General features: G+C 46.7%; 16 protein-coding genes, 3 long non-coding RNA genes and 1 other non-coding gene across 54 annotated transcripts; 11 read left to right on the forward strand and 9 right to left on the reverse strand.

Moving 5' to 3' along the window:
• Nucleotides 1-1,935: 1,935 nt before the first annotated feature.
• LOC124054728 lies at nt 1,936-4,427 on the forward strand. Its single transcript, XM_046381073.1, has 2 exons — nt 1,936-2,286; nt 3,213-4,427. The coding sequence occupies exons 1-2, from the start codon at nt 2,118-2,120 to the stop codon at nt 4,145-4,147; spliced, it is 1,104 nt and encodes a 367-aa protein (XP_046237029.1). The 5' UTR covers nt 1,936-2,117; the 3' UTR covers nt 4,148-4,427.
• A 7,716-nt stretch (nt 4,428-12,143) lies between these two features.
• On the forward strand, nt 12,144-23,099 carry LOC124054706 (GRB2-associated-binding protein 1-like). Its single transcript, XM_046381025.1, has 13 exons — nt 12,144-12,644; nt 16,605-16,733; nt 16,817-16,982; nt 17,463-17,646; nt 18,164-18,834; nt 19,195-19,277; nt 19,377-19,486; nt 19,601-19,890; nt 20,766-20,837; nt 21,502-21,598; nt 22,003-22,132; nt 22,250-22,387; nt 22,571-23,099. Exons 1-13 carry the CDS (start codon nt 12,570-12,572, stop codon nt 22,748-22,750), a joined length of 2,325 nt encoding a protein of 774 aa, XP_046236981.1. The 5' UTR covers nt 12,144-12,569; the 3' UTR covers nt 22,751-23,099.
• A 936-nt stretch (nt 23,100-24,035) lies between these two features.
• Nucleotides 24,036-29,856, forward strand: LOC124054748. 3 transcript variants are annotated; one of them, XM_046381107.1, is made up of 8 exons: nt 24,036-24,132; nt 24,702-24,845; nt 24,993-25,045; nt 25,163-25,513; nt 25,640-25,714; nt 26,066-26,194; nt 26,295-26,506; nt 29,545-29,856. In XM_046381107.1, exons 2-7 carry the CDS (start codon nt 24,799-24,801, stop codon nt 26,459-26,461), a joined length of 822 nt encoding a protein of 273 aa, XP_046237063.1. In that variant the 5' UTR covers nt 24,036-24,132; nt 24,702-24,798; the 3' UTR covers nt 26,462-26,506; nt 29,545-29,856. The 3 variants fall into 3 exon arrangements, with proteins under 3 accessions (XP_046237063.1, XP_046237064.1, XP_046237065.1); XM_046381108.1 differs by lacking the exon at nt 29,545-29,856 and having other exon boundaries at nt 26,295-26,697; XM_046381109.1 differs by lacking the exon at nt 24,702-24,845 and having other exon boundaries at nt 24,055-24,132.
• LOC124054753 lies at nt 27,839-29,856 on the forward strand. The gene is made up of 6 exons (XM_046381116.1): nt 27,839-28,006; nt 28,154-28,203; nt 28,321-28,668; nt 28,773-28,847; nt 29,074-29,199; nt 29,300-29,856. Exons 2-6 carry the CDS (start codon nt 28,161-28,163, stop codon nt 29,341-29,343), a joined length of 636 nt encoding a protein of 211 aa, XP_046237072.1. The 5' UTR covers nt 27,839-28,006; nt 28,154-28,160; the 3' UTR covers nt 29,344-29,856.
• Nucleotides 29,857-30,827: 971 nt separating this feature from the next.
• On the forward strand, nt 30,828-34,720 carry LOC124054755. 5 transcript variants are annotated; one of them, XM_046381120.1, is made up of 8 exons: nt 30,828-31,121; nt 31,390-31,506; nt 32,546-32,679; nt 32,827-32,879; nt 32,997-33,347; nt 33,534-33,596; nt 33,907-34,043; nt 34,131-34,720. In XM_046381120.1, the coding sequence occupies exons 4-8, from the start codon at nt 32,834-32,836 to the stop codon at nt 34,134-34,136; spliced, it is 603 nt and encodes a 200-aa protein (XP_046237076.1). In that variant the 5' UTR covers nt 30,828-31,121; nt 31,390-31,506; nt 32,546-32,679; nt 32,827-32,833; the 3' UTR covers nt 34,137-34,720. The 5 variants fall into 5 exon arrangements, with proteins under 5 accessions (XP_046237076.1, XP_046237077.1, XP_046237078.1 ...); XM_046381121.1 differs by lacking the exon at nt 32,546-32,679; XM_046381122.1 differs by lacking the exon at nt 32,546-32,679 and having other exon boundaries at nt 31,438-31,506.
• Nucleotides 34,716-40,432, reverse strand: LOC124054735. Its single transcript, XM_046381084.1, has 10 exons — nt 40,179-40,432; nt 38,816-38,887; nt 38,498-38,628; nt 38,037-38,184; nt 37,610-37,642; nt 37,233-37,312; nt 37,042-37,132; nt 36,841-36,951; nt 36,277-36,447; nt 34,716-35,330 (listed from the first exon to the last, which is right to left on the reverse strand). The coding sequence occupies exons 1-10, from the start codon at nt 40,207-40,209 to the stop codon at nt 35,182-35,184; spliced, it is 1,017 nt and encodes a 338-aa protein (XP_046237040.1). The 5' UTR covers nt 40,210-40,432; the 3' UTR covers nt 34,716-35,181.
• LOC124054768 lies at nt 35,225-43,050 on the forward strand. 7 transcript variants are annotated; one of them, XR_006842464.1, is made up of 6 exons: nt 35,225-35,357; nt 36,327-36,487; nt 36,838-37,006; nt 40,560-40,754; nt 41,573-41,697; nt 41,795-41,936. It is a non-coding gene; the product is annotated as an uncharacterized LOC124054768 (long non-coding RNA). The 7 variants fall into 7 exon arrangements; XR_006842463.1 differs by lacking the exon at nt 41,795-41,936 and adding an exon at nt 42,929-43,050 and having other exon boundaries at nt 35,232-35,369; XR_006842465.1 differs by having other exon boundaries at nt 35,232-35,369; nt 40,430-40,754.
• Nucleotides 43,051-43,343: 293 nt separating this feature from the next.
• On the reverse strand, nt 43,344-54,531 carry LOC124054696 (FHF complex subunit HOOK interacting protein 1A-like). The gene is made up of 19 exons (XM_046380995.1): nt 54,286-54,531; nt 52,707-52,751; nt 52,053-52,267; nt 51,145-51,334; nt 50,840-51,061; nt 50,206-50,368; nt 50,019-50,130; nt 48,555-48,656; nt 48,119-48,175; nt 47,952-48,038; nt 47,538-47,705; nt 47,365-47,444; nt 47,086-47,264; nt 46,894-47,005; nt 45,405-46,780; nt 45,054-45,232; nt 44,824-44,944; nt 44,393-44,626; nt 43,344-43,612 (listed from the first exon to the last, which is right to left on the reverse strand). Exons 3-18 carry the CDS (start codon nt 52,155-52,157, stop codon nt 44,394-44,396), a joined length of 3,486 nt encoding a protein of 1,161 aa, XP_046236951.1. The 5' UTR covers nt 52,158-52,267; nt 52,707-52,751; nt 54,286-54,531; the 3' UTR covers nt 43,344-43,612; nt 44,393.
• On the forward strand, nt 50,127-52,771 carry LOC124054776. The gene is made up of 3 exons (XR_006842475.1): nt 50,127-50,390; nt 50,815-51,373; nt 52,556-52,771. It is a non-coding gene; the product is annotated as an uncharacterized LOC124054776 (long non-coding RNA).
• A 2,004-nt stretch (nt 54,532-56,535) lies between the features above and the next one.
• Nucleotides 56,536-70,459, forward strand: LOC124054698 (SH3 domain-containing protein 19-like). Its single transcript, XM_046380999.1, has 17 exons — nt 56,536-57,128; nt 60,768-60,804; nt 62,266-62,306; nt 62,773-62,854; nt 63,299-63,437; nt 63,544-63,694; nt 63,769-65,001; nt 66,008-66,079; nt 66,590-66,815; nt 66,964-67,252; nt 67,370-67,570; nt 67,652-67,710; nt 67,812-68,035; nt 68,168-68,199; nt 68,463-68,631; nt 68,885-68,958; nt 69,090-70,459. Exons 1-17 carry the CDS (start codon nt 57,038-57,040, stop codon nt 69,195-69,197), a joined length of 3,228 nt encoding a protein of 1,075 aa, XP_046236955.1. The 5' UTR covers nt 56,536-57,037; the 3' UTR covers nt 69,198-70,459.
• A 396-nt stretch (nt 70,460-70,855) lies between these two features.
• LOC124054708 (serine/threonine-protein kinase DCLK2-like) lies at nt 70,856-85,554 on the reverse strand. 2 transcript variants are annotated; one of them, XM_046381028.1, is made up of 16 exons: nt 85,273-85,554; nt 83,577-84,693; nt 80,326-80,717; nt 78,035-78,161; nt 77,755-77,874; nt 77,577-77,665; nt 77,288-77,369; nt 77,090-77,195; nt 76,821-76,878; nt 76,201-76,320; nt 75,965-76,111; nt 75,487-75,620; nt 75,308-75,385; nt 75,133-75,229; nt 74,848-74,928; nt 70,856-74,608 (listed from the first exon to the last, which is right to left on the reverse strand). In XM_046381028.1, the coding sequence occupies exons 2-16, from the start codon at nt 84,010-84,012 to the stop codon at nt 74,483-74,485; spliced, it is 2,193 nt and encodes a 730-aa protein (XP_046236984.1). In that variant the 5' UTR covers nt 84,013-84,693; nt 85,273-85,554; the 3' UTR covers nt 70,856-74,482. The 2 variants fall into 2 exon arrangements, with proteins under 2 accessions (XP_046236984.1, XP_046236986.1); XM_046381030.1 differs by having other exon boundaries at nt 74,546-74,677; nt 74,830-74,928.
• A 1,689-nt stretch (nt 85,555-87,243) lies between these two features.
• Nucleotides 87,244-95,120, reverse strand: LOC124054700 (NACHT, LRR and PYD domains-containing protein 5-like). 8 transcript variants are annotated; one of them, XM_046381005.1, is made up of 10 exons: nt 94,985-95,120; nt 94,043-94,156; nt 93,699-93,761; nt 93,438-93,584; nt 91,923-91,963; nt 89,799-91,581; nt 89,334-89,507; nt 88,950-89,123; nt 88,813-88,859; nt 87,244-88,605 (listed from the first exon to the last, which is right to left on the reverse strand). In XM_046381005.1, the coding sequence occupies exons 2-10, from the start codon at nt 94,135-94,137 to the stop codon at nt 88,073-88,075; spliced, it is 3,057 nt and encodes a 1,018-aa protein (XP_046236961.1). In that variant the 5' UTR covers nt 94,138-94,156; nt 94,985-95,120; the 3' UTR covers nt 87,244-88,072. The 8 variants fall into 8 exon arrangements, with proteins under 8 accessions (XP_046236961.1, XP_046236967.1, XP_046236965.1 ...); XM_046381011.1 differs by having other exon boundaries at nt 93,480-93,581; nt 94,043-94,159; XM_046381009.1 differs by having other exon boundaries at nt 93,438-93,581; nt 94,043-94,159.
• Nucleotides 95,121-97,024: 1,904 nt separating this feature from the next.
• LOC124054749 lies at nt 97,025-99,777 on the reverse strand. 3 transcript variants are annotated; one of them, XM_046381110.1, is made up of 8 exons: nt 99,635-99,777; nt 98,845-98,987; nt 98,645-98,697; nt 98,180-98,527; nt 97,991-98,065; nt 97,512-97,640; nt 97,313-97,411; nt 97,025-97,246 (listed from the first exon to the last, which is right to left on the reverse strand). In XM_046381110.1, the coding sequence occupies exons 3-8, from the start codon at nt 98,688-98,690 to the stop codon at nt 97,209-97,211; spliced, it is 735 nt and encodes a 244-aa protein (XP_046237066.1). In that variant the 5' UTR covers nt 98,691-98,697; nt 98,845-98,987; nt 99,635-99,777; the 3' UTR covers nt 97,025-97,208. The 3 variants fall into 3 exon arrangements, with proteins under 3 accessions (XP_046237066.1, XP_046237068.1, XP_046237067.1); XM_046381112.1 differs by having other exon boundaries at nt 97,025-97,411; XM_046381111.1 differs by lacking the exon at nt 98,845-98,987 and having other exon boundaries at nt 99,635-99,757.
• On the reverse strand, nt 97,025-105,349 carry LOC124054750. 3 transcript variants are annotated; one of them, XM_046381114.1, is made up of 8 exons: nt 105,194-105,349; nt 104,386-104,528; nt 104,189-104,238; nt 103,724-104,071; nt 103,535-103,609; nt 103,056-103,184; nt 102,808-102,955; nt 97,025-97,263 (listed from the first exon to the last, which is right to left on the reverse strand). In XM_046381114.1, the coding sequence occupies exons 3-7, from the start codon at nt 104,229-104,231 to the stop codon at nt 102,825-102,827; spliced, it is 726 nt and encodes a 241-aa protein (XP_046237070.1). In that variant the 5' UTR covers nt 104,232-104,238; nt 104,386-104,528; nt 105,194-105,349; the 3' UTR covers nt 97,025-97,263; nt 102,808-102,824. The 3 variants fall into 3 exon arrangements, with proteins under 3 accessions (XP_046237070.1, XP_046237069.1, XP_046237071.1); XM_046381113.1 differs by lacking the exon at nt 97,025-97,263 and having other exon boundaries at nt 102,785-102,955; XM_046381115.1 differs by lacking the exons at nt 97,025-97,263; nt 104,386-104,528 and having other exon boundaries at nt 102,785-102,955; nt 105,194-105,331.
• trnad-guc lies at nt 102,600-102,671 on the reverse strand. The gene has a single exon. It is a non-coding gene; the product is annotated as a tRNA-Asp (tRNA).
• LOC124054775 lies at nt 102,852-106,672 on the forward strand. Its single transcript, XR_006842474.1, has 3 exons — nt 102,852-103,420; nt 103,541-103,663; nt 106,551-106,672. It is a non-coding gene; the product is annotated as an uncharacterized LOC124054775 (long non-coding RNA).
• LOC124054724 (transmembrane protein 184C-like) lies at nt 106,143-110,818 on the reverse strand. Its single transcript, XM_046381067.1, has 12 exons — nt 110,722-110,818; nt 109,799-109,972; nt 109,483-109,613; nt 109,199-109,235; nt 108,908-109,113; nt 108,757-108,831; nt 108,156-108,249; nt 107,939-108,051; nt 107,687-107,786; nt 107,446-107,523; nt 107,196-107,289; nt 106,143-106,896 (listed from the first exon to the last, which is right to left on the reverse strand). The coding sequence occupies exons 2-12, from the start codon at nt 109,913-109,915 to the stop codon at nt 106,616-106,618; spliced, it is 1,326 nt and encodes a 441-aa protein (XP_046237023.1). The 5' UTR covers nt 109,916-109,972; nt 110,722-110,818; the 3' UTR covers nt 106,143-106,615.
• Nucleotides 110,819-111,473: 655 nt separating this feature from the next.
• LOC124054719 (endothelin-1 receptor-like) lies at nt 111,474-116,552 on the reverse strand. 2 transcript variants are annotated; one of them, XM_046381054.1, is made up of 8 exons: nt 116,400-116,552; nt 114,959-115,865; nt 114,377-114,504; nt 114,047-114,245; nt 112,975-113,127; nt 112,762-112,895; nt 112,427-112,535; nt 111,474-111,739 (listed from the first exon to the last, which is right to left on the reverse strand). In XM_046381054.1, exons 2-8 carry the CDS (start codon nt 115,607-115,609, stop codon nt 111,692-111,694), a joined length of 1,422 nt encoding a protein of 473 aa, XP_046237010.1. In that variant the 5' UTR covers nt 115,610-115,865; nt 116,400-116,552; the 3' UTR covers nt 111,474-111,691. The 2 variants fall into 2 exon arrangements, with proteins under 2 accessions (XP_046237010.1, XP_046237009.1); XM_046381053.1 differs by having other exon boundaries at nt 111,474-111,783.
• A 1,790-nt stretch (nt 116,553-118,342) lies between these two features.
• On the forward strand, nt 118,343-123,427 carry ttc29 (tetratricopeptide repeat domain 29). 9 transcript variants are annotated; one of them, XM_046381059.1, is made up of 12 exons: nt 118,343-119,083; nt 119,541-119,762; nt 119,909-119,995; nt 120,177-120,236; nt 120,513-120,676; nt 121,124-121,300; nt 121,389-121,601; nt 121,838-121,923; nt 122,187-122,278; nt 122,460-122,583; nt 122,725-122,814; nt 123,117-123,427. In XM_046381059.1, the coding sequence occupies exons 2-12, from the start codon at nt 119,671-119,673 to the stop codon at nt 123,282-123,284; spliced, it is 1,353 nt and encodes a 450-aa protein (XP_046237015.1). In that variant the 5' UTR covers nt 118,343-119,083; nt 119,541-119,670; the 3' UTR covers nt 123,285-123,427. The 9 variants fall into 9 exon arrangements, with proteins under 9 accessions (XP_046237015.1, XP_046237011.1, XP_046237016.1 ...); XM_046381055.1 differs by having other exon boundaries at nt 119,544-119,762; XM_046381060.1 differs by having other exon boundaries at nt 119,544-119,762; nt 119,912-119,995.
• Nucleotides 123,428-123,570: 143 nt separating this feature from the next.
• Nucleotides 123,571-131,242, forward strand: slc10a7 (solute carrier family 10 member 7). Of its 2 annotated transcripts, XM_046381082.1 has the most exons (13): nt 123,571-124,395; nt 125,813-125,895; nt 125,983-126,119; nt 126,802-126,877; nt 126,998-127,036; nt 127,136-127,171; nt 127,361-127,444; nt 127,549-127,714; nt 127,956-128,007; nt 128,423-128,496; nt 128,702-128,847; nt 128,974-129,021; nt 129,945-131,242. In XM_046381082.1, the coding sequence occupies exons 1-12, from the start codon at nt 124,296-124,298 to the stop codon at nt 128,992-128,994; spliced, it is 1,014 nt and encodes a 337-aa protein (XP_046237038.1). In that variant the 5' UTR covers nt 123,571-124,295; the 3' UTR covers nt 128,995-129,021; nt 129,945-131,242. The 2 variants fall into 2 exon arrangements, with proteins under 2 accessions (XP_046237038.1, XP_046237037.1); XM_046381081.1 differs by lacking the exon at nt 128,974-129,021.
• The last annotated feature ends 377 nt before the right edge of the window (nt 131,243-131,619 follow it).

The raw sequence follows: 131,619 nt of genomic DNA on the forward strand, positions 1-131,619 counted from the left end.
CTCTTCTACAACTGTTTTAACACCACTGCTGGCATTTTCAACGCCACCGCCTTCACCATCTTCAGCATCCTCTTCCTCCTCCCTCTCTACATTGCTGTCCTCTACGTGGGTGTCCAACGATGGCGGCAATCGGCCTCCAACACGACCATGAGCCACTCTGACGTCTTTATCTACCACATGGTCTTCATAGAGCTGCTGAATATTGTAGGGTCAATATTGACCTGTTGTGGTCTCCAGGCTGATCAACCACAAATGGTAATGGTGGGCATGTGCCTCTTCTTCATCAACTCATCGGGGCAGATCTTATTTCACATCCTGACCTGTGTGGAGCGCTACCTGGCCGTCGTTCACCCCATCACCTACCTCAGCTTAAAGAAGGCAAAATGGATCAGAATCAGAAATGTCACCATTGGCTGTGCTTGGTTGATGTGTTTGGCAGGCCAGAGTGTGATATTCATGAAAACCGGTGATTCAAACAGTCCAGTCGCTTACTGTGTTGCTGTCTTGCCATTAGTTATCATTTGTTTCTGCAGCATTTCAGTTCTCTGTGTTCTGAATCGTCCAGGACCAGGGGAAGGGGGTGGGGACAGACGGCAGGTTGACCAATCAAAGCTGAGGGCGTTCTACACCATCACGGCTATACTGGGAGTGCTGGTGTTCAAGTTTGGAGGGAATGTACTTGTCACATCTGTGTATGCTTTACCACAGCTGGGGGAGACTGGAATGTGTATTTTGATGTTGTCAGTGTCCTGGTTTAATGTGCCCAGCAGTCTGGTGTTACCTCTGCTCTTTCTACACAGAGCACGAAAGCTGCTGTGTTGTAAGGGCGACAAACAGTCAACACAAGGACCAGGTTAGATTAGTTTACAGTCTCTGAGAATAGAAAACAAAAGCCTGAATTATACCAGCCAGGAGTGTCACTAGAAGATGTAAGTGTAATTACTAAATGTAGATTTCTGAGATATCCCAAAAGTAGAGTCTTGCATTCCTGTTGGAGGCTGTCAAGCTCTGCCAGCTGATGCTCTTCATGATTCTTGTAAATGGTTTTACTGTATTGTGTTTCCATGCTGATTGAATTCCAGTGATTTTGTTCTTATCTTTAAATCTCCGCCTGATTTAATCAATTAAAGAAATATCAAGGAATCCTGACTTTTAAATTCTAGTGTGACTCAAGCTTCACAACAATCTGCAGCCTTCATTTCCTTGAACTATCAAATATTTGACACAAAAAAAGGAAAAAGTGAAAAAGTAAGAGATGGAGGACTTTTTCTGTACACATGAAATTAGCCCCATTAAGAAATTAAAAGCAGGGCTGAAGTCTGGTCTACAGATTGTCTGAGGGTTAAGATAACAGGAGACGGACAGACAGACAGACAGACAGACAGACAGACAGACAGACAGGCAGACAGGTGTTCTGCGTCTCATTTGAAATTTGAATATGCGTCAGTTTAAAGTTTCAGCTCATTTGAGTCCTGTCAAACATCCACTTTAATGGACAGATGAGGAGAAAACGAGGACTTTTCTCAGCACCCGGGTTACTCTTAGTAACTAATAAAGACTCGTATGAGCTGTTTGTTTGTGATGAACAGATTTCTGACTGTAGTCTGATGAAAACCACTTCTTCCAAAATGTCACTTTTAATCTCTGACAATAAACTGTTGAGATAATCCAACAGATACAGGAACATGTCACCACTGAACTTATCTGAGAATGTAAAAATCAATAAAACTGGAGATATTTGGTTATGGACATGCATCATCAATCAGAGTGGTTTCCAGTTGAATTTATTCATTGTTTGCTTTCTTGTTTATTTACTTTGTTGTGAGAAAAGTCTTTAAATATGACAAAACCTTCATGCTATAATGTTTCTGTGTGCATCAGTCAGTCAGAATCCAGTATAATGATGTGTGTGTGGCTTTACATGCTGGAATAAATCTAATGAACGATGACTCTCAGGTGTGTTTTTGAGTGTGCAGTGACTTGTACTTCACTCAGGGCCTAAAGTTTGATTTTCAAAATCTGTCAGTGTCAAAGTGTGTTTGAGCCTTTCTGCACCTGTGGAGGAGGAAGGTGACGTGAGGCAAACTAAAGCTGCCAATCAGAAGCGATGCCAAGTGATGGAGCAAAGTTTACTGGCTATACGGCATGCAAAAATAAGCCACAAACAATTAAACACACACGTCCAGACCCACACACAGATCAATAAATACAACACAGCCTCTCACAGTCCAGACACACCAGAGACAGAAGAGCAGAAAGATCAGAGTGTGAGAACCTGCAGACCAGGTGAGTTTATTTTATGTATTTAAGTGGTTAGTAGTTTTATCTTATGTTTGAAATTGACATATAATCAGAATAATTCATTGTTTTCTGTTTCATTGTTGAACATGCAGCATGACTGTACAAAATATGTTTTAACAACATAAAAACATTATAGTCTTTGTTGTTGTACTTGTTAGATGCTCAAAGGTTTTATTAGATATGATTTGATTTTGAAGAAGGAGCTCGTAGAGACATTATATGTCAGGTGTACCAAAGGTAAAATGACACATGATTCATTTCAGTATTTCACTGTCAAATTGAATTGTCTGTTGACTGCTGTGGGGACGCGTTCAAGTTCAGCCTTTTCTGCTGTGGTTTTAATTTGTTTATGAGCCTGAATTGGTCTCTATAAGTCAGTACTGTGATAAATAGTCAACCTGTGCAGGTGTACCTGCCTCTTGCTCGGTGTCAGCTGGGACACAAATAACTGATGATAGACTGAATATAATTTTGAGGTGCTTGTACTTGAGGGTTTCCATTTTATTGATTCATTCAGTCAATTAAATTTGGAGTCAAATATTTATGTTTAACTTTACCACTTTTGATAGCTGTAGTTTCTAGTTACTTTGGGAACTTATCAATAGAAAATATAAATCAGCTATTATCAACAGTTATTAGTGCCCAACGAATGACATCCCCATCAGCTAATTAGCTAACATTAGCATGTTGAGACGCTAACCTAAGATGGTGACCATGGTCAGCATTGCCAGCTAACTCAACATGACCACGTCAGCATTGTCACTGTAAGCATGTTAGCATGCTAACATTAGCATTTAGCTCAAAGCATCAATGTGCCAAAGTACATCCTCACAGATCTGATGATTCTCACACCACTTGTTCATGTTTTTCTCTCCATCCTTCCCTCTTTTTCGTTCTGTTTCTGCCTGTAGTTATGTCCATCAACTCCTCTTCCTCCTCCAATGCTTCCTTTCCTCCTTCTCTCCTCTCTTCCTTGGACTTGTTTTCTGTCCTCTACAGCTGTATGAACACCACTGCTGGCATTTTCAACGCCACCGCCTTCACCATCATCAGCAACCTCTTCCTCCTCCCTCTCTACATCTTTGTCCTCTACGTGGGTGTCCAACGATGGCAGCAATCGGCCTCCAACACGACCATGAGCCACTCTGACCTCTTTACCTACCACATGGTCTTCATAGAGCTGCTGAGTGTTGTAGGGTCCATATTGACCTATTGTGGTCTCCAGGCTGATCAACCACAAATGGTAATGGTGGGCATGTGCCTCTTCTTCATCAACTCATCGGGGCAGACCTTATTTCACATCCTGACCTGTGTGGAGCGCTACCTGGCCGTTGTTCACCCCATCACCTACCTCAGCTTAAAGAAGGCAAAATGGATCAGAATCAGAAATGTCACCATTGGCTGTGCTTGGTTGATGTGTTTTGCAGGCCAGAGTGTGATATTCATGAAAACCGGTGATTCAAACAGTCCAGTCGCTTACTGTGTTGCTCTCTTTCCATTAGTTATTGTTTGTTTCTGCAGCGTTTCAGTTCTCTGTGTTCTGATTCGTCCAGGACCAGGGGAAGGGGGTGGGGACAGACGGCAGGTTGACCAATCAAAGCTGAGGGCATTCTACACCATCATGGCCATCCTGGGAGTGCTGGTGTTCAAGTTTGGAGGGAATGTACTTGTCACATCTCTGTATGCTTTACCACAGCTGGGGGAGACTGGAATGTGTATTTTGATGTTGTCAGTGTCCTGGATTAATGTGCCCAGCAGTCTGGTGTTACCTCTGCTCTTTCTACACAGAGCACGAAAGCTGCTGTGTTGTAAGGGCGACAAACAGTCAGCACAAGGACCAGGTTAGATTAGTTTACAGTCTCTGAGAATAGAAAACAAAAGCCTGAATTATGCCAGCCAGGAGTGTCACTGGAAGATGTAAGTGTAATTACTAAATGTAGATTTCTGAGATATCCCAAAAGTAGAGTCTTGCATTCCTGTTGGAGGCTGTCAAGCTCTGCCAGCTGATGCTCTTCATGATTCTTGTAAATGGTTTTATTGTATTGTGTTTCCATGCTGATTGAGTTCCGGTGAATGTCTTTTGTTCTCACTTTTTATTCTCTACCTGATTAAATAAAAAGGAAATATCAAGGAATCCTAAATTAAAGACTTTGGTATGACTCAAGCTTCACAACAATCTGCAGCCTTCATCTCCTACACTGCAAGTCAACAGGACAAAGTCAGCTCTCTCTGCATTCACAGCAATCTTACCAGATGAGCAATACGGCTCATAATGAGTAAAGTGAACTTGCTTCAGTTCATTATCACACGCTAATGTGACGAGAAAAGTGACAGCTGCTCTCTCAGGTTTACCTGTGCTGATTTCTGACAGATAGTGAACAACAATCAAGTTGAGACGGATTGTTAGATCATCCTGTGAAAAAGGTCAGGACATTGACATTTTCTGAGATCGATGCTGTCACCTAGAGGTCTTTTCAAGTACTACATGTACTATTCCCAATGGTCGGCTCAGTGTCCGCTTGCTGGGAAAAGAACAAGCTATTTGGGAATGTGGGCTTCTCTGTATTACAATTTAATTAAAGATTTTGGTCTAGACCTGCTCTAATTGGAAAGTGTTATGAGACAAAAAAATGGAAAAACAAGCTTTCAAATATTTGACACAACAAAGTAAAAATAATAAGTAAAAAAGTAAAAGATGGAGGACTTTTGCGATACACACGTAAGTCTTATATTCCTCTCAAACGTTGGGCACAAATGTGTTAAAATCCATGTGACTGAGCACTTTTCCCTCTCCAAGATAATCCGCCTACCTGACAGGTGAGGCACATCAAACTGATGTTAAACACAGGTGTGGTCTCATTGAAAGGCCGCTCTGTAATGTGCTGGATTATCACACAACAAAATGAGGGAGCACACTGGTGGCTGAATGTTCGTTTCATAATCATAATCTGACTCCAAAACATCTTGCCAGCCAAAGACGACAGCTACACACTACAGCTAAGACCACTACGACTTGTTCTCCTGCAAGACTGGCTGATTTTAGTCTGACCATCCCAAAACTGGACATCCAGTATAAACAATGACAATGTGGACATCCACAACATACACATGAATATATTGTAAAAAAAACATTTAAACACAAGGGTATTTAGTTGTGTTTATTAATGAAGGCACATTTTGGAGCATAAACACAGGATGTGACATTTACAAATGACAAAAGTCACCACATAATTCATCATCAGTGAATTATAAGCAACACGTTGAAGTTGTATTACACAAAGTCACCACAATGCTTGATTTAATTTCTGTTCAAGGGACTTGAAGGATTCTGGTCTCTCACCAAAGTAGAAGCAAAACCACTGTGGAAGGTGCCAATAGAGTTATGGTCGTCTTTTTAGCAATAAATTGATCATTAGCTAAATCACGTGCCGTGAACAGAAGCCGTCCAATCAGAGCAGAGCAGCTTTGGAGTTAAGAAAGGTTTTGTGTTGTTTGGGTTTTTTTTTTTTTTTTCAGCTTTTCCAAAACCGAAAACATAAGAGCAAAAGCCTGAGGAACAGATTTGAAGAACAGAACAGTGTGAGCATGTATGTGCACCTAAAAAATCTTAACTGATATCTTCTGAGGCCGGAGAACATGTATGTAGCCATCAAGTATATAATTAAGACCCTTTCACAAGATGTTGATTTTACAATAAGCGAACACTGATATTCGCTAACATGGTAAAACCTACAGATTTTCATTGAAGCTGGCAAAGTCCACCATAATTAACCAGAATATAATATAATATAATTTGCTCTGGTCTACCTTTGTCTGAAATCAATGACTCATAGTTTCCAAAGCAATTTCAGGTGTTAAATCTGTCATCATATACCAAAAATACCATGTGCTAAGATGGAAAGCTTGATGTAGCAACCCGTGTATATGGTTAGTTGTACCCATGTTTCTGCTTGTTGAGACTCCATCTTACAACTAAAACAAATGCAGAGGACAATTGTTGTAGCTTTGAGACAATCCAGAATGTTGCTCTCTTGATAACTAATCTAACCTGGTCCTTGTGCTGACTGTTTGTCACCCTTACAACACAGTAGTTTTTGTGCTCTGTGTAGAAAGAGCAGAGGTAACACCAGACTGCTGGGCACAGTGAACCAGGCTGCAGACAAAATCAAACCACATCTTCCACTCTGTTCCATCAGAGGTAAAGCATACAGAGATGTGGTCAGCGTTTGCACTGCAAACCTCAACACCAGCACTCCCAGTATGGCCATGATGGTGTAGAACGCCCTCAGCTTTGATTGGTCAACACGCTGTCTGGCCCCACCCCCTTCCCCTGGCCCTGGACGAATCAGAACACAGAGAACAGAAACGCTGCAGAAAGAATTGACAGTGAAGGCGAAGACTAAGACAGTAAAGAAGAGGATGATGCCGGAAATGTGGCCTTCCAAGAACATGAAACCTTGTGTTGCAAAACACAACAACCAAACGCAGACAATGGTGATATTTCTGATTCTGATCCCTTTTGCCGTCCTCAGGCTCAGGTAGGTGATGGGGTGAACGATGGCCAGGTAGTGCTCCACACAGGTCAGGGTCTGAAATAGGATCTGTCCAGAGAAGTTCAGGGTGTAAAGGCAGATACCCACCATTACCATTTGTGGGTGATCAGCCTGGAGACCACAGCTGGTGAGTATGAACCCAAAGACATTCAGCAGCTCCATGAAGACCATGTGGTAGATAAAGACGTCAGAGTGGCTCATCGTCATGTTGGAGGCCGATTGCCGCCATCGTTGGACACCCACGTAGAGGACGAAGGTGTAGAGAGGGAGGAGGAAGAGGATGCTGAAGATGGTGAAGGCGGTGGCGTGGAAAATGCCAGCAGTGGTGTTCAAACAGTTGTAGAAGAGAGAATATAAGTTCAAGGAAGGGAGGAGAGAAGGAGGAAAGGAAGCATTGGAGGAGGAAGAGGAGTTGATGGACATAACTACAGGCAGAAACAGAACGAAAAAGAGGGAAGGATGGAGAGAAAAACATGAACAAGTGGTGTGAGAATCATCAGATCTGTGAGGATGTACTTTGGCACATTGATGCTTTGAGCTAAATGCTAATGTTAGCATGCTAACATGCTTACAGTGACAATGCTGACGTGGTCATGTTGAGTTAGCTGGCAATGCTGACCATGGTCACCATCTTAGGTTAGCGTCTCAACATGCTAATGTTAGCTAATTAGCTGATGGGGATGTCATTCGTTGGGCACTAATAACTGTTGATAATAGCTGATTTATGTTTTGTATTGATAATCTAAGTTCCCAAAGTAACTAGAAACTGCAGCTATCAAAAGTGGTAAAGTTAAACATAAATATTTGACTCCAAATTTAATTGACTGAATGAATCAATAAAATGGAAACCCTCAAGTACAAGCACCTCAAAATTTTATTCAGTCTATCATCAGTTATTTGTGTCCCAGCTGACACCAAGCAAGAGGCAGGTACACCTGCACAGGTTGACAATTTATCACAGTGCTGACTTATAGAGACTAATTCAGGCTCATAAACAAATTTAAACCACAGCAGAAAAGGCTGAACTTGAACGCGTCCCCACAGCAGTCAACAGACAATTCAATTTGACAGTGAAATACTGAAATGAATCATGTGTCATTTTACCTTTGGTACACCTGACATATAATGTCTCTACGAGCTCCTTCTTCAAAATCAAATCATATCTAATAAAACCTTTGAGCATCTCACAAGTACAAAAACAAAGACTATAATGTTTTTATGTTGTTAAAACATATTTTGTACAGTCATGCTGCATGTTCAACAATGAAACAGAAAACAATGAATTATTCTGATTATATGTCAATTTCAAACATGAGATAAAACTGCTGACCACTTAAATACATAAAATAAACTCACCTGGTCTGCAGGTTCTCACACTCTGATCTTTCTGCTCTTCTGTCTCTGGTGTGTCTGGACTGTGAGAGGCTGTGTTGTATTTATTGATCTGTGTGTGGGTCTGGACGTGTGTGTTTAATTGTTTGTGGCTTATTTTTGCATGCCGTATAGCCAGTAAACTTTGCTCCATCACTTGGCATCGCTTCTGACTGGCAGCTTTAGTTTGCCTCACATATAAATAAATGTAATGCATGATGACTTTCAGATGTGTCTGTGTGCAGCCAGTGTCAAAGTGTCTTTGAGCCTTTCATTTATTCCCTCATTTAAAGCCATTCACACATCAGAAAATAAATGAATAAGTGAACAAATACAGCTGATGTTTCCTGGCAACCACAAATCTCCAGGTTTGTTTATTTTTACATTTTCAGACACATTAAAGTTTAAAACAAGGAAGTTTTTTCACTGGAGATTTTTGATATTTTGGTGAAAATGATTTTCATCAGATGCACACACCATCAGACTACAGTTCACAAACAAACAACTCACACGATTCTTTATTAGTTACTAAGAGTAACCCTGGTGCTGAGAAAAGTCCTTGTTTTCTCCTCATCTGTCCATTAAAGTGGATGTTTGACAGGACTCAAATGAGCTGAAACTTTAAACTGATGCTTATTCAAATTTCAAATCAAACAGCGTGAGTCAGAGCAGAACACCTGTCTGTCTGTCTGTCTGTCTGTGTCACTTGTTTTCTTAATACCCAAACAATCTGACTGCTTTTTGTCAGTCAGATTGTTAATTTTACTAAAGCTGACCTTAAAACATGCAAGCACATTTGGGGCTCCATTTAAACACATTTACAAATGCTAGTAATCTTAAAATAACCAACTGTCAATGAATTCTAAGCACCACGCTGAAGTTGTGTTTCGTACACAAAGCCATGGTCGTACATGAGGATACAAGTACACCACATGCTAAAGGCTACTCGAAACAAATCAGGGCAGCGTATCACCAGAGTTAATGCTGCCTGCTGCTCACTGTTCTTTGCTGTAACTATGGCAACTGGCTGTCGTGTTATCTGAGGCTGATCAAACTTCATGGGCCAAATGTCACCAAACGATCCTTTTGTTTTCTGTTCTTACATACCGCTCTCTGATCTAACCCGATCCTGGTCGTGATTCTTACAACACAGCAGTTTTCCTGCTCGGTGTAGAAAGAGCAGAGGTGACACCAGACTGCTGGGCAGACCGAACCAGACGAAAGACAGCAAGAACCCACACTTCTCAGTCTCCACCTGCACTGTTGAAACATACAGAGCAGCAGCAACTAAAGTGGTCCCAAACCTGAACACCAACGCTCCCAGTATGGCCGTGATGGTGTAGAACGCCCTCAGCTTTGATTGGTCAACCTGCCGTCTGTCCCCACCCCTTTCCCCTGGTCCTGGACGAATCAGAACACAGAGAACAGAGAGGCTGCAGAAAGAGATGAGAGCAAAGCTGATGGATGTGATCCAATAATAGCAGATGAATATGAGCAAGCTGTTGTCAGTGGAAATTAGGCCTGTTGCTGCGAAACACATCAACCAAGCACAGCCAATGGTGACGTTTCTGATTCTGATCCCTTTTGCCTTCCTCAGGCCCAGGTAGGTGATGGGGTGAACGACGGCCAGGTAGCGCTCCACACAGGTCAGGATGTGAAAGAATCCCTGTCCAGATAGGCTTGTGATTAACAGTAAGTAACCCACCATTATTGTTTGTGGGAGATCAGCACGGAGACCACAACACATGAGGGTGGACCCCACGACACCCAGCAGCTCTATGAGGACCATGTGGTAGGTAAGGACATCGGAGTGACTTATTGTGGTGTTGGAGGCCTGTTGCTGCCATCGTTGGAGACCCATGGACAGGATGAAGATGTAGAGAGGGAGGAGGAAGAGGATGGTCATGATGGTGAAGGTGGTGATACTGAAAATGCCAACTGTGGAGTTCGAGCAGCTGTGCATGACAAAATTTACGCTGAAGGACAAAATAGGGGGCGAAGGAGGAGGGGAGGAAGTAGAGGAGGTAGTGGAGTCGACCGACATAACTGTGGGCAGAGACTGAGTGAAACGGGCAGAGATGGAGAGAAAAAAGTCAACGGAAATGAGCAGAGAAATGGTGACATCATGCAGAAACTGACATGAAAACGTATCAACAGGATTAGTACGGATTCTACTCACATGATATGGTCTTGTTACTTCAGTCGCTGATGGTCAGAAGCTCATCCAGAGTTTGTTCGGATATTCTGAAGGGACACCCACCTCGTCAGGAGAATCAGCTTCCTTCTGCGGAGTCTCAGAGTCAGCGATGGCTTAAAACTGATGTCTGGTGCGCATATACAGTAAATTAACACTGTAGTGTGTGTGTGGAAGGTGGAAGCAGGACTATGGGAGGAGTTTATTGCATGTTGCAAAACCACACCAGACTTCATGATGCTTTTTACATGGTTAATTTGTGCAGGCAAATTTTTTCATGCGACTCTCTTTTTCCAGGAAGGCCAAAGCACAAACTGTGCTGCGAACAACCCTAACCCTAACACGAGCTCAGACCCAACAACGAAAACATCAATAAACTCATCCACCCATTTGGACCAGTAATATATAACTTCAGTACAACCTCAATGAAGTGCTTTGAGCGGCCTTCCTCCCTGACCCCTCAGACCCTCTTCACTTTGCATATAGGAGTCCAGATAACCCACCTGGACCTGAGGGACGCCGATGTGAGAATGCTGTTTGTTGATTACAGCTCGTCGTACGACACCACTGTGCCTGTGCAGCTCATCCAAAAGCTCAGGATCCTGGGACTAAACTCCTCCATATCTAACTGGATTGTGAGCTTTCTGATGGACAGACTGCAGGTGGTGGTCCTCACCTTTCACACTGACGCTGAGCACAGGTGTTCTCAGCCCTGTCTTCGACGCCCTGATGACCTACGACTGTGTGGCCAAGCACAGTTCTAACGCCATCCTGAAGTTTGCAGACGACACTGCCATCGTAGGTTTCACCTCCAGTGACGTTGCCAGAGATGGTTGTTGACTTCAGGAACAGTATGGGCGGAGGTCACGCCTCCTGTTTACAGTGGAGGGCTCAGGGGCGGAGAAGGCCGCCTGTTTTAAACTCCTTGGTGTGCACATCAGCAAGGACTTCGTGTCAAAACTGCACACAAAAGACAGTTTTTCGTGAGGAGACTCAGGAGATGGTTTGGTGTCTGATGTTCATCTGCTTGTTTTTTATTTCATGTATTTCTTTTGCAGTTTTTAGTTTGTTTCTGTCTAACTGGGAAAAGAAGGCACCTGCTGTAGACCTGCAAGTCAGACTTGTAGTACTACAAAAAGGCCACTAGATGTCAGGATTTATCTCTACATTTATCTCAGGAAATCTCATTCGAGAGGTCAGAATCATTCAAACAATCAATTCAATAACTCATCTCAACTTTAGTATAATAATGTTATGTTGTATTATTGTTAAATATCAGTACAAGCTTATTCTGACGGAGCAGTACGATGACACGGCATGAGATGTGTAACTACTTTTTCTATTTCTAAAAGTTCCCTCATTGACAGGATCGTTCTGAGCAAACGGAAAGCTGAGGTCTTAGATGAACTTCCTGCTTCATTTTGAATCCAAAACATCTTTTACTTTCCTCAGATGTCCTCTGAAGAACAGCATGTAACACTCCCTCACACATATCCACGGGTGGGGGGGGGGTGTTTCCTGGTTTCCTGTTGTACTGGACAGAAGCAGAAGGGGAGGAGTGAGGAGAAGGAGGAGGGAAAAGTGGGAGGAGAGGAGAGAAGGAATGTCCGAGCAGAGGCATTGTCTTTGGTTATCGCACGACCAGAGAGAGAGAGAGAGAGAGAGAGAGAGGACGGGGGAGGAGGGAGGAGGGAGGAGGGAGGAGCGACTCTGCTGGGAAGTAGAAACCTTCTCAGAAGGAGGTGTGACTCAGAGCCTTACAGGAGCAGCTCCTTCCTGCATGGATGTGAAGTGCAGGAGATGTGGATCGATCAGCCAGCAGACCTGAGCTGATTGATCACAACAGCAGCAGCAGCTCGGCTTCAGCTCTGAACTGAACTGATTAAATCAGATCTGACGGACGGGTGATTGATCTGAAGCCACATCGACTGTTTTCACGTCTGATCGGAAGCCTGACTGAAAGATCTGAGCTCATCTGATGCCTAACTGACCGACTTGACACCTGATCGGTTCAGTCTGACTGGCTGAGTAACCCACTGGAAGTCTGTCAGCTTTGACACCTGAGCGGAGGTCTGCTCGTCTGATTGGAGGTCTGCTCGTCTGATTGAGGTCTGCTCGTCTGATTGGAGGTCTGCTCAGCTGGCATCAGGATGAGCGGAGCAGAGGAGGTGGTCTGCGAAGGCTGGCTGCGAAAATCCCCACCAGAGAAAAAGCTGCGGCGATATGTGAGTACTGCAAAGAAAAGGAAAGTTTGATTAAGTCCCACATGCCTTTAAAAGGTCGTTTGGATGCTGACACACACACACAGGACACACTCACACACCGAGTCAGGATCATCACTGACCTAAACACCTAAACGCACATCAGTCCAGCTTCACTCTTTTTGTGTTTTAAAAGTCTTTAAGTGTTAAAAGTCAGAAACCAAAATATAATGTGCAGCAACAAAACACATCAGTAGGTGCACTTGATAACATCGTAACAGGATTCCTCTGGGGTGATAGAAAAATGAGAGTTGGCCCAAGAATTCCTGAAGGTGCTTCCATCTTTCATATCAGATGGATTGATTGATTAATTGATTGATCGATTGATTGGGTGATTGGGTTTCCCGTCAAGCAAAAGCTGCTGTTTGTCTAACTGCAGCACTGCTTGCTTACCAGTAAAGAAGCAGCTTAGGCAGTTATTCACACACACACACACACACACACACACACACACACACACACACACACACACACACACACACACGCTCACACTCACACTGCATATCTGGCATGCCTTGCCAGTGAGTTGAGCTAATCTCCTCTCCCCTCTCCATATTTTTCCTTTACTCTGTCGTCTCTTTCACGTAGCTCTCTGTCCCTGTCCCTTTCACTCATTTACTTTCCCTTCCTGTTCTCTTGTCACTTTCTTTTCTCAGTGTGTGTGTGTGTGTGTTGAAAGCAGAGGGTGAAGGAGGACTAAATGGGGCAGAAGAAAAGTTACTGTTCAGACTCTCAAACAAATGCTTGCTGAAAGAACTGAGCAGATAAATTCTGAAATCTGAAGAAAAATCTAAAGTCTAAAATCCGTTCTGATTACAAGGACTTCGTTATCCACAAGCCTCATTAGCTAAAATCCAAATGTTAAGGAGAAGGAGAAGAAGAAGAGAAGGAGAGAGACGAGAAAGCAGAAGAAGAAGAAGAAGAAGTGCTCCAAATGGCGCAGCCCATTGTACACACTGTGTATACATTCAGCCATGATGGTATACACACCCCAGTGTGTACACACACACACTGTCTGGCCAGCTGTGTGTCGACTGTCAACACACACACACACACACACACACACACACACACAGAGCTCCCTATAATGGCTGCAGCAGGCTCAGTCGGTGCTCATGTGCTCATGTTAAGTACTGGGCCAGAGTTCACGGAGTGTACCTCATCATACACTCCCCGTTCTGTCGAAAGGTGTGTGTGTGTGTGTGTGTGTGTGTGTGTGTTATGTAATAAACTAATCACCCTCAGCTGGTTGGAAGAGGGGGCCTCCCCGAAGGTTTGGAGTATCTGGAAAACACACTCACACATGGACGGGAACAGAACCAAGAAGGAAAAGTCAGTCTGCATCCTCGAGTGCAGCTAAGAAACGTCACACACAAGGTCACACACAGTGCGAGGACATCTGTTAGGGCCAACGCCGGGCCGTCGAGGAGCATCTGTCACACCTTTGGCACTCGTCAGCCCGCACTGTTGGCTTTTCGGTTCGTTGAGCATGTGGAATCGGTGGTTAGGTTAGGTTAGATGTTTGCATTGGTCTGGTTTGGTTTTGGCACAACATTCTTTTCATTCCAAAAGATGCCAAAATGCCAGGACTTCACACCATGGGAACCAGACCGGACTCTGTAGGAACGAGACCAGGCTCTGTTGGAGCGAAGGAACGAGATGAGCTCTGTAGGAACGAGACCGGGCTCTGTAGGTTTATTTCGAGGGGACACAAGCCTTAAAACTTTGGGACCCACTTGTTTATGTAATCCATATAAAATCTTTTCCCGTATACGAGCTGTCTGAACTTTGTTGTAGCGATGCTGCTGCGTTCCCGCATCTCAGTCAGTCTGACTGCACGTAGCTGACAGAAAAAAAGCAGCGACAGACCAAAAGTATCCCCGCGGCGTTCGGTTTGGTGAGAAAACAACGTCCATAATAGGAGACAAGGTGGAGGCCACAGCGTCTGCAGTCACTGTTGTCAAACTGAAACTGTGGTCACGTGTTGGCCGTACTGAGAACTTGGCGTCGAATGTGATGGGAAGACGAGGATCCGACGAGTGGACGAGGAACTGAGCGGCGGGGGGATCTGTTATTCAGTTATGGTGTTAATTTTGGTTTGGAGGCAGGATGGAGGAAGTGTTATTTTAGCTCCATTGTGACCTCTTCCTGTCGAGGTCAGAGGTCAAAGGAGGAAACCAAACAAACGGACAGAAGAGAGGACAAAGGACAAGCTGTTATTATGACTCATGATATTCAGGCAGCTGATATTAACTCGTGCAAATGGAAGAAACATGTAAGACTTTAGCCACAGCTGTAAACATACATTATATAGACCAAAGTATCCAGACACCCCTCTTTATGGGGCTGGTTTTCAGGTCAAAGCTCCATAAAGACATGGTTGGATGAGTTTGGTGTGGAAGAACTTGACTGGCCCACACAGAGCCCTGACCTCAACCCCATCCAACACCTTTGGGATGAACTGGAACGGAGATTGTGAGCCAGGCCTTTTGGTCCAACATCAGTGTCGTCACTTAGAAAAGGTGAACCTTGAACCTTTGTGATCTCATAGCGTGAAATCGTGAGATTCCCCTTGCGTGTGGTGCAAACTGATTTAGTAAATCGGTTTGAAACAGGCTGGAGTCACGCAGGACTTGACACACAACGTGAAGCCGGTGCAGCTCAGTCCTGATCCTGGTTTAGAAGGCACAGAGAAATGTTTTCATACATGTTGCTGCCACCCTGCTGCTTTAGCTTGGCCAGCAGCCTGAAGACGACCGACCATCAAACAGAGTGAGGGGGACAAGCAAAACACACACACACACATCTACTGCCATCTCTTACCGGCATTTCCTGTTCAGTGATTTCCTCTTCCTGTCAGTGTTTGGAGAGAAAACGGGGGGGAAACTGCACAGTTTAATTGCTGTGTGCTTTGATCAAACACAAACACATGGAGGCGTGTCTCTGGAGTCACGCTGCTTTTGTTGAGAAACACAACTAAAGAGGGATCGGAAGAGATGGATTTGGTTTATTGGACTGGTGGAAACACACACACACACACACACACACACACATGCACACACATGCACACACACACACACACACACACGCTGAAGCTCCAGCTCAGCGTTTTAAAGGACTTTGAGGAAGTTAGGTAGAAAATCCAAATTCTTTAGATTCCTTTGAAAAGAGAAAAACACTGAGATTACTTCACACCTTTAAATAATCAGGCTGTGTCTTTGGCACACACACGCACGCACGCACACACACGCACGCACGCACACACACACACAGATGGTGAGTCATGTTTGAAATATGAGGTGTCATCTGTGGATCGCTCATGGGAGATGGACTCTACCCAGAATGCTCAGCGCATGAAGGCAACAACCTCAGAGAAGTGTCAAACATTTAGCTGTGTGTGTGTGTGTGTGTGTGTGTGTGATGTTCACATGCACTGGAGTGTAAATCCTCCGACATGGGAGAGAGGCAGCAGAGAGAGAAACGTGGAGGAAACCAAACCGTCATGGAAACTGACCCTATAATCAATAATCTCTACGCTTCCAGACTGCAGTCTTCCAGTCACTGAAACCTCAACAAGAATAAAATGCTATTTTTTATTTACGGCAGCACAAATGTAAAGTTTGGAGCTGTTGGTGACTTTGACCTGATGGTGGCGCTAGAGGCAAATGGAAAGGGTTCATCCTGTTTTCTGTCCTCTTTTCTGTTCTTCAACGTTCAACTGCAGAATATGAAAACAGGTTTAATTTTGTCCTGATGGGGGCGCAAGAGGGAAGGTCAGAGGTTCATTTATGAGAACGATCATAAGGGGATCATCCAATCAGGACAGTGAAACACTTTGATACTGAGGGGTCCAGAGCTTTTAGTCTTTTAGTCTTTGAACCCGTTTCTCCTGTTGTCTCGGTCGTTGTCTCGCGCCCCCTGCAGGCGTGGAAGAGGCGTTGGTTCGTGCTGCGAAGCGGTCGGCTGAGCGGCGAGCCGGACGTCCTGCAGTACTACAAGAACCAGCAGTCCCGCCGGCCAATCAGGACCATCAACCTGAACCTGTGCGAACAGGTAAGCAGACAGACACTTTTGGAAGTGCAGAGTGAAGGAGGGCTGCCTCTGTTCCCTCACTGCATCCCCTCCTCCGCCTCCAGGTGGATGCTGGCCTGTCGTTCACCAAGAAGGAGCTGGAGAGCAGCTTCGTCTTCGACCTGAAGACGGAGGAGAGGGTCTGGTACCTGGTGGCCGAGTCCGAGGAGGACATGAACCGCTGGGTTTCCTCCATCTGCCTGCTGTGCGGCTTCAACCCGACCGACGACGGTGAGTCGGATCAGACGGAGGAACCAAAATTATCCCTCGCACCTTTCTGACGTTGCATTTGAAATGAGTGTGTGTGTGTGGGCTGTGGGCTGAGTCAGTGTGAAAAGCAGTGGGAGGAGAGAAGAGAGGGAACATGCAGAGAAAGACGTGTGTGTGTGTGTGTGTGACTCACATGTGTTCATGGTAAAATATTTGAAAAGCTAAAATCTGGTATTGTGTGTGAGCTTTGCCTTGTACAGTCATTTCAACTTCGTCTTGTTGTGTTCAGCTAAGACTTTAAATACGGCCGTGAGTCATTCTGTATTCAGTCTTATAACTCGTGTTTTGTTTTGTTTTGGTAACTTTTGGATACTGATAACAGTGACTTATAGTGCGGACGCAAAGGCTGATACGGTCTGGCCCACAGGGGGCGCTGTGATATGCAACAAATAGCATATGACACGTAACACATTCTGATTCTCATTTCGGCTGATTTTTCAGTTCCAGAGAGACCTCGTGCGCCTGGCTCGTCCTCCATCACGCCAACCAGTGGCACCGCCACCATCGCCACGGCAACAGGGTCAGTCCCACCCCCCTATGATCCAGTGAGGGTGAAGAACCCGGGGCAGGCTGGCAGCGGCGAAGAAGATTACCTGTGGCTGTCCCACTGCCAGAGCCACATCAGGTAAGGTCCCCTCACGACCACAGAAACTGGAAACTTTGGTGAGTCCTCAGACGTCAGGAAAAGATCAGGACAAACAGCAGTTGTGTTGAAAGTTGAAGCTCAGATAAACAGATTTTGAGATTCGGGTCTTGCAAACAGGAAGTGCAGAATTATAAATAAGTAAAACAGCGTGCAAGTCATGAGTTTCGATGGGAACGTTGGCTTCCTTTTGAGTGAACCATCAGCTGAAGTGAAGCGAACGTAAACTTTTCCCCTTTGGTTCAGAGTAAAGACAACCATCAGAGGCTAAATCCACCGGACTAACAGTCAGAGTCGCACGTTCAGACATGTTGAATCTCAGGAAGGGGATTAGAGGTTTATCTTAGCCTGGATCACACCCACGCGTTTCTGAAAGGCTCGACTTCACTTCACTTCAACACAATAAAAGCCGTTTTCTCCCCTCGCTGGAAACATTTTTTTGATTCTCTTGTCAAAATCCTGATTCAGCTCACTTGTTTTGGTGCCGCTTTGTCTCCAGGCCTCCTTCGGGTTCCTCCACCTCTCTCGAAACCGACTACAACGACAACCTGTACCCTCCCCCCTCCGCCACCTCCTCCTCCTCCTCCTCTTCCTCCTCTCCGTCCCTCCTTCCCAACAGCCTCTCGCCTCAATCTTCCTCTTCGTCGGGCTACAGGACGACCCCGTGGACAGTCGCCGCCATGAAAGGCCCTCTCAGTCAGTCTCTGGACGCCAGCGTCACCTCTGACCCCCAGAAACGAGGCGGCGGCAGACCCCGCTGTCACCCGTCCCCTCATCCCAGGAAGCACTCGCTGGATTTCCACCTGCGACCCGTGGCGATACCCCTCACTGATGACCCACACTCGAGTACGCTGTCATACAACACCAGTGGTTACCAGATCCCTCGCCCGGCGTCCACCCCGCAGCCACGACCCCCTCGCCGTCCGTCTTCGACCCCTAGCGTGGACTCACTGAGCGAGCTCGACGCCTCCACCCCGACTCCTCCTCCACGGCCGCCGAAGCCCCTGACCTTGGCAGCCCAGGGAGAGAACTCAGCTGTGGGGACGCCCCCTCGATCCTCCTCCTCTGAGCCGGAGAGGAAGGACGGATGTGTGGAGGGAGGAGGAGGAGGAGGAGGAGCAGTTCTGCCGAGGAGTAACACTGTCACTATACCTGGACACGCACAGACAGGTGAGAACAGTCGGCCCAGCTTCCATTTAAGGTCATGATGAAAGTTGCATGGTCACCGTTAGCCAAGCAAAGCAAAGCGGCTTTACTGTGATGGATTAAACCCTGTTTGTGCCTGTTTGGGCCATGAATGAATTCATTAGCTTCATTAATAAGACGAGAACTTTGACCCAGTTTTTTCAGGCAGATCTGTTGCCTGTTGGTAAAAATGTTCGACAACCGACACATCTGAGCTGCTCTAAAATGTTCTTTAGGACTAGCAGATAGCGTAGCTTAGCTTAGCTTAGCTTGGCTTGGCTGAGCGTACAGACTGGGATCGTCCCACCGGGTGGTTTATCGGTCTGTGTGCGCCCTGTGTTTCAGGTTGTGAGTCTTTCCACGTCCCTCGGTCTCTGTCTGACAGAGCGAGCATGTTTGAGTTCAGCGAGAGCTTCAACACTTACTTTGTGAGTTCAGACTTTTCTGAAACAGAAATACGCCGAGCGCGATACAAACGCGTGCTGCTCCGTCATCCCTGTAACCGTCTTTCCGTCTCCCTCTCTCAGTTTAATAAAGGCATGGTGCCTCTGGGGAGCGTTTGCTCCGAAGACGACGACGTGGATGAAAACTACGTCCCCATGAGTGCCGCCACCACTGAGCCTCCTGTGGCGCCGAGGTCAGTCGACTCACGCCATCATTCGTTTTAAAAGAATTTCGTCCTGGTTTGAATTAAAAGCCGGATGGATGTTTTGAATCCCTCAGTCTTTAGTCTCTTCTTCTCTTGTTCCAGGGTGCCTCCTCCTCCTCCCTCTGACTTGTCTGTCCAGCTCCAGGACGCCAACTACGTCGCCATGACCCCCCTCCCCCATTCCCTCCCTCCTCATCCCTCCCCCTCCGCGGGTGACCTGGCGTCCTTGGGGAGGCAGGTCCCCCCGCCTGCCCACATGGGTTTCCGTAACTCCAGCCTGACTCCCGTCGCTCCCCTCACCCCGCCGCTCAGGAGGAGCACCGTGACCATCATTGCTGAGACGGCAGCCCTCCCGCCTCCAATCCACCGCAACCTGAAGCCACAGCGCAGAGGTGGGTGAGCGCTCACAGCTGGTCGCCGTCCACGGCCATCACTCAGTCGGTCACAGTCTCACTGTAATGTTTAAAATATAACCCAAACTGTTTTCTGACAAGAGACCATCACTTCACGAAGACCAACGGCAACATGCCAAGTCACGTGTTTCTGTGAACCATAAACAACATTAATAATGCAGAGAAATAAATATTGAATGTACACGAAGGAGGTGCAGGTGTTCAGCTCTGCACACTCCGGGCAGGATTTAGATCTGACACTGATGTTGGACCAAAAGGCCTGGCTCACAATCTCCGTTCCAGTTCATCCCAAAGGTGTTGGATGGGGTTGAGGTCAGGGCTCTGTGTGGGCCAGTCAAGTTCTTCCACACCAAACTCATCCAACCATGTCTTTATGGAGCTTTGCTTTGTGCACTGGGGCACAGTCATGCTGGAATAGAAAAGGGCCTTCAACAAACTGTTGCCACAAAGTTGGAAGCATAGCATTGTCCAAAATGTCTTGGTATGCTGAAGCATTAAGATTTCCCTTCACTGGAGGTCAGGGGCCGAGAACAAACCCTGAGGAACAGACCCATGAAGAGGGGTGTCTGGATACTTTTGTCTATATAGTGTATGAAAAATCTGACCTTTTCGATCTAAACCTGAGTGGAAACCTTCGAGCTGGAGGTCACAGTGATGCTATATTAGCGTCTCAGTGTTTTAACTGTGGCCACAAACTGTTCGTGAGTCTTAAAAATCTAAATTCTGCACATTAGATAAGAGACAACGAGGTGTCCAGGAATTGGACACCCTGCAGCCAATCAGAATCCAGCATCCGTCCCAGACCCTGGTGTGACTTTGCTTTAGTTTGTGGTTGATGTTGTGTGTCGCTGCAGGAGTTTCAGCCAGTCAGCCTGCAGAGCGAGCGGACATCCAGACCGCAGGAGAGCCGACACACAAAACACGAGGTAAACAAACAAGACGACCCAACTAAGATGGACGACGACGTCGGCCATACGCCCCTTTGGTTTGATTGAAGACTCTGATCATGCTGATTGGTTTGTGGTTTGCTTTCTGCCACGATTATAATTCCTGTTTTTTGTCATTTCCGCTTACATTTAAAGCTTGAGGCTCTTTCTGTTCCTCAAACAGTCGAGCGTTTCTCTTCTCTTCTTCTTCTTCTTCTTCTCTCTCCGTTAGTTGTTCCTCGTCTCTCTCTCTCGTTCCCCTTCAGCCTCTTTTTGGTTTTAATTATTTACCTGCTCCCACTTTGCTCAACGCGGCAGCAGTTCGAGGTCATGAAGGCCACATGTGGAGAGCTGTGGCCTGTGGAGGCTTTCACATTAAATATTAGCAAAGGTCCACAGTTTGGCAGCTCATTCTGCCACGCGTTTCATTTGAGACCTCACTTCCTGTAAAGAGCTTTTATTGTCAAACCGCCCGTCAGTATTTCAGTTTCAGCCACAGAAACAGTAGAGCAGTGAGAAACAAGGAGGCTTAACTGAAGTCAGATGAAGACACGTTGGCCCCATTTTGTATCTGAGTCCAAACCTTTTCAATATGTCTTCATATTCACCACCTTAACCATATGACTGAACAACATTGTCTTAAAGCCTTGTCTCTCCCTCCCAGTGAAACCAGCTCCTCTGGACATCACTCCAGTGCAGCAGGACTGGCAGGAAGTCCCGCCTCCTGTCCGCTCACCTGTCACCCGGACCTTCACACGAGAGTAAGTCAGTGAGTGCGTGATGTGGCGTACAGGGTGAGTATCTGAGCAGGTTCATTCGGTTTACTCTGCTGCCCTCCAGTGGCGCTGAAGCAGAACTGCAGGTGGTTAAAGCTAACACCAGCAGCAGGTGGAGGGAAAGACGTAGAAGCAATAGAATCTGAGTATGATTATTCAAATACTGTACTGAAGTACAATTTTGAGGTACTTTACTTGAGCATTTCCCTATAGTGATACTGTCACTCAGCTCATCAACTAATTTATTAGTCGTTTCTGTACCAAACATCATCAGACTTCTTGACTGAATGAAAAGATGGAGACACAAACTCCTGATGTCTGATCTGTTTGTGTGTGTGGTGTGTGTGTGTGTGTGTGTGTGTGTGTGTGTGTGTGTGTGTGTGCATCAGTCTGTCCACTCGCCGGTCAGTCAGGCCGACCTCTGCTCACAGCTCCTCCCCCTCCTCTGATTCTGATGAGGCCGATGACAGCTACGTCGCCATGACGACCTCAAACTTGAGCTTCAGCGCCGGGGAGCAGGTACAGCACCACTTCCTTCCTTCCTGTTCTTGTTTCCTTCACAGATATGCTTAACCGTACTCTGTGTGTGTGTGTGTGTGTGTGTGTGTGTGTGTGTGTGTGTGTGTGTGCGTACAGTCTCTGAGGCTGATGCTGCACCGGGCGTCAGAGGGCGGAGTCAGCAGCAGCCCGTTGCTACGGCGAGCCAGAGGTGACAAACAGGTGGAGTACCTGGACCTGGACCTCCACACTGGGCGATCGACTCCAACAAGACAGGTGACACGTTTTCTTCTTGTTTTTCAGTAACAGGAAGAAATGAGCACGTGCATCAGAAGATCAGCCACTAGAGGGCGCCAAGCCAACACACAGCTGCTCTGTCACTGGCTGCCTCAGAGCTGTGGAGGATCAATCAGTCTATTAATCACATCTAATAAAAACACATTTTCACACCATAACCAGAAACGCTGCACAGCAGAAGGCGGCGGCGGCGAGCAGACCGGAGCAGGCGAGGACCGTGCTCGAGGCGGCCGTACACGTGTGGACTACGTGGTGGTGGACCCCAAGAGGACCAAGGCCCTGAGGAACACCAGAGAAGCATGGCATGATGGGAGGATGTCCACGGAGAAGGAGAAAAGCTAGCAATGCACAAACACGAGCAGAGTTTGATTCAAAGTCATCAATTCTTTACACGTCAGGAATAAAACGTTCACACTCGACTTGACAACCCAAGTGTGTGTGTTATGAGCTGACTTTTGTGTGTGTGTGTTTCCTGCTGAAATAGTGAAAACGACGACTGTGGGACAAATCAGATGTTCTGATGATCAACAAATCAGAAAGACTTTTGTGTAATCATCCCAGCAAATCCAATGTGACCACATGATGGATGTAAAGTTACTGCTGAATAACTTCACTGATTCTGTGAGGGAAAATGTGATTATAGTGACTGACTGTTGAGTAGTGAACAGATAAATAAACTCCACGCATCAGACTTCAGGCTTCTGGTGTGGTTTTTTATTGGTTTTTCAAGCAGGCTCGTGTTGGAGTAAATTAAACTGCAGTTCCTCATGTGACCACCAGAGGGACAACCGAGTTCATGAGCAGATTTCAAGTCTGGTATCAGGTCTCTGGATGCACAACAAATCAGAATTTAACAAAGCTGCGTGGACAGGCCTTTTGTCCTGAGTCCTTTAAGTCCTTTAAGTCAGGCCAAGTCCAAGTCAAGACTTAAATCTGGTCACCATCAGGTCAAAACTGATGAAGGATCAACATGTCAGGTCACACAGGAGATGATTTGATTAATTTCACTTCATGTCACAGGGGATGGAAATTCTTTCAATTAAATTCAAGACAGACAACTTTAGGGGAATAAAAGATAAAAGATTTTTTTAAGTCCATGAGAGAAAACAGGACAAACCATGAAGGATGGGAGTGAGACCCTGATTATCCCCCCTTTAGGATCCCCCTCTGAGGAGGCTTTGTAAAGCTGAACACTTTGTGGCAACAGTTTGTTGAAGGCCCTTTTCTATTCCAGCATGACTGTGCCCCAGTGCACAAAGCAAAGCTCCATAAAGACATGGTTGGATGAGTTTGGTGTGGAAGAACTTGACTGGCCCACACAGAGCCCTGACCTCAACCCCATCCAACACCTTTGGGATGAACTGGAACGGAGATTGTGAGCCAGGCCTTTTGGTCCAACATCAGTGTGTGACCTCACAAATGCTCTACTGCATGAATGGGCACAAATTCCCACAGAAACACTCCAACATGTTGTGGAAAGCCTTCACAGAAGAGTGGAAGCTGTTAGAGCTGCAAAGCTGTCTGTGTGTTTACAATGAGACGTCGTTAAAGTCTGTTGGTGTGATGGGCGGGTGTCTCAATACTTTCGCACAGGATGTTGCAAATGTTACAAAGTAGCAAGCTGTTTCCTCTCACCACGCAGTTTAACTCTGCAGCACCTCTGATCCCTCAGAAGCGGTTCTTCCTCATCTGTCGGCTGCTTTTGGTCCGCACTCCTGCTGAAGGTAAACCAACTCGTCCTGTTACTGTTCATTTACTGTGATTATGAGCAGAAACGCCAAAGATCGTCTGGTTTGTGCGGTGGTCTTTGTGAACCAGCAGTTTGTTCATGTTGTGAAGATGTCAGTCGGTGTGTGTCGGTAACAGACGAGTTCAGCCTGAGGCTTCAGGGATGGTCGAGTTTCTTCTGTGTTTGGGTGACTGCTTTAAAAGGCTTAAAGGTTTTGTGAATATAACACACACACACGTCACATGACGTGACGTCACGCTTTGTTCTGAGGCTGACGCAAACTACTTCCGGCTTTAGCTCAGCGAAGTGAGCTACGCAGTGAAAACAAAGTGATAACTGATAAGCCATGAAAAGACGTCACTGATGGCACACGGACAGACAAGAGTCTCCTGGCTGTGACTTTTATTTCATTAAGAAGCTGATTGTTGATGTAAATTCAACAGGCAATAAAAACACTCACAGGGACAAAAAGGTCACAGTTTAAAAGCTAAAAAGTCAGGAACCGTTTGGGTCCATCAGGTTGGAGTCTTCAGAGCTTTGAGTGATCCTACGTTTCCTTTCCAGCTCACTTTGAGACACCTGAAATGCACCGAAACAAGTTGGACAGCAGGACACCTGAACTCTCACCTGCCCGTCCTCAGCCATTCACATTCACATTCACATGAGGAGTCTATGGTTACTGGGAGGACCTGACCGACACACCATCAGGTGGGACTTTCTTACCAGCTGGAGTAAATTTGCACTGAAACTGATTTAATGTTGTTTTTGCTGAACATCACAGACCTTAAAGATGATCGTACTCCTGCTGCTGGTGGTCTAATCTGTCCTCTAATAAAAGTGTGTCCTCTCCGACAGGGACAGGATGGTCTGGGTCCTTCTGCTGGTCGTCCTCACAGCCTCAGTCTGTGGTAACAGCCGTCTTCATCTTCTGTTAATCTGCTGGTTGTTCGAGTGTCTGCTGGAGCTAAAAGCTCGACGTCTCAACTCCACATGATGTCCCTCATTGTTCCCTCTCTCGTCTGCAGGGATGTTTGCTGAGAGAAAGACTCCCACCGTGTATCAGGCGGAGGAGGACGACAACATCACCGTCACATTGGACAGTCACAACCAAACCGACTTGTCTCTCGCCAACATCATTTGCCTCCTGCAATCGAAGCCTCTGAAGGTTTTGTATCAAACGATTGGTGGTGCTGAGGTCCCAGAGTCTCAGCATCAGCAGTTTGCAGGACGGGTGCTCTGTGACGGAGACGCCCTGAGACGAGGACGAGTCCAACTTCACGTGTCCAGAGTCACAGCTGAAGACTCAGGTGATTACAGGTGTGATCTGGCTGCTGATTACGACAGGAAGGAGAGGAGATGGAGGCTGAAGACCACCGGTAAGCTGATGGAGCAGGACATGAGGAGTGTGTGTGTGTGTGTGTGTGTGTGTGTGTGTGTGGATGTCTCACCTCCACCCAGACTGCAGAGACATGAACCTAATCACCTGCTGATGTCCCCCACAGAGATGTTTGCCTTGAACGTGTCCCATCGTGGAGCCAACAGCGACGTGTCCCTCAACACACCAAAGTCACCTGAAGGTACGTCATTGAGAGGAGCTGTTACCATGGTTACCCACAATAATAATATAATAAAATTGCAGACCAGATTGGACCCAAAGCTGGAGCCAGTTCAGTCCAATGAGAGCTGCTCACCTGTTGTCTCTTGTCCCTCACAGGTTTCAAATTTCTTTTCTTGACTCGAGGAAGGTTTTACAAACATAAGAATATGTCATTCGTAATAGAAAAGTCAGAGCAGACCTTGTTTGCAGTTTGCAGACGTCTCTCATCTCATAGTGGTCTATGGGGAAACAGGAAATTTCCATTTCAGTACTGCGAGTGGCCACTGGGCAAAACTGGAGACAAAGCTGATGTTTCTCTCTCTTCATGCAGGTGAATCAGGATGGTCAAAGACGGAGCTCATAGTGTACCTGATGTTGGCTGTTGGTGTTGTGGTTTTGGTTTCTGCCCTTGTTGGTCATCAAGTTTATCTGAGAAGGCGCTCAGCTCAAGCTTCTCGAGGTAACACAGGGTCTATTCGCTCTTCCTGTTGTCTTAAATGGAAATGTTTAGTGTTTTCTGATTTGTCTGTACTGACGTTGGTCTCCTGTCCATCACACAGCTCAAGACCAGGATGTTCAGTCCCTCAGTGAGCCCCTGAAACAGATCAACAACAAGTCAGGCACACATCCACATGTGATCCAGGTTCCAAACGGTTCAGGACTTCAGAACCTGACCCTCAAACCCCCATCAAACATGAGGAGCACTTTGATGGTTTCTCCAAGATGATTCTTCACTGCACTGAAACAAACTTTTCAAACTGCTCCTGAGGACATTGAAAATACTGTTTATTTGTATTCTGTTGTCTTTTTCTTTCTTTTTCTTTCTTTTTGGCATATGAACTTCACGTCTTCCGGAAGCCACATGCTAACTACACGGTGAAAACTAAGTGATAACTGATAAGTGAGGACATGCAGTCAGGGGACAGAAAAACGATTAATGAAATAAAATCAGTGTTAATATTTTTCCACTGGCCTGTGCTTTAATGTAATTTCGGTTCCGACAAGTTTTGATCATTTTTATAGTCAAAATCGCTGAATCATACTTAACTCAACGTACTACCTCTGCCCCGAGGCGTGTCGAGATTTCGCAATCCCTGAGCGCGTGCTTGTTCCCATTTCTCTGCATGTTTCCAACAACCTGCTTGAAGACATTTTTGTTATGCGTGTCAATCGCCATAGTGTTCAGTAATGTATTTCAGGTGTGTGTGTGATATTTAAGTCTTGTTGATCAGACAAAATCCACAAGGAAAAGCTTTCAGTGAGGCCGGCAGTACATCTGCCTCACACACGGGGGCGATAGTGAGCCTGAGTTTAGTACGAGGTTTACACTTTCGGAAGTGAAAGCAGTGACGACCTGAGCCTCCACTTCACTGTTTTCTTCGCTGGCTTGTCCGTTTCTAAAACATGTTGGGCCACAGTTTTTACGTGGTCGAAATGCAAACTGAAACGGTCTGTTTTTGTCAAAACCTTCCTGAACAGGTGGACAAAAGGACTTTTTATTTTTATAAATTGATTCATTTGATTCAACACCATTGGAATCTATTGCCTGTTTCTTGCCTATTGAGTGCACCAAACTGAAGAAGCAAATGAAGCAAATAAACCAGATGTGCCGAGACAGATGTTTCAACAAAGGGACTGAGCAACACTCATGGAAATCATACAAAGATATGTAGTAGCAGGATCAATAATATGAACCGACAGGTGGAGGCTGCAGAGACATGCCCACATGTTACGAGCATCAGACTGTTTATCACAGGTGTGTTTTTAAACACACTATAAGTGGAGTACATACTAACACTGTCCAAGGAAACTGGTGCCCACTTCAAAACTACATCCTGCTGTCAGTGCCTCCCCAACCACAAACCTCACTGCTGATAAACCATGAAAAGACGTCACTGATGGCACACGGACAGACAAGAGTCTCCTGGCTGTGACTTTTATTTCATTAAGAAGCTGATTGTTGATATAAATTCAAGAGGCAATAAAAACACTCACAGGGACAAAAAGGTGATTCATATACACAGTAAACAGGTCACAGTTTTAAAGCTAAAAAGTCAGGAACCGTTTGGGTCCATCAGGTTGGAGTCTTCAGAGCTTTGAGTGATCCTACGTTTCCTTTCCAGCTCACTTTGAGACACCTGAAATGCACCGAACAAGTTGGACAGCAGGACACCTGAGCTCTCACCTGCCCGTCCTCAGCCATTCACATTCACATTCACATTCACACGAGGAGTCTATGGTTTCTGGGAGGACCTGACCGACACACCATCAGGTGGGACTTTCTCACCAGCTGCAGTCAATTTGCACTGAAACTGCTTTAATGTTGTTTTTGCTGAACATCACAGACCTTAAAGATGATCGTACTCCTGCTGCTGGTGGTCTAATCTGTCCTCTAATAAAAGTGTGTCCTCTCCGACAGGGACAGGATGGTCTGGGTTCTGCTGGTCGTCCTCACAGCCTCAGTCTGTGGTAACAGCCGTCTTCATCTTCTGTTAATCTGCTGGTTGTTCGAGTGTCTGCTGGAGCTAAAAGCTCGACGTCTCAACTCCTCATGATGTCCCTCTTTGTCCCCTCTCTCATCTGCAGGGATATTAGCTGTGAAAATGTTTCCTACTGTCTATCGGCTGGAGGACGACAACATCACCGTCACATTGGACAGTCATGACCAAACCGACTTGTCTCTCGCCAACATCGTTTGCCTCCTGCTGTCGAAGCCTCTGAAGGTTTTGTATCAAATGATTGACGGTGCTGAGCTCCCAGAGTCTCAGCATCAGCAGTTTGCAGGACGGGTGCTCTGTGACGGAGACGCCCTGAGACGAGGACGAGTCCGACTTCACGTGTCCAGAGTCACAGCTGAAGACTCGGGAGATTACAGGTGTGATCTGGCTGCTGATTACAACGGGAAGGAGGATAGATGGAGGCTGAAGACCACCGGTAAGCTGATGGAGCAGGACATGAGGAGTGTGTGTGTGTGGATGTCTCACCTCCACCCAGACTGCAGAGACATGAACCTAATCACCTGCTGATGTCCCCCACAGAGATGTTTGTCTTGAACGTGTCCCATCGTGGAGCCAACAGCGACGTGTCCCTCAACACACCAAAGTTACCTGAAGGTACGTCATTGAGAGGAGCTGTTACCATGGTTACCCACAATAACAATATAATAAAACTGCAGATCACATTGGACCCAAAGATGTCAGAGCAGACCTTGTTTGCAGTTTACAGACATCTCTTATCTCAAAGTGGTCTATGGGGAAACGGGAAATTTCCATTGCAGTACTGCGAGTGGCCACTGGGCAAAACTGGAGACAAAGCTGATGTTTCTCTCTCTTTATGCAGGTAAACCAGGAGGGTCAAAGACGGAGCTCATAGGGTACCTGATGGCTGTTTGTGCTGTGGTTTTGGTTGCTGTCTTTGTTGGTCATAAAGTTTATCTGAGAAGGTGCTCTACTCAAGCTTCTCGAGGTAACACAGGGTCTATTCGCTCTTCCTGTTGTCTTAAATGGAAATGTTTAGTGTTTTCTGATTTGTCTGTACTGACGTTTGTCTCCTGTCCATCACACAGCTCAAGACCAGGATGCGCAGTCCCTCAGTGGGCCCCTGAAATAGATCAACAACAAGTCAGGCACACATCCACATGTGATCCAGGTTCCAAACGGTTCAGGACTTCAGGACCTGACCCTCGAGCCCCCATGAAAGATGAGGAGCACATTGATGGTTTCTCCAAGATGATTCTTCACTGCACTGAAACAAACTTGTGCTCCATATGAGCATTTTTCAAACTGCTTTACTGCTTTATATCCTGAGGACATTGAAAATACTGTTTATTTGTATTCTGTTGTCTTTTTCTTTCTTTTTGCCATATGAGCTTGAACTTTGCACAACTCATTTCATTTCCACAATACCGCAGTGCCACTGTGAATATTGTTGCCATCCCTGTTCACTGTTTATATCTTCTTTTTCATTCTGATTGTTTCTATATTTATATAGTGTTGTTTTATATTTATAGCATTAAGTATTTTGTAGGTTATTGAGCTTATTCCAGGACCAGAGAAACTAATTTGGTTCCGACTCATGTTTCTACATGTGTGAAAGGACAGTAAAGCTCCTTGAATCCTTGAATCCTTGAATCCTTGAGAGTGTTTGTGGGACATAAACCCGTAGCAGCCGTCACCACATGTTAAGCTCTTATTGAAGTGTTGATGTCTTCTGTTCCTCCATGCTGGTGATGAAGCTGTCTGTCCCCGTCACATGACTGCAGAATCTCAGGACTTTCTTCAAACGGAGCACAAACGTCCTGCTGGACTCTCAGACGACCCGATTGGACTTTGGAGGTCCAAGGTGACTTTGAGCAGAACCGTGAGACGTGTGGTCCTGAGTGCTTTGGATGGTGCTGAGCTTCAGGTGGTTGTTGGTGCATGTGATGAAGCTCTGAGCTGCCAGTCTGCGCTGACGGGGACACAAACTGCAGCTCGACTGTCGCACCAACAACCTGCCGTTTGGTTCTTCCTGCTTTTTAAAACGTCTTGAAGCCAAGCAGAACATTTCAGCACTTTTTAGTCTCTGAAGTCGTTTCTGACTTGTGTGTGTTTTGTACTTTGAGAAAACAAACAAACAAAACATTTGCTCCTCGTGTTACTGTGAGCTAAGAAACTTGTTTCAACATCCTGAGAGTTTCAGTCATTTGTAATCAGTAAATGATTTGCTGAATGTGACATGAGAGATGACGTTATGTTAAAATAGTTATCTTAATTTTTATATTTTGTAAATTTTGTAAAGTCAATTTCTGGCCTTTTTTTAGTTTAGGTTACTTTTACTTGCTACTTTTTCTTTGCTGCTGTTATTATATTATTATATGTTACTTGTTTCTCTGTTTTCTGTGTGCACCAGTCACTAAGGTAAATTCTTAGTAATGTGAACCTCTTCACTGACATGACAATAAACACGACTGTGATTCTGATTCTGATAAAAGACTCGATGGACAAAGTTTTACGCTTTATTTTTCAATGTGCGTTGAGGCTTTGACAAAGTTCACGTCAGAATAAACCAAACACACACAGCACACACCTGCCCGAGTGTGTGCTTGTCTTTTGAGTTTTTCTACAAATCAAAAACAGGCTCAGACACGTGACTTTATCAATAAAACAAGAGGAAGGAAAAACTATGGCTGTTCTGCCAAACGACCACCAGGTGACAGGAGAAAGTGCGCAGAATGAGCCATCGGGTTAAAACTTCTAATCGAAAGTAAATTGTCAGCTGGACTTTCCGACATTTTCATGCTCTGCAGTCACCGTCTTTGTGAACGAGAGCCTTCACGGAACACATTTGTTTTGATAGCTGAGGTTATACTGTGGACAGAAAGCACCGAGGGACAAACGTGACTCAAAGTAAGCTGTGACTCTTATGTCTTATGATTCGTTCGGCGTTGTTGTTGTCACTGCTGGGTTTTGTTGTTGTTTTGTTTGTTTTGGTGAAAACGTCGCACAGAAACGAGCCGAGAGAAGCGGTGAATAAGTAATCCTGGGTGTGATGGTAACAAAAAGATAAACCATCTGATGTATGTGGATGATTTGGTTCTTTTTTATTAACTTAAATAAAGAGGCTCCACTTCCAGTCTTGTCGAACATCACTGGTCTCTCTTGTCGTATTTCTCAGTCCTCATCAGGTTTTAGTTTCCTCCAACAACGCAGTGTAACTTTGTATCACCTCTGATCCCTCAGAAGCGGTTCTTCCTCATCTGTCGGCTGCTTTTGGTCCGCACTCCTGCTGAAGGTAAACCAACTCGTCCTGTTACTGTTCATTTACTGTGATTATGAGCAGAAACGCCAAAGATCGTCTGGTTTGTGCGGTGGTCTTTGTGAACCAGCAGTTTGTTCATGTTGTGAAGATGTCAGTCGGTGTGTGTCGGTAACAGACGAGTTCAGCCTGAGGCTTCAGGGATGGTCGAGTTTCTTCTGTGTTTGGGTGACTGCTTTAAAAGGCTTAAAGGTTTGAACATCACGTCTTCCAGAAGCCACATGCTAACTACACGGAGAAAACTAAGTGATAACTGATAAACCAGGACGTGCAGTCAGGGGACAGAAAAAGAAACAATGGGCGGGGCAAGTGGACTGAGCGCCCGCCCCTTTTGCCATTTCTCTGTATGTGTCCAACATCCTGCTTGAAGACACGTTTATTATACAGTAATGTATTTCAGGTGTGTGTGTGATATTTAAGTCTCGTTGATCAGACAAAAATCCACAAGGAAAAGCTTTCAGTGAGGCCGGCAGTACATCTGCCTCACACACGGGGGCGATAGTGAGCCTGAGTTTAATACGTGGTTTACTTTGGCTAAAGTGAAAACAATGACAACCAAACAATACAATTCGCCAGTTTGTTTGTTTTTAATTGATTCATTTGATTCAACACCATTGGAATCTATTGCCTGTTTCTTGCCTATTGAGTGCACCAAACTGAAGAAGCAAATTAAGCAAATAAACCAGATGTGCCGAGACAGATGTTTCAACAAAGGGACTGAGGAAATCATACAAAGATATGTAGTAGCAGGATCAATAATATGAACCGACAGGTGGAGGCTGCAGAGACATGCCCAGGAAACTGGTGCCCACTTCAAAACTACATCCTGCTGTTTCATGAAGAAGCTGATTGTTGATATAAATTCAACAGGCCATAAAAACACTCACAGGGACAGAAAGGTGATTCATATACACAGTAAACAGGTCACAGTTTTAAAGCTAAAAAGTCAGGAACCGTTTGGGTCCATCAGGTTGGAGTCTTCAGAGCTTTGAGTGATCCTACGTTTCCTTTCCAGCTCACTTTGAGACTCCTGAAATGCACCGAACAAGTTGGACAGCAGGACACCTGAGCTCTCACCTGCCCGTCCTCAGCCATTCACATTCACATTAATCTATGGTTTCCAGGAGGACCTGACCGACACACCATCAGGTGGGACTTTCTCACCAGCTGCAGTCAATTTGCACTGAAACTGCTTTAATGTTGTTTTTGCTGAACATCACAGACCTTAAAGATGATCGTACTCCTGCTGCTGGTGGTCTAATCTGTCCTCTAATAAAAGTGTGTCCTCTCCGACAGGGACAGGATGGTCTGGGTTCTTCTGCTGGTCGTCCTCACAGCCTCAGTCTGTGGTAACAGCCGTCTTCATCTTCTGTTAATCTGCTGGTTGTTCGAGTGTCTGCTGGAGCTAAAAGCTCGACGTCTCAGCTCCACATGATGTCCCTCTTTGTCCCCTCTCTCGTCTGCAGGGATGTTTGCTGAGAGAAAGACTCCCACCGTGTATCAGGCGGAGGAGGACGACAACATCACCGTCACATTGGACAGTCATGACCAAACCGACTTGTCTCTCGCCAACATCATTTGCTTCCTCCAGTCGAAGCCTCTGAAGGTTTTGTATCAAATGAGTGTTGGTGCTGAGCTCCCAGAGTCTCAGCATCAGCAGTTTGCAGGACGGGTGCTCTGTGACGGAGACGCCCTGAGACGAGGACGAGTCCGACTTCACGTGTCCAGAGTCACAGCTGAAGACTCGGGAGATTACAGGTGTGATCTGGCTGCTGATTACGACAGGAAGGAGAGGAGATGGAGGCTGCTGACCACCGGTGAGAGAAGATAGGATAAGATGAGACTTTATTGATCCTCGAGAGGACATTTAGTGCTGACTCAGAAAAACTTGTTGTCCATTCCATCAAGTTTGGTTATATGGAACAGAAATGCTGTGTGTACTACTGCAGTAGTACTGTGGAATGGAAATGCTGCTGTAATACTAATGCAGATTCTCCTCATAGAGTATTTTGCCGTGAATGTGGCCCAAAGCAGTGATGTGTCTCTCAACCTGGCAGCTCCTCAAGGTGAGTCAACATGGTGAGCTGTTACCATGGTGACAGTGGAAAAATAGTGAAGCAGAATTCTGGCTTATGACAAGTCGGGTCTCATTTTTGTACTTTTGTCAGTTTCTGCCGGTTTTAACAACATTGTGCTTGATGAGATAAAGATAAAGTTCATTTTCTCCACCAGTTTTAAAATCTCTGCAGACTCGTGTTACACCAGCATTAACTGAAACCAGCTGGACGGACAAACCAGTGGTGGAACTGCACTCATTTTTACAGCTACATTTACGAGTTACTTGTCATAAAACACAGGCTTTGTGTCTTCATGCAGGTGCAAACCCCCCACCAGGAGGCCCACAGAGAAACATTACTGCTCCAATATTACTGGTGATTGTAATTTTTGCAGTTCTAATTTGGGCAACTGGACATCTGAGAGGACTTCTTCGTGGGATACGAAGGATGATACAAGTATGTCTTCTTTTGTGTTGTATTTATGTCAGTTTACGTTTCTGTGCTGTTTCTGTATCTGCACTCTCTGTCATCTCCACCATGCAGATGTAGGATGACGAGGGGTTTTGAGAAATCTGGCCCAGCTGAACAAGTTACGTCCCATCCCACAAACTGCTCCAGGTGTGAGTGCAGCGTGGACTGCGGGACCTGACAGTGGAAAGGCCACATGTAGCTCTATTATTCTCAGCCTCTACAAGAAGCCCATTTATTGTTTCTTGCTGCTTTGGTGTTTATTATTTATTATGCTCACTTGGCACGTTCAGCTTGCACCTTCGTGGCCTTGCTGTCCAAACAGGCACCTGTTCTTGATACACCTGATGCACCTAATACGATGTGTGCGAGTATTAGCAAAGTGGTGCTCAACCAGCTCATTTTGAAATGGTTATTGTAAGGCACAGTAAGAAGAAGAAAGAGAGTTTTAATCAAGATGTTATAACATCCTGTTCAGCCTCTATGAGACGCTTTGTGGTGGTAACGCAGACTGCAAAGGCAAACTGGGTTTTTCTTTTATCTCCAAATGAGGAAAGTTTAAAAGGTGTACTGAAAGCGATGTCATGCTTCTCTTGACTGATACAAACAATAAATGATTCTTGCGTTGTGGTTTTTATCAATAAAGCACAAAGACATTGGTGAAATGCGCCTTTTTATTCATTTCCTGTACAGCGTTTTCTACAAAAAAAGTGAAAAAATGTAAGTCAAAAAACTCTTAAAACGCACAAACACACCGTGAAACAGTTTAACTTCCATTTGAATTGTGCGTGAACGCACGTCGTACAGAAATCACCTGCTCACACCTTGCTTTGTGGGAGGCCTTTGGAAAACATATTTACAGTAACTGGCACTTTAAACATTTTGTCACAGAAATGCAGGGGTCATATAGTTTGAGAAATACGGTGGAAAAGATGGAGGCTCCTCCGGCTGGCTGGTCAGCTTAACCAGCTAACGGTTAGCTTGGTTCACGTCACCTGAGCTGACTGCACACCTGAGGACCGGAGCTCTCATCCAAACACACCACAACAACACACCGCGTCAGTTCAGACTCACTGACGGAGTGCGGGCGGACGGGAAGGTTTCACTGGATCTCCTGGTGACGGTGCTAAGATGAGGAGGAGGTGGAGGAAGAGGAGAAGGAGAAAGGAGAGAAGGGGAGGACCGAGGAAGGAGCTGCAGGGGAGGTGAGCAGCTGGTCGCACCACGCCGGGTCATCAAGGTTAATCTCAACGAACGGGTCACTGGAGCAAACCGCTGAGGAAACGACACAAAGGTTTAACAGTGAGACTTCAGGTTTGGGTATATTTTCCACTAAATATTTCGTTAAAAATATGTTGTTAAATCCACTCGTTTTCCTCACGTGATTCAACCTAAAAGACGTTCAGCCTGGCTTAGCACCCAAGCTAGAAACAGCTAACTTGGCTCCATCAAAGGTGCTTTTTAACCAAAAGAGAAATAAAACCAATGGTGGAAGAAGTACTCTGATCTCTTCTTCTCAAAAGCAGTACTACTATAGTGTAAAAACACTTAGAAATAAAAGTCTTGCATTCAAAATTTTAAGATTAGCATCGACAGGGAGGTCTGCTTCAGGTGTTCAGGTGGTAAAATTACTTATTATACTGTTTGACAATTAATAACACGTCATAAGTGATCATTTGATTAATATTCAATAATAATCTTGATCTCCAAAGTAACGAATGTCACTAAATGTAGATCAGTAAAAAGTGCACTTTGTGAATTTATCAGAAATTACTAATGAGTGTACATATTCTATAATTTAGCCTTAGTGTTAGCCTGCAGGCTAGCAGCTCCATTTTGATGTTAACGTGTCTGCAGCTGCTGTATTCGTTTCTTCATATTTACATCTTTTTGTTGTCCCATTCATTAAGTGTCCTTGTCCGTTTTGACACGCCTGTTGTCAACAGTTGTGATGTTACATTGGAGGTTGTTTTTAAACGCTGGCTGCTAACTGTTAGTCAGTGTGACGTTAGCTTACTGCAGTGCTAACAGTTAGCCTAAGTGAAAGAGAATGTGAGATGGAATGCTAATGGACCACTGGGGTTCAATAAAGGCCTGTTTGGAGATTCATGAAAATACTTTGGATCTTGTCTGTTAAATGTTAACAGGATTGTTTGATTCCATGTCACCCGCCAGGCTTCCTTTCTTTAATGATTATGATGTTGTTTATTTGGCATCTTACATGGGTTGTTGTTGTTCTCATTCTGCTGCTCGTCCCCAATGGCATCCAAGAGCATGTCGGTGCTGCTCAGCGGACCTGATGTCCTGTCGGCTGGGTCGTCCCCCGGTGAGGGACTGGTTGTACCGCTGAGCGAAGACTCCACGCCGTTTGGCTCTGGCTGTGCCTGTGGAGCTGCAGTGATGGCAGGGGTCGAAACAGAGCGGAGGGGAAGGTAAGGTTTGGGTTGTGTGTGGCAGTCGGCACGTTGTTACTGTGGTCTGCTTTTGATTAGGTTTCACCTTCTCTTTGCTTTGTTGTGCCAATCTCTTCTCTGCACTCTTTATTTTGTAGTTTTTGTAACTTTTGTAGTTCCACAACATTTCATTTCCTGTTGTGACAAACTCCTCCCTTTCTGTTGTGAAAACATTCAATTCTGGTGGCGTTTTGACGGACTGATCTAATTTATTAAGTGACTTTTACATTTTGCTTTTGAGGGATGAAAGTTTAAGGAATTATTTGACCAAGTTTCTAAATGCCATCTTTTCAGCAACTTCATAATGTTAAGTTCTGCTCCTGTCACAGTACCGTTCTCTCCATTGGAGCCCTTTTCCTCAGGCTGTAGAGTTGTACCATTGGCTACTGGAGGAGGTGAAAGGTCATCTCTGGTCACCTGATCATCATCGGGTGCTGGTCGAGCTGAGATACAACAAGCATTAGCCAAAACGCACACGTCGGGACGTGCTTGTAACAGGTACGCTATAGTCATTGGAAGGTAAGCACGCTCACCCAGGTCGTCCAGGTAGACTTGCTCAAAGGTGCCAGTGGGCTCGTTGAGATGGTCGACAGGTGTGGGACGCTGGAGGTCAAACGAATACGTCTGGGCGGACAATGAAGTGAATTAAAATGATTAATTATAAACACAACAGAGTCAGCCTTAGATAAATCATTGCGCCCTCTCTAACACCTCATGCCCTCACCCTGGCGGCTCTCCTGAGTAAGTAGAGGATGACAGACAGAGCAATGATCATCAAGATCATGAAAACCAGGATCACATAACCTACAGACAGAAAGACAGACAGCAAGTTTAGACATGCAGACAGACAGAGAGCAAACTACTAAAATCAGTCAACAAATACATTTGATTATAATGGAAGAATGGAGCCCCACGATGTTATTTACTGTAACAGCTCTTTGTTATAAAACACACAAAGTGGTTAAGGTCTAATGAAAATATCACTGAGAAAAAATAGTAAAACAAAATATTTTTCAGTTAACATAAGATGAAATAACATTTGACAATAACGAGTTGAGTTATAATATGAATTAAATTAGTAAGTAGTAAAAACGTCCTCACCCCAGGACGATTGATCCTGTTCATCAGTCAATGCTGAAAGAGACAGAAATGTGATTCAATTCAAACTAAATGGCACGTTTGCTGCCCCCTAGTGGAAAACAGAGCCAAAGACATTTAGAGACTGACAGCCTGAAGATCAAACCCTCTGCAGTTAACAGACTGAATCCCAGGACATTAAACAGAGCAGACATTACAGACTGACTGGATACCAATCATAAGAAAAGGCTGGAATGATTAATCAGAGCAGTTGCCGGTTCCTTTTCGTGTCTCAGCTCTCATCAAAATAATCAAAACTGTGATATCAAACATGATCTAAAGTGACGCGTAAGCCTTTGCATGTGTGTGTTTGGCAGTTTGAGTGTGTCAGAGTGTGTGTGTCTGCAGACTGTGTGACACACAGGAAGACAAAGTGAGGCAGATGATGTACCTGGCTTTGCTGAGGTAGCGGTTGTCGCTGTAGAAACCGGTGCGTCAACTTTGTCACCCTCCGTCTCGCTTCCTGGCGCGGCGCCTGAGGCCGTCGTCAGAGCTACCGTGCTGCCATTGACTTCCTCTATTGTTTTCAAGGTTTTTTCCTGTGATCAGAGGGAGATTTGAAAGCGTCACATCATTTAGATCCCTACGTTTGGTTTTTTTAACCCGCTTCAGGAAATGTTAGTGTGGAAACATTAAAATATGCTAATGAGCTAAAAACGTACCTTTAAGACTGGAAACCAGCTTGTGGGCTTAAAGCTGTTTACTGGCTCGCTGTTTCCTGTCTGTGTGCTAAGCTAAGCTCATCACAGGGTTCTAACGCTCTCTCACTTGTAGTTTAATAGGACCTTTTGAGCGGTCACAGCTACAGGTAGACCACGAAGCGAACCAGCTGAGGCTGGCGGCAGCTGTTACCTTTGAGGCCGTTGGAGGCCAGCTGGTTGCATTCGCTGTTGATTGATTCTGAGCAGCAGAGGGGGGCCATGGCGTGGGGAGGGTGGGTTCGTGTTTGATATCGTTCGCCGATGTCAGATGTGGTCCGTCTCCTGTCGCACAGCACAGGACAGAAGCAGGATGTGGTCACCACGTGTGAGGGGCGTCACAGAGCGACACAGTTAGTCACGGCCCAATAAAGTCCAACATTATTTTTGGACAAAACTAAAATGCTTTCCCTCTAAAAATCATCTTATAAATGATCAGATCACTTATCAATCAGGTCCATCGTCTCCATACCTGCCAACTTGGTGAGATCTGATGAAACAGTGGTTTCAGTTTGTCCTCTGCAAAGCAACGAAAATGCTAGAACTGAGACAGAAAGAGGGAGTGACGTTAATCCGCAGGGCCACCGAACTCCATGTGCTGCGTTAAGAAGGAAGGACGCTGGCCTCAGTGGACATTTAATTAGGATTCATATTGACTGTCCCGTCAGACTGAAGGAGGGCGAAGACAGACCATCAGTCAGAACAAATCATCCAGTAAAACAAGCAGTACCGCTCTGTCCTAGTACTCTGTCAGTACAGTGGAAAGCATCAGAATATCCTTGAAGTATCAAAAGTAAAACTACTCATTGTGTAGAGTAAGACAGAATTGTAATTATTGAACGTGTGTGTGGAAATGCTGTATTTCACTGGTTGTGTTGTTGCTGTGACTCTGCACACACACTCGTTGGTTGTTAGGAGGTGTTTTTGTCGGCCGCAGAGCTCTCAGTTTTACTTCACAGAAGTTCTCCTGCAGAACGTTTTCGTACATGTGAAAAAGACAAACGCTGGTGTGAAGGTGTGAGCAGAGACGAGAAGGACAGCACATCGTTAATGATGTCTTCACACACGTCTCTTCTCTACCGTGACCTCCGACCTTTGGTCCGTCTTTGATACCAGCAAGCAGAACGTTTGACTCACATTTTCTGTGGTTTAGCAAGTCAGACTTGCTGAGTTTGTCAGATAATCTCTCCCGCTGCAATCTAAAGAAATATATATTAAAGATGTACACATTAAGACACATTTGTAGTTTAATACTGAACAGGGAATATCACTAGATTGGATAAAGCCTGCATTGTTTTGCTTATTTAAAGTAGAGTAAGTGAGGCTGTCCTGTGTGGGAGAAAAGTAATTAAAATGAAGTTCTTAAAGGTTTCATGGACTGTTTCGCTTTTTTAATTTCCTGATAATTCTCGCTTGATCTTGGTAATTATTCACCTGTGTTGCAGCGCAGCTCTGTGCACTCTGTGTTACTTCCTGCACATGGCAGGGGTTCCTGAGTCCCTGAATGAGCCGTTAAGCCATTCAAGGACATTCAAGAGTCGATTTGACACAAAATCAAGGCCTTGAAGGTTTAGAGATTAGAGAATCCACTAGAACTTCTTGAGTGGACACGATCAGGATGAAACCGTGAGGCTTCTGTAGCGACTCGTGTCAACCCAATCTGAACTCGAGCCTTGAAAGATTTGAATTTTGCCGTGAGAGCGCGCCCTGACCTGCGTTTAAATGTAGTGTTCCTCCTTCCCTTTTTTCTTAAACTAATCAATGAATCGCAACGTGAACCAACGTGAGTAACCGAAGGTAAGTTTGAAGTGTGAGATGAAAGCAGCTGAACTCACCGAGGAAGCAGAGTCGAGTCCACGGCTTCATCGCGGTGATGAGTTCACTTTACTCTCGCTCTCAAGAACAGAAAAGGTTTTTAAAGATGGCTGGTGGTCATCAGCGAAGCTGTCGAGTGTCCTTTTATGTTCTTTATTTTGTTCCTTTTCCTCAGCGCTCTTCCAGTCCCTCCACTCTCACTTCTTGTCACTGACACTGAGCTTTGTGTTTGTCTCTCCTCCTCCCCCTCTCTCTCTTCCTCTCTCTGCAGCTCTTTCTCTCTCACATCCCGCCCGATGCTCACTTTGAGCCTGTCTGTTCTGTCTCTCTGACACAGTACATGACCTAAAGTATGTGGACACAACTCAGCGTTCCTCTAAACCAGTTTCACGTCTCAACAGGACACTTCAGCTCCTGTTCTGCACAGAGGACCGAACTCAATCCCCGTCCTGCACCTCTGGGATGAACTGGAGCAACGTCGGAGTTGTGTCTGAACGAGATTCAGATGCCTGCAGCAGCTTCGACCTCTGGTGAAAGACCAGAAGAAAGCAGAAGTATGCAGGCTGATGAGCTTGAATGTGAAGTGAGATGTTCAGGTACGGCTGCAACAGTCAGGTGGCCACATACCTAAATACAAAAATGTTCACCTCTTTTCTATTGCTCACTTTTTCTCTGCTGCAGCCTCTTTGTTTTCTCTACCCTCATCCTCTCCTCCCCTCCTTCCTTGTGTCTCTCACCCCCTCGACCCCCCCTTGCTGTCAGTCTCTCCCTCTACCCCCTAAATCTCTCTCAGTATCCGTCAGAGTTCAGGAACTGAGTCACCGACCGCAGTGCGAGCTCCACATCGACACAGGATGCTCGCTCTCTCTTTGGCTTTGTAGAGCTGTACAGCAGCGGTTTATTCTCACTCTGTCATGAAAACATAGCATGCAGAACAGGAGATCTTTAATGGCAAAGTGGCAGAGCTTTGACAGACTAAAAAGCAACATGAAAGCAGCTTTGGGTGACCCAGCTATTTGTTTTTGAGGATTTTGCTGATTTCAGATCAGACGAAGAGCTTCAGGCCTCTCAGGAGATGTGTTGTGTGCAGCAGCCTCAGTGGAGTTTGGTTTTGTTTTGAACTGTCTGAGTGATTGAAAGTAAAAGTCAGGTTTTAGAGGTGGAGGTCAGAGGTGACGGATGTACTCAGATCCTCCACTAAAACCTCAAAATGTAAACATGGGATTGAAGTCTTGATGAGACAGTCAGTACACAATAAAAGTGGAAAGAAAAGTGGCAACAACAAATAGCATTAATGAAATATGCAAGATATATATATATATTATATATAAGATATGAAAGAATCCACAGCACACACATTACAGAGCATGAGGAAACGGGACCGGTCTAAACAGGCGGGTTTTCACCCACGCAGACCCGGACGGAGAGCACGCCAGATGTTAGCACCAGCCACACTGAAGGCTCCATCAGGCACAGCGCAGAGCCTGCAGGGGGCAGCAGAGAGGAGACGGATGTCAGAGGAGCGTAGCGGGTGAGGAGGTGGGTGGACATTCGTTTTTAAACAGATTTAACTTAAAAGAACCCCTTCTGAAGTAGCGTGTTGTTCACAAACTAAAATATACCAACTACACTACAGATGTCACTACAGGTGACACCTGTAGACGAGACGAGAGCTGCTTGACCAAGAAGCTTCAGAGTGAACACAGGAGAGCGAGGTTACCTGAAGGGGAAACGAAGGAGGGATCAGCCCAAGGCGGCGAACTCTCATTTTCAGATATGACTAAGGTGCAGTTGAAATCACCACTGGAGGAGTCTGCATAGTCTTCATCCTTTTCAACATCATAAACACATCCCTTTGATAACGTGACTGCAGCACCTGCACAGGTGAATGACAGAAAGAGGAGAGAAGTTTGTCGGAGCACAGCAAAGGACGCCTTCTTACCACTTTGTGAGTCATTAACGCGAAGCTGTTGATCAGAATGGGCTGGGGCAGCCGTGGCCTAGAGGTTGGAGAAGCGGCTTGTGATCGGAAGGTCACTGGAAAAATTTGGGTTTGGTGGAGTGATCAATGCAAAAAATGCTCCCGCCCTCCATTAGCCGGCTGATGTGCCCTTGAGCAAGGCACTTAACCCCCCAGTATGCTCCCCGGGCGCTTGATGCTGCCCACTGCTCCTGTGTGTGTTTCACTGTGTGTAATTTGCTGGGTGTTGCATGTGTGTGTTCAACTCAGGATGGGTCAAATGCAGAAGACGAATTCAGTGTGTGTATGTAAAAATATATATACTGTCAATAAAGCTGATTCTTCTCCTTCTTCTTCTAAAAAAAATAAGAAAAGCTCGATGATTGGAGCTGCAGGATGTTTTGAGTCGAAGCAGCAAATCAGAAGCTGATTTTGTCTCAAACCATGATGCGGTTTCAGTCTCCTCATTGTCTTTGAAAGGGGCAGCAGTGACGATTCCCCAGCAGGTGTCAGCAAAGACGCCGTATTTGTACTTTTGCAAAATTCTGTTGGCGTCCCAAACGGCCAGGACAGCTCAGACACCCTGCAAAGCGAGGTGAGGGTGCTGACCGTGTGAAGAAGTTGCGGGAGACATTAGCTTCAGTTCTCTTTCTTCACGATGGGTAACTTCAGGGTCTAACAGACACATTCAGATTCAGCAGACTGAATGGAAAGAGATCTGATATCTGATGATGTGGTTGAACCACATGGTTGAGATGCCATCTCAAAACGAACACAGGAAAGATTTTTGGTTTGTTTCTCCCCCGACAGACTTACCGACAGCCCATACCAGCAGGTAAACCTTCATCACCAGCACCTGTCCTGGTCTGCTCGGTGAAAAGCCTCTTCAGTGAGTGTGTTCCTGGCGTCTGTCGCCTCGTATCTGAGCCCCGGTACACTACAGACAGGCTCCTTCAGACAGGAACCAGCAAACCACAATGTGTTGTGGCTGCTGCCTCAGCTAATATTCAGTGCTCAGCATGCTGTGTGCCATTTTGTTATTCAGTACTTTCAAGATCACATTCAAAATATGTCAGGTTTTGCAGGACCAGTAAGGTGTGTTTTGCCCTCCATTGTTGTGGTTTATGTCATCACCTCATTGTAATAAAAGGCAAATAAATTTAGGACCACATCATATTAATAACACAAATATAAAAAGAAAATAAAAATCTACAAATTCAGGATCTGAAGATCAGATTGTCAGAATCAGTTTAATTATTTCCATATCATTTTGGCAATAATTTATTCCAGAGGAAGAGAGACTGTAAGAAGAGACGTGTCCTCGCTGTGGCTGAGCTGAGCTTTACAGTTCAGTCAGCTCGCTGCATCCCATAATGTCTCCATGGTAACACAGTTTGTTGGAAGAGAGGCTTGTAGTGCTTTCACAGCACATAGGAAAAAGTATTACTGTTGCTTGGAGGTGTTTTTTCAAATCTGCCTTCTTTCCCACTTGACCTGAATGCAGCACAAGTGAACATCACAGGAAATAATGATTTTACGTAGAAAAAAAGACAAAACTGAAAGAAATTGGTCAACACAAATCACATAATTCACATTAACAACAAAGTGCGAATAAGATAGATCCAGATCTGACACTTAGAGATAAGATTTAAGATTCATCTGTGTTTCATTTTTGCATCTTGGTTTCTTGCACTAAAATCTCTGTTTAGGTTTAAAGTAAGGCTTTGTATGTACTGTGTGTGTGCATGTAAAGACACATCAGGAAGACATTTTAAAATGAGAAGACACAGCTGACCGCAGAGGTTCGCTACCTTTTGATTCAGTCAATGTTTTAAGTCAGGTTTGTTTAATGTTTTGTACCCAGTCTGAATTAAAATGGCCGCTACAGAAAAAAGGTCTGAAAACAAACTCCAAAGGGTTCTAATTTGTTCTACATCAACCAGCTGTGCAAAGTCTTCAGAAAAGAGCATATAAAAACTATTCGCATCAATCCCACAAATACAAAGAAAACACAGATTTATCTTCAGAATAATCTTCAAATCATTTTCACTGACATGTAAATATGCAGACGGGGACAAAAACAAAAATATTCAAGTGCAGCCAGGAGGATAAACATTGTGTACAAGTATGCATAAAACAGTATTATGTCACAATATCCACATTGATGGGATGTGTTGCATTGCAGCTCAGTGTGTCACATATGTGCATGTTGTGTGCTTTGAGAAGCCCTCAGTCTTCTGCTGGTGGCCACAGGCTTTACGCCGAGACACTCACGTTACTCCTCAGCAGAGCAGTCCAGAGCGATGCTGTGCTCCTGGGCCATGGCGGCCAGCTCCTTCAGGAACTCGGCGTACAGGATGATGGCGAACACTCGGCTCTTGGCTTGGGGGGCGATGGGAGGGCAGGGCGGCAGGACGCCGAGGGGAGGCAAAGCCAGAGCGTTCCTCAAGGAGCCATTAGGAAGAGATGGGTCCAGGATGATGTGACCGCCCTGAGACTGGAGGCACTCTGACACACACCAGGAAATGGGACAGTGAAGGCATCAGTATGTAACAAAGTGCTTGTTAAACTGTCAAACCCTGTCTGAAATCCTCTCCAATGATACCTCTTGTGATGATGGATTTTAAGGGGGGCTACTTTTGTTTGAATTCATTATGTTACGTCACTCTGCAGTCAGGCATTCGAGGTTGTGTGTGTTCATTTACCTCTAAACTTGCTGTCTTGGTCTTTCGCCAACAAGAACCTCCAGGCCTGAGTGACCAGGGCAGGATAGTCTGGCCTGGCTGCCACGTAGCGCTCTATCTGAGCGTGCACCGACACCAACACCTTCACATCCGCGGGGATATAAACACACACACACACAGTATCATCACTGAGATGTCTGAGACAACAGAGTCAGGAGTGAAGTCACACGTGCGTGGTGTGTGTGCGTTACCTGGTACAGTGTGCGCACGTTGGGTCGGTGGCGTGTGTCCGTGCCGAGCAGGAAGGACCTTAGCAGAGGTTGTGGGTACGACACCAGCTGGGCCAGGATTCCCGTCACCAGCAGGTTAACGGCGATGGAGTTTTCCAGAAGGTTCTCCAGCCGCGACAACAGGACGCTGATGAACGGACCTGAGGCATCATGGGAAACTACAGGTCATCATGACGTTACAGTATTAACTAAAAAGCTGTTTGACTACGGAGACACAGTCCACTGGAAGGACATAAAGTCACTTTCAGTTTTTGTACTGGACGTTTCCTGCTCTGTGAGGCTTCTGATTCGTCTGTGCTTGCAAACACACACCTGTAAATGGAACTCCATGCCTCCTGCCGTCTTTCTTAGTGCTGCTCGTCCTCTCCTCTCCTTCTTCTTTCTCCTCCGCCTCCTCCTCTGCCTCCTCCACCTCCTCCTCTCCTTTCTCTTCTTTGTCATCCCACGAGGAGCTAAAAACAAGTTCTTCACCAAATATTTCCTCCTCCTCCTCCAGTTTTTGCCTCAGTGCTCTGACACGCTTTCTGAATGTGCTGTCATCTGTGATGTCATCACCATCTGGCTCCACCCCCAAAGAGAGCATGAGCTCATGGTATTGGGACAGGAAGTCGTTGTTATTCATGACTTTGTTGTCAGGAAGACTAGGAGAAACCAAAAGCTCGTGTGATTCAGACTCAGGATGTCCGTTGGGTAAAGCGTTTGTCACAAAACACAGTGTGGGATGTTGTGCGTTGTGGTGTGTGTGCTGCTGGTGTGGTGCATTCAAGTGGTTTATGGTAGCTGTGAAGTCGGTCGCTTTGCAGCTTTGCTGTACTGTTTTGCAGTCTTCATCAGTATCATCACCTTCGTTGATGATGTGATTCTTAGCATTGAAGCCATTGGTGAGAAACTGACGTCCCTGTGGCTCTCCTTGTACATCTGTCCTCTTTGTCTCATCTTCCTCCTTCCTTTCCCATGTCTGCCATCCACACTCATCACTCCTCCTCTTCACCTCCTTCCCACAATCCTCACTCCATCTTCTCTCCTCTTTCCCTCCATCCTCGCTCCTCCTCCTCGTTGACATTATACTGTTAACTGTCTCTATCACGGTCCTCCCTGCTGTTGTCACCGCTGTTGTCATTGCTGCTGTTGACAGTCGTTGGCTGTTTGAGACGCTTCCGCGTGCCTGTCGGTTTGCTGCCATAATCCGCTCCAACATGGCCGCCTTTGTGTCCTTCTGGGCGACAAGATCGTAGACCAGAACATCATCCTGAAACTCTGATTCCTCGACATACGAGCCATGCACCAGCTTGGTCGCAGTACGCTGCATCTCCTGGATGTGTTGAGGAGGTGCAGGTGTGGAAGCGCACCTGTCCGCCTCCACGGTCACGCTGCCATTCGCCAGCACCTTGTTTAGCATCCCTGATGAAAAAGAGGGGTCGTCGTCTGCAAAAATGTCATCCCACTCCAGCTCCAGGGCAGAGCTGGCTCGTCCTGTCTGGTAGCCTGTGGAGACGGTGTCTGAGGAGGACAGGGTGGGGGAGAGGGCCAAGGGGGGAGGAGTGATGACCAAAGAGGAGACGGAGTCGCTCTTGACTCGGCGTACGATCTCCTCCTCATCGTCTATGTCGTCGCCAGGTGTGTCAGATCGGTATTCTTGAGGCGAAGGGTTGATCCCGTCATACGGAGCCGACCAGAGCCGACATGCCCTGCAGAAGAATTGCAGAGTGAAAGTGAGCTTTCAGGGACATCAATCTAAATGTTGAGGAAGTTGTTATTCTGTAGTCATCACATTCTCTAACAGAGGACACTTGAGACCGACCTGTGGGAAGTGGAGATGGCCTGGCGGGCGTCCCAGAGGTAGTGGAGGTAGTTTACATCCATCAAAAAGTCTGAACCCCGACAGTAACCAACACTGTCTGACACCGACAGATCTGACACAGACACAGAGTTTGAACCACATTTGTTCGACTTTGTGTGTGTGTGTGTGTGTGTGTCTGTTGGTCATGCTCACCTGCTCCTTTGGGCCAGTGGATGTGCTCCAAGTGTGAGCTTGTGTTAGTGTTGTTGAGGTTCTCGGGGCACCAGGAGGGCATGAGGCGCAGGAAGGAGGCGGCGCTGGAGGAGTAACAGTCTCTCTGACTGAGGGAGCGGCGCTGCTTCCTGCTCAGGTGATGGCAGGGAATCAGATACCTGAGGACACACGCAAACATCCTGTTTGTTTCCAGCACAACTGTGGTGCACGCCGTCAGACTACAAACTAGATGAGACGGTCCAGACCTGTCAGACTGACCTGAACACCAGCTGCAGCATGACGTCTTCACAGAAGAGACCAATCAGAGTCCTGAACAGAGCCAGGGACACAGTACCCAGCTGATGGACACGCACACACACAGTTTAAGCTCACTTCCTTCTTATGAGTCACAGATCATCAGGCAGTGCATTGGAGCTCATGGTGGGTGTTACCTGAAAAGGTGTGTTGACCCTGCTGACCAGTGTGTCCAGGATGTGCACGTTGTCATGCGTGTGCAGCAGGATGAAGGACAGGAAGGTCTGCAGGAGGGCGGGTTCGGGGATGGAGCGCAGGAACAGATCGAGGTACGCCGTGGTGGTCATCACCTCCTCTACTGTCAGCTGCGAACACATTAATGCTCATGTAAACATCAGTGTGATTACATTTTTAAAAAAAATATTCAATCTGCATCTAAATTTTACATAAGCTGCGTTCAAGTCTGGAATTACTGTAAAACTGTCTGTCAACAAGAAAACGACAAGCTTCACATGAGCCCTGTGGTGATGACAACATGTAGGACACGTGGAGGATCCTGTCCGTGTCAGAATCGCAGGACAGGAAGCCCAGAAGCCAGCAGGGTTCGGTACCTTGTGCAGAGCAGGAGCCAGCACAGGCACCAGGAAGCCGTTGTAGATGTAACCCAGCAACTGAGACCGGATGGAGGGATGAGCGACCTGAGAGAGACGAGTACACAGCGAGTTGGCTGTTAGTGCTGGTCACTGTGTGTGTGTGTGTGTGTGTGTGCGTGCATTACCTTGGTAACCGCACTACAGAAGTCCAGCGAGTGCAGGAAGTGGACGAGAGCTGGAACCTGTTGACCCAAACACTCGGTAAGTGACATCATCATTCATTCATCCATTAATTCAGTCATTCACTCATCTATGAATGTGTTTTTTCACTCATTCACTCAGAAATGTACTCACTCATCACCTCAGTTAACCTTCTTCATTAATTGATACAACTGAATGGTTAGCATGCTACCATTAGCATTTAGCTCAAACTAGGCTAACTTAACACTTTTCACCAGCTTCTTGCTTCATGCTCAAAAATGTTATTTCCACACACACACACACATACACACACACACACAACCTCCTTTGTTCCCTCTCTCTTTCTGCCGCCCATCTGTTCACTCGTTCTGGGTCCATTCATTCACTCCTCGTTTCGTTGTGGTGGTCGTCGTGGTTTACCTGCTGCCAGTCAGCCTGGTCCAGGCAGTGCCAGTCTTCACTGTAAACCTGCAGCCGGGCAGGGAGAGACGAGTACAGACCAGACAGACCCGTGGCCAGCACCTGTAAGCACACACACACACACACAGGTTAGCAACAACACACAGAGGCTTTAGTGGAAATTAAATTCCACTGCAGATTAGTATGTTCTTTTTATAAAGTCCGAGGAGAGACAGGAAGAGAAGCACTGATTAATTTAACATTATTCATAAACTCAAAGAGCCTTTAAAGGAATAGTTTGGGGGAACATTTATGATGCATATTTTCTTATTTGAGAGTTAGATGAGAAGATCCATAGCCCCCCATATCTGTACTGTAAAACTGAGAAGATTAGCCTAGTATAAGGTAGCTAGCTTAGCATCCACATACCCACACCTCTACATTTCACTTACTAACTCCTAGCTTCAGATTGAATATTGAAATCTGAATGAGACGTCTGGGCAAGAAAGCAAATCAATACGCAGAACTGTATTCCTTTTAGTAAGAAGGGAGACTGAAGGAAAAGAGAGGAGGAAGCAACATCAACAGCAGCAGTCTTGTTAACGATCAGACAACTGTCCAATCACGTGGAGCCTTACTAATCCCTCTCAGTGTAGGAGCCAATCTCTTGCTGGTTTACTAATCTGCTCTCGACATAAAGATTGAGGTCAGAGTGTGGTTATGTGGGCTTAAATCTGACACACACACACACACACAGGTGGCACGTGCTCGGCCTTTCACATACACACCCCCTCCCTCTCTGTCTCTCACACAAACTTACAGTCATGGAGCTAACATGGCCGACACAGCAAGTGTGGACGCGTGTAATCAAAATAAACGTGCTTCATCTCTCTCCTCTGTCTCCTTCTTGTCTCTCCCTCTCATCTCCTCCGTCTCCCTCTCTGTCTCCCCCAGTCTCCCTCTTGTCTCCCCTCGTCTCTCTCACACTGATACTCCCTGAGGAAACAGTACGAGCTTGTCTGTTTATTACATAACTTGTGATAATGAGATTACAAAGCAGAGGGGAGATGAATTGAGAGCTGAGCCAAAAAACTACAAAGTCCGCTCACTGAAACAGCCACTTCATTCATTTAAAGATGTGTGTGGAGGAGTGGGTTCTCAGAAGGCCCCTGCAGGCTGTTAACCAGATGATTTACGCTGACTTTTCAGAAAGAGAACTGAAGTGTTTTTCCTGCTTGCACGCGCTCAGGACAGCACACGCTGGTGAATTCACATCTGCTGAGCGATCCTGAATAAATACTTGGCATTTCTGAGACCAGCAGACCTGAGACGGCCATGAAACAGCAGACGGTGTGAAGGGGAGCCATCTTGGAATGAACCGTCAAGGTTCAGCGACGACGGATATGTCTGTCCTCGGTTTGATGTTTGGCAGGCTGTGTGTGTGTGTGTGTGTGTGTGTGCGCTTGTGCTTGTGCTGGAACTTACAGGACAGAAGTATGTGTTTTCGGCGATGTGCTGGGCGACACGAGAATCGGAGGCCGACAGCGACATGATGAGCAGCAGAGCATCTCTGGCCTGCTGACCGACCGAACCCTGTCTGAGGGACAGAGAGGACGTGAGGGGTCCGTCTGAATGTGTGTGTGTCCGTGTGTGTCTGTGTGTGTGGACCTACCTGTGTATGTACGGTATGAGCAGAGAGAAGAGCAGGAAGTTGGCGGCTCCCTGGTCCTCACTGGTGTGGAAGAACAGTTCCAGCACTGACGGATCTTTGACCAGAGCCACGCAAAGCTGGTTCAGCAGGAGGACCAGCTCGGCCTCCACCACTCCACCGCTGCCTGGAAGGGTGGGGGTGGACAGGTGATTAACTACACAGGTGGCTCAACCAACACCAGGACTTCTGCAAAGTTTGTCTTTAACTTGATTGGTTACTTTGAGCAGAGGAGAAAGAATCCACAATAATGATCCTATAATAATGAGTGAGGCAGCAGGGCACCTGCAACCTTCTGTAGATTCTTACTTTTTTATTTTAATTTAAAATTAACTTGCCTTCATGTTAACCACATACTGAAAAAGTAGTTTTATAAAATGCTTGTAAATGTTGTTTGGAATAGTTTAGCATTTTTTTGGAGTCTGCATTACTCGTAATCTGTGTAACATGCTAGTTTTATTTTGTTTGATTAACAATACACGTTTCCAGCGTGTGTGCTACGCTAACATCATATTTAATGCACAGATATGAGAGAGCCTTAGCAATAAAGTAATGAAGCTTATTTCCCCAAAGGTCTGTTTACTCGCCAGCAGCTCACCCGTCCCGGCTCCAGCGCAGGAGGCCAGCAGCATCATGAGTGGGCGTAGAACTGGTTTGTGGTGCAGCAGAGGCTGCCTGGCCTGAGACAGAAGCATCTGGTACATCCTGAGCTGCTCCAGCTTCATGTCCTCTGTGAACTGTCTCCTCAGGCTCCACAGAAACAGCCTCTCCATCACGCCCTCCAGGACCACGAACTCCAGGATGGGACCCATCGCTCCCCCTGGGAAACGGAGCGCAACACACGTGAAGCCAAACACAACACAGCGGCGTGATGACGCATGTGGTTTTGTTTTGTCTCCTCACCCTGCCCCGCCTCCTCCTCCATCAGCAGGAAGAGCATATGCTCCACGTAGTTCTGGACGGCGCTGGCCTCGTCGGCCGGGATGGGACCCAGACGTAATGTTCCAGAGCTGCCGCCAGCGTGGCCGGAGAGGAAACTCAGCGCGCTGATGCCGCTCCGCCCCGGCTCGTGTTTCTCCAGGATCCTCACTACCTGCAGACACACGCACATCGGGGACGTCTTCACCGTCAGGTACACTTCCACCCACCTGCTTTTAATTTCAGTTTGCATCTAAAATACAGAATGGAAACGCTGGGAGAAACGATGACAGACAGGAAGCGTGTGCCAGCCGGGCCCCCAGTGAAGAGAGGGAGTTCAAACTGCTTAAAATCAACTGAAATGAAAAACAGCTTTTAGATTTTGCAGCTTTCATATTCACACTTGACTTCCAGCTTCAGAGAAACTCATCATCAAAAGGAGTTTAATGGGCAGCAGAGGAGAGATCGCTGTGGGACGGGGTGCACAACAGATGAATACATGAGTGGAAAGACAAGAATGTGATTCACTGTCTGCACTTGTGTTAACCTTTGACCTCGGCTGCTTCAGACGAGGACCACACATACACACACACACACACACACACACACACACAATACGTTTGTACAAACACAGACGTGGAGTGTGTGTGGGTTTTCTTGGCGAACATAGAGAGGGTTTGTTCTAAATGGATCCTGTGTTTAAGGGCCAAAGTCTGGGTCAGTAACACACACACTCACACTCACACACACACACACACTCACACACTCTGTGTCTGCCAGCCATTATGAGGAAAATAGGACAGACTGAAGAGACAGAGTGGTGAAAAACAACAGGACACTGTGTTTATCTGGCAGATGTGACTGATTGATTGGTTAGCAGAAGAGTCGATCACCTGAGCCCAGTGGTTCTTAAACACAATCATACAGGTCTCGGGGTCCACCCCTCTCAGCGTGAGGGACTTCTTCCGGTTGCCCCCGACAACCACCGATGCCATCATTTTGATTGGCGGTCCGGTGGCTACAGCATGTTCCTCCTCAGTGTGTGGGGTGGTGGACGTCGAGCGGGAGGATCAGGCTTCCTCCCTGGGCTTGGTGGGCAGCTTCTGGCCTGGCGGAGGGGGACAGAGTGGATCAGTGTGACCCCTTACAAAACCTCCCTACCCTGTGTCATGTGTGTGTCAATGCAGCATAGCAAGGTGGTGCGTTAATGTGTCAGCCACAGCAAACTGAGGAGAATGTCAATGGGATTGTCGTCTGTCAGCTGGATCGCTTGTAAATTCCTGATTTCTGACTTTGAAGTGAATGCAGCGTAAGGTCACTCTCAGCCAATCAGTAATCGGCTGTACTTCTCCTAATGCTGACAGAACGACGCTCTCCCTCTGCTTCTGTCCTAAAGGAGCCCAGGCAGGAACAGGAAGTCAGGGTCGTCAGCGGCAACGAGCAGACAGGAAAAACATGGGACATGTCTGCGTCCCACCCAGGGCGTTCCGGGACATTCCATGAATTCCCACCAGAGATCTCCAGGAATCCTTCAACAGGATACCCACCTCTGCTGCTGCTGCTGTGACGACATGGACGAGCGAGCCTGCTGCCTGAGAGAGAGAGAGAGAGACGAGGGACAGGTTGTCAACTGTCTGGCTGGCTGGCTGGCTCACACACACACACACACACACACACACACACACACAGAGTTAACAAATCCTTCACCATCTGGGCCTTTAATCTCTATATGTGTGTAGGGCAAACAGTTGGATTTTGGTCCAATTTCCTGTTTGGACCATCAAGTTGTTATTATAGTGTGTGTGTGTGTGTGTGTGTGTGTGTGTGTGTGTGTGTGTGTGTGTGTGTGTGTGAGAGAGAGAAGTAATCTGAGATGAGACAGTGATGTTTAATCCCAAGCCACCACAGTGTGTGTGTGTGTGTGTTTTAAAGTCAGACAGTCACATGCCATCACACAAACCAGGGATTAAACACACACACACTGACCCGAGGTGTTTCTGACCTGTTTTTTTCCCCCCGTCTTGTTTTTTAAGGGCGTTTAGCCGATTGAGTTTTAAATGAATTGCGATGACGATGCGCTGCAGATGTGGACTGATGTGGACATCAAACCTGCAGCCTCTCAGCTACACTTCGGTCTTTAATGTTTTTGCTCGGGTAATGAGACAGAGAAACTGGACTTCACGTCCAGAAGAGAAAGCAAACGTTTTAATCTGCTCCGTCGACAGCAGCTGCTCGATTCTCACAGAAAACCACAGCTTCTAAACAGCAGACGTATGCTCAGGAAGTCCTCACACCAACACGGCAGATCAGTCCGCGCTTTCCAACACTTCTTACTGTTTATACTTATATAAATATCAGTGAAAAATGCCATAAGGCTCCTGTTTGTTTCAACACCCTGAACACACCACCACAGAGTGTGTGTGTGTGTGTGTGTGTGTGTGTGTGTGTGCAGGTCACAGAGGGTCACTGAGCTGCACCGTCTTAATGCTTCTTGCATCACACACCTCACAGGTGGACCAGCATTACTCAGCAAAACTCTCCCTCACACACACACACACCCACACACACACACACACACACACACACACACGATGCAGTAGATTAAAGCAGAACAGCACACTTATGGAAATATAACAGCCTTATTAAATGTGTTTCTTGTCTGTTTCTCCACTCTCTTCTGGACGGGTGTGAGGTGTTTCTGCTGCACTTTGCTTCAGTTACATTAACACTGCTTGTTTCTGTGCTGAGCTCTGTGTTTTGTGTGCTCTCTTCTGTGGATTTAGTTCAGTTTAAATCCACCTTTGCCCAGATTTGATTTCTTATTTGTGTCTCATGTCTGTGTTGTGGTCCACACTCTCTCACATTGCGTGTTTCTTTTCTTTTATCGGTTTTTCTCCCACTGGCTGAACGTTTATCTTCGGTTTGACTCGGGACGTTTCTGTTGCTTCTAGCTTGAAACATTTCGTTGTTCCTCCTGTGATTTTCTTCTGTCAGCTGGCTGTTAAACACACCTGAAGGGCTGTGCGGGTGTTTTAAGAGCCTCTGGTGAATCACACACTGATTCCCACCGTATTTTCTGTGCTTTACGGGCTGAACTGCACCTGCGCTGTAAGCTAACACACTCACCTCGGCTGAAGGAATGTCCGTCTGTCCAAACTGTTGCTTCTTCTGACAGAAAAGAACAACAAAGTAAAGTGAAGTAGTTTTAAAGTCTGTTAGAGTCCAAAAAACGTCTTTAAATCCGGAGAGGTTTTTTCGTTTGTTTGTTCATAACCGGATGCTTTAAGTCGTTTCGGCCCGTTTCTGACCGCCGCTCCGCTCCTGACCGTTTAAGCCGCTCAGCCGTCAATCACCGCGCTGCTGGCTGCTAGGTAACCACGTGACCCCGCCCATCCAGACAGTAGACCACGCCCCCAGGGAGGACGCGTACATTTACTGTGATTGTACACACCGTTATATCTCCACATGTACTTGAGGTACAGTTTGAAGCACTTGTACTTTTAATTCAGTATTAGTATTTTCATTTTCTGCAGCTTTATGCTTCTGCTTAACAACACTTCGGACAAATTTAGTTTCATAATACAAAATACAAGCAACAAATAAATTCTGATATGAATACTATGGATTGACATAAAACTTCATTGATTCCTGAGGAGAAATGCACAAACTACACGGCAGATATAAATTAGTTAAAACACCTTTTAAAGGCTTCAGCATTAAACTGATGAAGACATTTATGCATCAATAATTATAATCCATTTATATAATAAATATTCTGATATGTGCACGTTCGCATACTTTGGTACTTTTACCAAAGTAAAACTGTAAATGGATGACTTTTGCGTGTAACATAGTATTAGTGTAGTTTTGTTTTTAAAAGCAAATGTACTCAGTGATTATTTTCTCCAATAAAGGAACTTTATTGGAGAAAACAATAAAGTTTTCAGCTTCAGTCGCCTTGGGGTTGAGAAGATAATGACTGACTTGTCATATTTGGGTGAACTGTTCCTTTAATGGTTGATTGGTTTATAAAAAATAGTGAGAAATGCTGGCACAGTTAACTTTAAAATGAAATTGTTTATCATGTAGGGACATGACACCAAAATAGAGATGAGTTCCCATAATGTGAGAACTCACACACACACACACACACACACACAGTGTATCCCTCCTGCTGGGTGATTCTGTTAACGAGGCCCCGTTAATCACCGTGGAAACGCAGATCAGAAGCTGGTGTTAAAGGACAGCAGGATCCCAGGCGGTTCAACAGCGACATCGTCTGGTCAAACCGTTACATTACTTCTTAATTGTGTGGTTTTTGTTTTAATTATTTAATTGTATTTTAAATCTCCTGGGAAAAGCTCTCGTTCAGCAGCAGTTGTGCGTGGATATTTATTGATATAGTCAGTCGTACCAGAAGGCACCGTGATTTTATAGGCACCAGTAAGAAACTGCGACTATTTGTTGCTTATAGATTCATGTGCATATTTCACATTACAATTCAGCTCCTTCTGCTGGAAAAGAAAAGTGCACGTTTGTAATGTAGTGTGAGGAAGTTTTCCTCTGTGTGGACATGATCTGTTTAGATTTATTTAAACATGTAAATTTAAATTTTGTTTAAATTCCTCTTCAGCCTCGGGCTGCTGCCTAAAATTGATTACCAATTGTGACTGACGGTGGAGGAAGAAGTAATCACCTTCACCACAACTTAGACATTTAAGGTGGAATACTTGACTTTTTTTGAAAGGGACTGTTTCCCTTTCAAAATAAGTGTATTATGTGAGTGTGTTTAATAATTGCCTTGTAAAGTAGCTTATTACTGCAAATATCTGATTAAGAGCAAGAATTATTCAGAATATTCTAAGGTAAAATACTAATAAACACCACAGATGAAACAGATGCGATCAAAGTGAAGTACCTTAAGTGTCCTTACCCCGTGCATATGGTTATTGTCAACTCAGTGTGACTTTTACCAATTTAACAATTAAGTATAAAGTTGCTGGGAAATCAAAGTAAGAAAAGCTACCCAGGTACTTATAGAAATGTGGAAAAAACATTATTATAGATCAGTTTAATGTTGTTGTAAAGAAAGAAAAAGTCATTTTATTATTTATGGAACCAAATACAACAACGCAGCCTTTTCACGTGTAAAGTGAATTAGTCCCGCTTCATTTTTGTGCGTTTTTAACTGAAAGTCCATGAAATATTCAGAATTCAAAGTTTGTAAAGTTTCCTCCGGTATTTAATGGTCTATAGACATAAATTAAGTTAATTTAACATACGGCCTGCTCAGCGTGCAGCGTTACTTAGATTTATTTACTTTTACTTGTAACTGAGTATTTGTACACGGTGGTGATACTGCTGTACTGCTGATCACGGGAGGTTTATTTAGCTACCTGTAAGCTAATTGTTATCCTCCATTTTTCCCCCGCTTATTTCCATTTTTGTGTGACGTCACGCAGCCGGAGCGCGTGCGGCTCAGTATGGTGAGCTCGCGGCCGGGAGGGGGTGGTGGTGGTCAAACCGGGAAGCTTGGAGAAAGTCTTCAACCGAAACCCAACACAACAACAGCCAAACACGTCAAGTAGCAACAAGTCTTTAAACGTTTCAGCGCCGCGGAAGCCGCCGACCGCCGAGCCGAAGCGTTTAAGCGGCCATGGAAGGCGTTTCGGGCGTAAAGTTGTCGGTGTTGGGGTGAACTTGTCCCGAGTTGCTGTTGTTGGTGGATGTTAGCGACGACCGACCAAACGGAGGAATAACAATGCTGCTGCTGCTGCTGCTGTCTCCGTTTTGACTCGGCTCCGGTTTCCTCGGGTAGACGGGAGGAGGAGAAGGGAAGGTCGAAGAAGGAGAAGCGGTGAGCAGCAGGACAAGAGACATGGCCGAAGCACGACCGGAGGAAGAGGAGGAAAACGCGATGAGGGACACCCGGGAACAAGTGGTTCGACGACAGCCAAACAGCTCCGGAGGTAAACGGCGACAAACGTTCAGTCGTCTCGTGTGTTTCCGACTGATCCCACCTGAGCTCGAGTCCAAGTATCGACACCTGTGGGGCAGATGAGTTGTCACTGGTTTAACTTGTCGTGAGGAACACCTGTGGTTTGTCTGTGGTGTTCCTCCATGTGGAACTGCAGTATTTTTGTGGTAATCTGGATGAGTGTTGGTATTTTACAGTACTTTTACTCCTTCGTGGTCTTCCACTTGTGTGATATTTGTAGTATCCCTCTGAAATCCTTCACAGGACTGATATTTGTTCAGTTGTTCTGGATTAAAAATGCTGGTTTAACACGCAGAGTATGACGTCATTGTTGAGCTGCAAGGTGGCCTGCGTCACGTAGAGTTTGTAATGAGAGAAATATGTAGGAGAGTTTTTAAAGTGTCAAAGGGAAAGCAAAAAAGTCTGCCCCAGCTTCTCACATGTAAATATTTACAGTTTTCTTTCACTTGTGCGATATTAAACAGCTTATCTCTACATTTCAGCCAAAAGAAGCAGGTTGAATATGTCGCCTCTGCACGTTTTATTCACCAACCAGTCAGCAGGTCGTCAAGCGGCCGAGTGGATATTCGACAAATAACTCAGTACTCGTGTTTTACCTGAGGGGGGGATGTGAATTAAAAGAAGTCAGTCAGACTGAAAGTGAAATGAACTCTGAGAGTGTGGGCCAACGGGCAGAAACCTCACCATGTGGGTCAAAGTTCACACATGCAGGCGTAAACACTCCCCACTGTGACGGGTGCAGGCCTGTGCCAAGACTTACGGCCATTAGTTTACTCCACAAGTCTCTTTGTCTCCGTCCGTCTCCGTCTCGTTCAGGGAAACACAAAGTTATAGTTCAGCGTGACTCTTAAGGCTCTTTGTAATTCAGTGTGTGAAGCGCACCATCCCACACAAGCCTCTGGGTATCTTTCTGAACAGATCCCCGAGTGTTTTTCCAAACAGGAAACCGTCCCTGTGTTCCATATGCAGGTGGCTTTGATTATATCGGGTTGTTGTGGACCGTGTTGCCTGTCAGTGGTTTGGTTTTCACCACAGCAATTAGATGATAATAAAAACTGAAGCTTCCTGATTTGTATTTTAAGTGCTTTAAAATCTTTTAAAAGGTGACAGTAGAAGATAAAATTGTCCTCCTCAGCGTCAAAACACTCATTCTCAGGCGATGTCAGTCGGGTTGACTGCACTCTGAAAGCATCAATTAACAAAACCGCCTGTCAGTGATGTGGAGCCACCACCAAGAGCACAACAAGAAGGACGTTTAAAGGGGCAGTTCACCCCATCTGGTGCCACGTGGTTCCAGTATATTCAGGAGAAGGCAGACGTCCCTGCAGCCAGACTCTAAAAACTCTGCTGCTCACACCAAAACCAAATCCACTGTTTTTTTGAATTTGGGGTGAACTGTCCCTTTAAAGGCGGTCCGAGCTCTCAGATCTGGGATCTCAGTCAGCTGTTGTTGTGTAATGAAATTCGGGCATGTGATCGTGACGAGCTGAGGTCACCGAGTTCCCATCAAACGTGTTTCACACTTTGTAAACTTGAGAAAAGCGTTTTGGGTCACCGGAGTTGCACCAACAGTTTCCAACCAGCAGGAAACTTTCATGTGCGTCTGAACGTAACAGCATTTGGATGCGGACCGAGCTGGTGACACAACATTAAGCTGCATTCCAGCGCTGTGGTTTCTGGTCTCTCCGAGGATTTCAAGGCAGCTTGTGATTCACTTCTCTGGCATGTGACGTTTGTTGTTTCCAGCCTCTCCTCAGCAGCTCCATCAAAATGTTTATCAGATGGAGAAATGAAAGTGACGGAGCTGAAGCTGAACGTCATCCTCTCGCAGATCCCTCACCAGCTTTCTTCTTTCCCACACAGATTTTAGATGGTAAACGCCTCATGTGAGTGTCCCAGCTTAGTGAGCGTTTGCCAGAACGCGGCAAAGTGTGTGTCTGCACAACAACACCGCGATCAATCAGAAAGTCAGTCGCCGACTACTCTGATAATCGATTAATCGTTTCAGTCGTTTTTAAAGCAGAAATGTCAGGACTTCCTGCTTTTCTTTGTCAGTTCTGACGGTAAATGAAGAGTTTTGGGGGTTTGGACTGGTGGTTGGACAAAAGAAGTAATAATTGATGTGGGTTGTTACATAAACAGACCAAACCAATACTGAAAATAATCCTGAGCGGCAGCTGCGATCGTGTTTCTGCCTGATGAAAATCAGTCCAGTTTGCTCTGCTTTGGTCTCCACCCTCTCCTGAGGAAACTTTATTGGCAGCAGTCTGTGTGCTGTTTGGTGCTGAGCGAAGTTGGTGAAAACTGCTGCTCAGTCTGGAAGTGAGTTTGATGACGCTCGACCGAAACAAAACAGTAAAAGCCAAACGATGAGCTGAGTTAGTGACGCAGCATCTTTCACATACACGTGTGAGCTCATTTCGTTGTTAATATCCCAAATTATTATGGCAGCCTCGTGTTTAATTCATTTAATTCCATTCAAGCTTTGATCTCTGGCTGCTGACTCATAACCTGTTGCTTCCTCGCAGCCAGCAGAGGAGGAAAAAACTGCTTCGGTGTGCATGAGCGTGTGTGAACGCAGCCCCGGTGCAGAGCTGCAGGACTAACATCTGGAAGTGTTAAAACTCCTGATGACTCCAGCAGAATCACGCAGCAGCCAATCGCGGCCTCACTTCCTGGATGCTCCCTGCCAATCAGAACGGACGGGCGGTCCGGTTGGAAGTTTAGAGACCCACAGAGAGAGACAGAGAGACAGAGGTGGGGGTAAGAGAAGAAGAAGACGACAGACGAGAGAAAAGATAAAGTTTTATCATAGTGGAGGAGGAAGGAAAGAAGAAAAAGACAGAAGTGTTTTGTGTCTTTGCTGGATTTTCTGCAGACATTCGGTCTGTGTGGACGGCAGGCTGACCTGAGCGACGGAGGGAGGGAGGTAGGAAGTGGAAAAACGCACACACAGGCAGAAAAACAGTCCAGCTGTGCATCCGAGACAGCAGAACCACCTTTCCTCTCCTCTGCCTTCTTTCTCTTTGTTCAGCTTGGAGAAAGTGGGGACAGAAGGTTTAAGTTCTCGTTTTGTTTACTTGTGTCCTCCTCAGCGTCCCTCGGTCCTCCTCCCTGGGGTGTTTCACCTGTCCCTCAGGGTGGACAGGGACGGGGATGTCCTCGGTTTCTCTTTGGATGTAGATCCTGTAGGTTGCGCTGTTTTCTGTGTGCGCTCCAGCCACGACTTTCAGTTCTGTCTTTCAAACAAACTGGACTCGTAAAAGGCAATTAGTCAATCAGAGCAGGAAGTGAAGAGTCTGTGGGTGTTGGACAGACGAAGCCGTCTGAAGACACTTTATTGACTAAATGGTGACAACATGAAAATAATCAGCAGATTAATCGGTAGAGAAAATAGTTGTTGGTTGCAGACTCTTTTGTTTTAATCTTGGGAAGTTTACACGCGTTGAAAGTGTGTCAGTTTTGCAAAGTGAATGAAACCTGACGTCCACTCATGAGCTCTGTCACAGGAAGCAGAAACACCTGAGACCTTCTGCATGCTGCTCTCCCATACAGGAAATCTGCCTTCACGCATCCATGTTGACTGCTCTCCGTCTCGTTGTCTTCGCAGGTCGTCCTGACAGGCGTAAGCCGGAGCACCGTCACAGGTAAGACTCCTTGTTGTTCTCACCTGGCACCGACATGTCCAGGTGTTTGGGAAAGCTGTGATTTTTGCTGGTGTAGAGAATAAATCAGCGATTCAGTGCTTGTGACTGTGTTTTCCATGTGCAGTCGGAGCTTTGAATTAACTCAGGCTGCTCCCACGACCCTGCAGGAATCATTTCCTGCTCTTGAACTCCAGCTTGGGACTATTTTCTGCTGTTTCCTCGCTGACTTGCAGGGACTACTTTTCTCCTCTTTGGTTTCTGGGTCTGACACACTCCTGAAAGTATTTTGGCTGTTGGCCGGTTGGCATAGCAACTAGCTGGAGAAGTCACAGGGCTTAAGGACTGTGTGTGTGTGTGTGTGTGTGTGTGTGTGTGTGTTTACGGGGGAAACCGAGCCTCAGTTTGAGTCTGTTTCGCTTGAAAAGATGGCAACAAGAGGAACTAAAGTGACTGTAAGAAACGGCAGACGGGATCACAGTGAAGGCTTTAATTTGAGGTGTTTACGTAAATACTGAGTGAAGTCAGCCCTGGTGTGTTCTCATTACCTCAAGTCGGTGTGACGGCTGTGAGGACTTTTTTGTTGTTGTTGAGCGTGAAAACACACATTTAAAAACGATCTGCTAACAACTATTTCCAAAGTTGAAGTGGCTGAAGTGCGCTGACGGCGAAACCTTCGCTTCTCTCGCTGCCATCTGAAGTCGTGATTCGGTCTCCAGTCTAACTGCTGGCCATCGAACTGCAAAATGATGTCATGGGCCAAGTTTGTCAAAGAAGGACTTCATCAGTAAAAACTCAAACTACGGCTTCCAAAACAGTCCAAACAAAGAAAAGCTGTGTTTTATTTTCAGCCATGTTTGATTCTGACAGGGAAGACTTGAAAGTAGAGGATAAGAGGAGCTTTTTCCACCCCTGTTCAAAGGAAAGCTGTGTGTGTGTGTGTGTGCGTGTGTGCGTGTGTGTGTTTGGGCAGCGTCAGGCCTGAGTCATGTGTGTCTGCTCATGGTTAACAGCTCTGTGGCAGAGAGACGGTCAGAGACAAAACAGACTGAAAGTCGATTAAGAGGAAAAAGAAAGTATAAAACCCCTGACCGCCTTCTGTGGTCTCGCCGAGTCTGCTTCTTCTTCTGGTGATTCCTAACCCGCCTGGCGACCTCGGCTCAGTTTCAGGCTCCTGGCTCGTCCCGGAGTTCCTGAAGGATCCGTCTGTCTGATCATTTTGACGGTTTGGGCCTCAGACAGGTGAGGTCTGGGAATTTGATGGACACTCCCAGTCTGAGGAATTTTCCAAAATGTCTTCGTCTCCCTGGGAGTTTACCAAAATGTGCTGTGAGCAGATTGTTCAGGGTAAAACCAACATTTAATAGCCCACAAAATGAGAAGCTGTTTGGGTAGAGGCGGTACTCTGGTGACTTTCCGTTAACCACAACAACATTTTTCTTCCTTTTCTTCCTGTCTCTGTAGCCAGGGTCCTCTCTCGTCCATCAGGGCAGCCATCAAGAGAAGTGAGTACCCATGAAGTCCCTCTTCTTCTCTGCCTGTTCTGCGTCTCCGTTTCAGTTCAGCAAAAGTCGACCCAAAACTCTAAATGCACACGAGTCCAAACAAGCAGTCTCTCAGCCTCATGGGGTCCCTCATCGCTGGGACCCGATGGGAAACTCTGAGCCGAGCTGTAAGAGCAGAAGGTGTCGCAGAGATCTGGAAACGTTTGGCTTTTTAGAAATGGAAAATTTGACCTTTTTATGGGCTCATGAAATCAGTGATGCCACTCCCAAAACTGGACTGTTTAAGTAGTCCTTTACATTCCCTTTATTTAAAACAGGAACGCACAGTATTACTACATTATTACTACAGAATGTACAACGCTTTTGAAGATGTATTTCCTTCTTTTCACGTCTTTCAAACCTGAGCTCTTTGCTTTTATTCGCTTTGTTGCCTGAAAACTGACGTCTCTGCTTTCCTGTCTGCCAGCCTCCACCAGGACCACGTCTCTGTCCGAGCCGTCCAGAGACAGAGAGCGAGACAGAGACAGAGACAGGGACAGAGACAGGAGGTGAGACGAGTGTTCATCCCACACGTGGAAGTCGGGTTCTTCGCCTGCTCTGTCGTGCGTTTTTATGTTGATGCTCTTTAATCAACTTGTCAAGTCAGGAAAAGCGAGTATTTTTAGTCAACACTGAGCGGGACCGTTTCTGCTGACGGTAAACAAGCTGTCTTATGAGGAGCTCATCACTACCCTCTTCCTCCCTGCAACACACACACACACACACACACACACACACACGCACACACACACACATGCTTGGATAATTCCTGGATTTAGACCAGCAGGAACATAACCTGTTAAGAGTTTTGTTGCGTTTTTGTTTTCTGCTGCACACGTTTGCTGCTTGCTGTGTTTGTGTGAGATGTGTTTGAAAACACGCCTCTGCCTGTCACCTTGATCCTCCTGTTGTTGCTCTGTCGGTGACTTCCTGTTATCGGGACCTGTTGCTAGGCGACCAGAGATCACCATCCTGTCTGCGGAGCCGCTGGCCTCCACATCCTGGTTCCCTGGAGGTTCTGGGGGATTCCCGCCTCCTCCTCCTCCTCCTGCTGCGCAGATCTGGGGACCCACCATCCCTCCGTCCATACAGGTGACCCCGTTCACGTCGAGGTCTCACTGCGTTCAGAATGCAAAGGAAAGCGGCTCACTGAGAAGCCGGATTAAAAATGAACTTTGTGTGTGTTTCTCATCCTCAGCCTCCTCCTTCCTACGAGGAGGTGATCAAGGAGAAGACACAGGAGCTCCTTCCTCCTCCTGCTCCTTCCTCCTCATCGTGTCCTGCGTCTACAATAACCATCGCCACCCAGACTGACCCAGGATCAGCCCCCGACCCCCAAGACTCACAGGGTGAGAGGAAGCTCCTGTGTGTGTGTTTTCTTATAGTTTGTGTGTCTGAGACTCACTTGTGTGTTTGTGTGCAGTGAGAAGACCAGCGAGACCACCACGGCCGCCTGTCCCTTACCCCCCCAATCCGTCTCTCGTTGAAGACGTCACCACCAGCCAATCGGCATCCACCTCCCCTGACTGCGTGATACCAAACGCACACACCACCGCTCACACGCCGTGCTGTGAGCTCCTCAGTGAGCTTTGTTCACCTTTGACCTCAGCCTCTGCTGATCAGTCCGACCAGTGGGATCAGTCTTCTGCACCTGTTGACGCGACAGCTCCCCCTGCCACTTCCTCTCACGCCCCGTTGGAGCGCCCCAGGCCACGCCCCCGTACGAGGCTCAGCGTGCAGCCAATCAGCAGTGAGGTCAAAGTTCAGACTTTGGTGAAACTGCGTGAGGACGGTTTGGCCACGCTAGCCGCCCGCGCACAAACTGACAACGCTAACCAGGAAGCGAGGCAGGGGAAGTACCTTCAGGAGCTGCTCGAGGCCTTCAGCGCAGACGACTGGGGCTTCCCTGAGCGGCGCAGCGACAGCAGCGGGCACAGCCAATCAGAGAGCGACGAGGGAGACGAGGACGAGGAGGACATGGCGACCCTGCGGGCGAGGATACAAGCGTTTGAGCAGCAGCAGCAGCAGGTGGCTGAGGGGAGCGGAGGAGACGCCAGCAACAGAGACTTTGTTGCCACAAAGAGACCGGAACCCAGGCCACGCCCTCGTCTCCAGGGACAACCAGCAAAGTCTGTGCCCCCCACAGTTGCCCCGAAACCCAAAAACTTTTCACACGCCCCCAAACCATCCAGCAAGGTGTTCTGGGAGGACGGTGGTTTGACAGCAGACTCGGGCAGCACTGAGGCTTCGAAAACAACTGAAACTCCTCAAAGTGCTGCCGAACCTTCTTTTACCCCTAAACCTGCTCCAGCTCTGGTACCCCAACCCTGCAAAAACACTGAGAAACCTTTAATAACACCAAAACCGCAGCTGGCTGCTGAAACCGTCCAGTCTGGTGCGTCTGCCCCTGTCCCGGCTCCCAGGCCCCCTCCTCCCAAACTCACCTCCTCTGGCAGTGAGACTCCTACCTTATCCAACCCCAAACCTCCACCCAGACCTCCAGTCGCACCCAGGGCCAGCATAGGAGCTCCACAGCAGGATAAGAGCCCCGCAGCTGGGCACAGCACCCCAACTCTTCCCCCCAGACCCTCTGTGGAGGTCAGCGGTGGAGCTCAGACAGGAAGTGACGAGACGCAGGACGCCGCAAACCAAACTGGTGAGTGACGTTCTGCTCGGTGGCATTTCCACTGTGATCTTTACTGACCCCTGCAGGCAGCCAGTAGGAACTGCAAAAACAAATTGGAACAGTTCAAGTAATTTGTTGTAAAAGTCTCTGAGCTTCTGCAGTGTTTTAGTGTTCTGTGATGGTAAACTAAACGTCTTGGCTGGACGAGCAGTCACGCTGAGCTTTGGGAAACTGACATTAAAAACAGAACAAAAACAACATCAGTGTTTGGTCTCCTCGAGTGTCCCTGAAGCAGATCAGAGCTCAGCCGAACGTGGACGTGTTGCCTGTTGAGAGGCCGTCGTGGGTTTGACCCTGCGGCGCTCCAGTGACCGGACTGTCCGTCTGTAAGACAGTCGTGTGGTTGTGAAGTTTGGCCTCTAAAGTTTATCTCCCTCAGCGGCTGAACTGCACGTGTGCAGACTCTCAGGTTGTTCACAAATATTTACACGAGTTTGAAACGGTCTGCTTATCAAGCAGATACCCTGAATGTGCAGCAGCCGCTGATAAGCTTTAGTTTGAATGTTGGCTGAACTTCAGGCTCGCTTGCAGTCGTGATAAAGTTGATGGGTTTGTTGGAGTTTGTTGACTGCTGACATCATACTGGCTGGGATCAGACTCCATTTGCTTCAGTTTAATTACACTGTGAACCCGTGAGGAGCAACATGTCAAAACTAAAAGCAGAAGTTTTTTCCTTCTCGCTTAATTCTGCTGCCAACATTAAATGTGACGATGAATTGCAGAGGGAAGTCACTCTTCCTCCCTTCCTGCCATCTTGTTCACTTGTTGTCTGATGTCAAAAGCAGTTAAATATGACCTTAACAGTAAATAAAAGATTTAAACATTAAATCAGCTGCTCCTGACAGCAGCACCAAATCACAATGACGTGAACCAAAATGGCGTCTCTGTCTGATTTCTTTTTGTTCTTTTGTTTAAAATGTTCTCTGATAATAAAACTTTATTCTGATGTTTGTTGTTGTTGTTGTTGTTGTTTCAGTGAAAGCAGGAAGTGGACGTCCAGGCGTCCCAACCAAACCGGCAGCACTGACTTCACCACGCAGAGCCAGCGGTAAGAGAGTGTGTGTGTGTGTGTGTGTGTGTTTATGTGTAAGCTGGATGAAGCTTTAGTACAATGGAGTGTTTGAGACCTTAACAACATAAATCTTGCTCAGCTCGTTATGTTGCAGAAATATGCAAACATGTTGAGGGCTTTCGTGTGTGTGCAACACAAAGAGGGGGGTTGTATTATTCAGTCCAAACCTTGTGAAAGAAAAATGCTGTGATTGTGTGAGAAGTAAAAAGGTCTCACTGTGTGTGTGTGTGTGTGTGTCTGTTTGCCAGCTCTGAACGTGCGTGTGTCGTCTTTTTTTTTTTTTTTTTCTGCCGAGCCGTGTGATTGGTCAGCTTAGCAGAGTTGACGACGTTATGTGACAAGCCGGACTCGGTCGGCTGCAACATGAACCTCGTGTGAAGTTTTTATTTTTGTTTATTCATTCAGAGCTGCTGAGCCTTTAAAATGTTCTTTACTGCCATCAGCTCACGTTAGCTTCTGATGTGAATAACGTCTCTCCACCTCCAGCTCCACATCTGGCCCCCAAACCCAGCGGGGCCTCAGTGCCGCCTCCAGATCCCAACGCTGCACCGCCCAAACCCGCTGCCACCGCCGCAGCCTCCAGACCTTCAGGGCCGGCCCCGGGTCTGAAACCTCCGGCTCCGGCCCTGAGGAAAGGCCCCGTGACGCAGACCAAACCGGAAGCTGCCGGTGCTGAAGAGCCGAACTCCTCAGACCCTCCTCTGCCTCCACGGTAAGAGTCTTACTGAGTCCACGTTCAGACGAGGCCGCTGTCTTCTCAGGGTTGTTACACCAGCAGTCCTGCTCAGTCCCGTCCTCAGCAGGTTATCTCAGTCGGGTTAATCACAATATTAAGACTTATTTTCCGTTTTTCTTTCCAGACCTTCCAGTTCGAAGCTCCTTCCTCTTCGTCCTCCACCAATCAAATCCACCCCTGGGCGCCCGCCTCCTCCAGCCGTCACCTCTGCCTCCTCAGCCAACCAGATGACTCCTCCCCCTCCTGCCAAAACCGGCCCCGCCCCCTCTGTTCCCACAGCCAGCCAGCCTTCACCCTCAAACACCACTTCCTCTGTGTCAGCCAATCAGATGCAGTCTCAAAGAGCAGCAAAGAGGGGACCACCTCTGCCCCCCCGCCCTAAACCTGGACACCCTCTGTACAGCAGCTACGTGGTGTGGACACGCACACACACACGCATGCACACACACGCACACACACACACACACACACACACTCAAAATGCTGCCACAGATTTCTGATGTTTGTCTTCTCTTATCTTCATGTCTCAGAAACAGGAAGTCCTGATCGTCCTGGACGACCCGAGTCCATCAGAGCACCTGTCAGGCGACGGGAGGAGTCAAACGGCTGTCACCCCTCTCATCCACCCATCACAGTGCCTGCTGGACCTGGACATCCAACCGGAGCCTGTTCCAGACCAGGACAGCCAATCAAAGCCCGCCCTGGAGGACCTCGGCCTGCCAGACTCTCAGGTACAGGAACGAGCTCACATCTTCCAGTTTTAGGTTTTCATTTTAACTGATAAACTGACGTGAGTTTTCTCTTCGTGTTAGTCCATTCTGCCTGTGCAGCCCGCTGAGCAGAAAGAAGAGCCAGAGCCTCCACCTGTCAGGTGAGACGCACCACGTCACAAACCACGAACCAGACTCAGAACTACGTGGTTTTCAGGCGAGCAGCTTTTTCATTTTGTGTTTATTTGTTCGATGCGTGCAGCGGTCCTCGGTGCGTCGCCTCGTTTGATTACGAAGGAGAGGAGGATGACGAGCTCACCTTCTCCCAGGGCGACGTCATCGTCCTGCTGGAGCTCGTCGGGCAGGAGTGGGGGCGGGGCCAGATCCACGGGCGAATCGGGGTATTCCCGCTCAACTTCACCGAGGTGGTGGAGCCGCTCCCGCCGTCGTCAGCCGGGGAAACGGCGAACCCGGCGTTGGCAGGAAGTGAGCCCAAACATCCTTCTGACCTTATATGTGATGAACTGTGTCCTCCTTAAAGCGGCTGAAGCAGATTCGTTGCTTTCTTATTTTTAGACTTGAAAGTAATTGTAGGGTGTTTTCTTTTTGTCTCAACAGCACCAAAGACGTCTCAGGACGCTGACTCAGAGGTGAGAGTGTGTGTGTGTGTGTGTGTGTGTGTGTGTGCGTGATCAGACAGCACTCTTGTGGTTATGACGCCCCCTCATTGTCTTAAGTTGTTTTCATTGAAGAAAAGTGGAAGAACTGGATGGCTTTTTAAATACTGCACAAACATCAACTGTAAATTATTTTAAGTCACTGATAGAAGAACTGATAGTGTGTGTGTGTGTGTGTGTGTGTGTGTGTGTGTGTGTGTGTGTGTGTGTGTGTGTGTGTGTGTGTGTGTGTGAAGGAGTGGGCTGTGGCTCTGTTTGACTTCCCTGGTCAGACTGCAGAGGATCTTTCCTTCCACAAGGGGGCGCTGATCCAAGTGACAGAGCACGTCGACGCTGAGTGGAGGAGAGGAAGACTGGAGGGGAGGGAGGGGCTGTACCCTGCTGCCTTCGCACAGACCTGCCAGGGTACAGCACACACACACACACACACACACACAACACAAGTACACCAGAAAAAACACACACAGCAGAATCGCATTTAAAACTTTTAGACGTTGATTTTATGACATTTTTTATGTGGAACATTAAGAGGAAGTTATGTTGATCCAATAAAACCAGTCCAGACTCGCATCTGTTACACAGCTGTGTGTGTGTGTGTGAATATCCTCCTCCTCTCTTCATCAGCTCGCTAACCACAGCTTCCTCTTTCTGTTTCCAGTCCAGCAGTCAGCAGTCAAAGGCAGAGCCAACTTTGACTTCACAGCAGAGAGTGAGAACGAGCTCACACTAAAGGTGTGTGTGTGTGTGTGTCAAATTTAATATTTATTTAGGCCAGTCAATGTAAATCAGTTTATCAGTGAATTCTGTCAGAAATAGCTGATAGAGTGTTTTCATGTTCACCTCCGTCTGTCCTCGCCCTGCAGGTCGGTGACATCATAACGCAGGTGGAGTCTGTGGACGAGCAGTGGATCCTGGGAGTCGTGGACGGGAAGCGTGGGATCGTGCCTAAAAACTACATTTCGATTCTCTGACGAGGAGGTCTCGACGCGGCCGACGGGACGCCGCGCCGCAGGCAGGTTGGTTGGTTTCCATCGGGACTGGACTCCCACCTGTGGACGCCACGGAGGGTTTACCTGCATGGGCGCATGCGTCACTTCTGCTCCGGAGCCTTTTCACAAAACTTTTCATTCAGTTTTTACGCCTTTTTGTTTTTTCTTATTCGTTACTGAATTGACTCGACGCCCCTCTGGCCAGTTAGATCCTCGCTGTGCTCACTGTCGCCATGACGACCAGGAAGAGGAGCGACGGCGGTGCTTTCGGCCTGTGGACTGGATTTGACTCTTCTCTCCTGTTGAATCCCTGCACTGATGGAAACATCTGACGTCGACGCTCTCACTCAAAAAGTGACTGAAAGTATTAACGCGATTATCAGAAGGCAGTTAACTTTCCTGCGATTGATTAACCAAATAATCGCAGCGCCTCTTGTACGAAGCTGACGAGACAAACGGCGAGTGTGTTAGGAGGCTGTAAACGAGGCGATCAGGCCGTTTACAAAGTGAACCACAGATCAAAAACCCATTCAGTATCGCCAGAGGAAGTTTAACTCGTGGCGCTCAGAGATCTGAAGTCAAAGGACATTTCAAAAACAGCCAGTCGCTGAGCTCACACTCGGTACTCAAACGCATCATGTTTAGAATAGTTAGTCGCACACGAACGGCTGCCATGACGGTTTGCTGGCAAAACAGCGGCTCACGTTTCCAGACCGAACGCGAGTCGCACTCGTCAGCAGAGTCTCGTCGAGTGTTTCATGTCATAGACCAGACGTGGAGTATTTTCTGTCCGTGCTGTCAGGAAATCAGCAGCGATGACCAGGAATTCCTGCGGTCAAAGTCCTCGAAAGGAAAACCTCTCATTCCTGCCACTTCCTGTTTCTTTGCCTCATGTTAAATGTTGCCAGATCAACACTGACTTCCTGTGTACGGAGAACTTTTTAAACTTTTGCTTTCATTTGGCAGAAAAGGCTGAATTTGCTTCTTACATTTCACTGTGACATCATGACGACGATGATGACGATGATGATGATGAGTCAGAGATCTGCTTTCACTGCATTCACGTTTTGTGGTGTCAGCACGTTAAGAAAAATCCTCCACGTGGCGTCTTTAGACTTTTCTGTGTACAAACGTAACGACCTGCAGCGTGTGTGTGTGTGTGTGTGTGTGTGTGAGGGAGATGTGACGTGTTTGTATAACCACAAATTCCAGCTTTTTAATACAAATAAAACTTCTCAGTAATAGTTATTTGTTTCTTTTTGCATTAAACATCCTCATGTTAGCTTTTAGTTTTGACCCTGAGTCTGGACTGTCAGGCGCGGCTTCCTGGTCACGTCTGGCTTCCGTGACGACGCCTTCAGGCTGTGAGAAATAATCAGCTCTAAAATACCAGCAGTTTGAAGATGAGGAACCAAACTTCAACTGAAAAAATGAGATCTTAACAGTCTTAAAGAGTCGGTTACGAAGTCCTGGCCGCTCCTGAAATGTAAAACCTTCAGCGTAAGCACCAACGCTGCAAAGTATTTAAAACTGAATCTGCTCCAAGACTTTTTGTTGTTGTTGTAAATCCTGTTTTCTGAACCGAGTCGCGTGCGGTGGAGTCCGGTTGATCGGCACAGCAGGAACAAAGACACAGCAGGTCGACGCGATGCTTCTGCATCAGCTTTTATTTCCACAGCTCAAAGCTTCTTTTCTCCGCCCGAATCGGGGCGTCGCGAACCCACCAAACACACACGTTTCATGTCAGCACACGTCACAGTACAGATCATCGTTAGCATTAACACACGTCTACAGCCGCGGCCTCGACAACACCGACCGCCTCACGTCTCCGTCCGCTGCGAGCCGGGACTCGTTTTCCTAAAAGGGTCTCAGAGAGAACAGCTGAGGTCTGAAAATCCTCAAAGTGCATATTTGCTCAATTTCATGAAGAAATCGACAAATCACATCTTTTACATGTTCTAGTTGCCAGTTTTTAAGGCTCAGCGGGGTTCAGTCGACTCATTCACCAAAGCGTTTTGTCTTCAGAATGTAGTGCACAGATCCATGTCGAGTCCTCCTCTCCGCTCTGCTCATGAGGCTCCCTTGAGGAAGACCGGCCCAGTTCGCTTCCAAACCCTAATTCATCTACTGCACTTATTGAGTTTAAAAAAGGAAAAAAATCAAAACAGTTCCTGTCTAACATGAGGCATGATGTGAAATGATCTCACACACACACACACACACACACACACTCTGCATTAGATAAAAACACACACACACACAAAGGGCCAAAGAGCTGCAGCCACCCTGAGTCAAGTCGCTGTGAAACCCAGTAAGCCAGGATCCTGACGTTTGTGTTGACAGAACACCTGAAGGTTCAGTGAACGCTTCACTTCAGGAGGTCACGTGACTCTCACTCTGAGCCAGTCAGACTCTGACTGTCCTGCAGGTCGCAAAGACGCTCTCGTTTGCCACCTCGAGGCTCGTGGCGCCGCGCACGTCAGCCGGTTTCGGCAGCTTGAGGCTCAGGTGTGGCTGCGCCGCCAACAGCATCGATTGAAGGCTCGTTTTGGTTTGGGTTAAAGCAACGAGAAAACAATTAAGACTACTGGGTTCATAACAGGCATAGAAGGTCAAAGGCCGAGCCGCCGATCCAAAGAGTCTGGCTGCCGTCGCAACACAAGAACGTGCAGCTCTGATCCGCCCCTCAGGGCTTCCGTAGAAGCTTCTAACGCGTTCGGCCGTCAAAACGCCAAGATTCAGTCGTCTGCGACAGCCAAGCTTTTTCAGTCGGTGACCCCGGCCGGAGGTCAAGGCCATGGAAAGGTCGTGCTGAGTTCAAAGGTCACGGTAAGGTCGTAACACTGCATCAGGTCGACACATCAATCCAGGTGACGACGGCTTCCCTTCAAGTTTTTCAAAAGGTGAGCCCCTTCACTTGATGTGCACACACACACACAAACACACACACACACTCTCATCCTCTGATTCTTCTCACCAGTAACATCAACAGACAACATGACGGATGTGTGGATGGATGATTGACGGATGACCCACTGTGTCACATGACCATATAAGGAAAGAGATTCGTCAGTCCTCTGTTGCCAGGCAGAACTCGACTCTCAGGTAAGAACGCTTTACATTCGTCAGCGACCCACTAAAACCTTTTTTATTTTATTTTACTTGAGATAATCAGTGAAAAACACAGTGTCGGTGGTAGAGGAAGTACTCAGATCCTTTACTTAAGCAAAAACTATTAATACCACGCAGTAAAAATACTGCATTACAAGTACAAGTCCTCCATTGAAAGTGTAAAAGTAGGAAAATTCCTCCTGTGAGTTTACATGGCAGCTAATCATTCACCTCCACCGTCGATTAATCTGCTCAACATCTAACTGGTTATTCAACTGTGACAGTACAGTACAAATGAAACGCGAATACTCAACTAAAATACTGATACTTAAGTACAGTACCTGAGTACTTGGTTTCATTCCACCACTGCACATTTAAAATGTCAAAGCGCGTCAATCAGAGTTAAAAATCTCGGCTAAAGAAGGTTTGTTCGGGGTGCTGACGCATCATGTTTATGATGAGATTATTTCTTTTCACTTGAGTATTTTTTTTTTTTCATTATTTTTGCTACAGTTTCCCTACTTCACAACTGACTCGCACAGACAGACGGCAACAGACAGGGTGATATTTACAGCATGTACAACACGTTCGCTCCTCTGCAGGCCGAGAGGCTCGTCGTCTCATCGCACTGCAGGCAGATTAAAAGTCACCGAGTTCCTCCGAGTTACAGTACGAAGACTTGGGGGCGGGGGGGTCTGGGGGTCTGTGGGGTCTGGGAGGCAGGTGACGGGAAGTGTCCCTCAGTGGAGGACGACTCCGGAGTCCGTGCAGGTCAGGCTTATTGTTCTGAGGAGTTTTTTGGTTGGTCTCATCTTTCTTTAATCTGTTTGCTAAATTCTTCTAAAAACAACACTTTGTGGTTTTCTCAGGACGTCAGGCGGAGGAACAATTTGTTGGCATGGTGACAGTTTTTACGCTAGATTGAGTAAAGGAAATAAAACGTGTTCATTTGTGAGCCTTAGAGGTGCAGGCCCTGCTCTGCCTTTGATTGGCCTATCCTGAAATCTCACGCTGACCCTAACCAATCATCTCTCCTCACACTTAAACCCCCTCAAACGACTACTTGCCAATGAGAGGCAGCGCAGGGGAGGCCACACCTTTGCCATCCTAGAAAAAAGGCCAGACTGCCTATTTTCCCACATTACCTTTAGGCTAAGCTAAGCTAAGCTAGGCTAATCACCACTGAACTCCATGTTTAATGTGCAGACGTGAGCATCTGCCATCCATTTCTCAAAAGGTGAAACTATTCCGTTAAGTCAGTCTAAAGTACATTTTTGTGAAAATGTGTAAAAATCTAATCATCTGTCTGCACAGATGGGAGACCACAGCCGGATTCTGGTGGGTCCAACCTCCGGAGGGGCTGACATGTGGGACACTGAGAGGAATTCATCAGCAGCGTAAACAGCCGGAGGGTAAAGGCAGGAGAAATGGGACGTTTCCCAGAACCAGTGGAAGACAACCTGGTCGCCAAGCGGCGGAGACTACAAAGAAAATAATCCAGAAGGATCGTTCGTTTATATCCTTATGAAAAGTGGCTTGAGACCGGAGGTAATGCCCATTTTCAGGAAATGGCTCCAGTAGCACCTTCGCGGTGTCCGAGCGTCGGCATCGTGGGCGTCCTTTGAGCAGCAGTGAGGTGACTCTTCAGCCTGACAAGGTGGGGCCCGTCAGAGAGAAATACTTTCCAGAGCAGCAGCAGCAGAGGCGGGACTGTTAAGTCCTCAGTAGACCATAATGCTGTGGGGCAGACCAGAGGTGAGGACCGCTCCTGTGGAGACCAGGACTGATTCCAGATCAGAGTCGGTCTGTCGAGCAGATGAAACTGGATGCTTTCCAGAAGAAGAATGAAGGAAGTGGTTCAGTGTCCAGGGGAAGCAGTAAGACGCTTCCAGACCAGCAGTGAGGCGTTCAGTTTCCACTTACTGGGCGCGATGTAGACCAGAAAAGAAATGAAACTCGTTTGGCTTGTGGAGCAGAGGTGAGGGAACGGATTCGGGTTCCGGTTGTTAAAATGTGATGTTTCTTAGTTTTAAAGAAGTTATTTGGAGTCCAATAGGTGAAAACAGGCCCTACACTGGTCTGGATTTCAGGGAACTCATCTGGTTCGGGGTGGGGGGGCTTTATGGCGTTCCAGTTGATGAAAGCGGGGGTGTGATTTAGACCAGAGGTGAAGGAACCTGTTTGGTTTCCAGGACTGGGGAGTCGTGCTCTGGTTCCAGAGTGTCTCCGCTGGTCTGGTCCTCAGTGCTGCTCACAGTGTTGGAGTCTGCGGGAGCCTCATCCTGAACACACATCAAGAGCAGGTTTTAGTGTGGATGGAGACAAAACCAGAGTAATCAGATTACTTTTGTCAGTTTAGTCAGTTTTATGTTTTAAAGGAACAGCTCGCACACACGCGTCACAGGCCAACGCGTTCGGCTCAGCTGCCGCAGTGACGGTTTGTGCTGAGTTTGATCTCCGGGCTCCGGCAGACTTTGGTTTGCTTTGAAACGTGTGTGTGTGTGTGTGTGCGTGCTCTTACCGTCACCCAGGGGTGTGACAGGACCTCCTCAGCAGTAAAACGAGTGTCCACGTTCACCTGCAGCATCTGACTAATCAGCATCTGTGGAACAGGTCATGTGACTGTTAACAGTAAACTTTCACTTTAATGTTGCTGAAACTGCGTGCTTAGAGACCAGACCAGATCCGTCTGTTTTGTTGTTGTTTGTTTCTGAGCTGACTGGGACGTCCTAATGTTGGACTCCCCTCCCAGCACATGAACGCTCCGTCTGACGACACATTCACTGGCAGTGGGAGAGACCGGTACCTTGGCTGGCATGCTGATGGTGTCCCAGTCTGGGGACGGGAACTCCAGCTTCCCTCTGAGGATCTGATCGAACAGCTCCTCCTGCATGTTGTTCTCACTGAGGACAGGAAGTCGTGTTAGCGCAGGACAAACGACTCAATGAAACCAGTGAACGCAAAACTTTGTCTCCACCCACCTTCTGAACGGAGGGAACCCACACAGCAGGATGTAGGTGATCACACCTGCCGCCCAGATGTCCACCTTCAGACCGTACCTGCACACACACACACACACACGCACGCAACAGTTCAGTGTGAGTCAACCTTTTCCACCCCAGGAACCGATTTTCTCCTCCTCCTCCTCCTCCTCTCTCACCCAGTCTCAGCGATGATCTCCGGGGCGACGTAGGTCGGCGTGCCACACACGGTGTACAGCGGTCCCTCCACCACCGTCGCCAAACCGAAGTCCCCGAGCTTCAGTGACTTGGTGCCGTCCGGATACTCGCACACCTGCGGTACACAGAAACACTTCTAATCCTTCCACGGCACGACTCGACCTCCATCGATGCTGTTTTGGACCCAAACTGGATGTTGAATTCCATTTAAAATGACTTTTAACTGGATGTTTTATGTTAGTTATCTAACTTAAAAGTTACCACTTTATACATTTTAATTTCATATTGTCCAATTGTGTTTGTGTTCTACAGTTTGTTTGAAATACAAACAAACTTGTACAAAACACTTGTTTTTCAAGTACGGGAACTTACCAAAATAAAAGCCCAAATCCAAACTGAAGTGCTTTTATATTTCTTCTACTTCGACTGCTATTTGTTTCTGTGTGTGTGTGTGTGTACCAGCAGGTTCTCTGGCTTGATGTCTCGGTGGACGATGTTCATGCGGTGCAGATATTTGATGGCTCCGGCCAGGTTGAACACCATGGCGCTGGCGTCGCGCTCGCTGTACTTTGTGGAGGAGGTGATGGCGTCAAACAGGTCGCCGCCCTGCAGGAGGCGGAGGTGTGAAAATAGTACCAGGAGGAGGAGACAGAAACCAAGAAGGAGGGAAGAAGAGGAAGAAGAAGATGAGGCACCTTGACGAGCTCCATGACCAGGAACAGCTGACTGGGCGTTTCGTCCACCTCGATCAGCTCGATGATGCTGGGATGTCGAACCCTGCGCAGCACCGCCACCTCATTTTCTATGAGATGCTCCTGAACACACACACACACACACACACACACACAAACCGTCACTCTGATGCTGGGCCCAACAACATCACAACATCACCTATAGAAGCCTACAGAACCTAAAACAAGTCTCTGATTCTCTGAAGTCCCAGCCTCCCTGAACTACACACAGTCTGCTGTGCTCCAACTTCTCTGTGTTGTTTCTGAGCATCTGTGAGATGTTTACTTTGGCGCCAACATGGAGAAACCTGTGGAGTAACATGCTAACGTTAGCCACATGAGCTAACGTTAGCATGTAAGCAAGCTAATGTGCAACATAAATACATAAATCTAGTACTCCTGGGACTGTTTTTTTGTGTTTATATTATAGTAGTATAGTATAGTAATCTGACGACACGTGACACATACCCCGTTACATACATGATGTGGGTGAACACTCTTTTCTAATTGGCTGGTTAAAACTGTTAAACTCCTGCTGTATCTGTGACAATCCGTCCTTACTGAGGAGGATGAATCGGCGTTACCTTCCCACAGCAGCGAGCTTTGTCGATGATCTTCAGAGCGAACTCCTGACCCGTCGACCTGTCGGTCAAACAGCAGACACATCTACAGCAGCTGTCATCCATCGCTTATTTTCTTAAGTGATCAAACGTTAATCCCGTCACGTTTTTGCCAGAGCTCGTCTTAAAATGTCCGACAGGCCAAAACTTGGAAAACATTCACTTTAGGGCATCTGAGAAGTTGATCATTTTCATCACATTGATTATCAAAGAATCCCAATAATGACGCTCACCTCTCCACGCACTCTTTGACCACAGCAAAGTTTCCGTCTCCGATCACCTTTCCCACTTGGTACTTCTCGTTGATGAGGGAGGAAGACACGGAGCGATTGCCGTTCACTGCGAGGAGAAGGACGCTTTGGGCTTTGGATGTGGACATTTTAAACTTTACATAAATAAACTGCCACTTGCAAACGTCAACACACACACACCTTCGATGGCGGCGGCGGCGTCGTCGTCGGGCTGCTCGGCTTCTCCGTTTACGTCTGTGGAGGAAACGCGACCAGGAGACATCTGGAGAGGAAAAAGATTTGTTCTTCTGATTACCAAGAGGAGACCGAAGTGAGGTACAAAATGTGGGAGGACAAATTCAAAACAAGTTGGGAACCTGAGCCTTTCAAAGTGGTTTGCTTTAAACGGTGGCCCTGAAGGTCAAAACACAACAACGTTTCATACGCATTTAAAGTAAACATGAAACATCAACCGATCGATGGATCTGACCTTGAGACTGCGTCGTGAACCCGGGCTGGTGGGGGACACGCTCGACCGGGACGACTTCCCGGCTGACTGCGATCCAGAGGCCTCGTTGGCTACGCGACAGAGAAAGGAGCCATCTGATTGGTCAAAACAGTCACACTTACAGAGCATATCAAGGTGATCTGGAGCAGTGGGTTCACACCTGGACCGGGAGACTTTGTTCTGGACGGGCCTTTGGGTGGAGTCCTGGAGGAGGAGGAGAAGCTGCTGGGAGACTTGGGAGTTTTTGGAGGTGCGGTAGAGCGAGCTTTGGCTCTGCACTCTGGACGGAGAGAGAGAGAGACAGCAGGTATTACACACTTCAGATATTCTCAGGAAGTAAAAGTACTGCATCTGCCTGTTGTAATAAATTAGAGGAAACTTGACAAACTCAGTAAGAAAATGTATTAAAATGTGTGTGTGTGTGTGTGTGTGTGTCTCACCATTAACAAAAGCTTGTGCTTTGCTGCTGTGTGTGAGGACAAAGTCGTCCTGAGCATAGCGAAACTTCTCCAGCCCACACGCCATGAACACATCGTCGTCCCCGAAGAAATCCTGCAGACAGGTCAGCTGCACGCACGCGCACACACACACACACACACACTGATTAATCGACCTTCTGCAAACACAACTGTGATGTACACATGAGTGTGCGACAGACAGACACAGCAGACAACAGCTGGCGACGATTCACTGGACACACACACACACACACGGTGCTGTCTAAGAACCGTCTCAAGGATTAAATACAGACTGTTCATCAACATGTCCCAGATTCACACAGACAGACAGACAGACAGACAGGTAGACAGACAGGTGAACAGAGGTGTGGGGGGACGGATTATAAAGGCAGCAGTAGGAGTATTCAGGTCCTTTGTGTCAGTGAAAGGACCAGTACAAACAAGTAAATACTCTGCATCTAAACTCCCACTGCGTGTTATGAGCTGCAGGCAGAGTGATACAGCACGTCTGTAGTAAAACGTCCCAGCGGCCGACGCCTCCGCGTGCCACTTGGCTCATTAGCGAGTTCGCTCATTCAGGAGGTGTTTGTGCTCTGTGGACCGTATTCGTCTTCTGTGGAGCAGCTTACAGTCCGACTCCGTCCCCTCAAAGGACATCACAGCACATTTGCAAGTCAAACTTCCCCAAAGTTTCCAGGAAGTGACGTCCACAGCGTCGCACGGTTCGATTCGATTCTCACACACAGAGGTTTTTCGTTGGAAAGCTCGTGCTAAGCTAAGCTAAGCTAAGCGGCTGCAGCTTCACGCTGGGCAGACAGACATCAGAGTATTAATGGTCTCACAATGAATTTCTTTAACAGACAGAGACACAGTAGTACTACTGAGGAATGTTAATGATATACACACACACACACAATTCAGTGTGTATTTAAACAATAACCTGACACATTCTTCCTCCTCCTCTTCCTCTTCCTCCCTCCTCTCTTACTCTTTACTCAAGGCCTCCAGAACAGTCTGTGTGTGTGTGTGTTTGTGTGTGGGGAAGGAAGGGGTTGTAACGGGATGGCTGGTTGCCATGGTGACTGCAGTGTCAATGTGTGTGTGTGTGATGGGGTTTCTGTCCCGCTACTTGAAGTGACTGCACAAACTGAAAGGACAACACACACACACACACACACACACGTCTCATTCAGACTGAGTCTGGAGAGAGTGAAGCCGTCTGAGACCAACAGAATAAAGGCCTTCGTTATCACAAGCTGCCTTCAAAATAAAAGCCCTCATTCAGCTGTAGTCAGTCTGTCTGTCTTTATAAAATGGAGGTGAGGAGCCGTTAGATGTCGGGTTTCGTCACTCTGAGGTGAAAAGCCAGGATGCTAACGTGTTGAAAGACGTGCGTGCGTGAGCTGAGGGTTGAGTTTAAGCCAAGTTAATGTGTTCACTGCCTGTTTTGGTTCATCCTGACATCATTTACAGTAAACTGTTGTGTGTTGCTGAGGGATGCGATTAAAGGCTTCAAATGTCTTTACTGACACACACAGTATTTTTCTCACGTGTTTTCTGTGATGGTCGTGCGTCTTGCTTGTGTTTCTTGCTTCTTTTCTTACTGGCAGTAGAAACGAGTAAGTGACTACTTGAAAAAGTTCTGTGTATCAGATGCAGCGCAGGTAAAATGTGACGTTTATGAGACGGACTGTGAATAAAAGCTCAGAAAGCCGAAGAGCTGCGACGTGATGGATGCTTTTGTTTTGAAGGCAGCGTATGTTAACACTGCAGCAAATTCTGAGCGTGTGTGTGTTATGTGTGTATTAATCTGAGCTGCGTTCACTGCAACAGCCTCTCAGCTGTCACTGCGTCAAAGGCAAAACTCTTAATCTGTAACTTCAAAGTGTGTGTGTGTGTGTGTGTGTGTGTGAGGTAAAAATAGTCCCCTCGCCTGCGAACGTGTGACACGTTTAAATCCACAATCTTAAAACTCAATGTGAGCGCACCAAAGAGCCTCAGAGAGGATCAGAGACTTTTCAGTCTGCTCCAACACAACTTCAGCCGACTGTCGCGGCTGAAGCTGAAGCTGAGCTCACTGCCGCAGCACTTGGACCTGAAAATCAGCCCTTAAAGACGCTCTGTCGTACATGACTGATCCTGAAGCAGTCTCCAGCCGAGGTCCGCTCTGCTGCGTTTCGTTCTGCAGGTTTTGGCTCTCGTGTCGTCCATCTTTGTATGTTTTTGAGCTTTCTGTCAAAGAGCAAAGCGGCTAAAGCCAAACGTGCCCTCACCTGTTTGCCGTCCAGCGTGTACAGCCTCTTCACAGCCCCAGAGTCCAGCTTGATGGCCTCCGTGATGTCGGCCAGCACCTGTTCGAAGGAGTGAGCCGTCTTCTTGTTCAGCAGGATCCTCACGGCCTTGCGAGGCTTCACGCCGCTGCGGATCACCGTCACCAGCTTGGGCTTGATGAAGTCTTTGCTGTCCCTGCCCTCACGGCCTTCAGGACGATCTTTGGAGGCGGCGGCGGCGGCGCTCGTCGACACCCCGGCGGACGTGGTGGCGGGCCGGCTCGAGCTCGCGGAGCCTGTCCCGGCGCTGGCACCCGGCTTCCAGCTCGGGATGGAGATCTTGGTGTAGTCGACCTTGCGGTAAGGCTCGTTGGAGGCACACACGTAGCACTCACCTGAGCACAGAGGGGACGTTCAAACACACCAGACAGCAACAGTTTAAATTATTCTTTTCACGTACTCAGTTCATGAATTTGAAGATCAAAAACACAACTTTTGGGCATGAACTTTAAAAGCGAGATGTCTGAGTGTCCTTAAACACATCACCATGAAGCTTAATGGGATGAAATAAGAAAAAGATGGATGCAAACATAAACATAACTCATTTCTGATCTGCAGCAAGTGTGACACTACTACTGATACTAATACTGCGAATACTGCACATACTACTAATATTGTTAATACTGCTAATACTTCGCCTATTTGTAAGTAGTGAGTTCAGAGGCCGTTGAAGAGCAACTGTGGCCAAAAGCTGGAGTAACACAACCTGTGTGTGTGTGTGTGTGTGTGTGTGTGTGCGTGCACACAGTGGATGGAGTGAAGCTGACAGCAGATGTCAGCTTCACTCCTGTCTCTCTCTCTGTCTCTGTCTCTCTCTCTCTCTGTCTCTCTCTCTCTCTCTGTCTCTGTCTCTCTCTGTCTCTCTCTGTAAGCTCGACACTCGGCTGGTAACGTGAGGTGGAAAACCGAAGGCCGAGTGGCTCAGAGAGAAGACAGGAGCGTCCTCATACTGCAGCAGAGGGACATTTAGTCCTGGTGAGGTTTAGTATGAGAAAGATTCTCATTTCTTTGTAGTGTAACCCTGTTTGGCTCCTTACTTTTATTTTGAAAGTTACAGGAGAAAGAAAACAGGATTAACATTGCAGACCACTTCAGAAATCCAAAACGGTTTATTTATCACTTTTGACTGATTTAAAAACATCTTGAACACGGAACAAAGTCTATTATTTATTGTTCTTTTTATTTATTTATTTATTTTTATCATTTTAAGGTTTTAATCTTATAAATCCTATTAAATCTCTGCGGCAGCTTGCAGCCAATCACCTGCACAGTAGTTCGCTGTCTTTTTCCTGTTTTTCCTTATATGGTTAAAAGTGGATCACCTTCCTCTGTCTCCCCAGCTTTACTATCCCTCTCTTTAACTCGCGGCGGAGCTTTCCAGCACACACACACGCACAAACACACACACCTTTCTCACCCAAATTTGTCAGCCTCTGTAGCCCTCAAAAACACACCTTTCTCTCTCTCGTCCCTATTACATGTTCACACACACCTGCACCTGCGTGTATCTCTCCAGGTAGTGTGTGTGTGCGTGACCTTGTCTCTCCACATGCTGACTTTCACTTTGCAGTTCAAACCGGCTGGACAGGACGGCTCTGCGTATTTATTCAAATGCCTGCCTGACTTAACACTGAAACGTGTGGACTGAGCAGCAGAACAAGACGCCACCACGGACGGTCGCCATGCGCTCAGCTTCTCGACGTCCATCTTATCGCCTGAAGAAACAAATCATCTGTCTCTAACTGAACCCAAGTTATCATGCAGCCATGGTGAGTTCTCAGATGATAACCGGCATCGTCTTTCCCACTTTTACCTGTGAGACTTGAATGCAGCATCAAAAGTTAAATTAGACGCCCGGAGGTTTTACTTCCTTTCATTTATGATATCTCAAGTCCCACTTCCTGTCACAGCTGCCCTAACAACAAACACTACAGTTGAAACACAAACAAACGCTCCACTGCAGGCCGCCATGAATTTTTCTCCACTTCCGCAGCTCGAATGCACAGAGAAGTCGCCAATTTGCACTCATCTGCTTCGTCTGTAGTTTATTAGCTCGACAAAGTGCTCAAGGGTGACGCATCTGTCTTCTGGTGCATCTCTGGCTGAACAGCTTCCTGTCTCTAACGCCGATTAGCAGGCATTACAACCAGTCATACATCAATATTGATGATAAGTGATGTTACTCAGCCGCTGGTCTGCTTCTGTCCGAACGAAGGACTGCACCGAGCTGACGTCGTCTCACAGAGGAACGTCATCTTATGCTCGCATTGATGTTTAAAATTGAGACGAGGAAGATTTGCCAGCTGCCTCTGACTTTAATACGTTTACAGTTTGTGACTGATGGTTTGAGTCCAAACGACATAGAGGTCGTTTCAAAGCATAACCCAATAGGAAACGAGTTAGGGACAGAAAAGCAGTCTGATTGGACGATGGATTTAAGGTTTAGAATTTGTGGATTTAAGTCCCTGAGAAGTCAGCTCACAAGGTGAAAAAGTTGATTTTCACTGTGACATCAGTAAGCCGTGCAGCTGATGGCCTCCGTATTGATTATCTACTAATTATTCTGCTGCTGATGTACACAGAAATAAATAATTCAAGTGTGCTTGCACAATAAAGACAGACAGAGCGCAAAGAGGAAGGAAACCGTGAGGAAGTTCAGGGATGAAGATCGACCGCTTGACCTTTGGAGAGTGTGACAGACAGTCCGGACTATTAGGACTTTCCCGTTGTTGACTATTATGTCGTGACAGCCAACCAGAAGTCAGTTTATTTTGTGACGGCGCAGAGGTCTGAGAGGTGGCAAAGACAGGAAGTGAAAGCTACTTTAAACAATAAAGCACACTTAAATATGTGACAAAAGGACCACTGAATGGCGACGGCTTCACCCCCTCGCTTCAAAACGCCTCATTAGGAAACTATTTGACTGCTTTAATCAAACAAAACGGTCCAGGAGCTCAACAGGGAGATCAGAGGTTGATCAGGCTTTAGAAAGCCAGTAGGAGTCAATTAAAAAGCGCCAGGATTGGTCTTTATCCGGTTATCCTGATCCTAATGACCGCGTCGCGTCGCCGCAGCGAGCGTGAACGTCGAGGGCGAGACATTTCATCCTAAACGCTGCACATTTAGAACACCTGCAGTGTTCTGACCAGGAACGGCAGGAAGTGAATGAAGTGCAGGCAAAGAGAAGGTCTTACCTTCCACCAGCTCGTCCATACTGCTGATCTTCTTGCTGCCATCTATAGTGTAGATGGTGCGCACCCCTTGAGGCAAGTGCAGGTTATCTGACAGCGAGCGCGTCAGCTCCATCAGCAGGGCATCGTAGGAGCGGAACCGGTCACCGGACACTGCGTACACCAGACCCTTGAAGTACCGGTCCCCGTTGCGGTAGAAGCGGACCTTTTTGGCCTTCTTCTCCGAGGTGAGCGCCTGCAGGGTGCGGGTCCGGTAGTAGCTGCAGTTGGCGCTGTGGGCAGGGCTCGGGACCAGGCTGCTGCCTCGGGAGCTGGGGCCGGACCCCCCGCCGCCAGCGCTGGCAGTGGAGTCATCTCTCTTGGTGCGGGTGGAGCGTCCCCGGCGGGCTTTGTCACGTTCGTCAAAGTGCTCCAGCTCGAGGGTCTTACTCAAAGACATGATGAGTTACCGGTCCAGTAGCGTTCAAAACCAGGCCCCACTAATTAAGATTCATCTTCCAGCAGCAACAAACTGTGACTCTTCTCCTGGTTTCTGGATTGTTACAGAACAGAATAATTAGACTCTAAACTGAGAACGGACTCGTCCCTGCAGGATGCGTCAGGCGCCTGGCCCAATACCAGTAAATCCAGTGGTGTCTTTTACACTACAGACGTAAATAAAGAAACACGGTCAGACCCCGAAACAAAACTTTCTCCGCTAAAAGAATCCTCAAATTCAAGTATTTCATTGATGCAGAGACTAAAGGCTGCTTCAGAGCTGTGAGGGCTGTGGATGGACCCTCCTGGAGGCACCGAACCTCAGATGGTCCAGTTATGGGCTAATCCTCAACTGACTTATCGTTCTTAAGCAACTGTTTCACAGAAGGTTTTTCCTCCAACTAATTTCAAGCTAGAATGAAGAATATTAAAACCATGAAATCCACAGTGTCCTCGCAGTGACCTTCCTGCAGTCCCAGTAGTCCAGCTGTAGTCCCAGTGAGCCGACTCTAAAGCCAGTACATTGTAGTGCAGACCCTGTACAAGCCCGCTGAGTCTCAGCTGTCCTGCTTTAGTCCCCGCACGATGGTCTGCAGTCCTGGTAATCGGGTTTGTCCCGGTCACACTCAACACCCCTCCATCACTGATAAAAAAACAAAGAGATGACAATCACATGGTTTACTGACAGGGCAGATCTCTCATCCCAACAAAGTGGCACGTTCAGCCTTCAGATCTCTCTGTGGTGCAGCAGGAGAGGAAGATTTATGATCAATCCAGTCATTGAAGGAAACTTAGCAGGAGCTGGCATTGGATTAAGGCTGGATTGTGAGACCAGACCACACAGACTCGGCTTCTCCTGGAAATCATCAGTGCGTTTGCTTCTCGCTGTGTCTGCATGCACAGCAGGAATCAGACACGCAAAAGAGGCTGTAAGCTGAGCACACCCTCCTTCTTTTAGTTACATTTCATTTCCAGCAAGGCCATGCTGAGAGATTTCAATTGATCTCCAGTAAAATTAGATTTACCTGAAGCCACGCGGAAAATGCGGGCTCGCACATCCCAACATTAGAAAACCTGTGAGCTGTTTGTCTGTCTTTACCTGATAAATGAATTGACTTTATCCATCTATCCGCCCAAACACAGCTAAGCTGTGCTGACAGCGCCATTCAAACACACACACACACACACACACACACACACACACACACAGGGAGGCACCTACCAATAATGCCGTGAAACCGGTTTGTTGCTATGGAGGCTTTCTCGTCTTCCCCCGGTGCCGTGTTCCGGTCTGGTGCGGTGGCCCCTGCGGCTCCAGGCGGACTGAACCGCTACGACCAGGTCCAGGCCGGTCCGCTGAGCCGGGATTCAGGGGTGCGGCGGAGGCAGGTTACACCGGCGGAGGACCGGGATGCACCGAGACAGGCGGCGGACAGCAGCATGGCCGCTGCTGCAGAGAGAGAGGAGAGACCGGCTCAGTACCCCCGCCCCTCCCCTCTCATCCGCGGCTGTACGTGATGACAGCGTCCCTCCCCCTCCCTCCCTCCCTCCCTCCCTCTCTCTCCCTGCAGTCTTTGTCCAGCTCGCTCTACCTCTGTCTCGCACTTTCTGTCTTTTGTCTGGCTCTCCCTGAAATTCAACGTCAGTTAGCTTCATTGTCTTGTCTGTGGCAGCGTAATCAAAGCAGTCATTATTATTCAGGCAAGCAGTCATAGAGTAACATTAAAAAAACATGAAAGGTAACATTTTCACTAAATTATTTTAAAGCTGACGGATATTAGGAAGATTCCCATGTCTGAACAACCGTGAGCCAGGGGGCTTAATGTAGCATGAAGGAGTGCAGGAAATGTTAGCTCTTAACCTGGACAGGTGTTAGCCTGTGCTATAACTCCCCGGGTTAAAAAACAACAAAAAGTTACCATTAAAAGCAAAAAAAAAAAAAAAAATCATTTTCCTTTTTTTAAACAATATTTTTATATTGTTTAAGTAAATATTTAGTTAACAGAGCGCTAGAGGTCCATTTGACAGAGCTGGGCTAGCTTAATTTAAAATTAAAATTAGAAGCCAACCAAGAAATCCCCAAACTGCAATTTGTGGTACTGAACTTGCTTTTTGTGCAGATTAAACAAATAAGATATAACATGGTAATTAGAGAGATTTACAGGTGCTGATAGGTAGATATTTTTTTTAATCTTTGGATCGAGCTATGTTAGCTGTTTCCCTCTTTGTCTACTCTTTGTGCTAAGCTAACCTAACAGGCTGCTGGCTCAGCTTCATATTGAGCATATGAACATTTAACTCACCCCAAAAAACAAATGAGTTTATTATACAAAATGTTCAGCTATCGCTACAGGCTACAAAACATGACTAAGACCAAACTAACTACTAAATAAAGATGAACAGCTGAAATAGTAATTAATGAATTAATTATTTGATGACCAGGAAATTGCAGAAATTGGTGTTGGTGAAATTGGTGTTGCACTTGTTGTCACTGCTCATGTTGTCAGTTTGACTTTTAGCTATAGATGTTATATAATTATCTACAATAAAGGCACCAATCTATAATCTATAATCTGTTGCACAGTAGCCAAGTAAGATAAAACAACACCCTGACCGTGCTTAGTAATTTAAAACTCTCAAGTTTCACTTTCATATGTGTGTTAAATAGACTATAAAGCCTGAGCTTTGTTTTTTCACACTTGGTTTTTGTATGGATCTGTATGGATTGATCAGAGAGGGACCGTCCTCCTGTTTCTGGTCTTTGTGCTCAGCTAAGCTTGGAAAATTGTGGAAATCGCTGTGACTGCATCATGCCAAGTTGATAGAATCACAAAGGAACAGCTCCTCTTCTTGGTACAGTTACCTGCAGCCTCCTCTTGATTTTCCACTGTAGAAGTCAGGGCTGTTATGGTGACACATGGATGAAGAGGCCCCCACCCTCCATCAGTGTGTCTGGGTGACAGCTGGGGTCCGAGGCAGCCAGACTGCCCCACCCTTCACTCCCAGCCAAACCGGTGAGCCATTCATCAGACAGGATCAAGTGGAGGAGCTGTTATGTTCTCAGATACATGAAACAATACAGATAATTATGTGTGGTGCACATCAAAGAACCTTAGCTTACTAAAACAATATATTAACTCATACGTGTGTGTGTGTGTGTGTGTGTATATACAAAAACACCAGATACCAGATCTTCTTTCATTTTCTGAAAGTTTATTTTCAAAAACAATGAAATGGTGAACATTTGTGAATGCATGAATTTTGGCATTTCTACATGATGTTACTGCTACTTCAGCTTAAAAATCTGAATAGTTCCTCCACCACTTCTTTCTAGGCAGAATTAGTCCAAATGTAGAGGACTGTGTAGTGACATCTAGTGGACAAGATGTGCATACACAACATAAAGCCATGTGGGGCCAAATGACTGGTAGAATGAGATTTTAAAATATTTTATTCCACTTATTTGATAATAAAGTTTTCCCACAGTGCGAGTTGGAAACAAAGATGGCCGACAGTTCAGTGACATATTAGTATGGTTAAAACATACATGTGTTCTATTCATCTATCAGTCAAATGTTTACCTGTAGGCAGATACTGATTTTGAACCAGTTTTATGAAGCTAATGAGATTCAGCATTCAGCATACGTTACATGGGGCAAAGTACATGTGAGGCAGAATATGAACATATTCAATATCAATACTTGACATATAATTTGTCATTTTTAACACGTAAAAGCTCAAACACGTGAACAGGTGCATTTAGTAAGATTACGGAAAATTCTATTGGTCAGCCACAAAATACTGAGTTGTCACGATGCATTGAAATTTTATGAAGTGCTTAACATGATGAAACTGTTAAGCTGAAAAGTGTAGTGCAAGACAAACATACAGAACGAGGCACATAAACACAACAGCAACAGTGCTAACCACTGCATCGCCCCTGAATCTTGCCATGTTCCATACAATGAGGACGTGTCCACACCATCCATGTGCTTGTGTGCTCACGTGAATGCAGGGGAAAGTTACGTTAGCTGACAAAACGATGCAGAGGAACTTGTGTGAAGTTCAATAGCAGGATAGAGGGCCTCAGTAAACGTTGTTTTGTAAGTGTGGAGGCGGATCTTACTGTCTGACCAAACTCTGTAGAAGGACAGAGTCCCAGCTGGCCAATCCAGATACACTCCCACTTGACTGGAGCGCGAGCAGAGGGAAGATACACTGACTCTGTCACTGCAATGCTTAACATAACAACCATCATCAGAGCAAGTCAGACACCAAGACTTGTCATTGCAACCCAGCTTGCAATCATCCCCATTCCCCTTCCTGCCAATGGTTCTGTACGTTAACCCAATACTGAAGGGCTCCATTACTTCCACCTCAAAGTAGTAGCGCTCTGTTAGACCCTGTTCACACAGCACTTGTTGGCAGTATTCAAACCTATCTTGATGGTCTGGATATGGCTGCTCCTCTTCCACCCAGGTCACCTTTCTGTTCTCGTCAGAGAGGAGGAGGTTTTTGTGGGCTGTGATAGGGTCCAAAGTGAGCTCGCATGGATCTGTAGGCAAGAAAACACTTATCTTCCAGACTATGAACTGGAACAGAATTGATATTTAAGGAAAACTACAATTTCTTATATTTTTGTTTTATGTCCTGTTGATTTAAGAGGCAAAAAGGACAGCAAAAACCTTTCACAAATAAACTAATTTCTAATTTCAATTTCTCATTGTGGTCACAACATTCAGCAAATGTTCAGGATACTTACATTTCTTGAATCCAAGCTGCATCCGATGACTTCCACCATGTTCAACACTGCATAGGAAAGTGATTATTAAAAAAGAACAGCTAAAAGGAACCAGAACTTAGGAAGTCAAAAATCTAGCCCACTAGCATCTTAATTACTTGAGTTTGCTGAGCTTGTGATGTGGATCCTTCTTCAGCTCAAGGAGTATTTTGACTCCTGAGTCTCCTGGATGGTTGTAGCTCAGGTCCAACTCGATCAGATGCAAAGGGTTGGACTTCAGACTCAAGCAGAGATGACCACAGCCTTCCTCTGACACCTGGCAACCTGACAATCTGATAAAACAGAAAGTTTGGTTTAGTGGTTTTGTTCAATACAGGACACCAGTTTCTGGCACCCCTCAATGAATGTGGCAGCTCTGGCAAAATAAGCATGACTGAAGAAATGAGTTTGATGGCAGCACAGAAGTGAACTCTGAAGAAGGAAGTAGCTCACACCGAAGGGGGAGCAGTCAAAGACCCTGTAGAGAATGAACTCGTACATACCTCAATATCTCCAGTCTACAGCACTGGCTCGACAGTCCATTGCAGAGAAGCTTTACTCCTGAATTTTTCAGGTCATTGTTGCTCAGATCCAGATGTTTTAGAGGGGAGTAGGGGAATCGGAGACCAAACGCCAGGTGTTCAACCCACTCTTCAGTCACTTTGCAGTCTGCTAGTCTACAGGATGGATGATGGGGTTTTAATATGATAAAGAACTAGAGTTACTGACTGACTGTAGGCCATGGCTATTGCTGGTGAGGGCATAACAAGATGAAACTGTTTAAAGATGCACATAAAATACGCATCAAGGATGTAAATGACACTTGGAACAATGTAGATCTGCTCCTTTCACCCTAATAGTCTCTTCTTGGTAATGCAACCTGACGTTAAGGTCAAAATAAACTACTCAAGAGTGAAAGAAATGCTGCAACCTCATTAGTTTATGTATCACAGGGAAAGGAAACTTACATGGCCTTTTTGCTGCTCCTCACAGCTGGTATCAGCCTCCTTCTGCCTTCCTCTGATGTGTTGTAACTCTTCAGGTCCAACACATCCAGGTCATTTTTGGATACCTGCAGCATGTAGGCCAGTGCAGAGCAGTGCAAGGGAGTCAGTTCTGCTTTGGACCGATCTGACAATTTGAGATATTCCTGAATCTCATCTTTGACTTTGTGAACTCTCATCTCAACCATGGCCTGGAAGAGGTTGATGCTGCTGTCCGGAGGGAGTGCCCTCCTTCGGATGGCTTTGAGATAAGTCAAGATTTTCTTGTCGGTATCTTGGTTTGAATCCGGCGATGTCAGCAGACCCTGAAGGATTTTTCGGTTGTGTTCAACCATGAGGCCAAGGAGGAATCGGAGAAAGAAGTCCAGGTGGCCATTCTTCTTCTCCAACACTTTGTCGACTGTCATCTTTAGAATATCAAGTAAAGTATGTTCTTTGTCCATAAAATCGAGGAAGTTGACAAGCTCTATTGTGTTCTTGTTTGTGAAACAGTCATAGACAAAGAGAGCTGCAAAGAACTCCTGTATGGTCAGGTGCACAAAGAAGAAGATCTTTTTCTGTGAAAAGATTTCTTCTTCCCTAAGAACTGTGTCGCAAAGTCCAGAATAGATGGTTGCCTCTGTAATGTCAATGTCACAGTCTTCTAGGTCTTCCTCATAGAAGATGAGGTTGTTCTTCTGCAGCTGGACAAATGCGAGCTTGCCGAGTTTCAGAAGGAATTCTTTGTGTGTCTTCAGAAGTTCCTCTCGGTTCTCCTCAGTCTTCTGCTCATACTTTCTGTTCCTGCGTTTTGTCTGAGCAAACAGGAAATGCCCCATCATTTCTGTTAAAGTTTGAGGGATTTCAGTTTTCTCATCTCCACCAAAGATCTCCTGAAATAACACAGCAGAAATCCAGCAGAAGATTGGTATCTGGCACATAATGTCGAGACTCGGTGAAGAGTGAATGTGGAAAATGATCCTTTCAGCAAGGTCCGACTCATGACTAAATCTCCTCCTGAAGTATTCCTCTTTCTGTGAATCGCTGAAGCCCCTTATCTCCATTACCAAGTCAATAAAATGTGCAGGAATCTGACTGGCTGCTGCTGGACGCGATGTTATCCAGAGTTGAGCATTAGGAAGAAGGTTACCCTGGATCAAGTTTGCAATAAGATTACCCACAGATGTTACTTCACTAACAGATGTTACTGTCTTGTTCTCAAAGTCCAGCTGAATTCTGCTTTCATCCAGGCCATCCAGGATCACCAGCACTCTGGTTCTGATGAAATCCTCTGGAACTGTCAAACTCTGAAGTGCAGGGTGAAATTCAATCAGGAGCTCGTGTAAGCTTTTGTCATCTTTACTCAAATTCAGCTCTCGGAAAGCAAGGCAGAAAACAAAATCAATGTCCTGGTTTGCGCTCCCCTTTGCCCAGTCAAGAATGAGTTTCTGGACAGCAAACGATTTTCCAATGCCTGCGACGCCCTTTGTCAGGACTGTCCTGCATGGATTCCTTTGGCCAGGCAATGGCTTGAAGATGTCATTGAGGATGACATTTTGCTGAAAGCACTGTTGTTCCAATTTAAGTTTGATGTGTCTGAATGCATGTTCCTCATGTGGTCCTTCATTCTCTGCAGTGCTGATAATGACTTCTGAATAGATTTTGTCCGTGGAGGTCTCTTGGTCGTAGTCGCCTTCGAAGATCAAGGTAAATTTATTTTGCATTTCTTCTTTAAGATTCTTCTTTACTTTAAGAAGATGACTGTCCTCTGTAACAATCAAATGCATTATTGGTATTATTTTAACATGATCATGCAGGAACTTTAATGTGAATTTCTTGTGCTTTCTTGAATCTAAAGAAAAAGATTTTAGTCTAAATATGATTATGAACACCCACAAAAGTTATATAATTGCAGTTGAACTTTGTTTACCTTCCCTAAAAAGTAATTATACCTTAGTAAACCTAAGTCCCTTTAATTTTTCCCAAGAACCTATCATAAAACCACCCAAAAGGAACATTAGTCTTTGCACCACAACATGGCAAACTAATTTCTGATACCCAACACTGCGAGCAGAAGCAGTAATTATTACCACATATATTCATACTTACTAGCATATTCCTCCTTCTCTCTCTGATGTTCAGGATCTCTTCTGAAGAATAATAATAAGAAGAAGAATCAACTTTAATTGGCAGTATATATATTTGTACATACACTGATTTTTTTTCCTCAGCATTTATCCCATCCTTGGTTGAACACACATGCAACATCCAGTAAATTACATGCAGTGAGCTCACAGGAGCAGTGGGCTGCTATGTCAGGCGCCCGGGGAGCAAACTGGGGGTTAAGCCTTGCTCAAGGGCACATCAGCCGGCTAATGGAGGGGGGGCAGGCATTTTCTTATTAATCACTCCACCACACCTAAATTTTTCCTGCCAGTCCAGTGGGGGACTCGAACCAGCGACCCTCTAGTCACAAACCGCTTCTCCAAGCTCGGGGCCACAGCTGCCCGGAAGGTCTGAGTTTCCTTTTACACGTCACACAGGGGTTGTCTGTCTGTGAATCACTGACGATTATCACTGACGAGTCCAGATTAACTGGACTGGATTCTTCAAAACCTCCTGACACACTGAACAACTGTACGGTTCCCCAGTCAGCTGGCTGCAGAGTGATCAACAAATGACACATTAGTCCTGCCACATGGCTTGGTTATGGTGATATCATGAACTCTACAGTCACCTTCACAATGTTTGCCCTGTGGACTGAAATCTTTTGGTCTGACGTGTTCTGACTGAACCCAAAACATAATCAAATGCAGCCACCAGAGTAAACTAAAACAATGGAACTTGATGTTGATCAGACTCCACTTAGGCTGCACAAACCAATAACACCTGTGTCATGCTTGGTGATTTTGCTATGTTTTGTCTTTTGGTTTTGAGTCCATGTGTCATGTTTCTTGTGTGTCTTGTGTTTCCATGTGTTATGTTCAAGGTTTTTGTCATGTCCTGTTTTATTTTGAAAGTGTCTCTTTCCCTGTGTGCCCTGTTTTCATGTAGCTTTGCTTTTGGTTTTCTTGATTGCTTTCTCCCTCCTAATGTGTGTCACCTGTGTCTCGTTGTCTTGTCTGTTTAGTCCCCGTGTTCCCAGTCAGACTGTTGTTGTATTGGCTTTTGTTTCATGCCAGGCTAGCGTAAATAAAGACTTTTGCTTAGACCTCAGCCTCGTCAGACTCTGCATCAGGGCTCAGCCTTTTTCTGCGTCAGCGACGACGCCCGAACCTGACAACCTGATGTAAAAGCTGTAGTTCAACCAGCTAAGCTGCATAGTTTAGCTAGCAAGCTGGCCAACTGCCAAAGCTGCACCTTCTCAGTGATGTTCCACATGTTCTAAAACTGAGACCTAATTAAAGTATATTAGGTTACTTCAGCTGTCATTATTTGGATTACAAGACATACCAGACCAAAGAATGTCACAGACCACAGCGAATGTTCTGCGCCAACAAGTTCAGGACAAACTGTCAAAAACAGCACCTCATCTGAATGAACTGTGGTTTATGATGATTTAACAAGTGAAGCAATCTCAGCTTAGTTCAATAAAAGGGAGAAACCTGAGTCTTTGACACTAACATTAATGATGCTTTCTTCCCAGAACACATTAAATGAAATAACCTTCTTGTTTTGTGCTTTCTTTTTCTGAGGCTAAAGCTGATTGGCTGGTCCATGGATGCATCACTCTTCAGGGAAACAACGCTGGGAGCTTTGGGCACAGCTCCGCTAAAAAGAAAAGAAAAATCTTCTTTAATGTGGAACTTCTTTCACAACCAAGAATGCATACATAACCTACAAATGTGAACGTGTTCATCAGTCGTGGACAGCATTTAGGATTACCGTTTTGATTTGTCAACACCAAAGCTGATGGGCTGGTGCATGGATGCATCGCTCATCGGTGAACTATTAAGAGAAGACACTGATTCACTGAAAAGGTCCAGAAACTGCTAAACATGACTGGGACTCTATATGCTAGACGCTTTGTGAGGCTGCACTGAGGCACAGTGGTGCTTTGAGCTAAATGCTAACATCAGCATGCTAACAAAGACAACACAGTAATGTGTTATATACACAGTATGAAACATGTTTAAACTTAATGCACCACGGCAGACTTTTAGGAGGCCTAATGTGTAAAAAAACAAACCTTCTCATAGGTTACATTACCTGTCTGACGGTTACATTACCTGTCTGACAGCTCACTGCAGGAGCTGATTGGCTGTTCGGACCCCGCAGAGGGGGACCTGGAGGCGTCATGCTTCCTCTTTTTCCTCTCAGCCATTTCTTCAGTCCCTCTGCTGCTGCTGAAACACAGAGAGCACAGGGTTTGAGCAGGACAGATTTCAGGACGACATCTGTGTTTTTACCACTTTATTTGATATATATATCACTAAGTGTACTATTGGTTGTTTCTTATACATATTCATATGTAACTCATCAAGAACAATCCTTACCGTTGACCTTTTTGTTATTTTTACATTGTGTTTGAACCCTGATATTTTATATTTGAACTGCTTTGTACTGCAACTGCTGCACAACAGTTTCCCTTGAGATATGTAAAGTGTCTAATTTTAATGATGAATGGTCTGCTGGAGATCAGCTTCAATACAAATACATTCAAATCACCCAAGATCAGGAGTTAAATACCAAAACCAAAGTATAACCCGTACTGTGCGTTCAGTAATGCAGGATTAATGTTGAGAAATTCAAAATGAACAGGTTACAACTGAGCTGAATTTAACTTTCAAGTGCAAAGTCTACAGTGCAGCCAAATCACCAAACGATCTTCTTAACCAGGAAAAATCCCCCTGACGTTTCAACCAAACCGCCAAAACACAACCGCGCACTTCCGCTTTCAATGTCTCCCAACACTGAGGCCCTGCAGGCGGAGGACACAACGACCGGACAGCTTCTGTTCTGACGGTGCATTTCTTATCAGTCAAGTCTGCAAACTGCGTAGTCCAGCGCTGCTGCTGAACTAAATAACAAACTGAATTATTTCGTTATTCATCGCTTCTCTCGGTTCGTTTCTGTGCGACGTTTCACCAAAACAAACAAAACAACAACAAAACCCAGCAGTGACAACAACAACACCGAACGAATCATAAGACATAAGAGTCACAGCTTACTTTGAGTCACGTTTGTCCCTCGGTGCTTTCTGTCCACAGTATAACCTCAGCTATCAAAACAAATGTGTTCCGTGAAGGCTCTCGTTCACAAAGACGGTGACTGCGTAGCTCCAAAATGTCGGAAAGTCCCACTGAGAGTTTGGTTTCGGTTTCCATTCCCCGCCTCCTTCGTATCACAAGGTGAGCGGTGCTGATGGCTTATTGTGGACATGTTGTCGTTATTACTGATGGAGCTTTAGGGAGGATGAAAACACCGTTTCTTACCGGTCCTACGCTGTGTCTGCAGCGTCACGTAGTGGAGCAAAATGTTAACAACAACAACAACCAACAAGAGACAGTGAAGTCATCTGAGGGCAGACAAACGTATTGGGACAGCTGCCCATCACACCAACAGGGACTTTAATGACGTCTCATTGTAAACACACAGACAGCTTTGCAGCTCTAACAGCTTCCACTCTTCTGTGAAGGCTTTCCACAACATGTTGGAGTGTTTCTGTGGGAATTTGTGCCCATTTGTGAGGTCACACACTGATGTTGGACCAAAAGGCCTTAAAGGGGCTGAGAACAAACCCTGAGAAACAGCCCCATGAAGAGGGGTGTCTGTATACTTTTGTCTATATCAGGTATGTTTACTGCTGTGGTTTTATCGTTTATGTTTTAAAGGTAAAGTTCCCCAAACTGTTGCAGGAGCTGCAGGAACTTGGGGATCTGACTCAGTGCTGGGAACGCTGTGAATGTCCATTTGTTCCGACTGATCACATGACTCTTCTCCTCCGTCTGCTCTCACAGGATCAGCCTGACCTCCTCTGGCTGTGAGCTCACGGGTTCCACCTTCGTCATGTTATCCTGATGTCAGTTCCCTTTTTCCTACCAGGCAGAGGAGGACCGGGACGTCCACGACCGGCACCGTCAGCTCCACCGACTTCCTTTATGTCTCCCATGAGAAAACTGTTGGTGTTGAGGTCCCAGAGTGTCAGCAGCAGCAGTTTGCAGGACGAGTCCAGTGTGACAAAGACGCCCTCGGAGAAGGACGAAGCAGACTCCACGTGTCCAGACTCAGGACTGAGGACTGAGGACTCAGGCCTGTACCTGTGTGAACTCCTGTGAATGTGGGCTCAGTGTCACAGGTGAGCTGACTCAGCACATCATAAAAACCTTGTCGTCCTCCTCGAATCTTCAAACTGCTGAACCAGGGACTCGGGGAAGGATCGGCCCGTGTGCTGGTCTCAGACTGACTGCAGCAGCAGTCCGGCTGTTTGTGCTGCCTTCATGAAATCTGCTGATCAGTCTGGGTGGGGGTGGGAGGTGTAGGGTAAATTGTAGCATAAATCATAAGGGTCACCAGTTACTTCAGAGGAAGTGCAAGAAGAAGATAACGCACAGCGAGGCGTCCATCAGGACGGACTGAGAATCCAGTATTGACCCAGACCCTGATGGGAAACATCTCGGTGTCCTGATAGACAAGGCATGTCTTTCCTAATGTGCTGTTGGACTGTTCTGTAAGAGTTTATCACTTTGATGGTCTCTCATGCCACCTGGTGGTCGTTTGGCAGAACAGCCGTAGTTACTGCTTCCTGTTGCTGATGGCATCTGTCCTCAATGTGTCTGAACTGCAGACTCTGACCCTGTTAGCCGACTCTGATAACGTCTGCACTGACTGGCAGCTCAGAGCTTCATCACATGCACCAACAACCACCTGAAGCTCAGCACCATCCAAAGCACTCAGGACCACACGTCTCACGGTTCTGCTCAAAGTCACCTTGGACCTCCAAAGTCCAATCGGGTCGTCTGAGAGTCCAGCAGGACGTTTGTGCTCCGTTTGAAGAAAGTCCTGAGATTCTGCAGTCATGTGACGGGGACAGACAGCTTCATCACCAGCATGGAGGAACAGAAGACATCAACACTTCAATAAGAGCTTAACATGTGGTGACGGCTGCTACGGGTTTATGTCCCACAACAGGAGTTGATTTTGACTTGTGACTACAAAGCAAAGTGAATCATCATCAGGCTAAAAGGCCGTTTTAAATGCACATGCTTAGATTAGATCAGATTCAACTTTATTGTCATTAAACATGTACAGGTACAAGGCAACGAAATGAAGTTTAGCATCTAACCAGAAGTGCAAAAAGCAGCAAGTGCAGATACAATAAATAACTTTACAGTATGTACATGGTGTACGATGACACCTGACTGACAGAACATATTATACAGATGGATATGTGCTTTAAATGCAGTCGACTGCAGGCAAGAACTGTGGACATCATTTACAAATGCTGAATGTGTTCGTCTTCTCGTTTCATGGGGGCTCGAGGGTCAGGTTCTGAAGTCCTGAGCCGTTTGGAACCTGGATCACATGTGGATGTGTGCCTGACTTGTTGTTGATCTGTTTCAGGGGCTCACTGAGGGACTGCACAACCTGGTCTTGAGCTGTGTGATGGACAGGAGACAAACGTCAGTACAGACAAATCAGAAAACACAAAATATTTTCATTTAAGACAACAGGAAGAGCGAATAGACCCTGTGTTACCTCGAGAAGCTTGAGCTGAGCGCCTTCTCAGATAAACTTGATGACCAACAAGGGCAGAAACCAAAACCACAACACCAACAGCCAACATCAGGTACACTATGAGCTCCGTCTTTGACCCTCCTGGTTCACCTGCATGAAGAGAGAGAAACATCAGCTTTGTCTCCAGTTTTGCCCAGTGGCCACTCGCGGTACTGCAGTGAAAATTCCTGTTTCCCCATAGACCACTATGAGATAAGAGACCTCTGCAAACTGCAAACAAGGTCTGCTCTGACTTTTCTATTACGAATGACATATTCTTATGTTTGTAAAACCTTCCTCGAGTCAAGAAAAGAAATTTGAAACCTGTGAGGGACAAGAGACAACAGGTGAGCAGCTCTCATTGGACTGAATTGGCTCCAGCTTTGGGTCCAATCTGGTCTGCAGTTTTATTATATTATTATTGTGGGTAACCATGGAAACAAGTCATCTCAATGGCATACCTTCAGGTAACTTTGGCGTGCTGAGGGACACGTTGCTGTTGGTTCCACGATGGGACACGTTCAAGGCAAACATCTCTGTGGGGGACATCAGCAGGTGATTAGGTTCATGTCTCTGCTGTCTGGGTGGAGGTGAGACATCCACACACATACACACACACACACTCCTCATGTCCTGCTCCATCAGCTTACCGGTGGTCTCCAGCCTCCATCTCCTCTCCTTCCTGTCGTAATCAGCAGCCAGATCACACCTGTAATCACCTGAGTCTTCAGCTGTGACTCTGGACACGTGAAGTTGGACTCGTCCTCGTCTCAGGGCGTCTCCGTCACAGAGCACCCGTCCTGCAAACTGCTGATGCTGAGACTCTGGGACCTCAGCACCACCAATCATTCGATACAAAACTTTCAGAGGCTTCGATTGCAGGATACAAATGATGTTGGCGAGAGACAAGTCGGTTTGGTCATGACTGTCCAATGTGACGGTGATGTTGTCGTCCTCCAGCCGATAGACAGTAGGGAACATTTTCACAGCAAACATCCCTGCAGATGAGAGAGGGGACAAAGAGGGACATCATGAGGAGTTGAGACGTCGAGCTTTTAGCTCCAGCAGACACTCGAACAACCAGCAGATTAACAGAAGATGAAGACGGCTGTTACCACAGACTGAGGCTGTGAGGACGACCAGCAGAAGAACCCAGACCATCCTGTCCCTGTCGGAGAGGACACACTTTTATTAGAGGACAGATTAGACCACCAGCAGCAGGAGTACGATCATCTTTAAGGTCTGTGATGTTCAGCAAAAACAACATTAAAGCAGTTTCAGTGCAAATTGACTGCAGCTGCTGAGAAAGTCCCACCTGATGGTGTGTCGGTCAGGTCCTCCCAGTAACCATAGACTCCTCGTGTGAATGTGAATGTGAATGGCTGAGGACGGGCAGGTGAGAGCTCAGGTGTCCTGCTGTCCAACTTCTTTGGTGCATTTCAGGAATCTCAAAGTGAGCTGGAAAGGAAACGTAGGATCACTCAAAGCTCTGAAGACTCCAACCTGATGGACCCAAACGGTTCCTGACTTTCATAACGTTTCATCTGAACGATTCAAAGGCTCAGAGATGATTGATTATCACATCTTTGCTTTTATCAGACTTTTTAGCTTTAAAACTGTGACCTGTTTACTGTGTATATGAATCACCTTTTTGTCCCTGTGAGTGTTTTTATTGCCTGTTGAATTTACATCAACAATCAGCTTCTTAATGAAATAAAAGTCACAGCCAGGAGACTCTTGTCTGTCCGTGTGCCATCAGTGGCGTCTTTTCATGGCTTATCAGTTATCACTTTGTTTTCACTGCGTAGCTCACTTCGTTGAGCTAAAGCCGGAAGTAGTTTGCATCAGCCTCAAAACAAAGCGTGTGACATGTGTTATATTCACAAAACCTTTAAGCCTTTTAAAGCAGTCACCCAAACACAGAAGAAACTCGACCATCCCTGAAGCCTCAGGCTGAACTCGTCTGTTACCGACACACACCGACTGACATCTTCACAACATGAACAAACTGCTGGTTCACAAAGACCACCGCACAAACCAGACGATCTTTGGCGTTTCTGCTCATAATCACAGTAAATGAACAGTAACAGGACGAGTTGGTTTACCTTCAGCAGGAGTGCGGACCAAAAGCAGCCGACAGATGAGGAAGAACCGCTTCTGAGGGATCAGAGGTGGTGCAGAGTTAAACTGTGTTGTTGGAGGAAACGAAAACCTGATATGAACTGAGGAACTTATCTGATGCAAGAGTTCAGGCTCCACCTTCAGTCATGTGAGGGAGGCTGTTCGACAGGACACAACACTCTGCTGCGAACAGGTTTTCCTGGGGGGTTTTTTGAGGTTTTTTTTGTGTGTGTGCGTGCTTCAACAGATAAAACATAGCATCATAACTTGCATATCCCGAAGATTACACCAATCACTGAATGTAATTTAAAGGAGTAAGTTGTAAAATATGGCCGCAAGAATTTGTGGGTAGCCCCAATATTGTGGCCAGCATATCACCAGAAAAACTGCTCAGTGTCCTGCTATCCAAACATGTTTCTGTGGTCAGATCCGTAGAGACTAATAAAGGGAAGGCACATGAACTTCATTCTTCCTGTGATCATCAACAGTAATTTCCATCTTTAATAACCTGTTACATCTGATTGGCTGGTGTCAGTTATATTTCTGCAGTTTGTTTTCTCTCTGTTTGACTCTCTAAGCCTCACAAACTCCGAGGTGTGAATTTCAGAAAGAAAATGTAAATAAAATCACTTTAGAAAGTCTCAAAGAGGATTGATTCAGGGAGGGAGCACTAATTCATGTGATGAGCCTCATCTCTGTCTCTCCACCAGGAGATGAGGAATCATACAGGAAGTGTGTGTTATTGAATAAAACTGTTTTTGCAGTTATACCTGTTCAAACAAACGCAGAGCCTGATTACTAAATTTCCTGGACTGTTGGTGCCACCTTGTGGAGGAGACCTCTAATGACGACCTAATGAGAACAACAACGTGTTTTCTCTGTTGTTTAATTTGGTTCCCAGAGGGCTGTTATTAGTCATTATGATGGATGTTAAAAGTTGTTGGAGGAGTGGAACCAAACAGCACAGTTCTGGTGATTGCCCACAGTATGTTGATTTATTATGAATTTGGACAAAAAGTCAAACCAAGCTCAGGGACACTTCAGCACTGCGTGAGTGTAGAACCTACCAGCTGCTTCCTCCTCTGATGAAAACATCAAACATCCTTTCGACAGATACATTTATCAAAATGACATCAGCAGACTTCAAAATACAGATTTCAGACATTTAAAACTGGGTAATTATTTAAAAAAAAAAGGTAAAGTTCCCCAAACTGTTGCAGGAGCTGCAGGAACTTGGGGATCTGACTCAGTGCTGGGAACGCTGTGAATGTCCATTTGTTCCGACTGATCACATGACTCTTCTCCTCCGTCTGCTCTCACAGGATCAGCCTGACCTCCTCTGGCTGTGAGCTCACGGGTTCCACCTTCGTCATGTTATCCTGATGTCAGTTCCCTTTTTCCTACCAGGCAGAGGAGGACCGGGACGTCCACGACCGGCACCGTCAGCTCCACCGACTTCCTTTATGTCTCCCGTGAGAAAACTGTTGGTGTTGAGGTCCCAGAGTGTCAGCAGCAGCAGTTTGCAGGACGAGTCCAGTGTGACAAAGACGCCCTCGGAGAAGGACGAAGCAGACTTCACGTGTCCAGACTCAGGACTGAGGACTGAGGACTCAGGCCTGTACCTGTGTGAACTCCTGTGAATGTGGGCTCAGTGTCACAGGTGAGCTGACTCAGCACATCATAAAAACCTTGTCGTCCTCCTCCAATCTTCGAACTGCTGAACCAGGGACTCGGGGAAGGATCGGCTTGTGTGCTGGTCTCAGACTGACTGCAGCAGCAGTCCGGCTGTTTGTGCTGCCTTCATGAAATCTGCTGATCAGTCTGGGTGGGGGTGGGAGGTGTAGGGTAAATTGTAGCATAAATCATAACGGTTTTGGGACGATGAGTCACCAGTTACCTCAGAGGAAGTGCAAGAAGAAGATAACGCACAGCGAGGTGTCCATCAGGACGGACTGAGAATCCAGTATTGACCCAGACCCTGATGGGAAACATCTTGGTGTCCTGATGGACAAGGCATGTCTTTCCTAATGTGCTGTTGGACTGTTCTGTAAGAGTTTATCACTTTGATGGTCTCTCATGCCACCTGGTGGTCGTTTGGCAGAACAGCCGTAGTTACTGCTTCCTGTTGCTGATGGCATCTGTCCTCAATGTGTCTGAACTGCAGACTCTGACCCTGTTAGCCGACTCTGATAACGTCTGCACTGACTGGCAGCTCAGAGCTTCATCACATGCACCAACAACCACCTGAAGCTCAGCACCATCCAAAGCACTCAGGACCACACGTCTCACGGTTCTGCTCAAAGTCACCTTGGACCTCCAAAGTCCAATCGGGTCGTCTGAGAGTCCAGCAGGACGTTTGTGCTCCGTTTGAAGAAAGTCCTGAGATTCTGCAGTCATGTGACGGGGACAGACAGCTTCATCACCAGCATGGAGGAACAGAAGACATCAACACTTCAATAAGAGCTTAACATGTGGTGACGGCTGCTACGGGTTTATGTCCCACAACAGGAGTGGATTTTGACTTGTGACTACAAAACAAAGTGAATCATCATCAGGCTAAAAGGCCGTTTTAAATGCACATGCTTAGATTAGATCAGATTCAACTTTATTGTCATTAAACATGTACAGGTACAAGGCAACGAAATGAAGTTTAGCATCTAACCAGAAGTGCAAAAAGCAGCAAGTGCAGATACAATAAAGTGACATATCTTGTCATTGGAGGGAACTCACTCCAACAAAATTTGTGCTCTGCATTTAACCCACCCAAGTGACGTGCACACACACACAGCAAACCCGGGGCAGTGGGCGACCGCGTGCAGCGCCCGGGGAGCAGTGGGGGTTAGGTACCTTGCTCAAAGGTACCTCAGCCATGGAATCGAACCAGCGATCCACCGGTTACGGGTCCGACACCCTAACCGCTGATCCACGACTGCCCCCTAAAGCTTGCTTCTCCCCGTCGGGGAATCGAACCCCAGTCTCCCGCGTGACAGGCGGGGATACTCACCACTATACTAACGAGGAAGTAAATAACTTTACAGTATGTACATGGTGTACGATGACACGTGATTGACAGAACATATTATACAGATGGATATGTGCTTTAAATGCAGTCGACTGCAGGCAGGAATTTTTGCGTAATCATTTACAAATGCTGAATGTGTTCGTCTTCTCGTTTCATGGGGGCTCGAGGGTCAGGTTCTGAAGTCCTGAGCCGTTTGGAACCTGGATCACATGTGGATGTGTGCCTGACTTGTTGTTGATCTGTTTCAGGGGCTCACTGAGGGACTGCACAACCTGGTCTTGAGCTGTGTGATGGACAGGAGACAAACGTCAGTACAGACAAATCAGAAAACACAAAATATTTTCATTTAAGACAACAGGAAGAGCAAATAGACCCTGTGTTACCTCGAGAAGCTTGAGCTGAGCGCCTTCTCAGATAAACTTTATGACCAACAAGGGCAGAAACCAAAACCACAACACCAACAGCCAACATCAGGTACACTATGAGCTCCGTCTTTGACCATCCTGGTTCACCTGCATGAAGAGAGAGAAACATCAGCTTTGTCTCCAGTTTTGCCCAGTGGCCACTCGCGGTACTGCAGTGAAAATTCCTGTTTCCCCATAGACCACTATGAGATAAGAGACCTCTGCAAACTGCAAACAAGGTCTGCTCTGACTTTTCTATTACGAATGACATATTCTTATGTTTGTAAAACCTTCCTCGAGTCAAGAAAAGAAATTTGAAACCTGTGAGGGACAAGAGACAACAGGTGAGCAGCTCTCATTGGACTGAATTGGCTCCAGCTTTGGGTCCAATCTGGTCTGCAGTTTTATTATATTATTATTGTGGGTAACCATGGAAACAAGTCATCTCAATGGCATACCTTCAGGTAACTTTGGCGTGCTGAGGGACACGTTGCTGTTGGCTCCACGATGGGACACGTTCAAGGCAAACATCTCTGTGGGGGACATCAGCAGGTGATTAGGTTCATGTCTCTGCTGTCTGGGTGGAGGTGAGACATCCACACACATACACACACACACACTCCTCATGTCCTGCTCCATCAGCTTACCGGTGGTCTTCAGCCTCCATCTCCTCTCCTTCCTGTCGTAATCAGCAGCCAGATCACACCTGTAATCACCTGAGTCTTCAGCTGTGACTCTGGACACGTGAAGTTGGACTCGTCCTCGTCTCAGGGCGTCTCCGTCACAGAGCACCCGTCCTGCAAACTGCTGATGCTGAGACTCTGGGACCTCAGCACCACCAATCATTCGATACAAAACCTTCAGAGGCTTCGATTGCAGGATACAAATGATGTTGGCGAGAGACAAGTCGGTTTGGTCATGACTGTCCAATGTGACGGTGATGTTGTCGTCCTCCAGCCGATAGACAGTAGGAAACATTTTCTCAGCAAACATCCCTGCAGATGAGAGAGAGGACAAAGAGGGACATCATGAGGAGTTGAGACGTCGAGCTTTTAGCTCCAGCAGACACTCGAACAACCAGCAGATTAACAGAAGATGAAGACGGCTGTTACCACAGACTGAGGCTGTGAGGACGACCAGCAGAACCCAGACCATCCTGTCCCTGTCGGAGAGGACACACTTTTATTAGAGGACAGATTAGACCACCAGCAGCAGGAGTACGATCATCTTTAAGGTCTGTGATGTTCAGCAAAAACAACATTAAAGCAGTTTCAGTGCAAATTGACTGCAGCTGCTGAGAAAGTCCCACCTGATGGTGTGTCGGTCAGGTCCTCCCAGTAACCATAGACTCCTCGTGTGAATGTGAATGTGAATGGCTGAGGACGGGCAGGTGAGAGCTCAGGTGTCCTGCTGTCCAACTTCTTTGGTGCATTTCAGGAATCTCAAAGTGAGCTGGAAAGGAAACGTAGGATCACTCAAAGCTCTGAAGACTCCAACCTGATGGACCCAAACGGTTCCTGACTTTCATAACGTTTCATCTGAACGATTCAAAGGCTCAGAGATGATTGATTATCACATCTTTGCTTTTATCAGACTTTTTAGCTTTAAAACTGTGACCTGTTTACTGTGTATATGAATCACCTTTCTGTCCCTGTGAATGTTTTTATTGCCTGTTGAATTTACATCAACAATCAGCTTCTTAATGAAATAAAAGTCACAGCCAGGAGACTCTTGTCTGTCCGTGTGCCATCAGTGGCGTCTTTTCATGGCTTATCAGTTATCACTTTGTTTTCACTGCGTAGCTCACTTCGCTGAGCTAAAGCCGGAAGTAGTTTGCATCAGCCTCAAAACAAAGCGTGACGTCACGTGTTGACATGTGACATGTGTTATATTCACAAAACCTTTAAGCCTTTTAAAGCAGTCACCCAAACACAGAAGAAACTCGACCATCCCTGAAGCCTCAGGCTGAACTCGTCTGTTACCGACACACACCGACTGACATCTTCACAACATGAACAAACTGCTGGTTCACAAAGACCACCGCACAAACCAGACGATCTTTGGCGTTTCTGCTCATAATCACAGTAAATGAACAGTAACAGGACGAGTTGGTTTACCTTCAGCAGGAGTGCGGACCAAAAGCAGCCGACAGATGAGGAAGAACCGCTTCTGAGGGATCAGAGGTGATACAGAGTTAAACTGTGTTGTTAGAGGAAACTGAAACCTGATATGAACTGAAGAACTTATCTGATGCAAGAGTTCAGGCTCCACCTTCAGTCATGTGAGGGAGGCTGTTCGACAGGTCACAACACTCTGCTGCAAACAGGTTTTCCTGGGGGTTTTTGAGTTTTTTTTTGTGTGTGTGCATGCTTCAACAGATAAAACATAGCATCATAACTTGCATATCCCGAAGATTACACCAATCACTGAATGTAATTTAAAGGAGTAAGTTGTAAAATATGGCGGTAAGAATTTGTGGGTAGCCCCAATATTGTGGCCAGCATATCACCAGAAAAACTGCTCACTGTCCTGCTATCCAAACATGTTTCTGTGGTCATCACTTTGCAGTATTTCAGATCCGTAGAGACTAATAAAGGGAAGGCACATGAACTTCATTCTTCCTGTGATCATCAACAGTAATTTCCATCTTTAATAACCTGTTACATCTGATTGGCTGGTGTCAGTTATATTTCTGCAGTTTGTTTTCTCTCTGTTTGACTCTCTAAGCCTCACAAACTCCGAGGTGTGAATTTCAGAAAGAAAATGTAAATAAAATCACTTTAGAAAGTCTCAAAGAGGATTGATTCAGGGAGGGAGCACTAATTCATGTGATGAGCCTCATCTCTGTCTCTCCACCAGGAGATGAGGAATCAAACAGGAAGTGTGTGTTATTGAATAAAACTGTTTTTGCAGTTATACCTGTTCAAACAAACGCAGAGCCTGATTACTAAATTTCCTGGACTGTTGGTGCCACCTTGCGGAGTAGACCTCTAATGACGACCTAATGAGAACAACAACGTGTTTTCTCTGTTGTTTAATTTGGTTCCCAGAGGGCTGTTATTAGTCATTATGATGGATGTTAAAAGTTGTTGGAGGAGTGGAACCAAACAGCACAGTTCTGGTGATTGCCTACAGTATGTTGATTTATTATGAATTTGGACAAAAAGTCAAACCAAGCTCAGGGACACTTCAGCACTGCGTGAGTGTAGAACCTACCAGCTGCTTCCTCCTCAGATGAAAACATCAAACATCCTTTCGACAGATACATTTATCAAAATGACATCAGCAGACTTCAAAATACAGATTTCAGACATTTAAAACTGGGTAATTATTTTAAAAATGCTTTTCTCAACAAACATGGCTTCGACTCTTTGTCTTCTCTGCTTTCCTTGCGTCTTGATGAGATCCACCCGTGAATAAGCTTCATGTTTGTATTTTTATTCCGACTTTGATGCAGAGTTTCTCTGTCCGCAGCCACGAAGCACATCAAGACAAGAAGGCAAACGACGCGAACAGAAAGAAAAAGCTCCCACCACCGGCTACGTGCTTCCAGCGGCGTCAACCGCCTCAGCGGGCGAGCTGTCACTGTCGTCCTCCCAGGAAGAGGAAGTGAACCCTGCAGGGGCGGAGACAGAGTGTGGGGCGGGGGTGTGGCCGAGGCCTTGGTACCGCCCGCTGGAGGAAGGTGAGGAGGGCATCGATGTGGCTGCCACGGCGACGGGGTCCTGGGAGGCCGTGAGGAGGCCGGTGTGCTCGGTGTGCTCGGGTCGAGCTGCCGCACCAAAGTACATCTTGTTAGGACGACCCAGGAACGTACGACCTGTTGGCGAGGAGCGGAGGTATTTACCACAGCTGGATCTGGATTTGCACCTTACTGATATTTTTAGATTTGCACTCGTGGGTGGCATTTCAACCAAAACCCAACGTCCAGTTAATCATCATCATGTGAAAATCAAATGCACCTTGGTGAAGTAGCAACTGAAGTACAGTAACTTTAATGAGTGCAAACTGCTCCTTTAAGACACAAAATTTCACTAACATGAAGTCGGGCCAAATAAAACTAAGTAAAAAAGGAAAAAATTCAAACCGGGTGACGACTAGTCTGATCGGGTCACTCACCAACATGGCGGACCTGCTCTGAGACATCAGCTCTGATGTCTGAGAAATCCCACATGGCGAGAAAGCTGTCGAAACACGATCCCTCCTCCGCTTCCTGGATGGAGGGGAAACAGGAAGGAAGACGAATGAGACAGAAAGACTGACAGATAGAAATACAGCTAAATAGATAGACAGACAGATAGACAGGCAGACGGACACCTAGGTAGAAAGACAGATGGACAGATAGCTAGATAGACACACAGATGTGTACCTGTACATATGGTTTGTAGGTGAAGGTGTAGTGGTGGGCGATGGCAGCCAGGAACATCTCTATGCAGATGATGAAGTCCTGTACCAATTAAACATCAGTTCTGTCAACACACAGTATAGTCCTTTATCGATGTATTCAGTCCGTGCCGTCGAGGTGAGAAGCTCCGACATGTCAGTCCAATACAGCGTCAGAGGTCACACGACCGTGACTGTGAATTTCATTGGTTTATACACGTGCGTACCTGCAGTCCGGTAGCCACGGCCTCCACGCTGTCCCAGTCCCAGGTGTGTGTGTCAGAGATCACGCCGACCTTCACCAGGAAGGCAATTAAAACGGCTTGCCTGGAGAGAATAAAGAAATATTTCTAGTAAACTTTACACGTTCTTCTATTTCTTAAGAATTAAAGGATGGGCTGGAAAACGCATCGTCGCCGAGCTGAAAACAGGACCATTTGTGGGTCCCACATGACTCCCTCCCGTCCTCCCATCCTTACCAGAAGGAGACAAAAACCACCAGTTTGACGCAGAGGAACTTGCCCACAGGCCTGATGGGAGTCAGCTCCTCTTTGAGAGCTCGGTACAGCAACAGCAGGCAGTACATGGCAAACTGCAGAGAGACAGGGACATGTGTACTTCATGGCAGCAGGACATACAGTTGGACAACAAGCGTCCTCACAGCTACAGTGTGTGTGTGTGTGTGTCCGTCCTTACCAGCTGTGATATGTTGTTGATGATGACCAGGTAGGACCAGGCGTTTCTGAAGCTGAAGTTGGCTTCGTCATAAACGCCACAGAGCTGACAGATCCTGCAGACAGAGAAGGAAAACCAAACAGGAAGCATTCGGCCCGTCAGGTGACATGACAGAGTGTGAAGCCTTGTTGTTTTCTGTTGGACACCACAGGATGGACAGGGTTTAAACGATCTATAGCACACAGCTTAAAGCCCATTAATACAGTTCCCATTCGCCGGTTTGACGGCACATAATCTGGGTGCAAATGTTGTATTTTGTCCTGTAATTATTCATAGGTGCGCTGCGGGATTAAACCAATCAGAATGTCCCTTCAAAAGTGTCACTCCTCTCTGCCGAGGGACAATTATGTGGTCTTCTGTGTCTGCCGTGTCCCAGTCCACAGTCCCTTCAACAGCCCTGACTGCATAAGGAGGAGGAGGACGGCTGCTGTGCGTCACTCTGGATCGGGTCATTCGGATTAATGGCTGAAGGGTTGCAGGTGGGTGAAATAAAACGTCTTTAATGCCGAAAATATTGATGACGTGGTTCATAAACTCACTGTGGTTACAGTGAGAAACTTACAGTGCTATCACCGTGGTTACGGGTCTGACCACAGTGTACTGGAGGACTCCGAGCTTACACCTGAAGAGCAGCACCCTGACAGAGAGAGAGAGCAACACATTAACATCTATCCATCCATCACACAGTGACCTCATGTCTGTCCTGCTCTTACTCTCCCATGGGCCACGGCGGGCAGCAGCAGAGCGGCGGCAGGTGTGGTTGCTGCTGCTGCACCTCCAGCATGAGCACCAGGCTGGGGTACTGGTTACTGAGGAAGTTCAACAGGAACACCAGGAAGTTGTAGATGACGTAGGCCTCGTAGCACTCCCTGCACGTGTCCACGTAGATGGCCAGACTGGGGTAGCGCAGAGCCAGCCACTGGACAGGAAGAGAGGAAACGAAAGGTGGGTGTCGTTACAGTAACTGTGACGGAGGTTAGCTGATGAGAGAGACGGGGACTCACGCTGTCCAGACTGTAGATCGGCACCATCCATAGTATTCTGGAGCAGAAAGACAGAGAAGAGAGCATCATTTCACTGTGTGTGTGTGTGTGTCACCATTAAGAAGCAGCTTGACCTCAGCTCAACATGTTAGATGTGTTCCAAATCATTCCCAACCAGAGGACCTCAGAGCGCCCTCTAGTGGTCGTGATAATGCCAACCAGTCCTCTCTGAGTCCTCTTTTATCTCCTTATGGAGGTGAACTATTCCTTTAAAGTAACTCAAGGTCAAATGTGCGTGTGTCCACCTGATAATCGGCCTCTGTAGCTCAGGCTGGGTGTAGTGGACGATATGCTGCAGGATCCCCCACAGCGAAATAGGGATGGTCAGAAAGACAAAGACGCCAGCTATGAACCAAGCTTTGCTGTGAGTCCCAACCTGCAGAGGGCAGAAAAAACACGAGGTAACTGGTGACCACTGCATCTTCATCTTCAGTCTTTGGCAGCCCACATGTAGTTCATGAGTACTCCAACCACCAAAGCTCAACGGACAGCATCAGTCAAGCTGGGAGGTTGTCGACGTAGCGGCAGGTCTGGGCGGAGGTGATAAAGAAGGACGTGTACCTTGTCCTTCTGCAGCTCCCAGATGCAGAGCGGCAGCACGGCCACCAGCAGGAGGGCATAAAGAACCAGAACCAGCGGACGGATCCACCTCCTCCACTCTGCCCACGAACACGGCATGACGGCGGCTTCACCCTCGGCGTTGACTACAGGCACGTCCGAAACATCAGGCCACACCTGGAGGGCAAACGAGTCAGGTTAGATGACTGAACGGTGCAAAAATTTATTACAATTAATACCAGGACCGTTTTGTGTTGTGCACAACTACAATAACGATAAAGTTGAATTGAATTGCTGCACAGTGAGGAAACCTGGGGAAGAGTCGTCCATATTTGTCTGTGCACTTGGTCAAGGTGGGAGCCAACTGAAGCTGATGGCAGCTATGTAGCATAGCATCACTAGCTTATAAATATAGCGTATCCATTCAAAACCAACCCCGCCCCCATCAACACGCAGTCCATAAAATAAAATAAAGTATTTTTGATTACTTAGCATCCTGGTGCCATATTGCATCCTCGCTTGCGTTTGGCCACCATTACGTTTCAGTTTTGGGTCCTCTGGGGGAACAGTTTGGGCCGCCCCTGGTCTGGCACCACCCCTGCCTCAGTTATATTTCAGTAAAGCGATTTAAATAAATACTCTTTAAGTGACACTGACCGTTGTGTTCGTGAGTACTCTCTGACATTAAATCAAAGATCACATCCCACACTCTGCAGCCTCATTTACCTTAAACACATTTAATTTCCCCACATAACTGATATAAAACGCGATGAGGTAAACGCGCCGTCATAATCGTAATCAACACCAAGTGCACGCCAATATGACAGAATCATCACAGCGTGTTCAGCTGGTGACGCTGTGGAGCACGCAGAGAAAACCGAGGAGATAAAATTCAGACATGATGGAATAAATAAAGACTCATGGACCGCTGGAGCTGAAGACGTTCAGTCGGAGTGACGGTTGGCCTGTTGTCCTCCTCAGTCCTGATGCTGTCACATCCCTCCTCCACCTCCTCCTCCTCCTCCTCCTCCTCCTCCTCCGCCTCAAACCTCTGAGCTGTCACCGTCTGATGCGCTCAGGCCTCCGATCAGCGCCCCTGATCGATCACAGGTGGATCACCGATCGGGACTTCAGGGCGCAGCTGCTGTCCGTGTGGGTCTCGCAGTCTGTTTACGGCGGGCGCGTCACGGGGAGTCACGTGGTGCGCAGGACGGAGACTCAGTCATCCTCATTTCATTTATCTTATTGTTATACTCGTTTATGTTGTTTTAACTTAACCTAATGCACTTTAAACTGCTTGTACTCGGTGACCAGAAGAGATTTGTTTTATTCACCACAACAAAACGCAATATAAATAAAGATTCGAGGCTTTATTGTTCCTGTGAGGCCCCGTGGTTAAAACACAAACATACAGCGTCATCCTCCTCCTGCTCTTTGTGCACGTCATGACCTTTTTCACGACTTAAAGGTAGAGATTTGAGGCTGTAGCTTCATTGATAAATTCAAATGCATAATTTCATAAAAGTGTGAAATTCTGTTGTTCGTGGTGAAAGTCGCTTTAGCGCCACCGTCTGGACAAAGTTTTAGTCCTGCTCGAATAACAGGAGCGCGTGTTCACGCCGTCACCTGCTTCATGTTGTGGTGTGTAATGAAAACTTCAGCCTCCGGGGGGCGCTAGTGCACTTTTAAACCTCAGACTCGCTTTATTTGTTTACAGGCAGAGTTGCAGTGGATATATTAAATATGCCAAGCGGTATAGTTTACAATATAACACCATACAACAATTAGTCTGTAATAAAATATAATATTTAAACTGAATAAATACAAGAATTAAACATAGATGCAGGGGTTGTGTTGTGTCACTCGCACAGGAAGATGAAGACGAAGACTCAGTGGTCAGTGTGTTTGTACTGCAGGCTCGTCCCGTGGTGGAGAGGCATCATACTGTTGGAGAGAGAGCCAGAATAACACCAACAACACAGACAGGACTGGAAGGGCGGGAGAGAGAGGGAGGGAGACAGAGGGGGAGACAGAGGGGGAGTTTCATTAAAGGGGTACTCCAGCCATCTGTACCCCCATGCAGCTGAGGGCCACAGATTTCAAAAAGAGTCAAAAACTGAAGCAACAGGACGGCGAGATGTCCTCAGTGTGTACTTGTGCTCCAAAAACACCTGAAACTCAATTTCCCACAATGCACCACAATGCATCATTTGATTGGACTGTGCACCTGTGTGCTAAATGTAACACACACTTTCTGTGAGGAATTTGTGATCGAGATAACCCCGATGACATCGCTACGACGTCATTTCCTCTGAGCCGCAGGAAACGTCACTCAGCTGTTTTCTCTCCCCGCGGCGAGCAGGCCGACCGTCGTGTGAAAAGTCGGCGGAGTGACCCTTTAAACAGACATGTCACTGGTCACGTCCCACAGGCCTCTTATCGACCTCTTCTATGTTTAGACATTCTATGTTTCCCCCCTCATCTCGCCGTCTCATTGGTTCATATTGACATCCAACGCCATCTGACCCTGTGACCTCACTGTGATGTCACCATGACCTCGGGAAAAGCAGTCATCAACACACACACACACACACACGTTCAGCCGTAAAGCACAGTGATTTTAGCGCTTACCTTGAAACAGTTTTTGAACTTCCTAGAGACAAAGTAGAGGATTATGGGATTGATGCAGGAGTTTATGGTCGCCATGTTGATGCCGAAGTAGTCAAGCACCAGCAGGAAACTGCAACCACACGAGAGGAGCACGCAGGATTAAAGACTACGAGTAAAAAGTGAGAGGAAGATGAAAAGAGGCTCATTGTCTCATGGGCTCTTTCTGAAACCAGTGGCGTCGCCCCCTGCTGGCCACGAGGGGAAAAACCACAGCTTTCAGGCATTTTCACATCGCCGTCACTTTGAGGCCCAAAAGCTTCGCTCACTCATTGCCCGTCTGCGGCTTGTACACCTACTTTAAGAGTTCGCAGCGGTCTGCATCATGGGGTTTGTAGACCATCTTCTTCAGCAGGCGACTCAGGTGGAGCGGAAACCAGCACAGAGTGAAGATCAGCACCAGGCAGAACACGGTCGTAGCCACTTCTCTGCGCTGTGGGGGGACAAACGTGAAGCTGACTCGTGACCGTGTGTGTGTGTGTGTGTGTGTGTGCGTGTGTGTGTTTGTCTACCTGTTTAAGGTGTTCAGTCAGCACGATCCTCAGACATCCTTTCTGGTGTCTGAGCATCTCGCAGGTCATCAGGCCGTAGAAAATGGCAAAGCAGATCAGGGGCGCGCAGAAGTAGAAGCCAAACAGCCACCACTCCTTTGCTTTCTCGTAGAACTGGAACATGGAGAACACACACACCTGTTCAGGACCTGTTCAGGTCTGTATGTTACACCTATGGACCCACAGGACTTTTTGAGAACCGTCTCTGGAACCCGTTTGAACTCCAGAGCCTCTTCAAACGTCTGCAGATCACGTGACACGTCTCAGTCCCTCTTAATTAATCACCACATCGACTAACCTAACGTGAACTTCTAATCCCCAGAGAACGTCTCGACTTCTCCAGAGGATTTTCTCTAAGTTCCTTCTGAACCTTTGGGAAATTCTCAAAAAATGTCTGGATCAACCACAGGATCAAATCTTTGTGTTGGGACAACCAGTTTGTTTGTAAACTCGGCTGCCTTCTGACATCAGGATATTAATTCTGAGATTCAAACATTTTCGGGGCAGCTGGAACTTTGTGATAAACATTTACTGGCTAAAACGATCTGACAGGCTGATAGCAGGTCAGCTGACCCAAGTTCAGATCTGAGTGCCAGGGCGGACTGTGTTTAGTCGTGTTCTGCAGAAATAAACAGGAAATGATGTTCTCAGCTATCAGAGTTCCAGAGACCTCGCCCTGACACGCAGCAACAACACGTTTTCCCCAGAGAGCGAGAGAGTCGGGACTCCAACCCGCCGCTTCGCCCACGGACGTGTTCAGTTATGATCATCATCCAATGGGAATTCAGTTTCCTTGTCTTGTTATTGAACTTCCTGTCCTGGAAATTCAGTTTTAGATCATAAACTGAACTTGAATCGGACCTAACGTGCACCAGCGTAGACCAGTTTCACAAGAGGAGGCTGAGTTAAAGCGACAACGTGACCGTGAGGCGATGATGCTGAGGATGAGGTGAGGAAGGTTCGCAGGAGGCATCAGCACACACACACACACACACACACACACGCACGCACGCACGCACGCACACACACTCACGATCATGAAGGGCGTCCTGGGCTGCAGCATGCAGGTCGTTATGGTAGCGTTCCTGTACTCGAAGGTGACCATGTTGAAGCCGATGGCCTCGGGCACGGCCAGCACCATGGACAGCAGCCAGATCACCACGATCTCCACCGCCGTCACCGTGGGAAGACCTGTGCCCTGCACCCGGGACCAGGACGCCACCGCACGATACCTGAGTGCAAGCACACCTGTAAGTATGAATCTAAATCTGAAGGTAAGATGGCTCACCTGAAAATCCAGCTTACAGATGAACATCCTGCGTGTGTGTGCATGTGTGTGTGTGTGTGTGTATGTGTGTGTTACCTGTCCACACTCAGAGCACACAGGTTGAGGACGGTGATGCCGACTGAGGTCTTCTGCAGGAAGGGAAACAGCTTACAGAGGAACAGACCGAACGCGCTGTCTGCAAACGGCCACCGCATGGCCAAGAGCTGCACACACACACACACACACACACACACACACACACACACACGCACACACACACGCACACACACACACACACACACGCACACACACACGCACACACACATTAACAGATTAATAGTGTCAGATAAAAGTGTCTGTCTGCACGTGTGTTATCAGTGTCAGTGGGATATTTTAGTCGCTGTTATCAGTGTGACACTCAACCTCCTGGCTGAGACACAAAACACACACACACACAGTTTTCATAGGAAGCTGTTGCGTACCCACAATGCATTTCTGCTGTAACTATTTTTATTTGTGATGTCCTGCATAGGAATCAGATTTAACTTTTTAGCAGAACTTATTTCGGGTTTGACTCCTTCAGAAAGTCGATCTGAAGCGGAGCTGCCACCGTGAACTTCAGTTTCCTTCATTTCCCCCAGCAGCCACCCAAACGCCACAGACGGTGAAGCTCCGTACCTTGTAGACGTTGATGGGTATGTCGATGGCGATGTATATCAGGTCTCCCAGGGCCAGACTGGCTATGAGAGCATTGGGTCCATTCCTCATGTTTTTGTTTTGGTAAATGATCCTGAGCAGGGTGGCGTTTCCGATGATCCCCACAGCAAATATGACACAGGACAGCACCGTGTTGATGTACTTGAAGGCTGTTTTTATGGACGTGGCCTGCAGGCAGCTCGGGGGCGACACGGACACCTTATGAACCGCCTGAGACGAGTTGGACGAGTGAGACGGAGACTTTCTCTCAGGTTTGTCTTTCAGCTTGCTGATGTGTTTTGACTTTCCTTTTTCCGGCAAGGATGGGGACTTGTTCACGGTCTCCTGCGCCAGATGGGACTCTCTGTCCAAGGTGTGGATTAGATGGTCCATCCCGGGTCCTACGGGTGGATCGGTGCCATAGAAACCAGGCAGGTTGTCCATCATCAAGTCCAAGGTCTGAGATGGCTCAGATGAGAAGTTCCTGTGGCAACCGACCGGATGGACGAACAGCCAACACCAGACGACCAGCAGCACGGTGAACATCTCACACATGGAGGAAAGTCTGGAACCCAGTCTGGGTCCCATTCCAGAGCCCCTGGCCGAATCCACTTTTGTGAATCCAGATACCATTGTGGTGCCTGCTCCAACTCCTAACCTAATTCTCGATCCCACAGTGAATCTTGGCAGCCTGCTGTGACTCTTGAACCCGGTTCACAACCCGCTCGTGTCACTGACTGTACTCTACAACCAGTTCCAGAACCATCTTTAATCCCAGAACCCAACTGCTGTGACTCGAGAACCAGCTTTGGCGTGCGTCAGAGTGGACCGGGAGCCAGCAGAGAACGTGCTGAGGATTTCTCAGGTTCAGGACTCTGGAGTGGAAAATCTGGAGAGCAAAGAACAAAACAAAACATGAAGCTGGAAACCCAAAACAGCTGAAAGACTCAGAGCCGCGTGGTCACTTCATCCACTGACTCTGAAGCTGCTGTCCCTCTGAGTCCTCGTAACAGACTCAGACCGTGGACTGGTCCAGCTCGTTAAGCTCATTAAGCTCATTAAGCGCTTTCATTTTAAAAATGACATGTTTATCAGATGTTGCAGGACTGCAGCTTAAAAGCAGCTTCTTGTTCCAAGTCCTTCGAAGGCAGACTTGGAACCTGAAACACTGCTGGGTTCAAATTCTGTTCAGACTCCACATTTTCTGATGAACCGGTCCAGAGCTCCGGACATGAAACCAAGACGGACTCCACAGGAACAAGAACCACAATATGATCACAGCGACGCCTAACCAGCCAATCAAAGCAGGTTTGATATCACAGTGATCAGTTCTGTGACGCAGTCCGATGTTAAATCAACGCCTGCCGTCACTTAAACTTTAAGTCTCTGTTGATGTTTCTCGGTGGTTTTAAATGTTTCTCACCTGTTTGTGTCTGCTTCTGTCGAGGTAAACCGCCTCCAAACGAGAGAAGAAGAGCGTGAGTCGACACAGGACTGATGAGGTCTAACTGATGGGGCTCAGTTTTCCTCTCGGCTGTTCCTCACCCCTCCTCTTCCCCCTCCTCCCTCCAGTATCTTCTTTATCTTTCATTCTCTTCACCCTTTCTCCCCGCCTCCTCCTCCCCCTCCCCCTCCTGCCCCCCCCCTCCTCCTCCTCCTCCTCCTTCAGTCAGTGGAACATCTCATAAATACTCTGACATGAAGTGACTCTGAAGTGTTCCCACTTAAGAGCTCGTTTATTAAACGACAGCGTGGAAATGGAGGCAGTAAAATTTATCACCGCGTTTGAAACAACAAATTGGACTTTACTGGAGTGTTTGAACGCGAGCGATGCCAGACTCCACATTGAGTTTATCACGCCATCAGGAGCTGCCAGGGTTTACCAAAACCTCCTCCCTGATTAAAACAGACTCCAACGAGGACTTCGCGTCTTTGCTGTCGGTTTCCAGCGGTTTACTTAAATGTCACCGCAGCTGTGAGAGAAAACAGTCCGGAAGCAAGGAGTGAACGTTTACAGGAGTCAACAGAACATTTGATTACAGCACAGAGACACTTTATGGCTCTTCTGTATTTGAGTTGTTATGGCAGTAGCTTTTATTTTTTACTAGTGTTGTAAACTTATTAGCATGCAGCAACAACATTAGCATCCATCTGGACTCTATATAGACAAAAATATTGGGACAGCTGCCCATCACACCAGCAGGGACTTTAATGACGTCATTGTAAACACACAGACAGCTTCCACTCTTCTGTGAAGGCTTTCCATAATATTACAAATATTATTTTTATATTCAAGTTTCAGTCCAGTTTTCTCAAATGTCAGTTTGGCATAATGAATGTGTATCCTGACAACAGGCAAAATAAAAATGAATTGCCTCATCATTGTTCCATTCTTCCTGTCACCGAAAGCCTCCTGTGTTTTATATCAGTTGGAATCTTACATCTGCACATGAGGCCAACTCATCTAGACAGATCTACAACTGTCATCTGACCAAAGCTGATAAATAAATAAATAACACTGTAATATTATTATGACTTACTTTTTTGATAATCCTTTTATTAACGTTGAAATATATTGTATTTGTAACATGTTACAACCATCTGACTCCTTACATTCAAATAGAAATGGTTAAGAATGTACTTCCTGTAATCATCTTTAAATGGTTTTGACTGCTAACAGACAGATGTAAGTTTATTGTATAAACATTTGGTTTGTCTAATCCAAACAGTCTCTGAGGAACAGAGTCAAATACAGGAAGTGTTGCAGCTGTCCCCGGCCTCCCTGCTCAGCATTGTCCTCCATAATGTCCACTGTCGTTTACATGCAACATTTAAATACCAACAGAGTCTGTCAGAGTTTTGTTGGTGCCAGTTTCATACAATCAAATCACAGGCTGTGTTATAAAGAGTTTCCAAATGTTTTATTTCCTGTTTTTACTGCAGACACAAAACTGAGACTAAAAGTGTAAAGACTGTTTTAATACTTTGTGACGGCTTCTTGTCGGTGTGTCAGACCACCAACCGCGTCTGTTGTGTTTACGTTATGTGCCAAAGGAAAAAAAAGAGAAACGTGTTTAGTCGTCACTTTTCTCTGCTAAAACCCCGCTGCTTCCTGGACAAATCACGCTGTGGCAACGAGACAAGTCAATTAACAGTCAATCAAACCCAGACACTCCGTGAACATGACACAGACAGACAGGCAGACAGACAGACAGGCAGGCAGAACAACAAGCAGGCAGGCAGGCAGGCAGGCAGGCAGGCAGGCAGAACAACAAGCAGGCAGGCAGGCAGGCAGGCAGAACAACAAGCAGGCAGGCAGGCAGACAGGCAGGCAGAACAACAGACAGACAGGCAGGCAGGCAGAACGACAGACAGGCAGACTCTGCCTCAGCTGCTCCTGGTTTCCACACTGAACATGAAACTTTATGAGAAACTCTTTGAAGAAAAAGAAACGCGTTGGCCACCACAGACCGAGTTTCCATCGTGGAAAAGTTTCACTCAGACGGCCTCCAGCATCTGACAGAGAGCTGGTGTTTGTACTGCTCTCTAACGGGGAATCTTTCATTTTTGCTCGTGTAATAGTGAGCTCTACATTTATCCTCTTATTGAAGTGTCAGGGCTCGTGCAAACGTTTCCTCGTCCTGTGGACACGAGACAGCAAAGAAAAGGTCGACTCTTGTCTGAACACAGGCTGAAAGGATGACCGAAGGGCGTCACAGGAAGAGGAAGTGGGAGGCAGAAATAGAGCAGATAATGTGTTAAATATTAAGTGACAAATAAGTAAAAAGTACTAAAATAAAATAAAATCAGTGAAAAGCAGAAATGGTTTTAAAATGATTTAAAAGCGCTCCGTTCGAGTTGCTGATTGTTACTAGTAGCTTTTGCCGTCTCTGTCAAATCATCTCTCTTCCTGAATGGAACCAGCCCGCAGTGAGCTGGATGTTCGTGTTGGAACGCGGCCTGCGCGCTGTTGCTTGGCGACGGAGAAACTTTGGGCCGGCAGCGACGGAAGCGAACTTTGTTTTACGTGCCGTGAGTTTGTGTTGATGTCTGCGTGTGTTTTACCTTTTCACTCAGAGCGGAGTGTCGATAGAAAAAGACTGAAAGGTTCGTAAAAAATAGCTTTTCTTAAAAAACGTAGTAAACTGTGAGGTTTAAGTGAAGTAAACGCTTAACCGGTTAGCGCAGCCGCTTGGCTAACAGCTAAACGTTAGCTTCATTTGATTTACTGTTTCACAAATCAATCCCGCATCAAAGTTCATATATTAGACTGTTACATTACAGTTCCATTTCACTTCTACATTATTTTAATGTGCTGAGTTTATTTCATACTGATTTATCCACGTAAAGCACTTTATTTTGAAAAGCTCTTCATAAATAAAATGCTTATTTGTTTGTTTGTTTTGTTTGTTCTCTGAGCTGTGGCTGTTAACACGATAGAAAGCATTTTAGGCTCTCTAATCTGTAAAAGTTTTTAAAGTGTGGTTTACTGGTATTTTCTAGTGGTGTGTGTTTCTAGTTTCCTGTCAGCCAGTCCTCATCACTCAGACAGCTTCCGTTTTAGCAGGCAGCCACCTCAGACTGTGACAGGAAGTGACTTTAGTCAATGAAATCAAAAAAGAAGACGATGGTTATTAAATGTAATAACATGACAAACCCAGCAGGACTTTGTGGTGTTTGACTGACGGGTGAAGATGAGCGCAGCAGCAACACAGAAACACTCAGCGCCTTTTCTACCACAAATCACTGCCAACAGCAACAGACGGAGGGGAAGCACACAGTACAGGTACTGTACCACTGCAGTACAACTGCAGTACTCAAGGATACACGTGTTCAGAAAATGACAGAAGTGCATGTTTTGTCCGAGGGAAAGCAGTGTGGATAAATCAACACAAACAGTGTGTGTGTGTGTGTGTGTGTGTGTGTGTGCAGCAGGATGAGGCAGGAGAAGGACGCCCACCAAACTGCATCAGTATCAGGTCACTCGGCGCCGATCCTCTCCAAGGCAGAAACTGCGCAGTGAGTCCACACATTTACACCCTGACTCACTCACTGATGGTCAGCTGAGGTTAGTGCGCCCCCTGCTGCCCAACAACCACATCACCCACTGAGCACGCAGGCCCAGTTTCAGGCCTGGAGCGAATCGTCACTTCTGTCTGAGTGAAACGACATCCCTTTTGCGCTCCCGTCGTGTGTGCAGGTTCAGGAGCAGCCTAAAGCAGAACACCTGTGTGGAGATGCTTCAAGAAGGCTATCACAGGTAACTCACGGTGTCTTATCTGTGTGCCAGCGATCACTGAGGGGGCTACAACGCTCCATGTGTTTGTACGCACTGCAGTCATGTTGCTGTCTTCATTTTACGCCCTTCTGTTGTCCTTAACTTATTAACTTGGAGTCCATTTTGAGGGTCTGGGGTTTGAATACAAGAAGTTACTTTGGTTGAGGTCACAACTTCCTGTCAACAGTTAAACCACCAGAGTCCACTGACAGCAGACACAGCTGAAGCTCCTCCCCCTCCCCAACCTCTCTTTCTCAGGTCCTTCTCTGAGCTCTTCTGCCTGCTGAGCTCTGATCAGGATCGGAGGGCAGCGGCTGAACCAGGATCAGCTGTCAGGCTTCAGACTCCACTGGAGGAACAACGGGACAAAGTGGAGACCATTAGACTGCACCTGAGCCAGTCCGAGGAGGCTGAAAGGAAGGGTACACACACATGTGCACACACGCACACACACACACACACACACACACAATTCAGTTTGATCCCATTAATGAAGAATAAATCATTCTTACATACCAAAGTGTTGCCATGTGGCGTCTTGAATTAAATCAGTAGCTTCTGACATGAAGGTGCGTGTGACCTGACATCACATGTTGAATTTCCACTTGAATGCACACTGACTTATGCACATGATGTTTGCCGAAATAAAGACAGAATCACATTACTTAAGCACAAGTTTAAATCAGAGGTCAGATCAACGGGAAAGTGTGCGAGTAAGACGGGTAAGTGTAAACTTCATGATTTTCTAAATGGGGTTTTGTTGTTCAGCGTGCAAAAACAGAATGACGCCACGCCGTGACAAGGAGGTTAACTCTTTGTGTGTGTGTATGTTTGTGTTTGCGTGTGTGCGCATGTGTGTGTACATGCAGGTTCCTGGTCAACAGCGTGTGAGCAGCGTCTGTTTTTGGGTCAGTACTTCTCGGCTCCAGAGGATCTCTGGCTCAGTTTGCACTTTTACCACAGCTGTACAGACAGAGAGCAAGGACGCCACTCGAGACTGTCCACCGAGGCCCGGGCATGCATGGCTGAGCTCTACCTGCAGCAAGGTGGACAGCACACACACACAGAAGACGTGTGACACATAGAGGATTTTGTGTAGTTTCCTCACATCTCTGAGGTGTCTCGGTTCTGCAGGTGAGCTGGAGCAGGCGAGGCAGCAGGTGGAGCTGTGCATCAAGCAGGCGCGGGACCGCAGCTGTGTAGACTCAGCCGGTCGGCCCCTGAGGCTCCGGGCCCTCCAAACGCTGTGGAGGATCTACAGCCGTTTGGCCGACGTGCAGCTGGACGCCGCAGACTACAGCGAGGCCCTGACGCTGCTCCACAAAGGCTACAGCACGGCTGCTGAGTGTAGGTCAACACGGTCACGTTTTGTCTGACAATATACTGAATGCATTAGAGCTGCTCTTCAGATTCACTCTCACAGTGAGTCTGTGGGTGGAGACCAAGTATATTAGCAAGGAGGCCAGCGGGGACAAAACATGAGGACAAATAAGCAGGAGACAAATCTGACTAACTTCAACGTGTCTGAAGATGTTTGGAGTGAAGGGAACAGGAAGCTGTGAGGTTACTGATGTCTGTTTCAGCTGAAGACAAACAGATCGAAGGGGAGGCCACCTATCGACTGGGACTGACCTATCAGAGGGCAGGAGACCATGACACAGCCAAACAGGTACCTGACTGTGTGTGTGTCTTTCCAAAGCTTTCCGTTACACATCCTCAATGCCGTTTAATCCCTCAGAAACACCAAAACCAACAAGCTGTTTGTTCGCCTCCCAGCAGCTTCTGACTTCGCTGCTCCGCTTGTGGCTCTCCAGTTCGAAGCTCACCTCACAAACATATAACTTCATTTCTAAAAGCCGCTCGCTGTGCTTTTTAATCAGCTCACATTCACGGTTCATTTGGTGATGCAGTCGTGTGTGTCTGTTTGTCCAGTTCTTCAACACGTGTATGCAGATTTACGGGACACTGCAGGATGCCGACGGGCTGGGGAAGGCCTACAGGGCCATGGCCAAGTGTATGGAGAGGTACACACACACACACACACACACACACACACACACACACACTCCATCTCTCTGTATTACTTTGTGTGTACGTTTATTTAAGTCTGCGTCTTTATATAATTGAACATCCCTGAATTAGTTGTTGTCTGCTTGCCAGTGTCAGTACAAACATTTAGTGTGAGTGTGTGTGTGTGTGTGTCAGTGAGGGAAACGTGCATGAGACAGTGCAGTGTCTGGAGACGTTAGCCGACATCTCCCGTAGCAACGGACTGCAACACACCCTGGCGGACGCCTACCTGTGTCTGGGCAGCATCTACTATAAGACGGTACCACACAGGCACACACTCACACACTCACACACACACACACACACACACACACACTCACACACACACACACGCACACACACACTTCTTAAGCACACTGTTATCTCCTATTTTGACGAGCTTCTCCGTGTCGGCCTGTAGAGTCGGTACAGGAGGGCCTGTGAGTTCTTCCTGCGGGGTTACGAAGCCGCCTGTGTCCTCGAAGACGCCGCCCTGCTTCAGAAAGCGCAGGTACGGTTTGTCTGTGTGTGACACTTCCTGTCTCGAAATGGTTTTCACCTCAGCTCGTTTGAAACGTGCACACGACGCACAGAACAACAGACGGAGGTGAAGGACAAACGTCCCACCTCGAGCTCGTCACGAGACTGAGGACACTTAAACGAGCCACCGTGTTGAGGCGTGAGTGACGAGATCGTCTCGTGCTCTTTCCGCTCTCGCGAGCAGCCGTTCGTAAAGTAACCACGGCGACAGACAAACACTTGTCCTCCAGCTCCGAGCTCACAGCTGTTCTTCTACCTGCCTGTGGCTCTCAGGTGTTGGTGGCCAGTGCTCGCGCTCACGCCCTCATCGGGAAGTACAACGACGACGTGGAGTCGGCCACGCCCGCCGCCCTGCGACGACTGCTGGCCTGGAAAGAGTCCAGAGTACATCAGGAACTCGACACAGACCCTGCAGATAATACTACTACTGCCTGCTCCTAACAGTACATAAATATATGCAGTACATAAATCCTGAGGGCTGCAGGCTGGTTTGGTGTGTGTGTGTCATACTGTGTGTGTGTCTGATGTAATCTCATTCCCGTGTGTTAAATTTGTGACAGAATTAAACCATAAGACGTGTAAAACTGCATCATTCTCACAGCCTCAGCCAGCGTTGATCTGGTCTAATCCTTCAGCAGAGCGTCGCACTGCATGATGGGACATAAGAAAGGCGTCTGTCTGACTGTGGGTGAGACAGATCAGACAAGCCAACGGATGAGTTCAAATGCCTTTCAACTTACAAGCGTGACGGAAAATTCAGTTTTGTTATTTGTTTGCCATAAATGCAACACTTAAGATATGTTAGCAGCTCCAGTTAACCGACTCTGTGCGCATGACAGACCGCAACATCACGTGAAGGTCACACTTTGCCAGCAGCCAATGAACAACCTGGAAGTTTGACACGTCAGACTTTCTCCAGTGAACATGAACGCAACATGTTACAGCACCGCAGCTGAAAACAGCAGATAATTATGTCACGAAGGTATAAATGTCGCCTACAGACAGGAAGTGACAGTGAGAAGTTATCACATAAGCAGAATCTCCGACATTTTTCTCTTTCTGTCCTCTCGCTAGAATTTCACTTTTTAACAGTTTTATATTGTTTCTACCCGGTGATTATTCACTGCTGCACAAAATAAAAATGTTTTTCGCTGTCTGTTATTTACATGGATAAACTTCTGTTTGGTCTCTTTATTTACGGTGTACTTGTGTCCGACATGTTGCTTTTACCTGTGTTACGGTAATTAAAAAAAAAAAAAAAAAACTGTTGCGCTTCTCCTTCAGTCTTTACGGCTGGCTGCAGCCCATGTGTCCGGAAGTGGCTCTGCTTGTTCTGCTTCTGTTTTGAGGCAGAAAACCCTCCAGAGAAGAAGCTGAGGAGTTGTAAAACATCGTGTCGGGCTGGTGTGACGGGGGCCGGCGGGGTGATCCGGTGAGCCCCGCGGCTGAAACATGGGCCTCCTGGCGACCATACGGAGGGAATGGTTCATCATCGGGATACTTCTGGTCATCTTATCGGCCAAAGTGCAGCCCAGCATCGGTGTCAGAGGAGGTGAGCGAGTCGGAGTTTGGGAAGTGCTCCGTCACTTTTCAGCAAGTCGTAACCGCCACTGAATTAAGTTCACTAGAGTCGGTAAAAATATCTGCCTTTGAAAAGAGCAGTCTGTCAAACACCAGGTTCTGTGTTACATTCACTTCCAGAGGTGGTTACCTGTGACTTGTTAGTGCCAGGCAAGAGTTTCTCTTCGTTATTTGTGCTGTTTGCCACACAGTATCTCCCACAGAGAGACTTGGGCGTTTAATTAACGGCATCAGAGTGTTTCACCGGCAGGCATTTTACTGTTAATAAACTTCAGTTTTTTGACTTTTCTTAGCTCTTTATTCGTCCTTAGCGCATGGTCGGATTGTACCAAAATGTGGATTTCCACTTTAAGTACTTATAACTTCGTGTACATGATGTATGCCGAGTTAAACCTTTAATCTTGTTGACTATTAAAACTTTCAGATTGGTGTTATACTTAGCCGGTATAGTTCTGAAAAAGGAAGGTGGCTGTTAATTTCAGGAATTTCTAAGTGGAGTTTCGTTATTCATCAAATACAACATAGAATGACGCGCATTGCTCTCCCTCACAGTGCTTCTTCTGTGTGTGTGTGTGTGTTTCCTCCTTACCTGACGCTGTAGTGACACGTTGCATTTAACAGTGATGTCAACACCGGCTGGATGTCGCTCACCGCCCCGCGCTCCCGTTTCTCACATCGTATTTCTGTTTAAAATCAGCTGCGGGCGTTGACCCGAGCAGAAAGTGTTAAAAAGGCTTTTTATCTCAGCGGTAATTGCACTGTGGACTGACAGCTGTTACCTTCACCGATAAGTGGACTCAGAAAGCTGAGAAGCCCGTGGTGACACCTTCACGTTTTATCCTGTAGATTAGATAAATTCCGGTGTCGCTTCTGTCAGGATGCTGCCTTCAGGAGCTCCTCGCAAAATCAGACAGCAGACGTTGCAGTTTAAGTCAAATCAAAACAACGTGAGTCTGTGTTGAAGTGACAGAAAGTCTTATGAGTAGTTTTTAAATAGTCCTGCTGTTTTTAATGAAATAATCACACTGGGCCAAATCGCTTGGGTGTCATAATTGTTCATTAAAAATGTTCTTAATGGGGGGAAAAAAGGTTTGCACCAAAGTTTTTTCCAGATAAGTTTTGAAGAGTAGCAGCTTTTCCCTTTTTTATGAGGTTTTCTTTTCTATTAAAATGTTTTCTTACTTTTTGTAAGTTAAATGGATTTTGTAGGTTTAACTTTCGCAGATTTATTTTTGCACTTTTCCTCAGATCTTCCTCAGCTGTAACTTATTTCAGTGCTCAGCCCGTTTGGAAAGTGATCTGCTTTGTTACTGGAGCTGGACAATGTGAGACAGGACAGTTGCCGTGGTTACAGTGGTGAATAAATGCGTCTCGTCTCTCTGTCTCAGGTCCGTTGAGGCCAGAGATCACCGTGGCCTACGTCGCTGTCTCGCTCATTTTCTTCAACAGCGGCCTGTCGCTGAAGACGGAGGTCAGAAACCATCAGAGCCTTCAGACCCTGACGCCGCGAGACGTGACGGCGGCTTCAGTAATAAAAGTCTGACTTTTCTCTGTGCAGGAGTTGACCAGCGCGTTGCTTCACGTTCGCCTCCACCTGTTCGTTCAGTCCTTCACGCTCATCTTCTTCCCGCTCGCCATCTGGCTGCTGCTCAGAGTGCTCGCACTGACCGCCATCGACCAATGGCTGCTCAGAGGGTAGGGGTGTGTGTGTGTGTGTGTGTGTGTGTGTGTGTGTGTGTGTGTGTGTGTGAGAGAGAGTGTGTGAATGCCATCCTTTATGCGAGTCCCTGCCTGACTGTACCTGAAGGACGAGTTATGTATGGACACAAAGACCCACATTCACTGCAGCTACAGGCAATGCTCTGTGTGTGTGTGTGTGTGTGTATGTGTACGTGCGTGTGTGTCAGTGAGTGAGTGAGTTTGTGTGTGAGTGTTAGTATTGAACAGACTTCCTGTGTGAACCATCTCTAAAGAAACAAATTCATCTGAAACGCAAACGGCCATGATGCTATTGAAAGCAGCCGCAGTCTTTTGGGTTGATGACACTCCACACCACAAGGGGGCGCCATGTAACCAAAGCAAGCTGCTCTCCAGCCGTTTGTCCCGTTCAGCTGCACAGTCACACGTTAATCATTAACTGTGTAATGTTGGGCTCTCATCAGACTTCCTCATAAACTGACTGCAGGTTGTGTTTAGAGCTTTTAAAGTCCTGATGTGCTGTTTTACTCTTCTGCCTTTTTTACATGTTTGCTGCTTTCTGTAGAAAATGTTTCATATCAGTAACCTGTGTGGCCGTATTGTTTTTATCTTGTTATTCTCCCCCCTGTCGGCCGCTCTTCTTCTTCCTCGTCTTCATCCTGCTGCTGTGGTTGCCAAGGTTACAGACGGTGAGCTGCATGCCCCCTCCGGTCTCCTCTGCTGTTATTCTCACCAAGGCTGTCGGAGGCAACGAGGTGACACACACACACACACTCAAACACACTCACACACACACACACACACACTAATTAGGTATTAAGCGTGTCGGCATGTTGACTGGCTGACTCTGTATGTGTGTGTGCGTGTGCTTCCAGGCTGCTGCCATCTTTAACTCGGCGTTTGGAAGCTTCCTGGTAAGATATCCTGAGGCTGGAGTGTTCCAGCAGTAATGACTCGTCAGCGTGAGCTCCGCGGGGGAGTCGATGCTGTAATCTTGTCTTTCTGTCCCGCAGGGGATCGTAGTAACTCCGGTGCTGCTGCTGCTGTTTGTAAGTTTCAGCCCACTTTTTAACAGTTAACATGTTTCATCAGTGTGAAAACAAAGTTGTGTCCCCGGCGACCTGAAACAGACTGAAGATCTGTTGTTACAATCATTTCAACGACAAATCGCGGTCGCGGTCTGCTGCTCGTTTGTGATGATGACCGTGTTTTTGTACTCGTGTCATCTCCTCCTCCAGCTCGGCTCTTCGTCCTCCGTTCCCTTCTCCTCCATCTTCTCTCAGCTCTTCATGACTGTGGTGGTTCCTCTGATCCTGGGTCAGGTAGGAGAGTGTGTGTGTGTGTGTGTGTGTGTGCGCCATGCGGAGGTGATTCAGTACGTCTGAATGCTGTGCTGTGATTCTCTCTCTCTGGTGTGTGTGTGCAGGTGTGTCGTGGTTTCCTCAGGGAGTGTCTGGAGCGGCGAAAGCCTCCGTTCGGCGCCATCAGCAGCGCCGTCCTCCTCATGATCATCTACACCACCTTCTGTGACACGTTCAGCAACCCCAACATCGAGCTGGACCCCACCAGCCTGCTGCTGGTCGTCCTCATCAGTGAGTGCAGCGTGTGTGTGTGTGTGTGCGTGTGTGTTGGTCATGCAGTGGGGACAGGTAATGCAGCGTTAAGGTTATGGCGACGGTTGGCGTTTGGCTGAGTTGATCGTGGTAAGTCAGTGTAAATCCAACGGTCAAAACTCTGAGAAGCCTCGTCGGTAGAATCACCAAACTGACACCAGATTTACACTCTGGTGGTTTTAGTTGAATATTAAAGTGTCTCTCTGGTTTTTCTCTGCAGTTTTCTCCATCCAGGTGAGCTTCATGCTGCTCACGTTCGCTTTTTCTACCAGGTGAGACTCCTCCTCCTCCTCCTTTTGCTCTACCCTCCACTTCTTCTTCTTCTTTTCCTCGAGTGAGCAGATTTATGGAGCTTACCAAGTACAAAGCTGACTGCTCACAGATAGGAAGTTCACATACAGCTCCCCCAAAGTTAAGCCAAAACACCTGGGTCGCCCCCTGGTGGCTGGCCGCAGTACAGCTCTGATCAGTTTGGTTTTAATCAGTTATGTGATGCTATAAAAAGGAGGTGAAACATGCGCTGCTCCTGATTGGTTAGACGATGATGTGATGTGATCTTATCGCTTCACTTTCGGAGACGCGTCGGCCATCTTTGAACGCAGTCTGTGTTTTATAAACGAGCTCATTAACGAACACAGCGGCAAAGAGTGACGGAGGAGAGTGTTTACTTCCTGTTTGTCTCTGCAGGTCGGGTTCAGGATTCAGCCCTGCAGACACTGTGGCCATCATGTTCTGCTCCACACACAAGTCTCTGACTCTGGGTAGGCACGCACACACACACACACACACACACACACACACACACACACACACACACATGGGAGAGAACTGGTCAAGGTGAACTCTAAAGTCTGAATGCAGATGTTCCATAAAGCCTTTAGTACGGTGGCCCTGAGAGCTCAACATACCCAGAGACAAAATGTCTTCTTCTTCTTCTTCTTCTTCTTCTTCTTCTGCTCGCTCCAGGCATCCCCATGTTAAAGATCGTGTTTGCAGGTTACGAGCATCTCTCCCTGATCTCAGTGCCTCTGCTGATCTACCACCCGGCTCAGATCCTGCTGGGCTCCGTGCTCGTACCGACCATCCGCGGCTGGATGACGAGCCGGCAGAAGGTACACACACACACACACACACACAGATCTGAGACTCCATCACTGACCGTGAGCTCCTCTCTTCCTCCTGAGAGACTCGGCTGCATTCCAACACTAACCTCTTCGCCCTTCTCTCCTCTCCTGCAGTTTAGTCTGTTGTTGCGATAGGGCCGCATTCCAACACTACTGACCTGAGTGAGTAGAGAACTCCTGAACGACAACTCAACTGGGCAATTTAATTTAGAAGAAATTTCCTTAATTCTTCTTTTTGCCATTGGTGACGGGAGCTTGTGGCAGCGCGTCCAGCACTGACACGACTGATGTCATTATGACTTCATGACCCCGTCGGTGCGCAGCAGCTCCCCCTGCTGTCAGCCAAACAGTCAAGCGTCACCTGCTGGGCTCACTGCTGCAAACTCACCTGCTCCACTTCCATTCAGCACCAGTGGTGAAAATGATGGAAAAGATGCCACACAATTACTGCAAATCACCAATCTCCATGTTGTGGAAACCGACTAAATCAAAACTAAAGTGATTCAGGTTGGCTGATGCACCTGCGCAGGTTAAAACGTCATTTTTCACTGACAGCTTTGAGGTCAGTATCTGCCAGAGTAGAAACTGTAAAGATACTGTATATTTTATGTACTTCTGCTGCAATCTGTTTTATTTTTACTACCATACATGACAAGCAGCAAACCTCTGAGACGCTGCAACCATCAAATGTTTGGCGTTTTTATTGGCTGAACCGAGGAATCGATTATCAAAACGATCGATTCTCACTCGAGCTCAGAGCCGGTTTGCTCATCACTGAAGGCCAACGCGTTCAAACTGTGATGTGTTTACCTCTGACAGGTGCATGAACTGAAGTGTACCTGTGTAGAGGGAAGGCACAGCACACGTCCAGGCTGTGGAACCTTCCTCCTCCTCCACCTGCTGTGCGCTGACGAATCACATTCGAACTGTCGCGCTCACCTGCTGCTGGTGGATTCGCTCACCAGACTGCCTTTGAAAAAAGCAGGATTTTAAAGAGTCCCTGGCTTTATCCCTCCAGTCGATGCTCTGTGTGAATCCCTCTGACGCTCTCTGCTTTGTCTCTGTCTGTCTGTCTGTCTGTTCAGGCGACGAAGCTGTCGGCTCTTCAGCCCGTCTGAGGAAGACGAGGTAACGACGTGAGCTCGCGTGTTTGTGCGGTAATGGTGGGCCTCGGCGGAGGGATGTGCCTTATGACAACCAATCAACAGAGACCTCAGCCAGGCGTTTCTACAACATAAACTGATATTTCATACTTCCACCGTGCTTTCTTTTATATTTGAAAGAATTTATTTTTTTATGAAACACCCAAAAATCCCTGCCAAAAGAGGTCATCTGTTTCTTCCTTTTTTTAAACAAAGGGAGCGTTGAAGGAAGCGTGGGGTCGCCGGGACCATTCTTTTTTAATTCTTCTTGCTATTTTCTACATTTTTCTACTCTGTCGTTCCTCTAGCGGTCACTGCCAGGACGTGTGGACGCTGGACCGTCTGGTTTCCTACACAGTAAAAATAATGACGGCTGTTATGATTGATTTCTGTTTGTGCCCTGCGGTGATTATCTGTCCAGATGATGACGGACTGACATGAACATGGATGCTCACGTCTCTCTTCTTGTATTATTCACACATTAAGTTCAATTGTTTTAATGTCAGATTCTTTCGCCGTACAGCTCAGATTCTGAACAAATATGTCGATCAGTTTTAACTTTGACCAGCGAGGAGGCGAGACTGCGACCTGAGCTCAAGTCAAGCAAAGTAAAGAGCTGGAAAAAAATATTTAAATCTCTCTGCTGATGTCGAGACATGGAGATATTTGCTCATAAAGCAAAATATTTGCTGTATTTTAAAAGAAACAAAATGTAATTCAGGGGCCAACTTGTCCATCCTAAATGACTATCCTGTTGCCTCTTGGTGGCGCTGGAGGAAAAGTGAGGGAATAATCAAGTCTGATGGACTGACTGACAAACACCTGCAGAGGTCTTTGACCCGCACAGGGTCGTGGTCTCATCACCAAACTTAGTTTCTGAGTTGTAGACGGTGATCAAGGTTTGCGGAACCAGTTTGCCCTATTCAGAGGGATGACAGTGAATGTATCATCATCACAACCAACAAGAGCTGGAGCTGCAACACGTAGCATCCATCAAAGTGTTTGTCAGTCAGCTCATTCAAGGATCACGTTATCTTTTGAGCCAGTCGTTGGCTCTTTTCTCTGAACGATTCCCTCTCTGCTCAGCCTGTTTCAGTTCTGTTCTTACGCTCCTCTGATGTGGCGTATCGCACATGTCGACTGGTTGGAAAGATGTTCGGCGGGGTCTGTGTGGGTCTGTTCTGTAGTTCATGTTTACACTAAGAAGCATAACAAATAAAACTACAACTTTTAACAGAAAACTGCCTGCCACTTGAGTCCACACCTGCGACACAAATATGCACCAAAAGTGATAAGCAAAGTAAATATTTTTTATTGCTGTTATGAGGCAAGGACGGCCGAGTCCCTCTGCTGTCATATCACAGTTTATATGTGTTTAGGGTGGGAGCATTTCTGCAAATTCTCTCAGTATCAGTACTGCAAAGTGGAGTCACAGTGTCTGCTTTATCAGTGAACACTCCTGCACTGTTTGCTCACTGTGGCAAACCAGAGTTTTGTCAACAACTCTGGAGATTACGTTGCCTCGAACTTGGCTTTTTTCTCATGTACTTACCACATGCCTGTGTAATCTGTGCTTATCCATATCAAATTATGGTTTGATAAGGAGTTTTGATATTAA

This window comes from Scatophagus argus, chromosome 23 (assembly GCF_020382885.2).
Source record: "Scatophagus argus isolate fScaArg1 chromosome 23, fScaArg1.pri, whole genome shotgun sequence".
In the NCBI taxonomy this organism is placed as follows: Eukaryota; Metazoa; Chordata; class Actinopteri; family Scatophagidae; genus Scatophagus; species Scatophagus argus.

What these genes read in the sequence shown, in the direction of transcription:
- LOC124054724 (XM_046381067.1), bottom strand. Translation starts at nt 109,915, where the DNA reads ATGCCGTGTTCGTGGGCAGAGTGGAGGAGGTGGATCCGTCCGCTGGTT. An exon ending in GGGAGCTGCAGAAGGACAAG is followed by an intron (nt 109,614 to 109,798) that starts GTACACGTCCTT and finishes TGCCCTCTGCAG; the next exon opens with GTTGGGACTCACAGCAAAGC. An exon ending in TCAACAACATATCACAGCTG is followed by an intron (nt 108,052 to 108,155) that starts GTAAGGACGGAC and finishes GTCTCTCTGCAG; the next exon opens with TTTGCCATGTACTGCCTGCT.
- LOC124054749 (XM_046381110.1), bottom strand. Translation starts at nt 98,690, where the DNA reads ATGGTCTGGGTTCTTCTGCTGGTCGTCCTCACAGCCTCAGTCTGTG. An exon ending in CACGCCAAAGTTACCTGAAG is followed by an intron (nt 97,641 to 97,990) that starts GTATGCCATTGA and finishes CTCTTCATGCAG; the next exon opens with GTGAACCAGGAGGGTCAAAG. An exon ending in CTCAGCTCAAGCTTCTCGAG is followed by an intron (nt 97,412 to 97,511) that starts GTAACACAGGGT and finishes TCCATCACACAG; the next exon opens with CTCAAGACCAGGTTGTGCAG.
- LOC124054696 (XM_046380995.1), bottom strand. Translation starts at nt 52,157, where the DNA reads ATGATGGCATCGGTGGTTGTCGGGGGCAACCGGAAGAAGTCCCTCACG. An exon ending in ACCAGGCTGACTGGCAGCAG is followed by an intron (nt 48,176 to 48,554) that starts GTAAACCACGAC and finishes TTGGGTCAACAG; the next exon opens with GTTCCAGCTCTCGTCCACTT. An exon ending in GCCATCTCCACTTCCCACAG is followed by an intron (nt 46,781 to 46,893) that starts GTCGGTCTCAAG and finishes ATTCTTCTGCAG; the next exon opens with GGCATGTCGGCTCTGGTCGG.
- slc10a7 (XM_046381081.1), top strand. Translation starts at nt 124,296, where the DNA reads ATGGGCCTCCTGGCGACCATACGGAGGGAATGGTTCATCATCGGGATA. An exon ending in CGGTGCTGCTGCTGCTGTTT is followed by an intron (nt 127,172 to 127,360) that starts GTAAGTTTCAGC and finishes CTCCTCCTCCAG; the next exon opens with CTCGGCTCTTCGTCCTCCGT. An exon ending in TTCCTCTGATCCTGGGTCAG is followed by an intron (nt 127,445 to 127,548) that starts GTAGGAGAGTGT and finishes GTGTGTGTGCAG; the next exon opens with GTGTGTCGTGGTTTCCTCAG.
- LOC124054755 (XM_046381120.1), top strand. Translation starts at nt 32,834, where the DNA reads ATGGTCTGGGTTCTTCTGCTGGTCGTCCTCACAGCCTCAGTCTGTG. An exon ending in CCTCACAGCCTCAGTCTGTG is followed by an intron (nt 32,880 to 32,996) that starts GTAACAGCCGTC and finishes TCTCGTCTGCAG; the next exon opens with GGATGTTTGCTGAGAGAAAG. An exon ending in ATGGAGGCTGCTGACCACCG is followed by an intron (nt 33,348 to 33,533) that starts GTGAGAGAAGAT and finishes TTCTCCTCATAG; the next exon opens with AGTATTTTGCCGTGAATGTG.
- LOC124054753 (XM_046381116.1), top strand. Translation starts at nt 28,161, where the DNA reads ATGGTCTGGGTTCTGCTGGTCGTCCTCACAGCCTCAGTCTGTG. An exon ending in CCTCACAGCCTCAGTCTGTG is followed by an intron (nt 28,204 to 28,320) that starts GTAACAGCCGTC and finishes TCTCATCTGCAG; the next exon opens with GGATATTAGCTGTGAAAATG. An exon ending in CACACCAAAGTTACCTGAAG is followed by an intron (nt 28,848 to 29,073) that starts GTACGTCATTGA and finishes CTCTTTATGCAG; the next exon opens with GTAAACCAGGAGGGTCAAAG.
- LOC124054719 (XM_046381053.1), bottom strand. Translation starts at nt 115,609, where the DNA reads ATGGTATCTGGATTCACAAAAGTGGATTCGGCCAGGGGCTCTGGAATG. An exon ending in TGACTGAACACCTTAAACAG is followed by an intron (nt 112,896 to 112,974) that starts GTAGACAAACAC and finishes GTCCCCCCACAG; the next exon opens with CGCAGAGAAGTGGCTACGAC. An exon ending in GACCGCTGCGAACTCTTAAA is followed by an intron (nt 112,536 to 112,761) that starts GTAGGTGTACAA and finishes GTGTGGTTGCAG; the next exon opens with TTTCCTGCTGGTGCTTGACT.
- ttc29 (XM_046381059.1), top strand. Translation starts at nt 119,671, where the DNA reads ATGAGCGCAGCAGCAACACAGAAACACTCAGCGCCTTTTCTACCACAA. An exon ending in TCCAAGGCAGAAACTGCGCA is followed by an intron (nt 119,996 to 120,176) that starts GTGAGTCCACAC and finishes TCGTGTGTGCAG; the next exon opens with GTTCAGGAGCAGCCTAAAGC. An exon ending in ACCATGACACAGCCAAACAG is followed by an intron (nt 121,924 to 122,186) that starts GTACCTGACTGT and finishes CTGTTTGTCCAG; the next exon opens with TTCTTCAACACGTGTATGCA.
- LOC124054748 (XM_046381107.1), top strand. Translation starts at nt 24,799, where the DNA reads ATGAGGAGTCTATGGTTACTGGGAGGACCTGACCGACACACCATCAG. An exon ending in CCTGACCGACACACCATCAG is followed by an intron (nt 24,846 to 24,992) that starts GTGGGACTTTCT and finishes CCTCTCCGACAG; the next exon opens with GGACAGGATGGTCTGGGTCC. An exon ending in ATGGAGGCTGAAGACCACCG is followed by an intron (nt 25,514 to 25,639) that starts GTAAGCTGATGG and finishes TGTCCCCCACAG; the next exon opens with AGATGTTTGCCTTGAACGTG.
- LOC124054706 (XM_046381025.1), top strand. Translation starts at nt 12,570, where the DNA reads ATGAGCGGAGCAGAGGAGGTGGTCTGCGAAGGCTGGCTGCGAAAATCC. An exon ending in CTTCAACCCGACCGACGACG is followed by an intron (nt 16,983 to 17,462) that starts GTGAGTCGGATC and finishes CTGATTTTTCAG; the next exon opens with TTCCAGAGAGACCTCGTGCG. An exon ending in GATCGACTCCAACAAGACAG is followed by an intron (nt 22,388 to 22,570) that starts GTGACACGTTTT and finishes CACCATAACCAG; the next exon opens with AAACGCTGCACAGCAGAAGG.
- LOC124054708 (XM_046381028.1), bottom strand. Translation starts at nt 84,012, where the DNA reads ATGTCTTTGAGTAAGACCCTCGAGCTGGAGCACTTTGACGAACGTGAC. An exon ending in ACACGCTGGACGGCAAACAG is followed by an intron (nt 78,162 to 80,325) that starts GTGAGGGCACGT and finishes GCGTGCGTGCAG; the next exon opens with CTGACCTGTCTGCAGGATTT. An exon ending in CCATCAGCATGCCAGCCAAG is followed by an intron (nt 74,929 to 75,132) that starts GTACCGGTCTCT and finishes CCTGTTCCACAG; the next exon opens with ATGCTGATTAGTCAGATGCT.
- LOC124054735 (XM_046381084.1), bottom strand. Translation starts at nt 40,209, where the DNA reads ATGAAGCCGTGGACTCGACTCTGCTTCCTCG. An exon ending in GACTCGACTCTGCTTCCTCG is followed by an intron (nt 38,888 to 40,178) that starts GTGAGTTCAGCT and finishes TTTCTGTCTCAG; the next exon opens with TTCTAGCATTTTCGTTGCTT. An exon ending in AGTCTACCTGGACGACCTGG is followed by an intron (nt 36,952 to 37,041) that starts GTGAGCGTGCTT and finishes GTTGTATCTCAG; the next exon opens with CTCGACCAGCACCCGATGAT.
- LOC124054698 (XM_046380999.1), top strand. Translation starts at nt 57,038, where the DNA reads ATGGCCGAAGCACGACCGGAGGAAGAGGAGGAAAACGCGATGAGGGAC. An exon ending in GACAGGGACAGAGACAGGAG is followed by an intron (nt 62,855 to 63,298) that starts GTGAGACGAGTG and finishes ACCTGTTGCTAG; the next exon opens with GCGACCAGAGATCACCATCC. An exon ending in CTCAGGACGCTGACTCAGAG is followed by an intron (nt 68,200 to 68,462) that starts GTGAGAGTGTGT and finishes GTGTGTGTGAAG; the next exon opens with GAGTGGGCTGTGGCTCTGTT.
- LOC124054700 (XM_046381005.1), bottom strand. Translation starts at nt 94,137, where the DNA reads ATGGCTGAGAGGAAAAAGAGGAAGCATGACGCCTCCAGGTCCCCCTCT. An exon ending in GGTGTTGACAAATCAAAACG is followed by an intron (nt 93,585 to 93,698) that starts GTAATCCTAAAT and finishes TTTTCTTTTTAG; the next exon opens with CGGAGCTGTGCCCAAAGCTC. An exon ending in AGAGAAGGAGGAATATGCTA is followed by an intron (nt 91,582 to 91,922) that starts GTAAGTATGAAT and finishes TGATTGTTACAG; the next exon opens with AGGACAGTCATCTTCTTAAA.
- LOC124054728 (XM_046381073.1), top strand. Translation starts at nt 2,118, where the DNA reads ATGGAGCAAAGTTTACTGGCTATACGGCATGCAAAAATAAGCCACAAA. An exon ending in TGTGAGAACCTGCAGACCAG is followed by an intron (nt 2,287 to 3,212) that starts GTGAGTTTATTT and finishes TTCTGCCTGTAG; the next exon opens with TTATGTCCATCAACTCCTCT.
- LOC124054750 (XM_046381114.1), bottom strand. Translation starts at nt 104,231, where the DNA reads ATGGTCTGGGTTCTGCTGGTCGTCCTCACAGCCTCAGTCTGTG. An exon ending in CCTCACAGCCTCAGTCTGTG is followed by an intron (nt 104,072 to 104,188) that starts GTAACAGCCGTC and finishes TCTCATCTGCAG; the next exon opens with GGATGTTTGCTGAGAAAATG. An exon ending in ATGGAGGCTGAAGACCACCG is followed by an intron (nt 103,610 to 103,723) that starts GTAAGCTGATGG and finishes TGTCCCCCACAG; the next exon opens with AGATGTTTGCCTTGAACGTG.